We start from the raw sequence: 144,179 nt of genomic DNA, 5'->3' as shown, positions 1-144,179 counted from the left end.
GTAAATATCTCCTCATAGAGAGACCTCACAACTTCTCTTGGCCACCTGTTTCAGTGTTTAATCATCCTCACGGTAAAAAAAGTTTTGTCTTATGTTCAGATATAATTTCATGTGTTTCACCTTGTGCCATTGCCTCTTGCCTTAGTCACTACTGAGAAGAATCTGCCTCTCTCATCTTCATTTCCACCCATCAGGTATTTATATACATTGAAAACACCCCTCTGATCCTTCCCTTCTCTAGGCTGAACATACCTCTCTAAATGTATCCTCACATGAAAGATGCTCCCATCCCTTAATAACTCTTAATCTTATTTGTGGCCTTACGGTGGACTCAGTCCCACAAGTCCATATCTTGCACTGGGACTCCCAGTGCTCCAGATGTGTCCTCACCAGCACTGAGTAGCATGCACAATAGACTCACTGGTAGATTCATCTGATGAATTCCAAGAGGTTGCAGATAATTAAAGACAGCAACTTTGATTCTGGAGGAAAGCTGAATGCTGCTTTGAGAGAAGTAAGTTAATGCTTTGGATGAGTGGAAGCAGGACACATCCAAACACTGGTGGAACAAAATACGTTGAACATGACTATACAGTGAAGGAAATGAGTGGCTTCTAGGGAAGCTCCCAGGAAGCCCTGCCTTCCACACAAAGAAAGACATTTTATCAGTCTAGATGGTCAAAAAAAACACCAGAATGTGGTGTGTCACAGCAGGTATCAACTAGTAAGTGTTGACATAATGTAGAAGAAGACAGTCTGTTCTTTCAAAAGCACCGTTTCCGCTTTGTTTCCTACACGGGGTTCTGTGAACATTGCACTCGAGGTTTTTTTTCTATGAACCTTGATAACAATAAAAAAATCCCAGATGTTCTTTACTTCCCATCAGGGTAACTGCATGATTCTAGTCATGATGGCACTTCTGAATGCCAGCAAAGCAGAAAACTAGGGTAGGTATATCGTTCTCCTGTTAAGGGAGAGTTTGTTGCACATGTAGACTGTTGTAGTAGATGGAAAGTCGCCGTAAGAAACCTAACAAAATATGAAATACAGACTAGAAATAAAAATGAGTAACTACCAAATTTGTCATTCTTAGGAGAAAAAAATCAAGTACACAACATTTGCAAGCAGCAATTTTATTCAGAATCCCCAAGGTGTAGTAGTACTATTGAAAATGTCCCACTTAGGCAAGCTTCACTGCTTTTAAATGGCAGAAAAAGTCAGTGAACATCTGGCTGAGATCTATTATCAGCATAATCCTAACACTGCTTTTGTCCCTTCATTCCGTTATCCAGAGGCTCTATCTTCTTAGCAGTATCTCTTTATCTTTGGTCTCCATAGGATTTTCCATCTTCCAGTGACAAAAAAGACCTGGCTTCAAATGCCACCATTCAGCAACAAATACTAAGTGTGGGGGCCATCTATATGTCCTTGAATTTCAATGTGGCTGACAGAAGTTGGAATATCAGAAATAACTATGGGAATTGGGATATTAGCAGTGACAGAATTTAATTGATTTTATGACCTTAACTTACACGGGATTTACAGAGGCAGCTATATACCAATGATTAGATGGATCTCTTTGCTGTTTTATAGAAGTATTTATGTTTTGTATTTACAGATAGTGTTTACTTAGTATGGGCATTGGGGTTTTGTATCTGTTAAGTCTTTATATTCTTCTTTAAAATAATCCTTCCCTCACTAAAGAATGTAATCATGATGTAGTGATGTCTGCACGATCAAATTTTAATCTAGTTAGTTTTGTTTATTCAGCTATTATAGCATATCAAAATGAGATCTCAAGTAGAGCAATTATTCTGAAGGAAGAGTGTCTAGCTTTTAGAAACTGATATTGCATATATTCTACTTGTTATTCAGGGTTTTTACTAGCTTAGGCATCTGCCTGGACTTGACAAGCGCAAACACGAATCAAATGACACAATAAATAATATTGCTATTTGAGGGAGATGAGAAAAACAGAAAAGCCATAATTAATTCCTAAAGAACAACCATAACAATTTGTAGCCTTTTTCCTTCTGGAGGATGTGTGTGTGTGTGTGTGTGTGTGTATGTTTGTTAATTGCTCCTTCTTCTGCAATCATTTGCACTCACAGTTTGAAATTATTTGGGATTACTTGGGAGCACTGATTCAGAATGAGCCAACATGGTGGTGTTTGTGTTAGCTGACCTCCTCCCTGCTCGCTGTGCCTCACGCTGCCAGGCACTTGCTAGCCATGCTTGCCTGGGGCTGCCAAGGCTAGTTACTTGCAGCCTGTGCTTGCCATTCTTCCATGAGACTAAGCCTGGAGATTACTGCATTTGGAACAGAACATTTTAAAAAAGTCCTTTGCATAATTTTTCTGTTACAATCTTTCATATGCGTAGGGGCATGTAAGAGCCAAGCTATTTCTACAAGCCGGGAAATTAAAAAAAAAAAACAACCAAATTTAAGTATTTAGGAGGTTGTTGGATGCGGTGATAGCAGAAGCCACAGAATTACACAGATGAATAAGGTGAAATATAACAAAAGTAAAAAATGAACAATGGATTTTGGGTCTTTCACTTCCAGACTTCGACTTTCACAGTGTTTCTTCAGTAAGGTAATAGGATAAATTTATCCTGAATTTGCATTCCTAATGATGATTAAAAGCTCATGCTTTTCTGAGCTAAGACATTTTTTTTTTCTATTCTTTTAGGCAGTCAAATGCTGGTTAATGGTATCTGTGAAGTCTTAATTTTTTTTTATGTCATTGGCAAAATCCTGTATGGATTAAGATATGAAAAACTTTTATTTGAATTCTTTGCTGGATTTTGTCACTCATCACTCCATACTACATCACATTTTGTGTCATATATAACAGCATTGCTTTCTCTGACAAAGCAAAAGAAATCAAAAACTGAGAAAAAATAGCAAATATGTCATATTCTTGAAGCAGAGCTGAAGGAAACCTTTCAGAAACAAGTTGGTTGCATTTAATTATTCTAGGTCCTTCAAAAGAAAATCCATCATATTTGTATGTTCTAAGGTTATGAATTTCTATTTGTTGAGTGCACATGAAAAGGAAACTTTTGGATTTAGCACGAAAGGACAGAGATTTAAGAATGTCCTGGTCGATGTGCTGAGATTGTTTGATGCAAGTCCAGAAAAAAAACATCAGTTGTACGATTGATGCAGCCTATACAGTGACTGGTGAGACAAATTGTTCTGCTGGCAAAACAGAAGTTTGGGTCAGAAAGGTCTACCCCTGACATATTTTCTTATGATATTTCATTTTCAGCTTTACCAGCCACTTGACAAGTTAAACTCCCTTTGTGCTGTTATAAAATAGTGAGTTCAAAATGAAGATCTGGAATCATAGGCAAATCTGGGCAATTATGTAAAGTATTACAAACTTGTGGTTTCATAGACTGTTGTAATATATTGAGGTCAAATGGTTTTCATGAAGACAAATGGTCATCCCCATTGCACATGCCTTGCACACTGGCCATGGGTAAGTGCCACAATTTCCAGTTCCAGATGACATCTATAAAATATTTTGTACTGCAATCTATTGTTTGGGTGAATTCCAGTTGGAAAAGACTGAAGTAATCTGAAGGCAGTTAAAATATAATTGCAAATAGAATTTGTAGTTTGTGGTAAGTATTTTCAGTGTGCTTACTGGCTGTTATCTCTCCTGGTTTTGGTTATCAGACACAAATTACAGGAGGACAGAGACCTCTTCTCCCACATCACAGGATGACTACGAGAGTCTTCCTGTCTCCTTGTGTTTGTGGGTGTAAACTATTTTACTTTCTACGCTGTGTTTTGTTACCTTTCCTTTGTCACATGGGAAATTGGGAGTAAGCAGAGGTTGCAGCTGATTGGTCCTACTCTAAAGGGGATGGCCTACACTGACAGTATTCAAGCAAGGCAAATGGGTCCCTGCAGATGTCCAGTCTCTTAGGGTTTGCTTAATTATCACAATATCTGACACTAGACTTTGACATCAAGTTTGGATTTCCTTTCTACACATTTGGAGGCCTTCATACCTTTCTCTGGATATAGTTTTTGGCTCTTATGTTACTTTTTAACCCTCTGGCTTTGTTGTTTGCAGTGCCCATTTTCCCACTTCCTTCTCAGCCTACCTGCACGCCAAATCTGATGTCGTTTACAGCATATGGCTCTCATGGGTCATACCAAAAACAAGCAGATATCTAATGCCTAGACATTTTTTCATCGCTTACTTTTGTCTGTTAAGTTTTTGTTCTTCATTGTTGCTGCAGAGATGTCCTGTCTTCTCTCTGGTGCTCACTGCACATTGAGATCTCGTGATCATTCAAATGGCAGAGCTGCCCAGAGCTCTTCCCTATGTGCCTATCTCTATGCTGACTCAGCAGTGAGAGACATGGCAGCTCATCTCTCAGGAAGACTGTCCCTGGCTCTTAGCAACTTGCCATTTAAAACCATTTTAGAATTATCTTGCACTGAAGAATGGAGCACCCTCCTTTCCCTTCTGAGTCTCCGAGTCTCTGTGTGAAAACTGCCTTGTTGGACAGTACACTTATTGCTTTCTGCTCTTTATGGTGTGCTGGTCCAACAAGGTCCAACAATGAGGAATTGTGGATGTATGAACCATTTCTTTTTGTGTTTATACTATTTCTGTAATAGAGTTTAAGTAATAGGTTGTGCACTGACAAGGTTTTTGAATAGTATGGAAATATGACCTGTAGTGTCACGTGAGAGACTGTAGGGTACTGCTCTAATGCCTGTTGCCATTCCTAATACCAGTTGCAACTGAGGATCTCCTGTAAGTTCTGTATTACATCTGCTAACCTTTGGCTGATGTCTTTGAGACCTTAGGGCATCCATCTCAAACGAAACTGAGCAGCTATGTGTGGGCACCAAATTAACCACTGTTGTGAGACCTTGTGTATGTAGTGCATGGGTGTCCCCTGCATTTAGGTGTCTACGGTCTGGACCTGAATCCTGCCCCATATGTCTTGTAGCTAACTTATAATTTAATTGAGTTACTGCTTTGAAAAATTATACTGTCTCAATCTGTGTGACAGATCCAGAAGGCTCAAAATAAGACAGTGAAGCCAATGGAGAGAAGCAGAAGCAATGAGATCTTACCATGGACTTGTCCATTCCAGCTGGCTTGTCTCCATGCTGCTGTGTGAAAGCTGAGTCCTGGGGCAGAGCACTGCTGGCCTATGAGGAGGTGGACAGTCGAGTAAACAGGTGACAGTCCACATGTCTAGGAGCTACAAAACCACTAAACACATTGTAAAGTATAGGGATGCTTGTGCCTTCCTCCAATACACCTATTATTGCCTCTTGATAGGACTTCAAAAAAAGATATTTGGCTAATTCCTTTCACTCTGCCCTGGAGCAAACAAATGTGCAGTTGCATCTACTTAAATAAACATGCTTTCACTAAGACAACCAAATAATTAGAAATCAAGGAGTTATTTGGGTTGTTGGGTTGTGTTTTTTCTTATTTAACAGTGTATAATAGAAATGCAAGCCCAGAAAGTATATTTAATTCTCAATTTGAACTGTACAACATAGATCTGCTAGTCCTGCTATGAGTTTCTTCAGGCTGACATTTCCATGTGATTGTCTGTTACCCACCCTGCTGCCACCCTATCACTGGCTGTATTTCAGTATTTACTGTTTTTCTTATATATAACACTGAGACTTAATGAATACAACACTGCAGTTTTTTCCATGGTGTTTATAGGCTGCTGAAAACATGGATTATTCTTCAGCATGAGCTCTGATCATTCTTCTAGACAGTATATTTTTCAGATGCCATCTTTAATTTGTGATATTAATACTGAACTTGATCACTGTTCAGTGGTTTTACTGAAGTATTTACATATAGATTAGTGAAGTATTTTTTTCTAGAGTATGGAAAGCTCTCCAGGCCAAATTGGAATCATAAACTTAACTACAGTATCTGTATGACATGGATATGATTTTTGCTTATGAAATGGCCTTGGAGGTTTACTTTCAAAGCAAATGGAGTGCATTTCCTCTGCCTCATACATTTAGCTCTGACTATGTGGGGAATGATTCGGCAAGTGAGCGTTTTGAAAGAGCAGCAGTGAGTATATTCTGAGAATTGTTTTTTTCCACATCAGTAGACTTTTAAGCATGATGAACTATCTCAGTGAGTTTTACAAAAAAATTACATTTTAAAATAATGAGCTAATTAGTTAAGACATATATTACTTTATTATGGAAAAAGAAACCTTTCCCAGAGTGATAGCTTAGTTACATAAAGTACCCTTTCATTTTATATTAAAATGGAAAGATGGACCTGTTATAGAAAACTTGGACCACTACTATTAATTATCTGATTGAAGATCACCTCTGGCTGTTACAAAGATTTATATTAATCTGTACTTGATAGATTCAGAAGGATTAAAGGAGTGAAGGAGAGCGAATAAAAAGAGAACATCTTCCCGGCTTCATTGTTAGATGACCTTGTGCCATGGTACGTTTAAATTGCTTACTTCCTATAACTCTATAAAAGTTCTGTGTTTTCATTTCTGGGTTAGATTGAAGTGTCAACTATTTTTGATGAATTACACTAGTAATATATGTTCATGTTCTTCTTTGCTCCTTTTTATTTATATATGTCCAGTATAATTTAGCTCACCTAAAAAAGCTTTTAGGAAAGATTTTTTTTTTAATTACAGTTTCAGCAAAGTATTTTTTTTCAAATGCCTTTACTGTTGTTCTGAAGACATAAAATGCATGTTCAGATGTTTAAAAAAACTCAAATGAAAAGTTTATGCCAAATGTCCTGGTTTTCCATGTTCTGAAATTCAGAATATTTGGTAGGAAAAAACAAAGTTACGAAAAAAAAAAAGACAAGTTACTGCAATTAGTGACTTAAACCTTTATCTTTTAGCTTGATCTATGTGGAACACAACTGAAATCAGAAGGTCTCCTTGCAGGAGCAATGGTTTAGCCTAACCTTCAGGACTGGGGTCTTATTTATTTATTGCTGAAAGGTGTAGAGGGGAGCAGATAGCTTTAAGTGCTTTATGTCTGTTTTTGAAGATTCTCACTGATGCAGAACTTGAAAGAAAAGCAAAATCAAGGCACATTTATATACAGTATGTGTGCTTCTGAATTATAAAGGAAAGTACAAATATACAGTGGTTTATAGACTCACATCAGAAGGGACAGAGACATCTATAGTTAAGTGTATTTTATGCTGATTAAGCGAGATTAATAGAGTTAAGTTATGCTATTAAATCTCTTTATTCATGTGGAAGTTGTATTAAGAGCAACAGCTTCTCTATACTTTAGATAGCCCTGACGTGTTAAACTGCAGTGAACATGTTTTATGTGTAAGCAAATAAACAAAGGAATTTAGTATAACTATCAATAAAGTTCAAGTTTGTATTTCTGCTTAACATTGCAATTTAAAATTAAGAGATTTGTGTTGTTTTCTGGTTTTGTTTTATCTTAAAAAAAACTCCATACTGAGATAAATGCTTATTTTTCTGAAAGAACAGGATAAAGTCAGAGATGTCGGAAAACAGGAAATCTGTTGTTGCAACTTTGACTAGTGTGAAAAATACTAAACAAAGCTAATAAAACCTTCCAAATATTCTACATCTATTTTACATATTTTCTTGTTTCAGAATCTGTCATGAGGGAATTAATTGCACTATGCTGTACAGGGGAAGTGGTAAATTATAGTATCTGGTGTATGTGAATGTTTCCCAGTGAATGTTTCCACTAGCTCTGTTCCACACAAGAGTGAGAGCATATACTACAGCAAGAATAAAAACAACCATAAGTTACAAAGGGTTAAGTATCAGAAGAAGCTATTTATCAGCGCTTACTGAATCTCATGAATATCAAGGGCTTTTTGTGTCTTTGTTAAGCCAATCCATGCTTTCTCTTGTAGCTTTAAGCAGCATCTCTGACTATTATTTTTCTGTATCCCACTGTGTGCTGCACCATCTCAAACAGACTGGACCTGCAGTTCTATTTCCACTTCAAATGGTGATAAGAAAGTACCTGCCCTCCTATCTGTTGTTTTCAAATGCAACATTTGATTGAGTGGAACAGTTTCTCAAACTGTACAGCATTGCTCCTATCGCCACCTGTCATTTAACATTGTTCTTTTGGCTTTGCCTATGTTGATGTTGCTTTCCAAAAGAATACAGACTCTGGAATGAAAAAAATTGGAGAAAATCTGCTCACAAACAAGACATGTAGACAGAAGTGATTAAAGTAACAACGCTGTCCTACACGGTTTATGACTGTGATTCAAATACACAGAATCACGGAATATTCTGAGTTGGAAGGGACTCACAAGGATCATCAAGTTCAACTCTTAAGTGAAAGGCCTGAACAGGGTTCAAACCCACAACCTTTGCATTATTAGCAGGAGTAAATTAGGACATGTAGCCTTTGCTCTTAGCCAAAGATTTTCTATTGTGGACTTAACTGATTAATATTAGAGGTAATGTGATTTTGCTGGCTATTTGTCTCTTGTTTTGATGCTTCTTCCTATTGTTTTTTAAATTTCAACTGAAGCTTTCTGACAGAACTGTGCTGCCATGGAGAAAACACATAGGAAGGGCTGGCTCTAGGAACATCTCTTTGGGCAGCACAAAAGCCAATTTTTCCATTCCTAGGAAATGAGTTAATAAAGCCATATAAAACTCTACCACGTAGTTGTGGAAGTCAGTAGTTGCTAATGCTGTAATGTTACTACTGCTTCCAAGATATTACAAGTCCTCTGACCTGAACCATCTTACTTTGTCTTATTTTGGTAGTATGAGCTTAGATTTTTAGCTAAGGGATGGAGAAAGGAAAGGGCCAATGACTGGCTTGAGGAGAAAGATCTCCACAGATTTCCTCAGTTGTCAGTGAAAAGACAGAAAGAGAAGGGTGCTTAGGAGGAAGTTCTTCACAAGGGCATATGGCAACAGTCTCAAGAAATATTGAGATAATATTGAGAAACACTCTCTGGCACAGGAGCTTTACTGTCAATATTTATAATTTTTCAGGATGCTTCTTGGGATGTTTTTGGCCCAGGCAAACTAATTATCCAAAAATTACACCCAAAATTACACTAAGATGTGTTTCCCATCTGACTGCCTGAACTGGCCTGAAAGTACTAATGTGTCCTGTCTAGAACTGCAAATATCTCTTCAAACTCAGTGTTTCCTATATTTTCTAATTTCCTGCATGTGCGAAATGAAGGTGAAATGTCACTGAAAGAGGCAACTACCTGAGCATCTTGCATGTGTCTGCCAAGGATAATATGTGGTTACATTTCATTCACCTGGGATGCTCTGGGATTTATGGCTGTGAGATGGGGATAGCAGGATTGTCTTTCTCCCAGTGTGTTGTAAATGGAGAAAACTTTGTCTAAAAACAAGTGTTGCCAATTGCTTTTCTTTCAGTAATAGTAAAATCAGCCATGAGGAATAGGGCTTGAGCCAGTGCATAGTATCATGCTGCTTTGGTTTCATCCTGAAAACCTGCTGCTTTCTTTGTAGAGATTTTGTTGCATCTGCTAGGGATATACTCTGATATTAGCCTATTTCTAATTTAATCCCATTATCTGCTTGCATTTTTTTGTATATTTGCATTTATGTTAAATTAATTGCATACATTTTATGTTCTCCCTCTGCACCTGAAATTTTACAGTGCTTATGTATCCCTTTTATTTATCTCTCAATATGTTTTTCAATTCTGTTTTTATTTGCTATGGTCTTTTTCTCCTCCTAGTGTACATATTGTTGGATAAAATGCATCACCCTCGGATATGCTGTAATTGCTTTCTTATCAGTTTCCATTTCCTCTGTATCCTTCCTTCCTCCCACTCCTCCCATTAGACGCTTAACCCACTGGATTGCCTCCAGCACTTCCCCATTCTTCTACGTTCAAAGTCCTTGGGGTTATTTTATTCCTCTTGCAGGTTCAGTCTGCAGTAATGAATCCAACTGGATTATGGTCATTAGTGAGTCCTCCACCTCTGTCTCCTAACAGCTGCACTGCTGAAAGTCAGAACTTTCGTCTTTCTTACCACCTTTTAATACATTGAGGATATAGTACATGACTGCTGCTTGATTTATTTCTCTCATTGTGTCCCTGTTCCTGTGTGTCTGGGTAGATGAAATCTCCTCTTATTAGTTTTGACATTTTTCTATATCTCATAATCTTCTTGTTCTTTCTGATGCTATTTTTTTTTGTGTGGTTTATATCCAGTCCATACTGCCATCTCACTCCCCCTACTGCCTTGAATTTTGAGCTACGATGATCCTTTCAAAAAACCACAAAAACTTTCAGCTTCTTCAAAGTTTTGGCCTGTAGGAAGGAAAGAGTTTTGAACTAAGCCATTACTACCTGAGTGGTGCCTGCCTTAGCAGAGCATATTCCCCCACCCGCAGCTCCCTTCCACAGCGTTCTGGGCACTCTGGCCCCAAATCAAGCAATTAAGTACATGCTCAAGTTCAGCCACGTGAGGAGCACCATTAACTCAGCAGGACTACTTACATGCCTAAAGTTGGCACAGGATTAAACACTTTGCTAGATCAGAATGTTGGAGCTGTGATTTTAACACAGCTTGGATAATTAGGGCCATACGTCCCCATGACGTGAAAGGTGCACAGTAAGTCATTCTGTTAGATATTCGGGTGTGAAGGCAGAGAATTCCATCCTACATCTAGGTCTTAATAGTGTGCATGTCTGTGTACACTGGCATACACACAACTGCAGGGAGGACAGCACTGTATTTGTGAATATCAAGCAGAATGTCAAAGCAAAGGTAAATAATCTAGACCTTATTTGTTGCCTGCAGATGCAGTAAGAAACTTCCATTGACTTCAGGAGGCACAGTTTGAGGACTAAGACAAACACTGCAACAGCATTTATCAAACAGCTCCATACCATGGACATATCTCTCACTGCAGTTCAACTTTATCATGTCTTACACTGTACGTACAAACTTTACAGAGAGCGGTAGATTAAGTTAGTGTCCTTCTGGATTGTGTTAATGCCTGAAAAAATATTTAATGAAGCATTTATAAGTCATCTAATTTTCCTAACCTTTATCCTATCTCCTGCTAGAGTCTTTAAACATTAGAGAGATAATCCTACTGAACATTTAAATAATTATGTATCAACCCTTTCCATCAGAAACGACTTAGCAAATAGTGGATTTGCCTATTGTATTTTAGTTGTAGGGTGAACATTGTCAAAATTAATATCCATATGGGACAAGGATTCTAATCTGTATCTTGTAGTTTTCAATAATGTTTTAAAGAAAATTAAATCACCTCTGAAAACTGAATTCTCAGGGTGAAATTACATATTGTCATAGCCATGATGTGTCACATTCATATCAGCTTAGATTTATTTTAGCATGGTTTATGCTTTCCAAATTCAAGTTTTAAAGGTTCATTCTGAATAGTATTTCAGCAGAAAGCACCTGGAGAGAAAGTTGGATCTCATTTATAAGCATCTATCCCTTTCTGCCTTATGCCATAATAAATGTTCTCAACTGTAAGATTTTAGATGAGATCAATTGTACTTCCCGCTTATCCCCTTTTCTACTGGCAAGTTTAAAAAAAATATGATTTCTTTTTCACAGCCTTTAAAAAGAGAGGACTCACTTGACTCATTTTTTAAAGTAGATCATTTAATATATTTGGAATTACAGCTTGAATTCCATCTGTAGGTTGGCATTTATTATAACAAGCAAAAATAAAAGAACAGCTCACATCACAGTTTCTTTCTTTCACTGCCAAGAACTATTTGCTATATCAAAGAAATTTGTCTCCAAACTTTTCTTTTTTCAGTATGCTGTAATTTTTAATGGTTGTCTTTGACAGGTGACTGCAAAAACTGAATTCCTAAAATGAATGAAGGGCTCTAGATTCAAAGTATCCATTTATTATCTTTGTGAATAATTCTGGTTTGGGGAAAGTTTTTAAATCTTTATCTTTAGATTAAATTGCTTAAAATACATGCTATTCTTTTTAAAGTGAAGGAAGTGAAGTAATTTACACCTCATGGCATAGTGAATAAGAAAATCCAGACATTTAATATTTGCCAGCCTTAGTAAGGTCATAACAGTGGGAAGGAAGCATCAGAAGTTCCAGAAAGCATCATAAGAGGTTTCATGTCCACAGAGGGTAGTAAGAACTTTACTGACTGGGATGGAGTTAAAAGTTCTTCCCAACAGCCCACAGGGCCCTGTGCTTTGTGCCTGTGGCTAGAACGGTATGGATTACACACTGGTGTGTTGGCTATTGCTGAGCAGTGCTCCCGCAGCATCAAGACTTGTTTCTTGTCTCTCACCTCCTCCCCATTCCCCCAAAGGCAAGTAGGCTGAGGGTGCGCAAGAGGCTGGGAGGGGACAGCTGAACCCAACTGACCAAACTGACCAAAACAAAGTGGAAAATAATGAAAGACCACGGTTTTCTGTGGTACTTGTGTAATCCCATGAAAACTTGTGGAAGCATTGTAACAAAACAAAATGGTCTAGAATGGAAGGTGGCATAAAAGCCAGACAGACATTCACAATATTTGCTTTGCTGTTCAAATACCAATAGATATATATGTTTCTCAACTTCCAATATTGCCACTATGTGATAAGACATATCAATAAAGTTGAAATGCTAATAAAGTAATAGAAGTGAAAGGTTTTATAAAGGAGAGCCATAAATATGCCTCCTATTAACAGAAAAGTGTCTGTGCTTAGTGTTTGATGGCATCAGTGATAGATTATACTTTTTTAATTAATAGTTAACCAAAAGTTATATAACATAACACATTCTCTTAAAGAAAACTTGAGGGGGAAAAAAATCACTATTATATGACCACAGGGTTCATTTTCACAGTCCATCAGCAGAGTTTGAATGCTCTTCAGCCCTCCTAGAGAATATGCAAAATCCTGTTTGCCACATTCATTCCAGGACTCTGCCAGAGCATGTGAGGCTCCAGAAGGAAAGCACTTTCATCAAGCTCTGCCAAAATGTTAGCTAAGAGTGAGTGTGCAGTGCCACTTTATGTTTAATTGGGAGGTGAGAGTTGGCAGCTTTCTCAGAGAAAGTCTAAGGCTTAGCTGCACAATGAACTTTTGAGGTACACAGACATGTAACAGAGCAATGGGAAGAGGGGACAATCAAGTTTCTTCCTTCCTAGGTCAAAGCACTTTCTCTCTGCTCATATAAATAAGGAATCTCTCTCTTTAAGACAAGTACCCTAATGGAAAAACATTTCACAGTACTTTTCCCTAATCATATAAATCACTATAACATACATCTCTCTCTGCTGAAATGTCACCTTTCTGCAAAATCAAATCTATTCCATGTTTCTGATCATAATACAAAATTATTGAATTTCATGTCAATGAGACTGCAAGTATGGAATGACTCCCATTTAATAGAACCACTGTCACAGTTTTTAAGGAAGATTCATCAGAAATGAGTGTCATAGAAGTAATGGTGGTGTAATAACATCCAGCAGGTGATCTAGACAAGGAACTGCAAGACGTGGAGAAAACTACTAAATTTCCATCCTCTTCAATACGAAAAAAAAAAAAAAAAAGGAAAGAAAATAGGGAAGAGGAATCTTGCCAGCAAGTGTTTTTCTGTTAAAAAACTGCTGCTCACATTTCTATTAAATTTGCTACCAGTAGCTGCAGTAAATGCAAGGGCTAGAGAGACCATGAGGAATGGGGAAAAAACTGTTTGTTAAAGAATTACGTTACATTTAATGACGTTAAATAGAATTTAGTGAAAGAAAGTGTAGAAGCAGTTTCTGCTAAGCAGATCATGAAAATACTCCTTGATAAGATCTTACAACACATTTCCCTAATTTCCCTTCATGCAAGGATATATGACTTGCATCTGCTGGTAAAAAGATGAATGAGTGTGAGTGTAGAGTGTCATTAGTCATTTTTAAAGAATGATTCAAATATGGCTTATTTGTTAAGAGATGGTAGAAAGACTTATGCCACTTCTGCCTGGGGTTTTCATGCAACTAGTATACTTAACCCTTGGCTATTCTGAGTGAGTGCCCAGTTGGTGGATTACTCTGGCAGGCAGAGCAGACACGGTAGCTGGTTCTGTGCAGGTCTGGGTCAGACCTGCGGAGGCTATCGGCTCAGGCAGAGCGCTGCATGATCACAACTGCACTGCTTCCACGATCAACACTAGTAAGTCAAAACCAGTGTTAGCTACTTCTCCACGGCTGATTGATCAATTCATGACTCCTACAAGCCTAAGCCTGCTCCTTACAGTGAACCGAGAGTCCTGGGGTGCATGCTTCAGAGGCAATTAACTGTCCCTCAGCAGAATCAGATGGGCTCATTTGCTCTGGCTCGGTCCCAGCACCCCGCTGAGCACCACAGGGCTGGCCTCATGGCTTTGCATTATTCCTCCCAGGGCAGTGAATTCCAGGAGGTTTATTAACTCCCTCAGCAGCACTTTGGGAGCAGACAGAGCTGCTCAGATCCGGAGCTGTGTGCCAGAAACCATTGATCAGAGGGTGCAAGAGAGCACAGCGAGGAGTCTGAGTCTGTTCTGTTCTCAGCTCCATCTCATGCTGAACGCTGGCTCACTTCAGTGGTGCTTCTTTGGTATCCCAGCACCATACCTCCTACTAATCACATTTTGGGGGATCGACATTAGTGTGTCTTAATTTACCCCAGATAACAGAGAATTTACCTATAACATTTTTGGAGCTTACCTCATTGGTGGATGGAAGAGTAAATTTTTCCAGGGGTGGTTCCTGGGTGGCTTAGTGACCCCATAGTGATCTCAGCCCTAAAGCCTATTTAATCCAATGTTTAAAAAGCCTGGTGCTATTATCAAAGACTGCATAGAAGAGAATCACCTCCAGAAATGATCAAAGGCACACATAAGGTGAATGTGGGGCCTGTTAGCTATAACAGATAAAAGAAGTGTCTCACCCTCCTCTTGGATACTGCACCGTCTCCAAGAGGAAGCAAGAACTCCCTGAGCTGGGTATGCCAGACAGACTATTCTGCTGCTTTCCATTAGATGCATGCAGGTGTCCAAAAATTTAAGCAAGCTACTGTTTCAGCTAATCTGTGCAGCATCTGCATACTTCGAGGATCTGTAGACCAAGAAGTAAAAGCGTATGCTCCTATTTCTTTTTTTTCCTTCCTCATGTTAAGGACTATGTCTTTTGTGTTCTGCCAGTGCATGAAAGCACAGTGAATGAATGTATGTGCTTGTCGAAAAACACTTCTGATAATACTTTCTGAAACCTTAAAATGAGCTCCCAAATTGGTCTTTTATGCAAGTTAGTGCTGTCAAAGTTACAGAAGTGCTTTCTGGAGAAACTGCTGTGTGTAGAAACCTGTTGTAGTAAACACTCTTCTGTTTTATTTCTGTTGTTTAGTTTTTATGTTGTTATGTGCAATAGAGAAGGTAATAACAAAAGCAAAAGAATAGCTACTGGAACAATTATGACATTTTAAAAAAGGGAAAACAGCAGTGAAACTGTAGCTGAGGAAGCTACAGTCTCTGTACTTCCTTGAGAATATCCAGTCTATGCGTAACTCTGTGAAATCAGTTACGATAGCTGAATTGCTGTCAGAAAATCTCTGTTACTGTGGAAAAAAATGGGAACAAAATAGCTGTATTAAACTGAGACACAAAACCAATTTATTTCACAATACAGAACTAGAAAAAATCCCACTTTTTAATTGTCTGAACCTCGTAACTGGGTTGGACTCCTAGTTGGATTAATTTTTAAAGAATGATAATCTAAATCAAACAACCATCATCCTTCTGATTTTATTTGCAACAGTATTTTTAATTTGATTGTTGTATTATCTCAGTTTAGTTTAATAAGTAATGGTCTTTAAGTCTTAATGTGTTTGTTAAATCTTTATATTTGCAATCTAAATTTCTTTTAATATGCAATAAGAAAGCTGTAGACAGTAATTTGTTCTTTCCAACTGTATCTTTTTCAGCATGTCAAGACTGTAATATATCAGCTATAATATTTGTGTACCAGTTATTTCTCATCCTTCTAATGAAAATTTTCAAAAGAAAGGAACTGAGAGAAGGGAACTCTCGGTCTGTGCAGAAGAGAAAAGGGTTTCAGTGAAAAATAAGACATCAGCAGACAAAAACAGTTAATACAGATGGCTTTGGGGAAAAGTCCCTTTCACAGAAAACAGACAACATGTTGGGGGTTGCTGAGATGACAGTACTTGATTTGACATGGTACATAAATCCACAGAATCATAAAATCATAGAATCAATATCATAAAACAGTTTGGGTTAGAAGGGACCCTAAAGATCATCTAGTCCCAAGCCCCTCCCACTAAATCAAGTGGAAACCCCCTCCCACTAAATCAAATTTCTCAGGACCTAATTCAGCCTGGCCTTGAACACTTCCAGAGATGAGGCACCTACAACTTTTCAGGGCAACCTGTTCCAGTGCTTCACCACCCTCACAGTAAAGAATTTCTTCCTCATATCTAATCTAGATCTCCGTTCTTTTAGTTTAAAACCATTAAAACCACTGCCCCTTGTCCTGCCAATATCTGCCCATGTGAAAACTCACTCTCCCTCTGTTTTATAAGACCATTTAGGTACTAGAAGGTGCTATAAGGTTACCCTAGAACATTCTCTTCTTCAGGCTGAGCAGCTTCAGCTCTCTCAGCCTGTCTTCATAGTAGAGATGCTCCAGCCCTCTGACCATTTCTGTGGCCCTCCTCTGAACTCTTTTTAACAGGTCTATGTCTTTCATGTACTGAGGACTCCAGATTTGAACACAGTATTCCAGGTTGGATCTCACAAGGGCAGAGTAAATACTTAAGCTGAGTTGCACTGAAAACACAGAAATAGAAATGGACTTTTCCTAATAGTTAGCATGAGTTTGTTATCATTAACTTAGGCAGTAGGTATTAATGACAGTTATTGCCAGTGGATGTCTCTGAGAAATGTGTCTTTATGTATTGTTTGCAAGGGGTTGCACATGCATGATTCCTTGCAGTTACTGCCAGATGACTGCCAGCTCTGTGCATTCTGATGCCATCAGGAAGTACATCTCACAATTTGGATAATAAACTGGGTTTTAGAAAATTGCCCCCAGGCTTTTCAGTGACTGTCCTTATTACCAACAAGTAAACGTACTACAAGTGAATCAGCTGTTAGCCAAGCTTTGCTAATTTGGGCCAATAATTAGTACAACAATGCTGCTTGGTACATACCAGCACCTCCTGCAATTCTGCATTTGGTCACTGAGCAGCCCATGGAAATCAGTGTCATGGAAATGGTGGAAACCTACTACTGAGCATAGCTGCCACCAATTCTGATGAAGAGGAGTTTCCTTCAGCAGTGGCCCTTTGCTTTTTTTTGTGGTTTTGTTTTGGTTTGTTTGTTTGTTTTTTGGTTTGGTTTGGTTTGGATTTTTTGGGGGTGAGTTTTTTTGCACTTCAGGCACTGCCAGAGCTAAAAGAAATAAAATCCACAGCTGTCCAGTTAGAGAGCATCAAACTTATTTCAGCATTGGAGATTTGAGTAGGCTGAAGAAGGATTTGAAAGGGAGAATAACTGAGCAGAAGGGAAGTCAGGAGAGGGTCATTCAAGAAATGACCAGAAAGCAACCTCTTACTTTTTCTGAAGATGTAATTCTAAGTCCTGTTTCTCTGGTAATTTAGGGGGTTTGTTTGTTTTCTCTGGGCTAGACTAAAGTTTGACTATTTAATGATCTCTGCAGAAGCTACTTTTCTTCATCTTCTTCTAAACCCAGACTATTGAAATATTGTATCTTATAGTAGTTTCTTTATATACAGAAGTAACTGTGTCAGTTGCTATTACATACCAAATAAACATAATTAAAATCAAACTGAAACAGAGGAAAAGCAGAAAGTTGAGTGCTGCATTAATCTGCCATGCCAGCCAAGATCCAGAATGTGATCTTAAAAAGAAAGTATCATTTTTCTGGCTGTAATTACATATGACTAATAGCAGAAATTTATTCTAGGTCTCATTCATTTTGGATTATCCCTATTTGTAAAATGAGCAATTGAAAGGACCTTGATCAAGGAGTATTTTTAAATTGTTTGCTTTTTAATGAGAGAAGAGAGATCAGACAGTAAGTTGTACCTCAGAGAAATGAATCTGTTAAGGGAGTGCAATGATTAGTGAGATTTTTATCCGTGAAGAGGAGAGAAATCTAAAACTGCTCATTCAGATTCCAGTCTACTTCACCTGTGCCACTTAGTGAGGCAAAAGCTTAATTTTAAATCTGTACACAAGAGAAAATCTGCATTAATTTGAGCTGACTAAAAGTCCACAGTGGAGGAATTTTCTGTTTTCTTTATTGTTTATTATAAATTCTTGATTGGGTTAGATCTAATAAATTGTATCTGGCCAAATGATCAATAAATACATTCAGATAAAAAGAACAGAATGTTCTGTGCTTTACTTACATGTGCAGTTAGGTGGCTCATTAGTACTTTTTCCATGTGATTGGCTGCCTCACAGGAATGTTAAATGGTGAAATCTGCATTTCAACCTAACATGGCTCTGAGCGACTCACCTAGAGATAGAGCTCCCTATTCCCCTGAACCACTCTTGCTTATACCTTTAATATCAGTCCTCTCCATAACACACGTGTATACTGTATGTTATGTTTTATGAGTAAATCTTCTGCTGTAGGAATTTACAACTAAAATAATCTTCATGTTGAGGATGTTTGTGGTGTTAGCTCTGTCCCTCATTATCCTACTTCTGTTTAAACCTCTTAGATGTGAAACTGAAAGGGTTAGTTGTACATGGTAAAACGAGGAAAATCTATTTTAAATTTCAAATGATGAAACTTCCTGGTGCATTTGCTGGGACTAAACTCAAGGGCGGCAAATTTTCAGCATGGTACGTAGGGAGTTAGCTACACGAGTCATTAACATTAATTCCCATCTGTAAATAATTTTGAAATACTTTAACCAGCAGGGGAGCTATTTCATCTTTTATACTTAGCTGATTGTAAAAATGTATGCTGAAACCATCTGGCCTTAGTGTTTTGTCGGACTTCAGACTTTTAATAGCCAGTCTGATTTCCTTCACTGAATTGGGGTTTTCTAATCCCTGGCTCAATTCTCCTTCCAAACTAGGTAATATCGTGTTGCTATTTGTTTGTCAATCAATCCCTATCTCACCAATTGAGATGAATAACAGAGTTGCTATAAAAACTAAGGAAGGCTTTGGGCCTAATTCTTATTCATGCTAAAGTTCCTTTACACTACTCCAGTTGCTCATTTACTGAGTGTAAATGCAATTTACTGCCTGAGCAACATAAAGCGACTGTAACATAAATGAGAATCAGATCCCCTATGTTCAGAGCAGCTAACAAATTCAAATTGCTGAGTACTATTTTCCCACAGGAGCTCGTGTACTGGAATTTCAACACATATAAAGAATGCAACAACCCAATTAAAAAAGAAGATATTAAATGAGAAATTGAACCGTTATTTCTAAGGTCTGTTTAGAAATGGTTTTTCCAAACAGTGGGACTGACTAAGCCTGGCTGTTACAAACATGCCAACTTCATCTAAAGTTCAACCCTGCATGAAGCTTGGAGATTTGTCACAGTGCATGGAATGAACTATCCATATTACTTGGAGAAGGAGGACTGTATTTCAGAGGTGGATGCAGGGCTCCCTGACTTACCTGAAAGCATTTTCCTTCCAGGGACTGTCACTGAGATTCAACAGTTATTAACTAGTCATACACAACAGTGTGTTTTGATAATGGGTGAATGGGGGGATAATGGCAAAAATAACCTGAAACTATAGTTGCCACAAATGCCAAAGCAGATGCTGCTACCTCACACCTTTTCCCATTTCTGGTGTCATGATTTTTATTGCCTATAAACTTTAAAAAATGGGTTTCCTTATAATGCTCCGTAATGACAGTGATGATCTGAGCCAACACTGATCTATACTAAGGAAGACATTTGATGGCAAGTAAACTGTGGAGTGGGCTATTCCAACAGTAGAAAGAGTGTTCTTCTTACACTGAAGTTCTGTTATATCAGCATGAATACCCACTTTGATGTGAAGTCCACATTCCTATCCCTGTCCTCCTTTTCTTTTGGTCTGCCGAAATACTTCAACAACCCACATACTAATAAAGAATTGTTCTATCGTGGAAACCACAGGCACATGAATTTTTGTGAACACATGAATCCTTATATGCCATAAAATTGCCCTCTATGCTCTGCTCAGTATTTCAGACCTATAAATCTTATGCCTATTCTTCTCTCACCAGCTGCTAGTCACCTGATTTTAATCCCACCTTCACCTTGCTGAAGAGCATAGGGAATGTAGTTTGTATGTCATCTGATACAAAGATTAATAGCCTTCTGTGGCTGCTAAATAACAGGCTTGTTGCCTAAGCTAGGGCTGTGTTAAGGTGTGCATGTCCAGATCTTTCCTCTGGTACAGCAGCATTCTGAGATACCACACTGTCTTTGAAGTACATCTCACAATGACGAGCTCCTGAAACTTGATTGTGTGAAGGAAAACTCACGCGGTTCCTCTCCTGAAGGAGCAGGCGTGTTTCTGTTGGACAAATAGAAACATCAACAAACTTTTTGTCCATTTAAAAGTGTCCTTTTCAGTGAAAAGGTTCTAAGGTAGACCTATGCCTAAAATTATTTTGATAATTTTAAAATGGAAAGTAAAAATCATCCTACTGCTCCTATGCAAGAACACAGCAGGCTTTAGGGGTGCTAATAGATGGAAATCTCATTCTTTGGCATTGAACACTGTGATTTACACCAAGGTAATTGATAGTGGAATATTTTCCTAGTAATATTTTCCTAGTTCCCAGTTTGGATAAATCATTGTAAGTAGTAAAATATTTTTGAGATGTTGCTCCTGCTATCATAACTTTCAGTTTTGTTGTAAGAAAAAAAAATCTATGTAAGTGTTTTAGAGCAGAGTTGATCGTCATATATTACTTGGGCAGTTACGATTAGTTTTGCATATGTTAAAATGCTATAACAGTATTTAATGTTGTGCTGAATGCAGGAATTACTAGTGCCATCTATTGTTGGAAGATGTAGAGTTGTAAATGTTAATTTGCATATTCTATGGTAAAGGAACATTAAAAATTTAATGGTTTATGGAGTTTTATTTCAAAATGAAATAGTTTATGTAATTGCATGTTTGGAATGTTTGTACTTTGCATTCTTTGAAATTTGTCAGTCTTCACAAAGAAAATCTCTGTGTTTTATATTCATTACAATCTTGCATCTGAAATCAAATTCTATTTTAGTTCTGGACCCCTAAAAAAAGTTTGTGATTATTTATTGTACAATAGGAGAGAGATCAAATTTTTGTTTGCTGGACACAGTTAATTTTGCGTGGAAGATTCTTCAAAAGTGCACAGCAAAAGGTGAGAGCTGTTTCCTGCCCCAGGGGAAGCACAGAAGTATTGCTACAGCATACCCAGAGCTCTGTGGTCTCTGGATGCCAAACCGGGTGACATTTGTCTTGGTGACATTTGAATGATGATGTCTCAGTGTTATTTTACTGTATTGCAACTGTCTGTTCACTGTGGCTGCTGCACTTCCATAGGAAGTGCCACACTTCCGCAGGAAAAATCTTTGTCAAAAGAGGGGCTAGTTGTACTCCAGGAGCGTTAATCTGTCTCAGCAACACCTCTAAACCACTGTGGTGATGGCTTTAAACAGCCTTAAAACACTCATTCACAACACCTCATCACCCGGCATTTTGGGGGTGCTTTCGGTTTTTGGCTGCTGTTGTTGTAAAATTGTAAAAAGAAGGCAGTAACTGTCTACATCAACAGGTACATTTGAAAGATGTTGACATCATCAGAAGGAATGAATCTAACTAAAGCCTTTTTAAGTGAGGCTAAAACTCAGCTACCTGACCCCCAGCAATCCATCCCACCTTGGTCTAATCCCTTAGGCACTTGATTTTGGTGGTGGTGCATTTCTGCCTGTCAATTCATGCTCCATTGCAATCCCCACATAGGCAGGCATTCCTTTGGCTCAATCAAAATCCCTTAAATATACCCTGATTTTCAGGCATAGTCAAGTCATGACTTATGCACCATTGTATAGCTCAGCATACAAGGATCATGTGGAAAAGCAGAGAAGCAAAGCCTAAATAAAGGTCTGTCATTAAGGTAATCACCCAAGAGAGGTGTCCAGCTTCTAGGCAAGGATTCTCAGACAGGTACACTTTACATCAGAACATCTTTGTTTAAAAATACCAGCAATCTTCAGAGCAAGGACCAAAGATTCCTTCCCTTGTTCTAGCAGAGTGCCCAGAATACTTTTTTTATCATTATGATCTTGGGCAGTTTGTGTTTCTTCTTTTTTAAAATGTTCCCTTGGTAAGAAAGGAAATGTAAACTTTGAAAAGTTGTTCTGTTCCTTTACCATTGACAGGATTATTTTTAGCAGTTAAAAAATAATAATGTAAGAAGAAATAGCTATATCACAGAATGATCAAGATAATGCTAAATGAAAAATATCCCATATCTGCATGGCAAAATGGCTACCTCATGACAAATCAGCATTGCTGTTTCACTTGGGGTGAATCACTTTTCAAGAAAAAAATAACATTTAAATATAGAATTATTTACCTTTAAATTAGAAATTGCATATTTTGGCTTTAAATGGATGTACAATAATCCTTTGCTGCCTCACAAATATACTCTGTTTTTTCTTCAGTTTGTAACACACAAACTATAACACTTTGGAAATAACACTTCTTTTTTTCTTACAGGTCTATAGTAAGAAGAATAGCAAGATACAATTCCACAGAGTTATAGCTTGAGAAGTTAAGCAGTTTGAGACCTTTCAGATTGTTTTAGTTTCCCCTGAAATTGATTTTGCAATCAGGAATGTCTTTGTTGTAATCTTGTTTATTTTTGAAAGATGTACATGAAATCCTATTTTCCTGAATATGGTGGAAAATAAGAAACAGGAGACACATCTTTCACCTGATAACATTTTACTTTGAGTTCTCTGGTTTGGACTGCTCTCTGAACTTAATTTTCTTTCTGTTTCTTATGTTTTCCTTCTGTTGTACACACATGCATACATAGTAATTTCAACTCTGGTCATCTATTACCACTTGATCTGAACTTAGAACAGAAGTCCTGTGACAGCTGAGGACTTTGGGTTTGTCTAGTTGTCCCAGTTTAAATGAGACAAGGGTCTTTTGCTGAGGATGGATTAGGAGGAAAAGACCCAAACTTCTCTTTCCAAGCAATTATAAATCCAAAATTAAGAGGCTTCGATTGAAGGAAAACAAATTACAGAAAAGGGAAAATAACAGTCCTTTATTAAAGGTATGTGTGTATTAATAGGAACACGAAAAAAACCAAGTAAAATAACTAAGCAATACTCCTATACCCACCAATAATCCCCTTTAAGAACAAAACCGATAAACCGGCAAGAAGAAAATCGAACAGTTCAATTTTTTTGCACCCTTTGATGCAGTTCCAACCACAGTCAGCAGGGGGCGCCGTCGGGTCACTGGAGATGCAAAATTTGTAATGTCCTGTACCATTCACCAGGTGGCGCTGTTGGGTCACTGAAGGTGCAAAAACTTGTAGTGTCCTATTGTAGTCACCAGGTGGCGCTGTTGGATCACTGGAGGAAGCAGAACTTGTAATGTCCAGTGCCCATCACCAGGCGGCGCTATGGAATCCCTGGTCACCGCCCCGTGGGATGGGGAGAAAAAAACAAAACAGTACTCTCCAGGTACAAACCAAAAACCAAAAAACCTCGGTTCCCCTTCCCTTCCCACACTGGGGAAGGAGAGAGAGACAGGAACTGGGGGGAAAAAGGGGAAGGAAAAAAGAAAAAAAACACCAGCAATAAAACAGAAAGTTCTCCCAATGGAAGAAAAACTCACGAACTTCAGCTGATTAGGATTAGTGTTAAGCAGGGCCTGCAGCCAGCAACAGCTGAGAAGAGAACAGCAACAAATCCACTCTGACAGGAAGAAAAGAAGCAAACTAGGCAGCTCTGCAGCTTACAGCAGGTCCTCGCCTCACTGGCACACACACACCAGCCACACCTCCCTTCCCCACCTCCTTCCAGCCCCACACACCAGCTCTCCCTCAACTCTTCCCCCTTCGTTGTCAAGGAGACTAATCTCTCGGCTATTACTGGGCCAGGCCGATTCTTTTGTTCACCTAATGGGCAATATACAGAGCACACACACACACACACACACACACACACACACACACGGCAGGGGGAAGGGGAAGAAAAAATTCTTTGCTAAAATCAGAACTATGACACTAGTTTGGAGAAAAAGAGACTGAGGGGTGACCTCATTGCCCTCCACAGCTTCCTGAGGAGAGGAAGTGGAGAGGCAGATGCTGATCTCTTCTCCCTGGGACCCAGTGATAGGACAGAATGGAATAGTTCAAAGCTGCATCACAGGAGGTTCAATCTGGACTTTAAGAAGCATTTTGTTATGAGAAGGTGGTCAAACACTGGAACAGGCTTCCTAGAGAGGTGGCCAATGCCCCAAGCCTGTCAATGCTTAAGAGGTATTTGGATAATCCTCTTAACAATCTGATTTTACTTTTTCTCAGTTCTGAACTGGTCATTCAGCTGGACTAGATGATTGGTTTAGGTCCCTTCCAACTGAAATATTCTATTCTAAGGTTCCATTGCTTTCTGGCAATCAGAAATTAAACTATTTCCTTGTTCGTATTAAATGAAATAGCTGGCCTTGCTAACCACATCAGCTTTCAAAAATCCGTGGTCCTGTATCAGCCAAAGAGCTAACAATTATAAGCCATTCAGCTTCCTGAATAATAGCTGAATTGTGACAAAACATTTAATTTAAGCTTTTCAGTTGAAATATTTGCCTCCCTTGTGAAGATTCAGACTTGAGTGTGTACAATGCAGATTAATAATATCATAGTTATGTCATGCCAAGTTTCAGAAAGAAAAGACTCTCACAGGCAAAAATGAATTATTAAACACAAAATAAAAAGAGATGGGAGAGCTCTAACACAAAAATAAGAACCTTTTTGAAGAAGCTCATCTACAAACTATAACTTTATTTTTAGCATTATGTTGAACCTTTTGGCTTTGGATTATAACAATAGATGAAACATTGTCATAAATATAGAAGAACTTGTTTTTTCCAAAAAAATCCTATAAACAGCCACAGGCAATTTCAAAAGTATAAACCTCAACTGTTTAATAAAAATATCTTGACAGATTTTCAGTTGCCAGATTTGTTTAATGCCATTCTGAAACTGGATAAAAGTTTGATGAAGTTGGCCATTCATTCAAGATGAATGAAGTTTATCTTCATTCAAAATAAAATTCAAAATCTATCAAGCACGTTATAGATCTTATAGCTGAAATAAATAGGTGTCACTAGGAAAAACACAGGTTAGGAATCTAAGTTTTATGGATCAGATGTGCTCATAACCTTTACAGGTGCAATCCACTTGCCTGAACACTCTGTGTGCATCAGATCCATTAGAATCACTTGCAGCTACTGTAAATATTTTTGGAAGGTTTAAAGGTATTTAATATAGATGTTGTCGGAATGTCAATACCATTTGTGGTATTTCTTGCGTTACAGTGATGCAGCTTATATTAGTTCCAAAGTTCAACCACACTAGCTCTTACATATTGATCCCCAAATCTAAGAAAACTGTTTAAATTTGTCACTATCTGATGTCTGGAATTGTCAGAAGGCCAGGGGAAGGCTGAGCTTTCTTTACCTGGTAGGAGAGATTGTTGCTTGACCATTCATCTCTTCAGAAGTGATAGTGCCTCATGAAATCCATGGCGTGGCCCTTGCAGAATTATCAGTATTATCCTCCCCTTCCTGTTTATCAGAGTATGCAGCAATAATGTTGCCTCCCTGAGCACGTGGCAGTGTATATCTGCTATATTCTACAAAACAGAAGATAAGATGGTTTTATATTTGTAAGCTATCTGCCAGGTTGTAGAATTTAATTTGCAAGACCAAACTTCCACAATATTGTGTTTATGTTGCAGTGCCATTTACTGTTTAATAGAAACATTCAGAATGCCCTAGTTCCATCTGTTATAAATAGCAGAGTCTGATAAACACTCTGCAAACACAAGATGCAGCTTTCTGGCAAATTATGTTTAGTACAGCCCCCAAACATAAAGCAAGATTTATATTTTTTTCATCACTTTTTTTTTTTTTTTTAATTTACTCTACAGTAATTACTCTAGAGCTTTGAGTAGATATATAAATAACTCTCAAAGTTTTACATTAAATTATTGTGTGAGAAGACAGGGACAAGTATACACACATACACATTTCACACCTTCAGTAGTACTGCAAGTTACAAATCTTGTCATGGCTGTAGAATCTTTGATGTAACTACTTGCAAATATATTTTTTTATCAGATAAATAGAGTTGAAAGGCAAGCCCACACACTATTATATATTGTATGGACAAAACCCTCAGTTTTCACTTAAGAAAATGGAGATGAACTAGGTGAGTATGAATAGACTTGCAAAGAGCTCTGAGACGAATAGCCAAAGGTGAAGCTACTGCTGTTCTCTGCTCACAGGAGAAAGGGAGTAATTGTGTAGCAACAGAACAAGTGAGTCATTGAACGAGACTGTTATAAAGTGTGGGTGAACTGTTGTAGCAAAAGAAGGTTCCTGCTAATGCTGTTTGGGTGTCATCACTGTGTCACCTACCAAGACTGAAAACCAAATCATTCTATACATTTAAAGAAAAACAAACTTGCAATCTAAAACATCTGACAGAGTCTACAGAAACACTTGAAAAGACAGAGTTTAAGTAAGTTTATGTCTTCTTTTGCTCAAGCTAGATGCCACCAGGTGACTCAAGCATCCACTCAAAAAGTGGAAGAAAGATATTTTTGTTTCTTTTGTGCTTGAAGCTGATTTATTTCAAAGAATTAAGTTGATACTTGACAAAACTCACTGCAGTCACTGCAGACAGTCACTAAAGCTAGTGGATATTTCCTCCACGGCAAAGCATGTTTATTTTTCCAATTGAGTTGCCTGACTTCGACTTAGCTGTACCCATTGACAGCACTTAAAACTTCCTGACTGTGTGAGCAGATGATGCTGTAGACTGGACTTTTTGAAAACTAAACTAAAACATCTGCTTTTCGCAAGAGAAGGAATAAAAAGTTCTGAGATTAGTTTTACATCTCCTCAATTATACTTGATCTTGGAGTAATTAGCAGGAGACATATTCTTTAAGCCAAAAGATATATTTCAGAAAACAACTGCTTCCTAGGCTCTCACCCCTGTGCAAGCCACTTCTTCATATAAACAGCCTTAGCTGAGCAGCCAACAGTGCACATTCATTCATTGTTTCATCTTCTGTTTTCCCCAATGTTTTAAGTATTGACTTCTCATGTCAGTACAGGGACATGACTTTGATGTGACCCTCAAACTGTAGAGGAAAACAGAAGGGAAGATTTATATATTTACAACACACTGGCCAATGTAGCTGTATTTTAATCCACTAACACGTTTATTTCTCACTTTTTGCTGCAACAGAGTATGTTTGGTTTATGCAATAAAAGTGCAGCATTTTAGGTATATCAAGTCAAAACATGAAAACAAGACAGTGACCTTAATCTGGAATAGAGAAAAGTGTCAAGATTTCGTCAGAAAGACAGAAACTTACAGAAAAGTCAGGTCCCTTATCCCTCTGGCCATTATTTCTTTAAATTCTGGACTTTTAAAATGTGCGCTGTTCTCTTTCTTTGTTTGCGACCTTTTTCATAAGGACAGGCATTTTCTTATCTTTTTCTTCCTGGAGTCAAGTTAATTTAATTTACTGATCATATCAAAGGCCTAATTCTTATGTACGTGTCTTTCACTGGATTAGTTTAGCTGGGTGTAAAAGACTGTTAAGATAATACAATGATTCCTGTGAACACTACAGGTACAAACAAAGTTGTTAACAGCATTATATACCTTGCATTGCTTATCATGTCTGATAAGCAAGCTCAATAACATTTAGCTTTGGCACAGAGTGTAGCTTCCTCAAGAACGTAACTCTTTGGACCAATTTTTACATGCAGTGAAAGCAAAAAAGAAGGGTCCTGATTCAGAAATTGGTTTTGCCCAGTGTTCCATTACCTCTCAGTTATCTGCCCTCCACATGCCTTGGGGAGAAGTTTTATGCAGGAGCTACTGGACATTATGGTGTGGTCTAGTGTGATGAACTAAAACTTGTCTATTGTGTAGAACTGGAATTTATGCTATTTTATCATACCAGGTCGTGGTGTTAAGTGAAGTAATTTAGTTTATGCAGGAGAGACAGGGATGTTCAAGAGAAGCATGATGGATGGATGAGGTGGACATTTAGCTCTTGTCTGCTGAGTAGCCTTTTGTTTGTATGAATCAGCACCCTCATAAAAATCCCTGTTCCTGTCAAGTATCATGTAAGATCTGTGGAGAAGGATCTGCACTTGGAGCCTAAATTACAGCATCACTTCACTTACACCACTGAATTAGGCCACCAGAACTAATTAAGTAGTTATAGAGTCAAAGTCATTTAGACTGGAAGGAACCTTTCTCTAGAAGGGATCTGGTCTGATCCACCATTCAGAGTAGGTCTGTCAGGTTACTCAGACTGTCCAGTCAAACTTTGGGTATTTCTAAGGGTGGAGGTTCCTCACGTTAGAGATACCTGTGGCTGATTACCCTCAGTAGGAGTAACTTTATTTTCTCTTAATATTTTACCAGAATTTCCTTTGTAGCAGTTGGCACTCACTCCATCTCCTGCTTTAACTCTGCATCTTCAAGGAGAGTCCAGCTTCATCTTCCCAAAATCCCCCAATACGCATTTGTAGACAGCAACTCCCCCAGCCTTCCCCAGGCTAAACAAACTCAGTTCTTGTAAGCTTCTCCTCATAAGTCACGTACTTCAGGTTTTACTCACTCAGACTAAATAAACATTTTATCTAAACTTGTACATCAAACATTCTAAAGTATTCCGCTCTTGAAGTTCAAGTTCTAAACATATAGCAAACTTATCTTTGTGTTCAGGAGACAGAGGAGCCAAAACAAGTTACAAGATCTATCCTAGATGCATGTAAATTGGCAGGACAACCTAGTATCTAAAGTGTCTGAATTAATTGCTATGATCCTTAGATAAATTAACAAAGGTGTATTTTTATGCTTATATATGGCTTTATTGCAGAGATGAATAAGGAGCAACATTATTTTCTTCTGTCTAGTCTTTAAAAATACTTGCAGCTTTCTTTGGAATGTTTTTTTTAATTTGGTAAGGTTTGGAAATCACACCTGAAAGCTGGAAGCAATTGATGACTTTCATTTATTAAATTTTGCCAACAGGAAAGCCAGTGGTTATTTGACCACAGTCTGTCAGTTTGTACACTGGGATGAGATTTAGATCAGAGAACTGTGGAATCAACATAAGGCAATATATAGAAGTTCTGCAGTTAGAAGACAAATATATCAATTCAAGCTAAAATAATAGGCATCATGTTAGCATGACGATAATTTACAATCAAAACAACTTACCTTGGAAATTAAGAAATGTATCACTATGTGGAGCCTTTTAATTATGATTGTGTGTCTTTCTAAGATATGTTCTCCAGCCCAGTCAGAAATTACTGGGTAAAGTATTGTGAAAGCTCAGAGTAAATTGTCAGAGTAGTTACTTCAGTTTTTAAGTCTGTGGATGTATAAAGCAAAACCAGAGTGATGTGCTACTAAATTAATCCCCAATGGCTGCCTGGACTGGAAGAAACACCTCACTTCTATGTCAGATACTGTCATTCTCTCAATTTTTCAAATTTCTAATCACCTGTGTTCATTACTGCAACATCTGTGCCAAAACATGGTGGCAGGAAAATATGGTTTGTTTGGGTTTTGGTTTTCGTTTTGTGGTTTGGTTTTGGGTTTTTATATATATATATAAAATTTATATATATATAAATTAGACTGTCTTCTTTTGATATTTCAATCTGGGTTGTATCTCATATTGCAATTAACTCAATTTTTAAAGGCAATTTCTGACCACTAAGCATAATGAAAATGAAACCCATTAAATAATCTAGATGGATTAGTCTCTAATAACTTTTAGGTCCTTTGAACTTACATTATATTTCTTGAATCTAGTGTGTCTGAAAGTCTACAAAACAACTAAAATCCAAGCAAACATGATGCGTATAACTTCAGAAGAGAAAAGTGTTCCAAATTTAGGAAATAATTTGACTCTCATCTTTTGGCCATGGAAGCAGAAAAACATTTAAATCGCCCATGGAAAGCTCTTAGGACAATTATGAACCAAAATCTCTGCACTTCATCTTTCTCTGATGTTCAGAAAAGTATTAGGCTTCAATATTCCATGATTTCCTCTAAAAAGCCCTCTCTTCCTCACTGGGACTTCTCCTGCTTTGCAGCACTGGGCTCTTCGTCCCTGGAGCTATGATGTCACTTCTGCAGTAGCATACCATGTGCATCCCTTAGCCTCTTTACAAAACAGGTTGCAGTAAATCTTCAGTTTAATATCCTAAACCTTTTTTTTATGAGGCATAGAAATAAGCTTTCCTTCAGTAAGTGAACCTTTCTCAGCTTTTCAAAAGCAAAACCTAACTTGAAAGCCTAAAATAAATTGTGTATATGTTCTATAGAAATCCTCTAAACAAATAAAATGGAGAAACATTTTATGGCAGTAATAATTTCTTACTTGCAAGTGTTTCAGAAGACTCCCACAGCAGCAGGTGTTAAGGAAGCATCCATCTGTTCTTGTTGCTCTGCACAGAAGTATATTGAATGGATAAGAGTTTCTAAATGTTCAGGGTTGTCATTAAAATGGGTTAGCTGTGATCGTCACTTAAGGCATTCCTGATATTGAAATTAAAATGAAGACCATCTCTGGTTCTGTTGCAATTTGAGAATGCGATCAATGGTTCCCTGAAGAAACATCCTGTCAACTGGGTACTTTTTAAATTATCTTCTGAAAAGCACTTCACTATTCCTGCGACTGAACTGGAAATGCTGTATCAGCACCATTACTGTTCTCTGAAAATTTGGATCAAACCCCAGCTGTTGCAGATATGTTAATTGATGAATTAAGTTAAGAGATCTGAAGCCTTTATACTACACTTGAAACTTATATTTCTATTTAAATATTGAAGGCTTTTCAGCTTTCTCCTCCAATGTGAAAAATTACTTGAGCCACTTCTAAGGCAGGCTTCAGAGTCTATAAACTTAAATGCTACAGTATAAAGACCAGAGGACTGAAGCTTCATCAATGCAGCGCTGAAATCAGAATGAGAAAGGGGAGATAGCACACAAGCTGTGAAAAACAACACAGTTTTTTCAGAAGTGAGACAGAAAATATACGGGGCAATAGTATGAATGAAACTACAAAACAGCTATAAACTTCTACACACTCCGAAGTGTTCTTATACCTTAGGTATTTATATTTAAGCTACAATGTGGTCATATATTCAGATCAGAAAATGGATTTTGGCAAGGAGCGTGAAAGTGTTAAGAATGAAAACAGCCTCTTTGTTCTTTTAGCATTGTACCCCACGCAACAGGAGGAAGCAAAGGAAGGTTTTTGCATGTAGCATATGTAACACTTATAATATCTTTATAATTAAAGCTAAAATAATACCAACTGAGGTATTAAGGCTTTTTATTAGTTTGTCATTTGCAAAGTCTGCTAGCTTCCATCTAAGAAAATGCTAGTGGTACCTTGTTTGCCAAAGTCTGATCTGTTCATTATGTTTTCACTTTCTATATTCCTCTGATACTTTCTCCTCTAATGAAGGCATTTTGCTTTCAGTCCTATGGAACACTTTGCTATTTGTATGTGAATGACTTGGTCTGGATACCTGGTAGCCAAATATTCTCATACCATGATGGACAGCTCTGATACTGCCAACCATAACTGTTTACAGCTGAATCTATCTGCAAAGCTTCAGGATCTCAGTTTTGACACAGAGCTTTGCATTTCCCAAAGAATCCTCTCAAATAAGCAAAAGCAGGCCAGCCTCCAGCTGGTATGGGACCTTCCCAGATTTAAAGTACAAGCTTAAATGCAGTTATAAATATAAAGCTCAGATTGGAATTTTGCGGTTTATGGAATACTTGATTTTTTTTTTGTTGTTGACTTTACTGAGAGTTTTAGATCTACAAAAATGTGAGTAAAATGTTTCAGTGTTTTTTTAGAAAATAATTTTTTAGCAATTTTGTTGCTAAATAAGTGGTAAAATTTCAAGAACAGCATTGTTACCCAGGGAAAAAAACACCAACAAACAAAAAAAAAACCAACTCACCCTACCATGATCTGGACAACAGAGCATGCAATATACTAATTTGTTTGATAGAAACTTACAGACTGTGTGCTAGGATTGTTTTGGCGCTGGGCATTTTGCTAAGCCACCTGCCAGGTTAAGCCACTCTAATCGTGTAACCATGGTAATACTGCTGGCGTCAGCATGAAAGACTGATTTGTACAGCCAGTAAGGACTGGACACCTTAATGCATTAATTGGAGCTGTTAGGAAATGTTTGGAAATAAATATGTTAAATAGGCATAAAAGGTTCTTTTAGATTGTTTAGTGTTTTGCTTCAGGTAATATTTGTCAACAGCAGGCCACCCTGTTTATCGGGCTAAGTGAACGTGGTTGTGAGCACTGAAATAGATAAAAAAACTGCTGGTAAATAACTGTTGGTTGATTCTGCTCTGCTGCTTTGCTTCTTGTGCTTTGATGGGAAAGAACTGTTTCATTTTTAGCAGTAAGTATTAGCCCATGCTTGTGTTCTGTTAAGGTAAAACTGCAACTTACAGCAGTAATTGTAGAAAACCTGAAAATAAGACAAACTCAAACAAAATTTGAAAGTTTTAATCAGGCTCTATAGAAATGGTCAGTGAGTTGGTCCAAGTGTTGATATCATATATTATACCTCTTCTCCGTATCCCTCTGTTGTTTTCCAAATGTTTTTCCGAGACACGCGTTTCCCGTCCCTCTCACATTTGCCTTTCATATGCCCCTCAGTTATGTGTTTTCCTCACACCTTTAATTTGCAGCTACACTGCTCCTCGAGTAATGGGTTTGTTTTTTTCCAGAGAGGCAATGATCTGATGATATACTGTCTCCAGCATCAGTACTGACTTAATTAATTTCTACCCCTATGTCAACACAAGCAGTGTGGACTGTAATGTGAATCAGACCAGAAAAGAGATCCACTTTAAAGTAAAAACCTCAGCACTTCCCCTCTCCAACTTCCCTTTTTTCATCCAGGTGCCCAGTTCACACAGTAGCTCCACAAGCATAAGCATATGTAAACATAACTAAAGAAATGCCTTGGTGAATTTTATAGAGGATGGAACAGAGTACTGTTTATTTCTGAATTTGTGGCCACATGAGGGAAAAAGATAAACTTATAAAATCTGTATTTACCTTCCAAACCAAAAGGCTATTTGCATGAGAAGAAAAAAGGGAGTCCTTAATGACCTCTATGTACATTTTTATGTTGTGTCTACTTTGGTTTGCTTACTAGCAACATTACTTGACATGATAAGAAATTATTTTCATTCATCGCATCTTATTTTAGTGGTCTAAATTCTGGTTGACACGGGTAGCCCAAATTGCTGCACTATGCTGTGGCCCAGTTATTGCCAACTTTTCTTTATTCTCTCAATTTTTTATGGTCTTCCTCCAGAACTTTTTCTTCAGCTCTCTCATTCCTCTCTTTTTTCCGCTTTTGGTCATTTTTCATGGTGAGTGCCAATTTTCAGTGGTTCACTAATTTGCCAAACAGCACTGTGCTTTCTGGAGTGTGTTTGTGTCCCCCAGACTGTCAACTGTTGGATTCTGTATAGAATAGTTGCTGCATTAGCACATATAATTGCCTCTGTGCCAAATCAGGACTTTTTGCAGGCTGTGAAAAAAATGAATTTATTATTTGATACTGAAATAAAGGAATTAAAACTTTTAAACAATTGTGGCAACAGGAGCCCACTCGAAAATGTGAAGTTATTCATCTTTTTCAGTCTCTGAAGCTCTTCTTCTCTCTCCATTGCTGTGTGGAGTCCATTTGAACTATCTTAGGCAGTCAGGATAAATATCCAAGCCAAGGAAGCTCCAAGTGTATACTTGCAAATAATGAGAAGTTGCTCAGGGCTCTAGCATTTCTGTTTCTTTTCAGTCTTCATATTTGAGAACAGCAGAATTTAACCTAAAAGCTATCTGAAATATAGTTGGAAAAAGAATATGTTGCTTTTAAAAACTTGAAATATCTAAGGCTGCTTTAAGTAATTCCCTTCATAATTCTGCAGTTACTCAGAAAATAGGGCCCAATTCTCTCTTGAAAAATTAAAAACCTACTGTGAAGATCAGATGATTCTTTCACATTCTTTTGGTTTCTTGTGTTTTGCTAAAAGGCAGGAAAGAAGGAGCACAGAGGACAGAACAATAACTAAAATCAACAGAGACAGAAGAGACACATAAATGAAAGCAGAATCAGAAGAGAAAGGAATCATTCATAAGTGAAGGTCAGCAAACAGCATGCCCAGTTATTGCACTTGATTGTTAGAAGTGTTGATTTTGATGCTCCTTGAAAGTTAAGAAATTTAGTTATTTTTCCAAGCTGCACTGCTTTGGATCTGCAGACTACAGGGAAAGAGCAGTGGTAGGCAAAAGCTGCCACATCTGAATAGGAAAGCTGCCTAACACAGTATATTTTCACTGCCAGGAAATAACACAGAAGCATTCTTGCCTGTTTAGTGTGTATTAAATCATGGATAGAAAGTCAACTGCTTATCTTGAGTCTGGCATAGATTTCCAATAACTCGCTTTTCCTCAAGCACAAACATACGACAACACTTGAGGAAAACCACAGAGTGAATCTTTTATAATCCAAAAATAATCTTTTTAGATTTCCATGAGGAAACAGTAATTATTTATTCAGCCACTTTCTCTCACCTTGCAATTAAGTCTAGTGCTGACACAGATTGCCAGATCATTTATGCCTCAAAGTGTTCAACAGAGATGATGTCTTCTGGTATTGTGGATAAACAAAATTAAAACTTTATGGCTTTTAATAGTAATAATAGCAAACCTGATATACAGTTACTACACAGCCATGTATATTGCTGTGTAATAGGTAGTCCCTGTTTTGCTTCACAGCTGTGCTCCCCAAGCTGTGTTTATAATTAAGGTCATATTCTGTTTGTGTACTGTACATAATGGTGGTGTCTATGCCTGTATGGCTCTGACAAGTTAATCTACAGGTTTCCATCACTTTATTGTTTTGGGTGTTGCTGTCCTACCTAGAGAATTTGGCTTAAGTTTTAACAGGGATGTCCATGTGGCTGGACAGGCAACCATAAGGTGTTCCATCCATACCCACCCTGCAGGTATTTTACGTCACGCTGAAAGCTGTGTGAGGTGTCTTCTTGTGTGACACTTACTCCACAAGGCCTTTAGCACATATGTGAAGGCCCTAAAAGTGCTTTCCCTAACCTGTCTGCCCATATATATAGCACAGTTTCAACATGTAGCCCTTCATGAGCAGTTCTGCCCAGCAGCATTCATTAGTATCAACCTTTATTTCTCTGAGACAAGCTATGACAAATTCAACTTGAAAGTCGGGGCAAGCATGGGAGAAGGAGAAGTCTGCAGAGAGGACCAGGCATTCCCTACCTGGTCTCCTTCTGTTTGAGGGCGGTGTTGCTGTCTTGTATATTGAGTGACTGTATGGCTGGCAGCTGACCTTCAGCAGTCTCCACTGTTACTGAGTTTGGTTTAATTGCGTCATGTGTATTGATTTCAGACACCAAGTGACTGCCAACAGGACAACTTCTTCATGTAACATACCACATTCATAGCTCTTCAACGGGAGCTCTCAGAAAGCAGCAAGCATGGGCGGTCCCACAAGGGAAGGAAGCCAGGAGCTGAGGGCAATAGCAAGGCAGGTAGGGCAGTGATTTCCCCAGGTGGGCACAATGCCACAATATCTGAGCAGGTACCGTGCTGGTGAGCGGTGTCAGCCAGCGCTCAAGATTACAAGACACGTCTGCAGTGATGAAGCAGGTGCAAGGTCAAGCCAGCAAGTCAAATCCGTGGTTCAGGATCATAAAGGCACATGGACAGGCACAGGCATGCCTAAGGCAAGTCTCAAGGACGGAGGCCTGAGCTTCAATGCAGCTCCCAGGCAAAGAGCAGGAGGCCGCCAAAAGGCTTCCCATTGCTCCTTCTCACACAGCTCTGTCCTCAGCAGCCTGATCCAAGGCTACAGCTGCACAATATCAGAGCTGCAATGGAGCATGGGCAGCCAAACCCCAAGGCAGGGGGAAGAGGCTGCAGAGCCTCTTGGTGCACTAAGAGCCCTGACAGCAGCGTGCTTATTTCCAGATTTCCATCCAGTCCAGAAGGTATCAGTCTCTTAAAAGTAATCTTGTTAGAGGCAAGACACAGCTGTTCAGGGCTGGAATGTTTACTGCAGCCCGGTAAAGTCTGCAAAGCCATATGCTGTTTGATCCTCTGCTCCCTGGCTGTTTACCAATTCAGTGTCCAGAGGACCAGTAGTTTGAGTTGTGCCAGAATCACTGACAAACACAAGCCCTTCTGCTGGCCCACAAGGGGCCCTGAAAGCGTCATAATTATATGAGATTACATTCTGCAGTACTTAGTGATCCATCGTACCCTTGTGATCACCGCAGTGGCTCATTTGCACTTCAGATCTGAACTGCTGACATTTTGATAAGCAGCCTTGCACAGGCCTGACAACAGCATCATCATGCCATATGTGAGTGCCCCCATCCTGACAACCACTGTGCCTCGGTGAGTGTCCTGACAGCACTGATGCTGTCTTTTTGACTGACATGATGCCAGTGTGGACTATACCTTTAAGATCATGGTAGCCTGTCATACACTTAGCGATTTGCAGGAGAAAGTGGGGAGTGTTGTCAAACTACAGGGTTCCAGACACATCAGTTAGAGCAGCCTGACAAAAATGTTAGCCTTGGCCTTAGCAGAAACTATCTCTCCTTGCAACACCAGCTTAACTACAGTCTGTGGCTATAGGCGGTGGTATTATGTCCAAGACTTCATAATCCTTTCGATTTCCAGGCTTGAAAATGTGCCTCCTGTTTGTCTCTTTGTTTTGCCTTGCTCCTTTACAAGCCTCTCTGCTTCTTCTCCCTCATTAAAAAAACCCAACACATTACTGCCGTAATTTTCCCTTGTTCTCTTTACTCTATGAAAAGCCAATTCCTTCTCCAGTTGCCACAACAGACGACAGCCACCTGATTGCCGTGAGACTCGACAGGCCAGGCCTGGTCCCTCCCACTAGCAACCATCAGCTTGAAATGCTTGTAGTAACCAGTTGCCTTTGCTCTTTGTCTACAATTTAGGGAAGTTAATGACAGAAGAAGACTAAGAAGAAAGACTGAGTGCTGACTGCTATCCTCTCCCTTCAGATAAAACATTCACAATATTTTGGCAGAAATACAACAATAGTAAAGCTGATCCTTCTGACTGCAGTCAAATCAGTTTAGGACCCAGTCCATCACAGGACACTGAGAGAGCCACTTTTGTTGAAACCCCAGCACACTCCTAGAAATACAATGACCAGAAGGGAAGGCTCTTTACCTTCAGTGCCCAGTTACTTTCAGCTGTAGATTCAGGCTAAGGATCACCTGCTTCTGCATTCGATAGAACAACCTCTTACCTTCAGATAATGTAATGGAGGAAGATGAAAATAAAAATTGAGACCAAAACAGCATTTCTGGTGTTGTGGGGAGCTCTTGCTGAATCTGGTGTGGAGGGTCTCCATCCCACTGTTGTTAGTTTCAGCACACCAGGTTGGGGTGAATGATGCCGTAACTCACAATGACCATGTCGTTGTTTTGCCCAGCTGGCCAGCCCCTGGGGCTGAGAATGACAGACCATTGCAGCTTTCTGCTCTTGCCCTTTGCTGGCAGGTACGCTCAACAGTTTCAGCTCCCTGGTTTTGTGAGCTCACTGCTGAACCAAGAGGATTGGGCCTGGAATAGGCAAGAGATAAAGGCAACAAGGATGAATCATTCCACGGGTGGGAACCTGTAAGGCTGCTTCAAAAACTGGCTTTTGCTGTCTTGTGTGCTGTTCTGTCTGTTCTCCTTCTCACCAGTGCCCTAACAGAGGTGCTTGAGTAGACCAAACCTTTTAGGTACTTACAATTACAGAGCACTGTGAAATAACCTCTTTGTCATACATTAAGTTGTCTCCAGGTCACATGGGCAGCAGTCAAGAAGAACTGCATTTTAGGCAGTTTGGACAGAGGGAGTCCATGTGAATCTTGTGAACAGTGATGCACTGCTTCATCTTGAGTAACATTTGTCAGAAAAAGTTATGGAGGCACTGAGCCCCTTACAAGTGTGTGGGAGTTTAGGCGGGTTCCTGTACAGCCCCAGGTACTCTGATGCTCTTTAGCTTCAGCATTGTCATTTATTCTAAAGGTGACTGATATAGAGAATATGCTCTAAGGCTGTTTTATCGTGAACATCTGGCACAGAGGGTCTTATCCCTTCAATTTGTGGTTCTCTGACGGCCTGGCAGGCATTGAATCACCTTCTGTTTTACCGTGGAGCTAACTGTTCACCTCCCTGCAGCACAGCTGACAGCAGCTAGAAAGCTAGCAGCCAAGATCGGGCAGTGCCCTCCGTGGGCAGAGAAACACACGCTAATGGGGACCTCTCATCTACAAAAAGATGTACATGTGTGTGTGTGTGTGTGTATATATATATATACACACACACACATATCTCAGTTTGCATATAATGAATTTATTAGAATGGATGCCTGTGACCTCTAAAAAGGACAGATTCTATGTTTTCTTTATAGATAGTGGTCTGTGCCACGGGGTGCAACAGCTAGCCATTTGCTGGCGAAATTGCTGGTATAATTGCCTGGTGATTTCAGTGAAGATTTAAGTAAGCAAAAGCCTCCATGTCTTAAACTAAGATGAGGTAACGCATGAAGTCTGTAATTCTCATTATCTTCTCCTAGGTCATACTCTATCCTTTACTAATTGGCTCTCTGGGCACCCCATTTTGAGTTACAATAATGTTTACAACCTTTCCTTGATAATCTATTGTGCAGACAGGTCAGACTACAGATGTAAGATGCTTTTATTCCCATTTCTTTTGCATAATAAGCGTCTGAACTGGAACTACACTCTGACCTATCTCCTAGTGCTTTCCCATGTCAGCATCTGCTACTGTTAAGTGTGGAAAAACACTGTGACTTGGCCACTAATATTTCAGTGTGACTCTTCTGCTTAACTTCAGGGTATGCCTCGTGACTCATTTAGGTGTTTCTTTGATACAGACATAAGTAGGTCTATTTCAAGGCTCTTACGTTAGGTAGTTCTAGATATTATTCCTTTGGAAGCTCACATTCACCCAGAGCCTTGTCAGGATATGGGACTGCACAACCTCTGAAAATCCAAACGCATGGTATGATTACTCACTTTATAAAGTATACAGAAGGCTGCGTTGGCTCAGTTTACCAAACTCTGAGTAGATGGCCCCGGTGATTGTTCTCTACGAACTGACATCAAAATGCACTGCTGCACTTTCCCAGTTCTGTAACTGTCAACTTAAAGATATATGTATCTTGAAAACAGCAGCCATACAGGACACCATATGCACTGGTGACAAAATCTTTGTCCTAGATTATACAGATACAAAAGAGAATACCAGGAATGAGCAGCCCAGAGTGTTGTATGAAAAATCCTGAGTGATTTGTACTCAGTATAGCAAAGAGAGGTTTTCAGATGGATCAAAAAAAAAAAGAAACCACAACAAAATAACCCGCCCCATCAACCTGCAAACTTTGACTCAAAGATGCTGCATGAAAATTGAAACATCCCAAGGGTGAGGACAACCCACGAAGAAAACTCCATCTTTAACAGACAAACTCCATAGGCACAGCCTTTCACACAGCATCATTTGGTTGGGAAAAACCACTAAAATTGAGTCCAACCATTACCTGAGCACACTGACAAGTCCAGCACTAAACCGTGTCCCTAAACACATCTAGACGTGGCGGAATTTTTTAATGATTTCAGGGACAGTGATTCCACTACTTCCCTCGGCAGCCTGTTCCAATTCTTCATCCTTTCTGAAAAGAAATTTTTCCTCGTATCCAATCTCAACCTCCTCTGGCACCACTTAAGGCCATTTCCTCTTGTCCTGTCACCTGGGAGAAGAGACCGACCCCCGACTCGCTACAGCCTCCTTTCAGGGAGTTGTGGGGAGCCACAAGGTCTCCTCCCGGGCCTCCCTTTCTCCAGGCTGAACAACCCCAGCTCCCTCAGCCGCTCACCTTTCTAAAGGCTAAAAATCGCTCCTAACCCGCAACACCCGTATGCAGGGCACGGGAGAGTCCTTTCCAACACAGCGTCACTATTAACAGCACTATTTACAGAAGAAAAGTGCCTGAAATAAGCCCTTCCCGCTGCCGCCACCTCAGCCCGGGCCTAAGGCCATGGAACCGGGGCCGCCCCCGCCTCGCTGCCCTCCCTGCTGCCCTTCTCCGGCATGGCGGCCGCAGCCTCCCTGCAGGCGGCACGCCACCCGCCGCCGGTCGCGGGCTTTGTTCGTGTCTGCCTGCGCCGCCCCCGCCCCTTCCTCCCTCCTTCCTCTCCTCCGCGCCCGCCCCTCCCTCCCTTCCCGGCCCGGCCCGAACGCCCGGAGCGGCCCGAGGGAGCGAGTAGGCCCCGCGTACCTCCTGCTCCGAGTGAGAGCCGGGGGCCCTGCGGCGCCCGCCGGCCCCAGCGCTGCGGGGAGCGGCGGCGGGCGGCGCCATGGCCGACAGGGCGCGGGCGGCGCTCTCCGAGGCGGGCTGGTAAGTGCGGCCGAGCTGGGCCGCGCCGCCGAGCGCGCCCTCGGCGGGACTGCGAGCGGGGGCCCGGGGGGACCCCTGTGCTTGGGGCTCTGGCTCGGAGCCCGTGGCTGCGGCCGCGGGGAGGGGGCTGTGCCGGCCCCGGCGCGCTCGGGGCCCGGCGAGGGCTCGCCCTGGGAGCAGCTCCCGGGCCCTCCCGGCCGGCCTGCGGGCAGGGCCGACACCCCGAGCCGGGGACCACCCCAGACCCTCTCCGGGGTCGGCGACGGCCTGCCCGCCCCCGCTGCTGCCCTCCTGCCTCGGGCCTTCCCTGCCTGGAGCCCGGTGCTTGGCCACGGTGCTGTTGTTCATTACGCTGTACGCCTCTTCAGCAAGGAGGGGACGGTGACAAAGGTGAAGCTAATGTAGGGTAAATGAGGCACGTGTGAGGCTTGAAGTGGGACAGTTGTGTTTTCTGCTCAACCCTAAGCGTTGGGCACACAAGATCCATTTTGGAACAACGTCTTGACGAGTTGTGCTTTTTATTAACCTGCAGCAAACGCTTATCTGCTAGCCTACAGGGGGTTTTGCACTCTAGGAATTTGTTTTGTTTTGTTGGTTTTTTGTTTGTTTGTTTACTGATTAAAGTAACTTGCTTCTTAGTTGTCGCTTTGAGTTTTCTTTACCTACTTGTAAGTCTTTGACCAAAACAAAAGTTAATGCTAACTGTACCAAAGCACAGAGTGACAGACTTTGGATGTAATTGAGAAAAAGTGCTCAAATTACACAAAGCAAGGTTATTGCCAGTGGTGCTCTGGGGATGTTCCTGTTTTGCTGTTTATGGGTCTCCTGGGCTGTGACTTCATGTATCACTAAGATGTAAAAAATTAAAGCAGATGTTTTGTGATTTAGAATAAAAGAAGGATAGTTCATGTGGAAGGGATCTACAACAAACATTTAGTCCAATTGCTTGACCACGTTAGGGCTGACCAAATCTTTGTTATTAAGGGCATTGTCCTAATACCTCCTAAACACTTAAAATGCTCAGGGCACCGACCACCTCTCTAGGAAATCTGTGCCAGTGTTTGATCACGCTCTTGTTAAAGAAATGCTTCCTAATGTCCAGTTTGAACCTTTCCTGAGACAACTTTGAACCATCCTTGACTGTCCTGTCACTTGGTTATTAGGAAGGGGAGATCAGCACCTGCCTCTCCACTTCCCCTCCTCAGGAAGCTGTAGAGAGCAATGAGAGACCTTTTCTCCAAACTAGAAAAACTTAAAAGTCTTAACCTGCTCCTCAGAGGACATGGCAGCAGCTTTGTTGCCCTCCTCTGGACATATTCAAGGACTTTCCCATAGTTTTCCAGTGGTGTACAAGTTACTCCAGGTGAGGCCACACCAATGCTGAAACAGTGGGATAATCACCTCCTTTAACTGGCTGGTGATGCTGTGTTAGCCCAGCTTTTGCAGTGCTACTTCATGATAGTACTAAGAGTGTCTTTAGGTCGGCTTTTTGGATAAGTGTATCATCTTCCAAAAATACTGTTGTAAGCGGCTCCAGAGTGCACAATCCTGTGATTCCTGGCTATCACCGAATTGAAAGAATCAACTATTTCTGCTACTTTTCATAACATTATCTTATTTAATGGGAATTTTTGACTGTAACTTGAAGCTCACCCCTCTCCTCTTCTGTACTTACTCCTCTCTGAAAAGGCAGAAGTTTTCCATAGAAGTGGTTTTTATTTTCATAGTTTTCTTTCTTTCTATTGCCTCTTCAAAATGTTTTCACACAGTTTTCAACTCTTAGTTGTTTTACTGTCTTTTTAGTTGAACGAGTGCGGTTGGTAAAGGGTTTTGAGGTTTTGGCAGTACAAATATGAGGTGCCTCTGAAACAATCTGTTACTCTGCAATGTTTGCCTCCCTCCTTTGGGGGCATATGCTCCTGAATGGCTATAAAGACTCGTTATTCTTGGACTACTGCAGTGTGAACCAGAGGCTGCATGGTGATTGGGCGAGTAATGGGCTGATTATCAGGTCCTCTGGAATTATGCCTTGACCTTCTTGCACTGGGAAGCATGTACTTTTGAGGAATGCGAGGTGGAGTGGAAAAATAAATAATGATTTGAAAATCTAGTTTAGTTAAATGTTTGTGCTCTTTAAAAATATAGTAACCTAGACATCCATGCTTGTAATTGTTTTGCTGTTGCTCTTATGTTTATGACTTTTCTCGTATTATTAGATCTTAAAGTTGTTTAGCACCTGTATGAGTAAGCCTTTGGTGATATTTAATGTAGTATATTTCTGACTGTGCTTGACTGCACTGGTGGTTAAATCGTGTTTTGTACCAAATTGGTTGTTATTGGTGCTGTCACCTGATGTCAGGATGATATGTTTTCTAGTACAAAACCAAAACTGAGTTTATATGTTAAAATCTGTTTCCTCTTAAGCTACAGAAGCAGTGCATGGCATTTCAACTGAATAAAACGTTATTCTTTCTTAGTTGCAAATCTGGTAGCTTGTAAGATACTTCCTGTACTGATGGACTTTACTATACCTTTCTTAAATCTTTCAAGGTAAGAAAAGTTAACATAGACACTTGTTTATGTCTATGTTTATGTCTATTTCTGCAAGTAGTGTTTACATTTTATGATTCTGAAATAAAAATAAAGGTATTTTTCAAGTAAGCCAGTAATACTGTGTAGTTACTACAGAATAGTAATTATTTATATATTTACTTCCCCCTCCCACCCCAGCTAGGTATTGTAAGAGTCACCTGTTAAAAAATTTACAGGCAATTTTATAATGTTTGGCTTCAGTATATCAGTTACATTTTTGTCAGCTTCTGAAAGGTGAAGTAGCCTTACCTAGTAAATGTAACAGTGGTAGCTAAAGCTGAGAGCCTTTTTGTTTGTTTTTTTTTTTTTTTGTGTTTTGTGGTGTTTTATGAAAATCTGTAAAAGACCCCTGTGGTCTGTGTGCAGAACTGTAGTTTTTCTGGAGATATGACCTTGCAGCTCTCTTTAAAAATGTGCATTTTTTGATGCTAGTTCTTTTCATTATGCACTACTACCCTGTACCTTGGAATGAGATACTGACTCCAACTTTAGGGGAGAGATAAGATGTGTTTGTATTACATGTCGATGGAAAAGATATTTTCTCTTGGAACACAAGTTCTGTATTAACTTTTAATTTAGTTGTCAAATGCTTATGAGGAGGAAGGCTAAGGGGCAGAATTACCCTTTTTGTATTGTTATAGTTGCATTCATGAATTCTGGAATGAATTTTCCAGCGTTCCCATTAAAATATAGACCTTAATGGAACATGAGTTAGTGAATGCAGTTTTATTGCTAGAAATGACGTTCAGAAAGACTGCAGAATACATCCTCTTATGTAAACAATGAGTTGAAAAGCACTTCTTGCTGGCTTGCAAAAGAGTTTTTTGTTAGCTTTTTTCCTGAAGTCTCCTGGGTGGCATTTCACAAAAGAATATGACAAGCCAAAAGACCTCTTTGTTGTTCCTAGATCTTTGCAGAACTTGGGCATTTATTACATAGAAATGACAATATAGTATAAAAAATAAACTATGCCATGTTCTACAGCAGGTTTAGCCTGTGTTTCCACAGATCTCGGATCTGGTGATTGATCTCTGTGGGAAAGCAAGATGTGCAAACTGTGTAACTGAAGAATTTCTTAATACAGCTAAATGTATATGCGAGTTCCTTGTCAATCAGTACAGATTTTTTTGTTGCAGTGTGTGATGCCATAAATATTAGTAACTGGCAAAAATATATAGTCTTGTAAAACTTCCCGTATTTTGAAGATTATGTAGACTATGTTGTCACTATGAAAAGTTATTCCCAGAGATGAAGAGGAAATGGAATTGTACTGATTGTTTGGAAACAAAGAATTCTTCTTAATAATCCCCAAGAAAACCCTTAAATCAATGTCAGTGTGGTTTTGTATACTTTGTAAGTGAAAAATACATAGTTGGTGTACAGCAAACTTTTAAACTGAATTTTTGGTATTTCAGCAAGTGATGTGTTGTGTACTGGGTAACATTAGATTTAAGATTGGTCGGTTCAAACGTTCTCTTGTTGGACTAATCATCTGGTATGATCCAAGCTTTAAAGCAAAAGTAGGTGTATGCCTGGGAACACAGGGAAGTGCTCACAGGGGTGAATCTTAACACCTCTTCCTAAGAGATGTCCTACAGCAGGCCCTTGGCAAAGTAGTCAGTTCCAGGATCCTGCAAGATGGCTTTTCCCTCATGTTCTGTTGAAATGACTTTGGAAATCTCAGCTGAAATTGGTCCCTGCAAATGAAGCAAGTCCAGGCAGGATACAAGAATTTCCTTAGACACAGGCATAACACAGTATTTCACAGGAGAGGTGCATCTGGTTTGAGATTCTTGACTCTTTTTTGTGATGCACTTAATTTTCTGAAGTTTGGTTGGTACCATGAAATCTCAAAGTGCCAGCACAAAACAAAATGCCACATCATTGCATTTTTTGTTTGTTCAGGTGTATCACTTGCTGACTGGTCTGATCTGTTTGCATTCCTGCTGGATCACAAATAATGAGTAGTTAGAACTGGAATTCTTTACGTCATTTTCACTCTGGAGGAGCAGAAAAGGTCCAGCGTTTTACATTCTGTTAAGGGAAACAGCCCCAAGAAACTAATACAGATTCTACTTCTTTTTTCTTCTTTTCAAAGAAGGTGCTAGATGTTTGAAAATAGCTGTTACTAGATGGAATTGTCACAACTTTTACAAGAAACAAATTGAGGGCTATAATTAATCGTTTAAAAGATGCAAAGAAGCATAGCTGAAATAAGGAGACAGAAGGATGTAGGGGACTGACGTGTGAAAGACCTGTTTGCAGAAGAGAAAACTCAAGGGGCTGAACTTTGTGAAGTTTATGTAATTTGCATGCAGTACATATAATGAAAGTAGAACTCCTACTCGCCAAATCCTGCATGATTATTGCTCACTGAATGCTGCGACTCTAGAATTGGAAAGCACTTAACCAAAGTTATTAGCAGACAGGGACCTCAACCAGAGCTTATTTGCCAAGGTTATAAATGGTTATCCTGTGGATTACTACAGTTGGTTAAAAGATGAAAAATTAGATAAAGGATTGCTTCATTTTAGAACATTGTTAGCGGTAGATTTCTGCTGGGATTTAGGGATACATTGCATTAAACATATTCCTAAGGAATTACAGTGTTGTGACACCATAGCAGTTTGTTGACCTATGTGGATTGGTAAAATGTGAACTGATTGGGTAGTTTCAGCAAACTCCTAAGAAGCCAGCACTGTTTCCAGTGCTTTCACATACAAATGTGGTTCATTTCTGGTGAATGCCAAATGATGCTCACGAAGGGGAAAATAATGCAAACCCATCCACACAGTGTTGAGCTCTAAATTTGCTCATGTTACTTACTCAGAGAAGGGCAGTGGTCAGACAGCTGTTGGGAATTGTTCACGAAGAATTAAATAATTGTTAGGTGATTATGTGTATCAGTGATGTGTCCAAATCATTAACACTGTGCATTAATGTATTCACCTCAGCACAGCAAAGGTTTCATAGACAGTGAAAAAGTGGGGAAGATCCTCTGTGCTAGGAAGATGAAGATATTTAGTGTGAAAAAGAGAACAATAGGAGGAGAGGTGATAGAGATCTATAGAGTCTGTAGATCATCCAGAAATGATGAATAGAAAGCAAGAGTAGCTGTTTTTCTTGAAACAAAAATTAGGCCACATAGCAAATTAAACCTACTACCCAATGAAAATTAAAGTAGCTTGTCAAGCAATGTGTAATTAAATTGTGGAACTTAATTGCCACATGATATTGTGGAGCAGAAAAAATATAAGTGGGTTAAAATTGTAATTAGGCGAAGTCAGACGGGTAGGTGCACTGAATACTGAACTCCACAGTGGAGCTGGACTACCAGCTGTAAAATGGCTGAAAGATAGGAATTATTCCAGACACTTACTTCTAGATATTTTCAGTGTTCTACATTATTTACTTGAATAATCTGCTTCTGCTCACCCTAGAAAAAAGAGGACTGTGTTGCATAGACCTAGACTGTGTAAGTAAAAGCACCATTTATGTTCTTATTTTTATGTTGTTAGGTAAGTCCCTTCACACTGTAGTTCTGCTCAAGAAAAGGTTTTCTCCCTTGATTGGAGATGAGGGAAGAGGGAGTGAGAATTTGGAGAGAAATGAACTGGACTGTTGAAAACAGGACAGAGAGAAAAGACAAACCAAGTGTGACAGTCTCCAATGCACTTGGTCTCAGCTGTGATTTGCACTGCCTTACTGCAACTCATCCTCCTGGTTTTCATTAGTTGCTGGGAGAGTCTCTCCTTCCAGCATCTTATGTGAGACCTCAAATTGATTTATGCATCATCTTTGGGGACACAGACTTCACCTGCTGGTTTCTCTACTAGGAAGCTGAAGCAGTAGTGTAAGATTTCCTTGATTTATAGAATTGTTGCAACTTGAAGTTGTTGCTACTTAGAAACCTTTACTGAATAAAAGAAAAGAGAGGAAAAGAGCTTACTCTATCTGCAACACATCTAAAGTTGAAAGTCCTTTAAATTGCTATAGGCCTTTTTTAACACCCACCTTTTCAATGGCCTTACTTTTCCTGTTATAGTGTGTCTGATTCTTTCCAATCAATGATTTCTATGGGAGTGTGTAGTTTTTCCGTAGCTTGTCTCCTTTTTGGAGTCCTTGGAATTCTGAATGTGATGGATTTTTGTTTCAGAACTTTGTTACTTAGCCATGTAATTCTTAGGCTTTGCCGTCTTTTTAGGATGCAAATACTCTATTAGGACAAGTGTCACATAATGGGTTTGACTGAGTGACGTAGTAGTTTCCTTCCTTCTGTCTCTTCTTATGCCTGTGCTCTTTGATGAACTCTATTGAACAGTGCATGTTATCTCTGATGTCTGCTGAGTTTCATAGTATTTTCTATCAGTTTGTCTGTTGCTAAAATAATTTATATTGACACTTAAACAAGATGATTATTACATAATTAAGATTGACTGTTTTGGGCTGATTTACCTCTTACCTCGCAGAATTTTTTTTTCTCAGTGTAGTGTAAGCGAGGCTTGTAAAACATGATTTTGGTAGGGATTTGAGGGCAGGGTAGAATAGCAGCATGCTTGATTATTATTTGCCTTTTCCAGCAAATCCAAATGAACTTCCTAATGGAAGAGTGAATTAATAAAAGCAACTGTGTATTTAAGAAATCTGTATTTTTCTGGTGGTCAGCATCTCTTACAATTTGAGGAAAAGTAGGTTGTTTTAAGCTTGTGTTTTCCTGGTTATTTAAATTACTAGTCAGAAAGCCTATGCCTTCTAGAAAGTGGAAATCTGAGGCTTTTGGAGTAGTTGTTGCATATAGATGAACCAGGTCTCAGGAGAAAGTCCTTTGCAAAGATTTTGCATTCTGAAATCACGTCATGAGACTCTTGAGACAGATGGTTTTCTCTCTCTTCAATTTCTATGTGCTCACGCTCCCCAGACCCTGAGTCCTTGAGCAGCAAACTGGTGGGAGGGCAGCTGGTGACTTTGGAGTGAGGTACTGTTATCATTCATACTGATAACAGAGTGATATTCAGTAGGTTTCTCTGTGTGCATATTTCATGTCTTACTGCTGGATAAAATACAGCTTCATGTAAATAATACATGTAGGAGTATGTAGAAATATGAAGCTGTCTTGAAGTTTTACTTAGCTACAGTTACACTTAGAAATACTGGATAGTAAATATCCTATATACTGGTTATTTTTTTTAGAGATTGCTTATTTTGTGATTGTAATAACAATATAATTAACATAAATTTAAGACTGACTCTCCAAACTGTGCATATTGTTCATATTTTCAGGAGCAGTGCATTTTCTACTTCTTTAGAGCAAAAGGAGCATATTTAGTTCCAGTAACAGTAATTCTAGCAGAGCTGAAGGCAAAAGGAAAGGCTCTCTGGGAGATGAATGGTATGTGAATGTTCCTAATCACTTTTTATGTACCTAATGTAATGCATAGTCGTGAGATGTCAGAATGTAGGAAGACTGGACAGCTCTAGGACTGATGTACAACCTTAGAGCTTCTTTGCTCATTTAAAAAAGAAGAAAGTTACTGGTTTAAGTAATCTTTGTAACACTGGTAAGTAATTGAAGCACAACGGGCATTCTTGTATTGGTATCCTTTTGAGTCCTTCACTTTGAGAAATGTAGCATAGATTCTGAAAATGGGAGTGATGGTGTTAACTGACAGCAAGCAAAGACTTACTGTGAGTTGGAGAACAGAGGGCTGAACTCGCTTCTTTGTCAGGGAATGCTGTCTGGGGATTGTGGTCAAGACTGGCTTTTTCTTTTGTGTTGTTTGTCTCATAGTGCTCCAGGAATGTCTAGGAGTTTACAGTGCTGTGTCATATCTGAAAAAGAGCTGCTGAAGAAAGTCAGAGGAGAAAAAGCCATGTGTGTTCAGACAGCTTCAAGATACTCTCAGTGGTGTGGCAGCTGTGCCTTTGGCACGGCCCCAGACTTAGAATATTTGTGTTCAGTTTAATGCTTTAGGGTGGCTGCCAGCTTTTTCCTGGGAAAATGTGAGTGAGAAACAGTGTTCACAGCTTGTATCTGAGAAAGAAAAAACAGACTGAATTTTGTTAGATGAACAAAGGAAACTCTTCTCATTGTTGTGACTTTTGTATGTCAAATTGCTGTGGACTGTTGGCATCTTATGAATCATGGAGCAGCAAATCTTCTCTAGGAGCAAAGCATGCAAGAGCTCCTGTCCAGCAATTTCTGACTGCAGGATCTGTTTCTACCATCTGCTGTATTACAACCGTGCTGCGTGCTGGAAGCTTATCTTATCAAAGTTCGGAGTTAGTGAGGTTATCTTGGGCACATCTCTGTGTGTTACCTGGAAAAGTTTGACATTTTTGCATTGCAGCTATTACTGCTAGATAAGTGTGTGTATGCTATCACTAAATCTCTTGTATTAAGTAGTTGTTAGAGACTCATGTTAACTGGTTTTTTTCAATCTGCTGAAGTTTCAGTCTGTTATATTCTTCTAATGTTGTAAAATACAATATGTTGTGATCTCAATGTTCAAATACAGCATTAAAGAATGGGCCAAAAGTGTATGCTATCCAGTACCCTTACCAAGGGTATTAATAATATTGATCTCCTATTTAATGAGGATGTGAAATCACTTAGTTCTGATATTGATGGCAGTATACTGAATGGGTAAAATACATCTTTCCACAGCTAGATCATCTCGTTCTGTGGTATTGCTTGTTAGAATGATAGAAATAGAAATTATGATGTGTGGAAGCACATTTACACTTACTTCTTTTGGTTGATGTTGCCATAATTACTGTTAGGGTCAGTGTACCCTGGGAGTGTGGGAGACTTCAGAAGGCATCAGGGCAGTTAAGTTTACTTACATCTTCCAAGTACATACTTTTTTTTACTTCTGTAACTGTGATCCTGTGTCTAAGACAGTTGTAAATACAAAGTAGAGGTGAATTCTAAATGACTTCTTTGAATTGCAATATTAATGAAGCATTACATTTTTCAACTTCTTAAAACACTTGTTTATAGTTGAAAGTACTGGCAAGTGTGAAATTTTCCATTATTTGGAGGAGGGTGTGAGGGGGGACAACATCAGTGAAGGAGCTGAAAAGAAGGTGGGTGATTTTCAAGGGTCTGGTTCTGACTGTGCAGAGTAGTGATTTGAATGAGGCATACTTAGTGTTGAAGTAATGAGCTGCTAAGGAATGCTGAGGATCCTTATGTAAAAATATGATTCATCAAGCTGCTTTTCTTTGAAAACAGAATGTATAATGAGCACAGTCATGATTCTTGGTTTAAAAAACTTACTCAAAGTTGTGTTTTTAAACTCAGATGTAAGGTGTAATACACAGGTATCAGTGTAGTACTCACATAGGTATTGATAGAATTGAGAATGGCAGTTCAGCTAGTGTAAGAAACAGGTCAGAGATCTGCCTTTTGGGAAGTGCTTGCCAAATACCACTGCAGCTTTTCACTTGAGTGCTATCAGCACTTTTTGATACAAAATAATATCAGATTTTGTTTTTTGCAACTATGAAAATCTAAGGAAGTGAAGGAAGTGGATGCATCATTGTTTATACTTAATATTTTAAACTAAACAGGTTTGGGTTTGCTTAATAGTTAAATCATTCTTGAATATGTTGCATATAATGTTTTCAATCAATTTTTGTGTCATTAAATAATAAGTGAAGTAACAGTTTTTAGTAATTTTTTTCTTAATGGCCAGTGAAATCTCTCACTGTGAAATTGGTCTGAAACATTTCTTGCATACATTTCAGAATTTTATTTCCAAGAATTTTCTATAATGGAGAGAATCACTGTGGAATAAGCAAATGAGGAAACAGGAACTTGAACTTGTTTTTATACTTGAGGTGTTGAGTTCTGTTAATCCACCAAGGTTTCAATCTTGATCATAACTATTGCAAAAATTTGCAATTGATGCTCATTATGACCTTGGACGATTAGGCAAAAAGATTGTCTCTTCTGTGGTTTTGAGATGAAAAAGATTTCCATGGAGAATGCTGTTAAGGTTTTACCAGGGTGTAAGTTTCTCTAAATTTGGGAATGGAGTATATCTTTCTGATCGCTTCGGTACTATATCTTCTGTTTTCAGTTACTAACTGAACCATGTCACCATATGATAATAACATGAAGAAATGGAAAAAACTTAATTTAGTCTAGAAGAGTAATTGCTGTTATGTTTTAGCTGTGATCATATTTTCTTCATGCTATTGCACTAGAGATGAACTTAGTGCTTTATAACTGAATAATTCCACTCTTAAATGTTTTCCAGTATTTTTTCTCTGTTCAGAATAATTACTGTGTTCCACTGTTGTTTGATTTTTAAATTAATAACATAATTTTTATCTTCTAATAACAGTAATAACTGACTTCCTCCCCTGACTTACTGACTGAACAGAAAAAAGTAATTTTCCGTCAGATCAAACATTTCTGTGGCTGACTTGGGAAGTAAAGGAAGTGAAAGCTTGAGTTAGAGGATCATTCAAAAAAAGCAGGAAGAATAAAGACTGTATGTTGTTCTCCTGTTGCACATTGTCTGGCTGGGAGGTTAGATGAATCTCTTGAGTGTTAGAGCCTTTAATTTAAATTCTTTCTCTTCCTGAGCCTACGGTGCCAAAATACTAAATTGAAACTGTTAATTAAACCAAAGAATAGGAGAATAAATCCTAATAGTGAGCTACTTCAACACCTGGTTTTTACCTGTTATTTCAAAGAACATTTAAGTACGGAAAGGAATGCTCTGATGCTTTAGTTGTTGCCAAGCATTGTTTATACTCTCAGGGACTTCTCAGCTTCTCACCCAGCCCTACCAGTGAGGAGGCTGGGGGTCAGAAGGAGTTGGAATGGGACACAGCTGGGACATCTGACCTCAATTGTCCCAAGGGATATTCCATACCATAGGGCATCATGCTTACATATGTACTAGGGGGAAAGCTGACCAGAGGCTGCTGCTTGGGAACTGTCTGGGCCTCCGTCTGATTATTATTATTATTAATGATTATTATTTTCCCTTCCTTTTGTGTCATATTAAACTGTCTTTATGTCAACCCACAAATCTTACTTTTTTTCTTCCCAGTTCTCTCCCACATCCCACTGGGGATGGGAAGAGTGAGTGAGTGACTGTGTGGTGTTTAGCTGCTAGATTAATCTGCTAGATTAAACCATGACAGTCCTTTCTGGCACCCAACATGGAGCATAAAAGTTTGAGACAGTGAGAGGTCTGACTGGAGCATGTTAAAATAAATTTGTCAAATCTGTCATAGTTGTAGAGTCATAGAACGATTTGGATTGGAAGGGACCTTAGTGATCCTCTAGCTCCAACCCCCTACCATGGGCAGGGACACATTCCGCTGGACTGGGTTCCTCAAAGCTACCATCCAGGCTGGCCTTGACAATTCCAGGGATGAAGCATCCACAGCTTCTTTGAGCAGTGAGTTCCAGTGCCTCACCACTCTCATAGTAAAAAATTCTTTGTAATATTTCATCTAAATCTACCCTCTTTTAGTTTATAGTGTTGATTTGTTTGGAGTTATCACAGAGTTGTGTTGCATAACAGCAATGCTTGCTTACTGTGTATGACTGTGTTTATGTATATGCTGTGTAAGTAATAACACTTGCTGCATATGTTCCGTGCTGTGCAGTTACCACCTCTGGATGCTGCCTTAAGGTTATCATTTTGTTGTACTTTGTAGCACTGCCTTATGGTAAAATTGTGGTTATGAGATAGATCTGGTGTGTGTGCTCAGCACTGCCACCATCTCCGAGCTTCGGGAGCCATCTAGGGGAACCAGGAATAATTGCACCGTGTACCTTTTCTCAGACAGCATTGGCTAAGGGGGAAGATACCTTCCTTCATCTTCCCTCTCTCTTCCAGCTAATTACAGTAGCTCTTGAGAATTTTTAATATCCTCAGCATGTTATGAGTGTGTCTCAGGTCTTGTTCAGGGTTAAACAACTATTTGAGAATACCACCCAGAGATTTGTCCCAAGGCTGGGTAGTTATGTGTATTAGGGTATATGGGATAGTACAGGCAAGCACCTAGGATAGTGATCACCTCCAGATTCTGCAATTTGACCCCTGAACAAATGCAGAATTCTGAAAAACTGGTAAAGTATTTGGAAAAAGTATGCTGCCACCATGGCAGTTCCAGAGACACAAATCACTGCAGTGTGCTATTCCCTGGCCTATGCCTACCAAATCCTGTTCAACACTACTCAATATCCTGAAGGGGAAGAGAAGGTTTCTGGATCTGATGACAAAATGACAAACAATGGCTACTGTAACCGCTATAACATGCACTGCAGGTGAACCAAAGAACCAACCTGTACACAAGATGAAATATTAGAAGTGGAAGTCAGCTCATTTAGTACCAGATGAAGGAGTTTCTTCTTAAGAGGGAGCAAGAGGAAGAAGTGGACAAGGCAGACTGCTCCAAAGCAGGACCACTACAACAACAGGAGGAGGAAGAATAGGGTCAGCTGCTGCTTAAGGAGGAGTAAGAATTCATAAATGAGGCAGTAACCTCCTTATCCCTATTCCTGAGTGAGCTGTGAGTTATGCAAAAAGATTTCAGTTGTCACCCAGGTGAGCACATTGTCACCTGGCTGCTCTGATACTGGGATAATGGAGTCAGTAGCCTGAAATTAGAAGGTAGGAAAGCCATGCAGCTGTGATACCTTTCTAGGGAAGGGGTCACTGACAGAACAGTTGGAAAATGGGTACAAAACCTCAGTGTCTGGAGGGGATTCCTGTTGGGGGTGAAGGAAAGGTATCCTTTCAAAGAAGCTACTATGTATGTCAGCCAGAGAGAGGTATCCAGTATCTGAGAGAATGAGATGATATATGGTGATCTGGACAACAAGCAGTTATCTAAAGATCCAGATGAAGTCCGGTGCATGCAGCTGATGTGGTGGAAATTAGTGCACAGTCATTGTATGCCAAGTCATTGGCAGTAAGGACCTGGGAAGATGGAAAGGGAAAAAAGGTGAATGAATTAGCTGGTCAATTCTAGCAATACAAAGAAAGTCTATCTTCCCCCATTGCCTCAGCTATGGAGAACCTGGTACAGCAACACAGAGGATAGATCCTACTCCCCACCTGTCTAGACCAGTACCTCTCCTGTTAGGAGTAAGCGCTCTTCTGGTCAAGAGAGAGGATATAGTGGGTACACCCTGCAGGGCACCCTGTGGTTTTACCTGCATGACCATGTAGAAGACATGAGGAAGTGAGATGGAAAAATGTTCCATGATCCTAGAGGCATGGCTATGTTATTTGCAATTAAAAACTATCACAAAAGGGAGCTTTTCCAGGAAAATTGCAGTTCCAGTCTTCAGTGGGCAGTTCCCCAGACAGAGTAGAATGGCTCATCTTATTCCTGATATCGATGAAGGAACTTCTGATCTGTATTTATGGGAATTGAGTAGCGAATACCATGACCAGGACTAGAGTGGCTCTGCCTCCAGCCAGGTGGAGGAGAGGGACAACCAGGTTTACTGGACCGAGTGGATCCAGTGGCCTGGGATGTTAGACCTACAGGAGTATAATGCCCTAGTGGACACTGGTGCACAGTGTACCCTAATGACATCAGGCTATAAAGGGACAAAAGCCATCTGTACTTGTGGAGTGAAAGGCTGATTCCAACAGCTGATTATCAGAGGCTGAAGTGAGCCTGGCTAGGACTGAGTGGCAAAAGTGCCCTGTTGAGACTGGCCCAGAGGCTCTGTGCACAGACTATCTTGGGAGGGCATTTCAATGACCCAGAAAGGTACTGATGAGCTTTCAGTACAGCTGCCTTGGAGATGGAAGATGTCAAACAACTGTCTAACTTGCTTGTTTTTTCACTTTTACTTTTTTTGAATTTTACATTTTTCTTCCCAGTTCTCTACCACATCCTGCTGGGGGGACAAGGAGTGAGCGAGCGGCTGTGTGGTGTTTAGCTGCCTGCTGGGTTAAACCACGACACTGATGAACTGCATCTTGGATGTAATCATTGGAAGCCGTTTCACAGATGCAGTAGTATTGTTTTAGTTTTTGGAATATATGGATCTCTGTAGCTGTAGAGCTTTCCAAATTAATTGTAAACATGTCTTTATGTGTGTTCTTTTACAATGCCAGCATGCATACCTTCATGCTGCATATTTTGAGTGATATTTTGTAAATATGCTATGAATTTAGTTTAAAGTTCTGTAGAAATGGCTATTTTAGCACAGAGTAGAATAAAAAGACACAGGACACCTTTGCAGGGTTGAAAATAACTTATCTGCAGAAAAATTTGCTGTGTTGAGTTAAAATTATACAGTAATAGTAATAGGGTGTGTGTATTTTAAGCATTGATGACCACAGCTGTAAAAGAAATTATTTTCTGCCTGGCATTTCAGTTTTAATGTATACTTCTTTGTTTCAGTAGCGAGTCTCATCTTTCATCCTTGTCTTCTGAGCAGATTGTAACTTCTTTTTTTGTTTGTTTGTGTCAGTTTTGATATGTAGGAGGGAGGGATGTGCTTTGGATGTCTTGAAAAGTTAGGGTTTTTTTATTTAGAGCACTTGAATCAATTCTCTAAGAGCATACCCACTACAGCAGCTATTTTCGTGACTTTGTGTTGGTGACAAAATTCTATTTTAAATGTTTCGAAATAAAACTAAAGGTATTGCTTAGCATTTTGCTTTTTTGAGTCAGCAAACACTGGGCATGTTACGCTTTTATTATTCCCAAAATTAATGTGAAGTGTCTTGAAGCAGAAGTAGTCCAGGTCTTTGACACTGATACAGAAAACGTGCTTTAATAACAGAATACCAATTAATAACATTTCCAAGTTCCATTTGTAGTTTAATGGTTCAGTGCTGCTTCTGTGTGGTAATAAAATAAGATTTTACAGCTTGAATTAAGAAATATTAATAGTCTCCTTCATGAATACAGTTGATAGGCTAAATAAGGTGATTAAAAATGATCAAATTTACACTCGGTCTAGTAAAGACAGAGCCTTTTGTTATTTATATGTAAGAATATTATGTTACATATTCCAGTCTCAATAAGCCAACTTTTAAGTATCCTCACTGCGAAAGAAAGGCACAGAATGTTCCTTTGAGATTTGATCCATTTTTGAGATTTAGTTCTTATAAAGAGGACAGGTTCTGCTTTGTTTTGAGATACTCAATATATTAAAGTGTTTACTTGGACAAATTGTGAAGAGGCTATCCTAGTCCCAGCCCTTGCTCACAGCAGGGCTAATCAAGCTAGATCACCTTGCTGAAGGCCTTGTCTAGTTGAGCCTTGAATATCTCTAAGGTGGCCTGCTCTAGTGCTTATCCACTCTGGGAAAATTTTTCTCTCCCTTATGTCCACTTGAGATTTCCTATGTTTCAACCTGCATTTCTTGCACTTTATCATTTCACTGCACAGGGCTCAGAATTGGCTTCGTGTCCTTAAACCACCTTCAGACAGTGGGGCAAGGGGAGGGGAATGGCTTCCTCCTTTGATCTGCTCTTTTTTGGGATGAACAAAATTGACAGGCTGAACAGGGATCTCAGTGTGACCTCCTATGAACATGGGTGTCAATCACCAAAACATCTTAGTGGCCTGCCTTCAGTTTGTGGGTCTTCTCTCATAATGGGGACCCTCAAAGCTGGACATGATACTTTAGATGTGGCTTTTACACTGTGAGGAGAGGAATAATGACATCCCTTGATTTACTGGCTACAGTCTTGCTAGGGCAACCCAGGATATCCTTAGTCTTTAGCACTGTACGGCTATGTTCAATCTGCTTTGTTACTGTCAAGTAGAGAAGGGCAGACAGCAGGGGGAGTTTATGAAAAGAAGAAGATGAGGACAAGGAGAAAGAGGAAGATGAAGGGACATACATATTCAATCTCTGCCATTATAGAGAAGAGTACCAAATGACTGAGAAAATGTGATGTGATGCCATGCAGATGTGGTGTTACTCAATCTCCTACCCCTCAAAAAAAAGTTAACAGCTTATTAAGCTAAATATATAGTGCATGGTAGATTCAATGAAAGTCTCAAAATTACAAGTGTGTGACCTTAGCGTGATGCCTTTTAGCCCATCATGTACTTGTGATTTTGGATAGAAGACTGTGAACAGTCATTTGCAGTTGAGTCAGAACCACAGAATATTCTGAGCTGGAAGGGACCCACAAGGATCATTAAATCCAGCTCTTAAGTGAATGGCCCATACACGGATCAAACCCATAACCCTGGTGTTTCTAGCACCATGCTTTAACCAACATGCTAATCTCAGGGCCTTACAAGAGGCAGGACTTGGCTTGTACAGGCTTCTGTGAGAATTGGTGACTGGATGTGGGTATGTTCCTATGCAGAAAAAAAAGGTTTAGCTTTATCATGCCATCTTTCTCTGTGAAGATGATATACGTGTTTTACTGCTTGGCAGATGGAGGGTGTCATCAGTTCCTACTTCTCAGCGTAGACATGGTTATTGCTTGAGGTATCTTATCTCTGCTGGTTCCTGCTTGCCTACCCCATCGTGAACTCTGAATTATATTTTTCTACAGAATACAGATGGACAGTTCGCTGTGTACCTTTTAGCTTAACATTGCTTCCTAAATGTTGTGGCACAGACTTGATCTCACTATTTCTTCAGAATATTAGAACACAAGCTTCAAAACTCTTGTGTCAAAGAAGGTACATAGTCTAGTTTTGAGCCATAGCATCATATGTTCACTTGTCTCCATTGATGAATTGAAAACCAAACTGAAAGTAAGCTTTTCAGAGCAATGGAAATCTGAAAGTGTGGTTATCTTTGAGCTTGTGCCCTTCAATCTTAAAACCAAACTAATTATTGTAAACTTTCCCCTTTGACTCCCGTGACTGGCTGCTGCAGCGCCCTTGGTACTCTCCAGTGCCTGTGTGCTGTCATACCTTCATGTCCTTCTTGTGGTCTGTCCTGCCCCAGAACACATTTGGCTTCCTGTCACGTCCCTTGCATTTGGCAAGCACTAGCCTGTGTTATGGCTGTTTGGAGCGAGGCGAGTGCTTCAATTGACCAGTTGATTGCTGCTGCTCGAGATGGATGGCAGCCAAGTTCTGTTTCCCTTTTCCACAATGCAACTGCTAATTTGTATGTCTTGCTTCTACCCGGCAGCTGATTTCTGTGAAACTTAGGGTAAACTTAGGTGTCTTTGAGATCTCCGTTCCTCTGTCAAATTTGGATAAAATTGGCCTGCGTGATTGGAATTCATCCACATGACATGGCTGCTGGGCAGACTTCATAATATATAATCATTGTTTTCCAAGGGTAATTGAACTGCATTTTAAAAACTTTTGGATTTGGTTCCTAAAACAAAAATGAAGAAACTAGACTTCGTGTGAGATGGTTTATCTATTTAATCTATGATGTGTTTGCTTTTTCCAAGTACTGAATACAAAAGGAGGGAAGAGAAAATTTGGCAAAATCTCCTGTCTCTGCCTTATGCTCGTTAGTTCAGCAGCTGGAGTGTTTCAGCATAGGTGAAATGCATACCAACTCAAGCCCTGGGGATTTGAAACGTGTGTTCTGCCTCCTGTGCTTTGTGAATTCATAATATCCACTGTTGTGAATAGTCATTCTTCTTTGATGCAATTCCCCATTTTATGTATAGTCAAACTTCCTTCTGAGTTGCCTCAGGATCTCAGGCAAATTACCCCTTAGGCTTGGTGAGTCAGTCTGTGGTTTGTTTGGGTTTTTTTCCCCTTTGTGTGTATTTTAACATTTAGAGCAACTTCAACCAAAGGAATTGACAAAGGCTCAGATACCTAGCATGGAAATCGTGGAGTGATGCAATGTTCATGCAATGCTATAATAGGAATTCTAATTTTTGTTCACAATGTTATTTGTTGTACAGTTATCCACTGCAGTTATTCTTTGCTAGGACAACATGCAGCTGTGGTGAAATGTTTTTAATCCCTTCATGCTTTTAGAAGCAGAAGCTAAGCTCTTCAGTCAAGACAAGTTGCAAGTGACCATTTTCTGAAAGACTGAGCTAGATAAAATTTCAACAGGTGTAGAAAGGATTTTATCAGAATTTGTCCGAAATAAAAATGGCTCAGGGGGATGATGTTCTCTTACGATTTAGTTTATAGGGCTTATATGTTTATTCGTAGATAATTATCCTACAGATCAGAAGAGAATAATTATTGAGGGGATTATCTTCATAGCTTCAGTAAATCTTATTGTTATTTGAGGCAATGTCTTCAAAATAAGGAAACCGATGGACTTAAGTGTTACTTTGCAAATTTTACTTTTTCCCCCCTCTTACGATGAGCACCATTTGTACTAACTACCAGTTAGTCGTATTCTCTTCTCCCTGGGAACCAGGGGAAGTTGTGAATTTTACTTCTCTGTTTATTCTGAAGCATTAGTTTTGCTCTCTAACACCTCCTACATTACCTGTCAGAGATCAAGAGCAGGTGCACACTAAGGTGTTTAGCTCTTAATACTTCAGGTGAAAGTAGACTGGAATTTAACTGTCTGTGAAACTTGTAAGGAAAAGAGAACCTGAAGTAGCTGAGTGGGGGTGGGTGTGTATTAAGGCATGATGGCAGAATTGCAGGTAATTATGACTTTCAATTAATCAGCAATACATTGAATAGGTAATAAGAGCATGGGTCTTCTCTTTCCGTGTTTCCACATGTGCTGACGTATTAGCTCCAGTCAAATAACTCTACAGCAAAAAGAGAGAAAAAAGAGGAGAAAATAATTTTTAAAAAACAGCTAGTTTTCTGACAAAATGTCTGTCATACTAGTTACCTGTTCACCGCAATAAAGACAGGCCTCATGTTGCTCCATTCTTTGTGCATATCCTTTCTGAATGCTGCTGACAGAACATCAGACTGCAGAAAAATGGTCTCAGTTGAAGCAATGCTAAACAAAAAAGGCAGAGACAAGTTTACTGATTTTGTCATTTTTTTCTACCTTTGTTCTTCACCCTTATTTCACTTCTGTCACTCTTTTTTTATCTGTGTCCTCTGCATCTCTGTATGCCAAAGCTTGCAGTTTTCAGTCATATGAAGAGTTTAAAACATTTTTGATCGAGGGAAAGCTGCAGGGTGTAAATGCTGCTCGTGGATGGAGGTGAGTATCTCAAGTCTTAGTCCCTGTACAACAGCCCTCTATATCCCATGTCTTGGTCACAAATTACTCCATCTCACCTTCCTGATGAAGTAGGTGGGGCTGTGGATACATTTGTTTTTATATAAGTTTTGATGATATATTGTGGTGTTGCCTATAGAAGATGGAGCTGGAGTTCAGTTTGCAGACCCCTTAAAATTTTCAGACCTAGGAGCAGAATGCATGAATTTAATTCATCACAAGAATACTCTCATGTGTTTGCTATTGTACTGCTTATTGTGAGATGGGACTTTTCACAGTAAGTTTTTTGATTGCAGTTGTTAGCACAGAGATAAGGAATTGCATCTATCCATTAATTAAACTTCAGAGGAGATACAGGTGTACATGATAACATGAGTTAGGCAAAACACATAGCAGAGGCTGTGGAAGAACTAGAAGATGCCTGGTTCAGGAAGAAGTCTGTGAGTAAAGAGGAAGTTCTCTGATTAAATTTGTATGGACAAAGCAACTTCATGAGATCAGCACTGTGAGTCATACGGCTATGACCAGTCTGCATGAAAGCCAAATTTTCTGTTGTCAAAGCATTAACTTCTCTTAATCTCTCAGTAGTAAACAGAGTAATAGTCTTGCCAAAGCATAGGCAGTAATGTCAAAGAAATGGGTGGAAATCTTTTTTGTGGAGAGGAATGTGAAAATGGTCTCATGAAGAGCATATTTTTTTTAATTTTATTTTTGAGCAGACAGTGCTCAGGTCCTTAAATCTGTAAAGACAAAACAAATAGACGTCCATAAAGGGTAAGCATTGTCTGAGTGGACAGCAAGACAGAAGCCCTTATTGGGTTGTTTAGACAGGCATTCACAGTTTGTCAGTGGAATATAGAGAGTGGGGAAAGGAAGTCCCTTCTGTTGAATCTCTTAGTGAATGATATAAAAAGTATTTTCCTGTGTTCCGTGTGAATGGAAGAGCTTTGGTGTATCAGTAATACTTCTGAACCTTTAAGTTCATGAGGAAATTTTGTAGCATGCATATCTGACTTCATGCCATTAATAAATTGGATCAGAAGGGACCTTAAAAGGTCATCTAGTCCAATTCCTCTGCCATGGGCTAGGGCATCTTCAATTAGATCAGATTGCTCAGAGCCGCATCCAAACTGACCTTGAATGTTTCCAGGAATGTGGCATCCACCAACCTCTCTGAGCAACCTGTTCCAGTGTTTTGTCACTCTCATTGGAAAAAAATGTCCTCCTTATATCTAGTTAGAATCCTACCTTCTTTTTATTTTAAAACCATTACCCCTTGTCCTATCACAACAGACCCTGCTTTTAAGCTTGTCCCTATATCTTTTATAATCCCTTTAGTACTGAAAGGCTACAATAAGGTGTCCCCGGAGCTTTCTCTTCTCCAGGCTGAACAACCCCAACTCTCTAAGCCTGTCATCCTAGGAGAGATGTTCCATCCCTCTGATCATTTTTGTGGCCTCCATCTGGACTCGCACCAGGTGGTCGATGTCCTTTCTTTGCTGGGGATCCCAGAGCTGGGTGCAGTACTCCAGGTGGAGTCTCACCAGAGTAGAGGGACACAACTGCCTCCCTTGACCTCCTGGCCAGGCTGCTTTTGATGCAGTCCAGGATACAATTGGCTTTCTGGTCTATGAGGACATGTTGCCAGGTCATGTCCAGTCTCTCATCCACCAGCACCCTCAAGTCCTTGGCAGGGCTGCTCTTAATCCCTTCATCCCCCAGCCTGTATTGATACGGGGGCTTGGCCCAGCCCAGGTGCAGGACCATGCACTGGGCTTTGTTGAACCTCTTGAGGTTCCTGTGGGCCCATTTCTTGAGCTTGTCTCTCTGGTTGGCATCCTGTCTCTCAGGTGTGCCAACTGCACCGCTTAGATTGATGTTGCAAGAACAGAAAAATGGCAAGTCAGATGCCAAGTTGCTTTGTCTGAGCACACTTATTGGAATGCTCTTTGCCAGCTTCCCTGTACATGTTATTGAGTATCTTTGTAACACTTTGCTGATGATCTCTTTATTTTTGGACAGTGAGTGAGAAAAGACTGCTTTGCATCAAATATAGGAGTGAAGGCGTGGGAATTCTGACCAGGGATGAAAGCATAGCAATGAGGAAACCTGGAGTCAGGGTTTTCAGGAGTACAAAGTGGACATACAGTGCATACGTCTGAATTCGTACTAAAATGCTACTACTCAGACAAAAAATAATTGTAGGTGTTTGAAGCAGGGCATTCAAAGTAATATTTGTCTTTTTGATGCTTCTAACTAAAATCTGACTACATTTAATTCCATTTTGTGAAAGAAAAATAATGTCATCTCACCTTAGAGAAGCCCTTGAAGACATGTTTAATTGTTTCATATTGTTCACATGGATTCTGTGATGACAATATCCTTAAAACACTAGCGGAAAAAAAAAAGGAAGTCTTAAGGGTGGCATAATGTATTTAGTGTGGCCTGCTAATAGTAGCTATTGAAGATAAGAGTTACAGCATATTATGGTATTGCTATGCGTGAAGTGGTGTGAATGTAAATACACATGAAAATACTGTTTATAAAACCTAAGTCTGACCTTTAATGTTTGTATTTTCTCTCTCTTTTGGTATTGTCTTTGTGTGTCTATAGGTTTTGAAAACAACCTGTAGAGTTTTTTTATCCTATTGGATAAGTTATTGAGAACTTTATTCTTCTATTTCCGAATTTTCTATCTACATGTAAAACTATAGTTACAAAATCAACTTCAGAAAACTGCTAGAGGCAGTGCAGATTTTTTTGTGGTGGGCATAGGATGGAGCAGAGTAGAGTTTGTAAGATTTTACATTATTGCTACTATGAACTGTGTGCATAACATTTTTGTCAAGTTTGAGTTACACAAGGTAGAAATTTATGGGGGCGTCTGTTCAGTGAAAAAATTAATACAAATTTTTTTCTGAACGCAGACATGAATTAGCTTGCATTATTTGCTTGTCAGGGGTTTCTTTCTTTAATATTGAGGCAGTAATTTACTTTCTGATGGTAAAATACTCTTGATCGGCTATGAGAGCTGTGGTGCTGCATGTGCTCAGAGGTGGTGATTTCCAGAAGGAACATCATTCAGTCACCTCAACTTACACTGTCTCCTGCATATTTCTGGAATCTGTGGCAGCCATTAGTGCTCTAGGTGTAAAAGCAATTCAGTGTTGGAAGTAGCAGTTTCCCTGAAATCCTCAGGATCAATCTGTATAATTTCTGTGAGTCAACATATTCAGTCATTACTGGAGGATGGCAAAATGATTTGTTAACTTCTTGGGTAAGTAAGTCCTCTACAAGACTGACTGTGTAGTAGCTGCTTCTGTCTTCCTATGAGAGGAAAGAGGAGGAAGCACAAGTTTGTTTCCTTCTAAGAACTTTTTCTTTTATATTTATGAAACTAAGGAATTTCTTAGGATTCCCAGAGGAGTTTGAATATGTATATACATATTTTTTATTGTTATTTCTGAGGACAGAATTTTCCCTCGTTTAATGATTCTACCGATTTTGCAGAAGCTTTATGTTTTCTGACATGCTGAAAGCCTTTCTTGCAGTTGCATTTGAATAGTGGGTAAATATTAGCCTGTGCTTTACAAAGTATAGTTCATCTTGATGCCTGTTGTCAGGAATGTGTAGTCTTGGAGTTATGCTCCAACAGTAGACACAAGTTTAATTCTCTGTCCAAATTTAATGGTCTAAAATTTAGATGCCTATGTTGAGCTGATTACTCTTATGTCTCCATTAAATTTACAGAAATAATTACCTCCAGAAGGCCATTCATCTCTTTCTAAGCTAGGTGTCCAAGATAAGAAAGACAAATTGCTGTGGTGATTGCAAATGGGGCAGTGACTCACTCAGATTCAAATATCCAGCCTACCCTCTGCAGCAAGGGTCACTGAATCTCATCAGAACTGTTCAGATGGCACTAGTTAGTTGCAGATTGCCTTTTCCCATTCCTAGCTGTGTAAATTTTACGTATTTTTATATATATATATATATATATACATACATACTATATATATGTATACATGCTGGTGTGTGTCCAAATAAGAGGAATGAGGCTTGTGAAGGGTCTGGAGCATTTATCTTAAGAGGGGCTGTGGTTGTTTAGCCTGGAGAAAGGGAGGCTCAGGGAAGACCTTTTGGCTCTCTACAACTACCTGAAAGGAGGTTGTAGTGAGGTGGGAGTCAGTCTCTTCTCCCAAGTTGTAGGATGAGAGGAAATGGCTTCAGTTTGTTCCAGGGGAGGTTTAGGTTGGATATTAGGAGAAATTTCTGCTCAGAAAGAGTGGTCAAGTCTTGTAGGATGCTGTCCAGGGAAGAGGTTTGAATCTCCATCCCTGGGGTTTGTCAAAGATGTGTAGATGTGGCACTCAGGGACATGGTTTAGTGGTGGACTTGGCAGAGTTAGGCTCACAGTTGGACCCTGGTTTTAAACGTCTTTTCCAACCAAAATGATTCCATACTTTTATGTGTCAGGCTTTGCTTTTTGCATTTGATACTCTAGAGCTAAGGATGAGTCCCTGTTATTTGTTTCACTTTTTTGGTTCTGGAGGCCCAGTTCAGAGGGTCAGTGGTAGTGCATGAAATATTCTTTTTAGTAATTGTTTTCTGGGTTGTTTAGTCATAGTTAAGATGGATGTGTGTTACAGTCCACTGATTTAGGTTTTTTTACTGTGGTGGACAATATTAATTGGTTTTGCTTTTTAATTATGTTTTTAATTATAGCATCAAATGTAATATATCACTGCATATAAAATAAATGTGCTCTTTTTGCATGGCATTTCCTTGGAGGATGTGGAGGAAGAAATAGAGGAAGGAATGTGGTTTTGTGTGTGTGATCTTTGCAGTATTTTTGAATACAAGGTATAATAATCATGTTGCTTCAAATGTTTAGTTGTTGATTAAAAAGACTCCAAATTTGCTCATAAAAATATCCACTTTTGTCTCTGAATGGTTTCCACCTCAAATTCAATTTTCCCTGCAGTGCCTTTGTGAGGCAGAGAGATGTTGTTATCGCTCTTTTATGGACGGGTCGCTCTTTTATGGATGGCAGCTGTGGCAGAGGCTTTGCTTTTTCATTGTGAGTGGAGTGGGCAGCGTGCCCATGTGAGCCAGGTGCCAAGTCCTGTAGGCGCGAGGGCTCTGCTGTGGTACCTGACAGGCAGGTGTCTAATGCCGGTGGAGACCAAGGGCTGGCAGGGGTGACACGGCTTACAGGACTCTGCCATGCATCTGAGCTGGAAGTCGATGATGTCTCACATAGCACTGCTATATACTCTCACAGAGAACTGTTTAAATTGAGCGCATGAAGATTTCAAGAACCTTGTTATTGGAGTACCTTAGTTTTTGGCATGTTCATGTAGTGTCTGAATGGTCCAGTTCCCTGGGGAACTGAAATCTTCAGTCTGAACTGAAAATTTTTGCATTAATTGTTGATTACCATTAGCTGGTAAATTTCTTTGTAAAGTAGGAAACTTTGAAAACTACAGCTATTTATACAAAGAAAATATAACCTTTTTTTGCAAGCATAATCTTCTTTCATTTATAAAAAGAATGTAACACGACCTGTTACAATTCTGTTGTGTTTAGACTTAAAATTATGACAGCTTGTTTATTGGGTTTGCATGAGGGCCTTCTGTGAGAAGCTGCCAGAAACGTCCCCCCTGTGCACAGAGCCAATGCCAGCCAGCTCCAGGATAGACCTGCCACTGGCCAAGGCCGAGCCCATCAGCAATAGTGGCAACACCTCTGGGGTAGCAGAGTTAAATAGGGAGAAAAGTTACTGCACCAGAACAAATACCAGCCAGAGAAAGGAGTGTGAATACGTGACAGAAACAGCCCTGCAGACACCAAGGTCAGTTCAGAAGGAGGAGCAGGGGATGCTCCAGGTTGCTGGAGCGGAGAATCCCCTGTGGCCCGTGGTGAAGACCATGTTGAAGTATCTGTGCCTGTGCCGCGCATTGAGGTCCACCAGGGGAGCAGAGGTCCACCTGCAGACCCTGGGCAAGCCCATGCCAGAACAAGTGCATACCCAAAGGAGGCTGTGACCCTGTGGGAAGCTTGTGCTGGAGCCGACTCCTGGCAGGACCTAGGGCCCCATGGAGAGAGGAACCCACACTGGTGCAGTTTGTCGAGAACTGCAACCTGTGGGAAGCATCATGTTGAAGAAGTTCATGTGGGATGGTCTCATGTGGAAGGGACCCCACACTGGTGCAGGGGCAGAGTATAAGGAGGAAGGAGCAGCAGAGGCAGCATGTGATAAACTGACCTTAATCCCTATTCACCATCCTTCTGCACTTCTGGGGGAAAGGAGGTAGAGAAAATTGGGAGTGAAGTTCAAGCCAGGAAGAAGGGAGGGGTGGGGAGAAAGCGTTTTTAAGGTTTGGTTTAGTTTATTACTCTGCTGTGATTTGATGGGTAATAAAGTAATTTTTCCCCGAGTTGATTCTATTTTGCCCATGATGATAATTGCTGAGTGATCTCTCCCTGTCCTTGTCTCGACCCATGAGCCTTTGTTATATTTTCTCTCCCCTGTCTAACTGAGGAGGGGAACAGTAGAGCAGCTTTAGTGGGCATCTGGCATCCAACTGAGGTCCACCCACCATACCTTGGTGCCCAATTTTTTTGTAGCTTACTGTGCTGTGAGTTTTCATGAATGCTGTTACACTGCTTATATAGTTGCAGATAGGTATGAACATTTAATTGTAAATTAAACCAATACTTGAGTTAGTATAATGCAGTTCATTTTCACTGCTTAGATTTGGATATTTTTTGTTTCTCTTCTGTAGTCATAGAAGGCAATGGAACTAAATGTGAAAATTTCATTTCTAAGTAAAAGGGTATAATTGTACTGATGAGCTTTCTGGGTGTGTTTACACTGTCAGAGTTTGTAGGGAAAAGGTATGTGGTGGTTGTGACTACCTCAGAAAATGCTAATGATGCTAGGAATAGTGCTCCAAACCCTTCAGTTCATAAATCCTTCAAAACTGTAAGTCGTCTGTATTATATTGTGGCAAGAACTTTGATGGTGTAGTTAGTATCTTTATGTCTATATGAGGAAATATATAACTGCAATTCCAAAATGTAGAGTTGTTACCTGAACTGCGGTTGTGACAGGTAGAAGTAGGGTCACAACAATGTGCCAAAAAAAAAAAAAAATCTCTTTTTTCAGTTCTGTAATAATTTTCAGTCAGTGCTTGGAATCATCTCAGCTGTAATTGTATAAAAATGAATTGGATTTCACACTGAATACTGGATGGGAAGCTGAAAGTTACAGTTGTCAGAATTAAGATACCAGAGAAACATTAGAGTGAGAAATGTTGTTTTGTGGCTTTTGAAAGCTGCTCTGGTGCTGGGACACCCATTTGTGTCTCTTTCCCATACCGCAGAATATTTCCAGGGAAACTCAGGTGCAGATAATAGTTGACTTTAATTAAATTTCAAAAAAAGAATTCTGTGTTCTTGCTAAGAAATATCTAGGGTTTTACACTCTTCTACATTTTGTTGTATGCTGTACATTCCTTCCTAAAGAGGGGGACGCAAGGTTTATATGAAGAGGTAATGAATTTGGAAAAAGTGAAGCAACTTTCTGTCTCAGAATCCTCTCAGGTTTTAATTGAGCAAAATGTAAGGTAAATACAGGTCAACATAGACACAACTACTCCCAGTCAGCAGCTAAACTGTTACACTTCAGACCGCTTGGAGGAGTGGGGGGTGGCAGCTAAAGCAATTAGCACCCGGTAGGCAAAGAGAGGAAAAGGTGGAAGCAGGGACACTCTTTCCTTGAAGATCATGTTTGAGATTTTGAGGTGTGCTGTTTGATTTATGAAAAAGGTTTTTCTTGATATCTGGGAGTTTTGGTTATTTATTGTTTGAATTCCTTCTGTGGTGTACTAGCTTAGTTTTGTCTGGAAAGTTTTTCTCTGTATGTTGAGCCTCTCAAATGTGAATACTCCTGTGCTTAGTGTGTCTTGGCCTTACAAGTTGATAAGTCTTCATGTATGCTGCATCTGTGTGTAGAACTGGGATATTATGTTCTGAAATGTTTTGCCATAGCATGATGGTATCTTTTACAGGAGAAGAATATCAGTATATACAGCTGCATATCTTCAGCAATGCCAAGCTGTTGGAGCATGCTAAAATGAACTTGCTTTTAGTTTATTCCCTTGCTGTTTTAGTAGGTTGAGAATCAAAATAGCCCTTTACTCTTAACACAGCTTGGGCTAACAACTGAGCATTTTTCTTCATGGGCTGCAAGAGGGCAGATTTATAGCAGCATATTTCATAAATTTTGATTAAAAGGCTGGATAAATGTGCTTAAGAAGGTTGTGAAGCCCCTGCACTTCCAGTTGAAAACAGTAACCTCCTGAGAGTTTGCAGGGACTAGGATTGGGGAAATGTGCTGAATTGCCTAACAAGCTTACAGAAGTGTTTTTACAAGCAAAGGTATTTTTATAGCAGAAATACAGCTCTTTGTTAAATAAAGGAAAGGAATGGATTTACCTTTTGTAGCTAAAGGTGGCTGTAGCTACTTGAACTACGTGCAAGCTGCTCTTTTGATGGCAAAAGCATACCATGTCTCTATAGAAAGGATTGGGACTGCCACTGAGAGGTTCCAGATGATCTTTGCCCTGAATTTCACTGCTACAGATAGGCATAGTTCCTTTTTTTTTTTTTTTTTTTTTCCCTGGGAAAGGTATATTGATTCTCCTCTATTGTACTGGTACAGTCACCTGAATTAGTCATAGCAAAAATTTTGCTGTAAGATGCTGCCAGCAGCTACTTGGCTGCCATCCCACAACAAGAATAGACCGCATCCAAGTTCTGATGCCAAATCATGTGTAGGTTAACCTTTGTAACCCATCTCAAATCAACACACGCTGTCTCTGGGGAATAAATCTGGTCTATTTGTAGGAATACTCTGCCTGTATTTGATAGCTTGCATGCAAACTATGTAATTAAAGCCTCTAGCAGTTGTTGCTGAGAGGCTTCCCCACTGTGAGGCAATGTCTGTGAGACACTACCCTTGTAAAAAGTGAATCCTTTTTTTCACCTTAAGATTCCACATGACTGAGTCATTGAATATGGAGGCATCAGTAAGGTGTCTGTCACTGAAATAGTGTCATGTGCAGGAACAAGTTGCAGTTTGTGTCTGTTCACTTTCATATGGCATATGACATGAGCAGTAACTATCAAAATTTAAGTGAAAGATGTTGTGACCTGTGATCTGGGATGTCATGCAAAGACTGTAAACACAGCAAGGCATACTGTAGGCACACATAGGTTAAGTTTAAGATGCCATACTTGAATGCTGGTACTTAACATAGAGGCCAACCATTAGCAATTAACAAAAGGGAAAGTTTAAATGACCAGCTCTTTCCAAAATCTGAACTGTAGGGCAAATCTTTTGAGGCAGCACTTGGTCAATGTTTTGTGTTATGCGTGTTTTTTGTTTTTCCCTCTAAAAATTAGGAGAAATAGGCTTTTCTTTCCAGAAGATAATTCTTTATGTCCTCTTATATTAAAGAAGTATCACGGGGAACAGGTTAAGACAGAGGTCTTATTGTATGAAGTACTCTTCCTTTCTCATTTGATTTATCCATCTGCATTATCTCCATCCAGGATTAGGTAAAGATTGTGTGCCTATAGTTGGGTAACAAGATTATTTCCAAAGTGCCTACTTTTCACTTTATGTAAAATTGAATGAATCACACTTCACACTTCTGTAAATGTGGCAGCAGAAGAACACTGGGAGAAAAGATTCATAGGCTTTAGCTATTGTTACTGCTCCTTTAGATTTTTTTCCCTGTAAATATGAGAATTTTAAAACACTCAGGCTAACATGGTGTTCTGTAAACAGTTTAATAATTTTCAGTGTTTTTATAGACAAACAATAGGATGACAAGCAACCACAAACAGAAATTTAGGAAACAAGGCATGACAGGTTTTGACAAGGAAAAAGCAGTACTGTCTCGTTTCTTTAATGAAGCTTTTGGGGTTTTTTTAGGTACTTAAGAGAAAATGTAGTTTGTATACAGCAGACACAGTTGCTTGTAAGACGGGGGATTACTTATAGTATGAGACAATGTCTAACCTGAAGGGTTGCAAGCACTTCAGTGGCAAGTGTTTAGAATTTAAAATTAACTTTGAAAAGGATATAGAATGGAAAGGAAACAAAAGCAATGTATTTCAGTAGGTTTAATGCAGATTATTTTGTGTGTGTAGGTAGGATTAGTCACCTGCATATCATATGAGATATGCATGAGAAGCAGTTCTGCAGGAAAATATTTGGAGGGTTCTTTTTAAATATTTTGTTATGTACCGCACAGAGTATGATGCAGTGTCATGCTGTTGAACAGGGTATAGAAAGCAGCTGCTCTGGTTGTTAATTACAGTGTTTGTAAGATGCCTGAAAAGGTTCTTTCACCTTGGTCGGTGCTGTAAGGCAGTAGCTGGAGTTAGTGTCCAGTTTGGGTAATAGCACTGCATGAAAGAGGTGAAGAGAGAAAAAGAAGTCTAAGTAGAGAAATAAAGAACAGCATGACCTTTTAGGGAAAGGCTAAGAGAGTTGGGGTAGTTTAGCTTTAAAATGAGAAGCCTAGGAAATTCAAGTCTTGAAATATTTAAAAATTATAATATCTTCTCATAGCTGTCTGTAATACTTGAAGGGCAGTAATGATCAAAGTGTGGCCAAGCAACGTACACCTGATTTCTGCACCTACTTCTGCGTTTTCCTCTACAAATTTGGGCAAATTTATTTAGCTTGTATGATTAATGTGTGTCCAATACTGAAAATAAAAAAATTAGTAGATAAATTACCACGATTTATAGACTAGAACATAAATCCTGTGCATACGCGTGTAATAATACTGCAGTGTCATGGAGAATGGTGTACTTTCATGGGAATGTATTTAGATTGTGGATTTTTTTTCTCCGAGAATATTGTGAACTACCCATCTGAAAGCTGTCATGTCACATCTTGGTTGTAAAATAAAGCCCTGCTATCTTACATGCCTTCTTGCATATTATTATATAAGATCAACTTTTACTTTTTTTCTGCAGTCTTTCAGTTTAATAAGAAGAACTGTTTGAATCTGTGGAAGAAGAGGAAGATAGGGAAGGGAAAGAAATAGAAATGAACCCTTCTGCCATTGAAAGTGCTATGGATGTTTATTTAAATAAATGAGAAAAGGCATCATCCTCATCGGGTATTTAAAAGTGTTGAAACATAATGGCTTTACTTATGGTGTCACTACTTGAAGACAAATGAATAAAGCAGGGGCAGGATAGAAAGGAGAGCATTTACAGAGATCCTTACCTTTGTAGCTGTTGCAGGTAAGTTGAAGTCTCAAAACATAAAATTAGGTTTTGCAGAAGTTTTTAGCTGGTGTTGATGACAAACTCAATTGCTTTCCCTGTATTAGCTTTTAGGTTTAGAAGACTGAAACAAAAATGTTGATTTTGATGATTAGGAAGTATTTCTGAAAACCATTTATGGACTTCAAGCAGCAACAAATATTTTAATGATTATTTTATGAGGAGAAAAAAAATGATGATTAACTCATAGTTGTGTTTCTGTTGGAACTGCTTTTCCCTTGTCTGAATTTTGATTTGGTTAATGGAATTTACTTTTTCCTGACATGCTTTGTGTTTCAAATTTTTAAATGTTTTCTTTTGTTTTGGCTGAGAACTAGTTGTTGTCTGATGGTAGACTTGGCTTTTCTGTGCAGTGGAATGCCAGAAGCATCACAGCTTCACTTTGTACCTTGTAATAATAATTTAGCATAAGCACTATAATTGCTGTATTTACCTTCATTTTATAATCTGGAAAAAACATAGTTATAAATTATGTGAATTTAGAAGGCAGTAACATCAGTTTGAGTGCACAAGAAAAAGAGAAACAGTACTAATTGCATTAAAAAATGAAATAACCAAGGTGGTTTTGGAACTGCATGTTGACAAATCTGCACTTATGAAGATGTAACCTAGAATTTGACAGCAAAATAGCAACTTAAAATTCATATGGTTTTATACCCAATCAAGAGGGGTTTTTTGGTAATTTTTATGTCTTCAGGGTGCTGCTGAATACCTGACTACTACAGGTGTTCAAGGTAATACTTAATTACTCAACAACCTTACTATCATCTTTCTCTACATCCTAATTCTAATCTTGCGTGCTTTTTTGTGCTATTTTAAATAAGAGTGGTTTCTGTGGGTGAAGGACTTGTGTCTGGTCAAGTTTTTTGGTGCTGACATCCAGTTAGAGACATCAGAGATGGTTATGGTCTGGGTACTATGTGTCATCAAACTGCAGGCTTCTATCATTTAGTGAACTAAATAGTAGCAGGATCTTAGCTTTGGGTGACTGATGGTGTTGGTAGACTGGAATAAATTGTTGTGTTACTGCCAGGTATTGAGCAAAGTGACCTTAAAAGATCCAGCCAAATGAAATCTCTAAAATATCAATTGCAAAATTGTATTTGGATTCTTAAAAGTGGCTTTTATAACACTTAAAACTTGTAGTTGTGACTGTTTTGGGGGAGAGGGGAACAATTAATATCAGTAACACAGTCAATTGCCTACATGTGTCTATGTGATAGTTTCTTGCACATTTGTTTTAGTATTGGAGGCATTACTGATTCTCAACTACTTCCCAATTCATTAGTTGATCAAAATATGTACTAAGTTGCTGTACAGTAAATTACCACTTCATTAGTTGTGTTGTATATGCTGAGAACTGGTCTTAGTTAATTCTTGTCTGGCTTTTTATAAAAAGCAGAGGACTGTAATCTGTCACATAATCAGCCTGATTACACAGAGGCCACAGAGGTATCAACTGTTTGCTCTGTCTTATAAATGTTAGTAAAGTAGGACATTACATTATAAAAGAACTGTGACGTGTGAAAGCATATGCCTTGAACCTACCATGAGGCAGCAGGACAAACTACAACACTTCATGTTCTTAGAAAGATGGAAACCCTACCATGTAGAGTATTAAATGTATTCTGAACTAGAATTTGATATCTTTATCTCTCTCCACCAGTATTAACAACAGACTTTACGTTTCTCTTGTTATTAAATGTAAAATATATGTGTTACTTAAGTTATTTGCTAAAGGATTGCCAAATCAATTTATAGAAGCTAAATAGCTTTTGCTCCAAGGTATGAAAAAAACAAACAAACAAAATATTGACCTGAAGGGACAACAACAACATCTATGAAATTGTGCGGTATTTCCAGTTGATTTTAAAATTGTGGAAATAACAAGAAATCTGTCTATATATGTATATAAACCCAACATGGAAACATGAGTAAAGTGTGCATTAACTGAGGGCAGCATAACTTTAGGTTTTTTAAAACTAAGCCTGTGTTTTTGCATATTAAAATGTAATGTTCAGGTACAGTTTGAAATTGCCTTAAGTTTTTGAAATAACTCAGAAGGTTGATCCTATGACATCTCTGAAAGTTGTATTAATTAAAGCTTTTGCTCCAAGAAGGACTCTAGATCAGACCAGCTGTAGCTTTGCCTAGCTGTGTCTTGAAGTCCATGGACGGAGGCTCTGCAACTAGTCAGGAGAATCCATTTCTGTGCTGCACTGCAGGACTTGTGGTGGAAGTTTGCATTAAAAATTAAACAACTTGAAATTTTCAACTTTTACAAACAAAAGTTGTGTAAAGCAGCACTGTTGCTTAGTAATTTTGATTTGGTTTGCTTTGTTATGTAATACTGTGTCTTGTGTTGTTTTCAAAACACGAAGTATTCTTAGTGATTTGGACTGCTACTGAGCCATGAGTTAGTGTCCCAAAAATAACCTCATGACTTGGGTTGTTTTCTTCTCATTGGTGCAGTGCTTTGTGTTTATTAATCTTTAAATTCACCTGGCATCATATCCTACAATCACAGAGACGAGCGAGCTATAGATTTTGGTGTCATCTAGAGCTATATATCACCAATTACCACCTTGCTATCCAGTTCTTTGCCTTAAAATTTGTGGTATGCAGAGCAGACCGATATCCAGTGTTAATTAATCCATTAGAAGAGAGACCATTGTGTTCATGCCCCTCTTTCATGTTTTAGTATGTGAGAAAGGATTCTTCTTTTGTCTTGTGCCTTAACAATTCTGTTTCTTTAAGAACCTGTGATGAGGGATCTTGCCAAAGCTGTTTTCTTCATCTTTCAGGGAAGTCTAATAGCTGTGGGTGGGACATCTCCTATCTGCCAGAAGTACTGTTTCACCCTAGAGCTCCCAAGGTTCTCATGAGGCTACAAATTCTAGTCTGTGTTATAGTTTATATGAGTTTGCTCATAAGGGTCTATATAACTCCTAGGATTTCATGTGATTACTTGTTTTAAAAATATTGTGTTATGTTTTATTGGTTTCCATTCTTCTGGTAGAGGTGTTCATTTAAAACATGTTGGCAGTTCTGGATTTTGGCTCTTGTAGTGAATACTTGCTGATCCCAATGGGTTTTGTTTATTCTGTATTTATTCTAAGGCCTTTTATATTGTAATATCAATTTGAGAAGCTTGCTTAGATTTGAACAAGAACTTTAGTTTGGAAAACCTCTGGATGTCTGCTGTAGAATTTAGTTTAGAAATAATGAAAAAAATCCAACCAAACAAAAAAACCCCAATAAACCCCAAAGGAAACCAACTTACATAGTATAACTTTTTTTTATCAAACCTTTTGCATCTCAGTGTTTTGGCATCCTTGTCATCTGTCAGGATTCTTCCATCTGCTTTGAAATGTCTTTAATATATTATTAGCTTTTTTCAAATTAATCCTCCAGAATATTTTCTTCAATCTTTCTTTTGAATTCTTTTTTTTTTTTGGTTGGTTGGTATAATTAACCTCCCTTTTTCCTTTGAAAAATGTTGTGGTTTTTTTTTTTTTTTTGGTTTTAAATATAAGATTCACTACCTCTTTACTGTTTTGTCTAAGCCATCAGTAATAATGGCTGTGGAGTAAAGTTCTCTGGGAAGTCACAAAAAACATGAAACTGTGTTTATTTGATTATGAAATAATAACTCCTCACAGTTTGATTATAATTTTTTATTATATCTTAACTTTCTGATTTGTCCTGAGCTTTTGACCTTTCTTGGACTTGGGTTACCAGCTCATTCTCTCAAAGCTTCTGTATGTAACTACATGGTGAAGAGACAGCTTGATACCTTTTTAATCTTCACAATAAAAGGATAGTATTTGACCACTGAAGCAGAATAACATTCTCAGTTTGACTCAGACATTCCTAGCCTTACATACATGATGGTGAAATAAGTGATTTCTGTGTCTGCTCTTCGAGGTGATTGATGATTATCGTTGCATTATAGAACTTGGTTGGTTACTTCCAGTGGAGAAAGTTATGCTCTATGTCTCCTGGGTCAGTGCAAGACTGAAGAAGTGGAAATACAGTCATGAGTGAGATGGGCAAAAGTTTTATTTGGCAGAAAATTCTCCTTGCTTTCATCCTTTCAATCTACTTAATTCCCTACTTCCTAACAAGTGCTTTGAATTTTGCCATCTTTAATATGAAAAATTTATACTTAGATAATTTTTGAATGTAAACCACCTGTCATTTATTTTATAAGTATTTATAAGTAGCTTTTGCAATTGTTTTAAAATTTAAAACTTAATGACTGTTTACTTACGTAAACCTTGAGGGTAATTACCTTTACATGTACTCACAGTGCTGCTAATGCAATTTAAAACTTTATCATAAATAAGACCATAAAAGTGTAGCTGTACAATTCTTTAAAACCTACCATGTGCAGATCTGACATCTTAATTTGTAGCTTTTGTCCTGTCCTTCAGTGATTTCTCACCCTGTTTAGAGATGCCAGTGAAGAGGTGAACATTATATCACTCAATGAATTTGAGTTTTTTGAGCTTTTTGAAGGCATAAGGAAGTAAGTTCAACAGCTGCACAGTCCTTTCAGAGAGTACCCTGCCTAGGAATTTGTCAATTCAAGTGAGGCTTTTCCACACGTGTTTCTTCCTTTTCCAGTTGTGTGTTTGGAAATGAACAGTAGGTGTCCTGACACCAACCTCTTATAGAACTGTATGATGAGACATTCTCCAGTTTCTGGGATTTCTGACTCTGGTTCAGGGCTTTGCAGCTGATTATTTTGTGATCTTCTGTTGGGAACTGAAATTATAAAGGAAGGTTGGTTCTGGTTTTTAGTTTTGTTTACATAGTTTAGAGAAAGCATTTGGTGAATGAACTATATTGCATTTTGGAAAGAGCAGATGGAGAGTGTGAGATTTGTGATGGTGACATTGGTGGAGATGTGTAATTTGGCTGTAAAGGTGTAAGTTTTGTGTTTGGTTCGAAAACAAAAGTTTTTCTCGTTTTCTCTGTTGGGAAGTGCTTGTGAAAGATGTGCTACCAGTCTCATAGTTTTAAACCTTTCTGTGTGAAAAAAAAAAAAAAAAAGCATTCCCAGCAATAGGAATTTTATAGAAGAAAATAAACTTAAAAAGAGCACACATCACACTATGTATCACACTATGGGAGGTGCTACTGTAAAGACCACACTAACACAAGTGCTAAAATGTACCTTAAAATTCATGTTCTGTGTGCAAGAACTTGATGAAGAGTGTGCTGAAAACTTGCTTCTGATACTTAACATAATTTTAGAGACGCTGGAGAGGAAAAACTCCAATGTAATATGTGTGCCAGTAATTAAAAAAAGAAGTGTGGTGTGTGGTTCTAGGGAGGTGTGAGAGAGAATGATGGACTGTCAGGCTAACCTAATAATAGACTTACAGTTCTCTTTGCATGTCAAATGTATGAAAGATTAATTCTAAAACTATTACTGTTTACTCAAGCTTTTGTATGAAAATGGTCCTTGTCTTTGGAAAGGTTTGAGAAGCTGGGTTGGTAAAGGCAACTAAAAAATCATGACAGAAATACAGACTTTGAAGCCCTTGAAGTATTGCAGGGAGTGGTGGGGTGTCCTCTGCCTCTGACCCCTCGCAGAAAACTCCTTACCACCAAATCCTCTCTCGGGACCTAATGACCCCGGGATAAGGCAGCACTCTTCTCCTGTAGTGTTGTAGGAGAGGGGGAAAACACAACTTCTTAGGGAGAGCATTTCCCATCCAGGTCGTTCCCCTCTGTAGTGTTGGTAGGAGGGGAAGGAACTGGCTCTGCAGCAGTATCAGGTAGGCTAGATGGGCAGCAGGAGGTTCCCAAGGGAGAAGCACAGGCGGGTGATTTTATTGGGCCTCACCTCCAGCTGTCGGACTAGTATTGCTTATGCAGTGAAATAATATTTGTAGTGTTTGACATTGCATAGTTTAGGACTGCTGCGCTCCTAAATTACTGGTCTGTATCCCATTTTTGATGGAATTTGTGATTCATTTGTACTGAAAGTTTCAGGTAGAAGTAGCCTAGGAAGAAGCTAATGCATTGGTCTTGTCTAAGGCAGTGCTCTTTAAAGTTTTGGTTTCATTTTGGGTTTTTTTTTCCTTTTTCTTGGCTCCAAGTGTTTACTGTGCTTTTCTTAGGTCGTGATTTTACTAACAAAATAGGTTTTACTGCTAGATAATTAACTTGGTTTTGTTTCCTCGCGTTTAAAAAAAAGGGAGAGGGGGCAGCAATGAGAGTCATTCTGCTTTTATTATGTAATGTAAAAAAAAACCCCAACCTTTTTTTGTTTGTTTTGTTCTAAAAATACCTTACCTTTCTTAGCTCATGTTTTCATTGAAAGTCAAGTGTCATAGGCATCTGAGAGAGGATTAGGCCTTTAATTTTGTCAGCTAAACATCTGAGAACATGAGCTTGAGAATGCATATTTTATGAGTTTCTCTCTGGGGTTTCAGCTTGACCTGGGCTGGAGACTGCACTTATGGAAGTGGTGTGTTCCCAGGAGTGAAAAGTTAGGTAGCTGGGGATGCAAGTTTAACTGCCTGGGGAACTGAGGTGATGTGGCTGTGCACCAGTTTTAGAAATGTCAGTAATATTTTAAAGATAGACTTGTGCCTTGCTGTCTGTTCATTTAAAAGCTTATCTAGTTGTAACCAAAATTATGTATTGCTCAGTGTGCTTTCTGGATGGTTCAGGTAGGTTTTTGCTAGCATAAATCCACTTAAAACTTAGTGGGTTTTTAACAGTGATATAATAAAGCACGTTCTGTTATTTTAATATTTTGCTTTTGCATCTTCAAGGAGTGAAATCGGGAAACAGTTTAGGTTAAGTTCCTGTAAGGCAATTATAAAACTAGTTTAACCATATTAGAAAGAATGGCTATGGATGGTTCACTCTCAAAATCTGAGGCTGCATGAAAACATCTTCTAGGTCAGATTTGATTTGATACTGTGATTAAACACCTGGATGGTGGAGCATGAAGTGCTAAGCTGAAACACAAGATAAAGCTCCTTAGAACTGCAAAGCTGTGAGTGCTCAGGTCAGAGTTCAAAGTGTTGTTAACAAATTGGAAAAGTGACAGGAGAACAAAAATAACAGTATATACCAATAATCATCAGTGTAAGTACAAAATACAGAAGAAGATATACCAAATGTACAAGGGAAGAACAAGGTGTAGGAAGTATCAGTCTTGAAATGCAATTGCAAAAAAAAAAAAGGCATTTCTTGATGTGAGAATATTGATAGTAAAATTGCTGAGAATATCACTTGAATCTACGTTTGTCATTCCTTACAGACATTTGCCGAGTGGATAAAGGAACAGTTGGCCCTAATTTTTTCCATTTAGTTCTTTAAATAAAAGCGCAGAAGCTGAAGGGAAAAACAGTGCCAGTTGCCTTCCCAGTATTGTTATGCAGGTTAAAGGATATGGAAAAACCTTCTTGAAAATCTGGTTTTCATATTTAGCATTATAATGGCTTGAAAAGGAGGTTGTTTTTCCTTTTTAAACAGCTCTAATGATAGCCCTTTAATAAAATTTGTAACATTGCATTGTAATTTCTTTATACAACTGAAATTCAGCAAAACGTTTTGAAACCCTATTAAGAGAACTCCCACGTTTTCAAAATAGCTGGTACAGGAGATGGGGTTCTTTTGTTATGGAACAATACTGGCACCCAGTGGTGGTCTCGTACCAGTGCATTTTGTTTTAAGTTGCCCGTTGCTTTATCGTTTGAATCTCTTACTGTAGTGTTACCAAGTATGAGAAATTTGAGAGCTTCTTGTGCCTTTCTTTTTTTTCTTTGAAAACCTTATCTTTTTTATGGCATGATTGTATAAATCTGCTTCCGTAGCAAAGTAATGGAAGGAACACTCTGGTTTTTGCATACACACATTGAAAATAGCTATGTAAAACTTACTATACTACTCACAGGTTGTTTTGTGTGGCTGGCACTGAATTAGAAGTGGTAGTGCAGTTTGTATTTGCTGCCAGTATCACAGTGATTCTGTGAAGAGTTGTGAATCTGAAATGCATACGTTCTAGAGCATATTTATTATATTAATTTGCCTTATTTACTTTTTCTTTAAATAAAGCTTCTACTTAATAAAATGTTAATTCTAGAGATGATAGAAGAAAATTACAGAGGGTTTATAGAAAAAGTGTATTAAGGGATAGAAAAAGCATGGAAGTTGGTGTTTGTGGATGAACTGTTAATTACAATTCGACAAAACATGCTTTTCAAGAAAGCTACTCATGAAAAATAACTATTATTAAGAAAGTTGTTTACCTGGTGGCTTTAATTATAGAATAAGGCTCTCATTTTAAGCCTTTTCAAGTGTGTGTGTGTGTATACAGGTGCATGTTTGTCTGCAGATCAAGTGTTTGATCCAGCAGTGTAGAGCAGACAAAAAATGCGTCTTTCTTTGATACCGCTGATTTCTTCAGTGTTTCAGACAGAGATGGTAATAGAGTAGCAGTACAGAAATCTGTCTGTTTAGGCCATGTCAGGTGTAATTTGTTCTTTATAAAGTAAAGCAGAACATAAAGCGAGATGAATAGAGGCACAGGTGAGATTGGTAGTAGTTATATTCCTTAGCCATGGGAAATACCAAAAAGGAGAATGTACACACCTATAATGTACAAAAGTGGGTTATTAAACTGATATCATACTTGATATGAAGGAACAGTGAGAAAACAACTCTGCCTGTCACTCATGTAGTATTTTTTTCTGTGTATTGCAAAGGAAGAATTACTGAAATCTGTTTTTTGTAAAAGTTTAATGAGAATATTTTGACAGAAAAGTTGTAGATTTGGATTTATATGTGAATGGTTCACATAGAAAGTGCTGATTCATTACTAATGGCTTTGTTTTAATGTTTCTTTTGAAGGTAAGAATGCAGGTACTTTCTAGGAGATGCTTTTCTGACAAAAGCTGTTGCTAAGAGGATTGTGCTGCTACATGTCTCAGATGAGTGGAACTGGAGTGAGGGGGAGGACTAGCTGAGATATCCCTCAGGTTTCTGCAAGCATAATGCGAAGGAATTGCAGTAGAAACATTTATTTTCCTCTCTCTTCTGATTTTCTTTCTCTTGAGAATACTCCACAAATAACCATCTCAACCACTCGTGGCAGCTTTATGCCCGTTTGGTTGTAAACTGTGATTTTATTTCTTTTTTCTTTTAATTTGTATTAATGTTCCAAGGCTACAGAATCCCTGTGTGACTCACGCAGCACTGCTTACTAAAATTCCCTTGAAATCATTGCAATTCTCTTAATGAATTCAATATGTAACTTTTAAGATTGTTTTAAAACGTGCATGAAAGAAGTCTAGGGAGTACTTTATTTCCTGAAAACTAAAGGTTCTTGCAGTGTATGTTAATCTAGCTACCAGTCCTCATAGTGGAAAGTTCAGTGTGGTGGTGGGGTGTGTGTGTGTGGTGGGGCTTTTTTGTGGTTTGGTGTTTTTTGTTTTGGTCTGGGTTTGGTTGTGGGTTTTTTTGGTGGTGGTTTTAAACTTTTTTTAAAGAAATCTGTTTATTTCGTCAAAAACATAAACATCTCTTTAGTATATAGTATTATCTGCATTGCATATTAAGGAAATAATTTGTGTCATTGCTATCAGTGTAAGATGTCAGTGGTCACCACTGGCTTGCCTTGGACTTCTCAAAGAGCTTTGTTGAGCTTGGCTGCTGCTCGCTCCATGCTTCTCACCCATTTATTTTATATTTTATTTATTTGCTCCTTCACTTTAAGCTCAAGTGCATAATTCTGAAATGTTTGTTTATGGAAGGACGAAGGGAAGTTTGTTGATTGTGGCAGCAGCATTTCTGTGCCAGGTTATCCCCAGTGTCCCCTTGCTTTATAAAGAAAAGGTGGGGACAGCTTGGGATGGAGGTGTGGAGAGCAAGCACTGACAAAGACACTGTTTATATGGCACTGCCAGGTACACCCTGGGAATCGTGAGCGCTTCCAGCAGTGTGATCTGGTTTAAAGATGCTTCCTACCCCTTGGCAATAGGAAATGTGCTGGATTAATGTAATAGGATCACACTGTAGTTCACCTTTTGTTATCTAGGGTTGTGACAGGTCAGGGCTATTTTGCAAAATGGGCAGAACAGGTAATGCAGAAGATGTGAGGCACTTGAATGAGTATAGTAGAGACACAGAACTGCAAATCTGTTTTGACTCCAGAGCAGGTTTTTATTGTCTTTGGTTTTCTTTAGGATCAGATTTTTTTTTTATCTTGATCTAGTACTAAGAACAAAAAAATCGAGTGGCCCTATGATATTTAAGAGTATTCTGTAAGGTTGTAAAGAGTCTAAGCATGTATTTGGAGTACTTGTTGCTGTAAGAAGTAGTCTGTTTAAGAATGTTATTAGGGCAAAGTGGAAAGGAGTAACTTGACATACACTGGTTCCAATCTTCTGTTAAAAAAGGAGAAATCTGTGCTTTGACTAATTCTGGTGTACAATGTTTTTTGTTTGCAGTTTGTTCCCTGGCTAGTTTCTGACTGTTTCTTTTGAAATTTGGGGGTTTGTGTCCCATTGCAGAGAAACAACACCTGACACTTACCGGAAAGCTCTACTTTTATTCTGTTGAAGTTCTTCAGCAAAACTTTGCTGTCAGAGTTGTTGATTTGATCTGTTTTCTTGAAAGTAATTTTGATGCTGACCTTTTACATTTAAGTAATTTATGCTTTCATATGATGAGCATCTTTAAAAACCAAACCAACCAACCTCAAACTATAAAATATCCCCCCTGCATTAATGTTCACAGACTTTGCTTTTTTGAAAACTGTTTTAATAACTAAGTAAATCAGGTTTTTGCTTAAAAGATTTGGTGTTTGCTTAAATCAAACTAACAGATGTCCCCAATGATATTTCATATTTGGTGCCTCAGTGATGTTGGCAGAGATTTCAGTCAGGTAGGCAATGTTTTTGCTAAGTGCTATTGCTTAAGTTAGCACAAGTCAAAAATTAGTGGTCTTTTCCAGTGAGTTTCTCTTTATCCTTGTGTCAGAAATTTTCCAAATTAATGAGACAAACTAAACATAAAATTAATATAAAAATTTATATATAAGAAGTTATAAACTAAAAATTTTGACTAAAGCAGAGTGGGATTTTGACAGCTGTGAGTCAGTCTTCATTTTGAGGTGAGAAAGTAAAATATGACTGAGCAATGAATTTTGTAATAGCAGAGTTTATCTTGTCCTGTATAGAGAAAGTTTAATTCTAGGTCAGATTCTTGTTTATTCATTCTTTAAAAACATTTTCATTTGCTGGAAAATGATAATGCTTATGTCGTACTACTAGGCTAAGTAACTCTGTAAGAGAAGTGCAGTCCTCCTAACTTCAGTAGAATGAAGGATGACTTCATTTACATTTGGAGCAGAAGAGGAGGAATCCTTCCACAACAGTATAAAACTCAGCTCATGGATTTTGTACTCCCCCTAACCCGTGCTATTAAACTTATGTTCAGTTTTATGCTGAAGATGACAGAAGGTAAACTTCTAGAGTTTATGATATTGTTCTTTCTAGGAAGTCTCTTGGTGTAATTAAGCCACAGTTGAAGTCTTGAGAGCAGGATAGTGTCTGTTGGATGTATCTATTTCCTCTGGCACAGAGTGGGAATGCTGTTCTACTTTACCTTCTGACTCCAGCTAATGAGATCTGTTAATTCACAGTAGTTACATAAATCTTCGTAGATCATAGTACTTGAACTCAGAGTTTTTCAACTGGGAAATCGTTTATTCCCATGCAAGCTACCAAGTATCACCACTTTATTCCTCTCAGGTGTCTGCCTTTTATATAAAAAATAGGAGCGTTTCTTCTTATGCTTTTATAAATACATTTTTTTACCATTCAGTGCATTGGAGTTTTTGTTTTGTTTGTTTGTTTTCTTTTTGGTGATGGTGAGCTGGTGACTTGGGATTTGTTAGATGCCAGTGTCCAACTTGAACAGTTATATCCCATCAAGTGTCTGGGTTAGAGTACAACTGTGATCATCTGGGAACACGGGGAGGACTTGAGTTAGTGATGTTGAAGTCACCTGGGCTAGAATCAAAAAGATCTGTAAAGTGTTCAAGTGTTTTGCATTGTTTATATGTTATTTTATTTAAAAAGAAATATTTCTTGTAGGAGCCCCTGGTGGTCTAGTGGTAAGGGCACAGCGCTGTCACTGCCGAGACCCGGGTTCGATTCCCGGTCAGGGCCACTCCTGGGCAGGTGGGGCTCGTTAGCCCTTAAAGGCAACCCACCTACGTCCTAAGGACCTCGCTGCCACCGTCCAAGCTCGCTTGGCCCCGGCAGATGAACCTTAGGATTAAAGGGTGGGCTCAGTTCCGCGCACACTGTGTCTCACCTAAAAAATCCAATGCGCAGGCTGGAAGGTGTAAAGACCTTCCCCGGATCTTCGCTTGCGAAGACTGGCCATTATTATTATTATTTCTTGAAGCACCCATGAATATTTATTTTTAGTATTTCTAATGCATATTGCTCTTTGTTTTTTAAATCGTTCTTTTACTATTTGGGGAATGGTGATTTCTTGGTAGGTAGTTATTTAAATCTTACTTGAGGAAGTTCTGTTTCAGACTGAGTATCTAGCAAATATCAATTATTTAATGGTTGCTGTGATGTATTTAAATAAAATGAAGAGCTGCATAAATAAATGAAAACTGGGACTGCAAATAGGATATATTAGGCTGAATGAACAACAAATGTCACAATTTCTGACCACTCGAGTTAAAATTATCCTTTTTTAAAGTTTTTTTTGGAGGTTAGAATAGGTTAGCCCTTTTAAATGGATTCAGGTAATCAATTCAGAAATTACTTAGTTTTCAGATGAAAAATTTATAGTTGCAGAATTTTTACAGAAAGACATCAGGCTCACAAATAGCCTGCCCAAATGTGGTTGTGAAGGAGATTTTTATTCTTATTTCATCTTTTTCACCGTATTTGACTATTCATACACTGGAGTGCACTGTCATTTTTATCAGTTTCTTTGTAACCCAGGCAAGCAAAAATATATTTTCATGGCATAGTGGTGTTATGTATCCCAGTCCTTGAGGGATTAACTGTACAGTCTTGGGCTTTAGAAATAACTGTGGTTGTGTTTTGAGTGGGATGGGAATTGTTTTTTTTGTTTGTTTGGTTTGGGTTTTTTTTCCCTTGCAAATACATGAGTGTAAGTATGCCACTTAGATCAAGTAAAGGCCAAATGGTTGATTTTGAATCCAGGTTCCTATAATTTGGCAGGGTGGGCATGAGGAGCTTAGTGTTATGCTGTTCATGGTGGCTTTTGTTTCTTTGTAAGTAGAACTTGTTTTTCTTGCTTGTGTTTTTTAAAAAAAATTCTTTTGTTTAGAAATTATGGAAAAGGAAATCTTTCTTAATGTCATCTCAGTGTAAGGAAACTGATTACATTAAGTCATTTTCCAAGTATTTTTACATCTATGCTTCACTAGCAGAAAAGATAGGAACTAAAGACAATCTCATGTATAGAAAAAATGTTTGTCTAATTGATACATCTTGTGATATTCTTTTTTTTTTTTCTTCCACAGGTATCTTTCAGATGAAGGAATTGAAGCTTGCTTAAGTTCATCTGAAAAAGTTAATACAAATGATATAATCCTAGTTGCCCTTAATGTAAGTTATGATAGTGAAAGGTTTTTTTCTGACAAATCATGCTAAAAATTATGTAACTAATGGCTGAAGTATAGGTTTGTGTGTCTAATTAAGTGTATCATTTTCTGTGTGATTTATGTGAAGGACAGAGTACCTGTCTTTCTCCTTGCTTGTATGAATTGTGAGTTTTATTTCCAAACTCTGAAACCTGTAGGAGAAATATTAACAGATTTTGCAGTAGGAAAATATTTTTTTGTTTTATAAAATATAAAACTAAAGTCAAAGTACAAGCTATAATATGATTTGAAGTGCTGTGTACTGACATGAGTATGAACTTGTAGTACAAAATATGTTTGTAGGGATGAATAAAACATCCTTACTTAATTTAACTTCCGGGCAAGACAGTCCTTAAAGTACATTCAAACTATACATCCTGTTGAATACGTATTTATTTAACTACAAACAGGTTTTTTGCTTTACTGTAGGAATATGGATTAGTAGTCATTATTCCTGCCACCAAATTAACACAGGAATATACAAGATAGATAAAACATCTTCGAAGCAATAAACCATAATACTTATAAATATGTGAGAAATGTGTGCATGTGAATTCCCATTGTTCAGAATTCTAGTATATACAATGTTGGTAAACATTAGTAAGTCTGCTGCCTTGTATAATTTGTATTTGTTATTGTTATTATATATTATTTGTTAAATTGTATTTGTTATTTGTTTTTATGTATTTTATCAAATTCATACTCAGATGTTTTAAAGCTTAAATGCACTATATATATGGTCTAGTGTAAACTTTGTGCTTTGTAATAACTATATGTAGTTTCAAGGGGAAAAATCAATGTAGCAGAATGTTTAAGAGAGAAGTGTTCTTTCTTAATGAAATTGTGTGAGAAGGGATTATTTTGTCCATCCTCAAGATTCAATCACCAGTTGGTTTAAGCCCATTCCAATGCCTGATTACCCTCTCTGTAAAGAATTTCTTCATAATATCCAACCTAAACCTCCCCTGACAGAGCTTAAGACCATACCCTCTTGTCTTACTGATAGCTGACTGGGAAAAGAGACCAATCCCCACCTGGCTACAACCTCCTTTCAGGTAGTTGTAGAGAGTGATATGCTGGAACAAGTACTGACATGATCATTTTTGACTCTGTTGTTATTTCTGGCTTGTTTGATAGATAATAAAAATGTGACAAAAGTACTCCAAAGGCTGATTTAATTCTTTATCACTGTTTTTGTCATTAAGTTAGTGGTTTTTATGCCCAGATGATTAACTTGTCTGTTGGGTAAGTGGGGAATAGCAGTGCGTCTTTAATGGCAGGATAACAGTGAATTTATATTTGACTTCTTACAAATTCACAAATCCTTCCTTGACTGCTAGAGGCATGTTTCAGACCAAAGAAATCCAGAAGTCATATGAACTTTTTTGCCTTTTTTTGTGTGTATGTGTGTATGAATTGCTTAAGTAAGTTTGAAATCAACATAAATGTACCTTCAGTTCTTCAAATGTTTTTATTTTATAAGATCTTAGAGGGAGTTTTTAAAAGTTGTGTCCCCTTCCTGCTGCTCTGATTGCAAAGCACATTTCTGGAGACTTGACCAAGGGCAAGTCCTGTCTGACCATCCCAGTGTCGTTCTGTGATGGAGTGACTGCATCAATGAACAAGGGAAGGGATACTGAAGTCATCTATCTTGACTTCTGTAAAGCCTTTGACACAGTCCCTCAGAACATCCTTCTCTGCAAATTGGAGAGATATGGATTTGATGAGTGGACTGTTTAATGTATAAGACTTTGACTGGACAGTCACATGAGAGGGTAGTGGTCAGTGACTCAGATGGACATCAGTGACAAGTGGTGTCCCTTAGGGGTCCATGTTGGAACCAGTGTTATTTAATATCTTCATTAATGACATAGACAAAAGGACTGAGTGCACCCTCAGCAGATTTGCAGATGACACCAAGAAGAGCGGTGAGGTTGACATACCTGAAGGATGGGATGCCATCCAGAGAGACGTGGACAAGGTCCAGAAGTGGGCCTACAGGAATCACATGAGGTTTAACAAGACCAAGTGCAAGGGGCTGCACTGGGGTCAGGGCAACCCCCAGCGTCAATACAGGCTGGGGGATGAACAGATCAAGAGCAGCTCTGCTGAGAAGGACTTAGGACTGCACTTAGGTACTGCATCCAGCTTTGGGATCCCCAGCACAGGAAGGACACTGACCACTCTGTGTGAGTCCAGAGGAGGGCCACTAAGCTAATCAGAGGCATGGAGTACCTCTCCTATGAAAGAAACCTGAGAGAACTGACAATGTTCAACCTGCAAAAGAGAAGGCTTTGGAGTCACCTCATTGTGGCCTTCCAGTACCTGAAGGGAACTTAGAAAGAAAGATGGAGAGAGACTTTTTGCAAGGACAAGTAGTGACAGGACAAGGGGGAATGTCTTCAAGCTGAGAGTAAGTTCAGATTAGATGTTAGGAAAAAATTCTTTACTCTGAGGGTGGTGAGGCACTGGAACAGGTTTCCCAGAGAAGTTGTGGATGCCCAATCCCTGGAAGTATTTGAGGCTGGGTTGGATGGGGCTCTTAGCAGTCTGGTTTAGTGGCAGGTGTCCCTGCCCACAGCAAGGGACTTAGAACCTAGCTGATCTTTAAGGTTCCTTTCAACCCAAACCATTCTATGATATGGATATAGAACACGTGGGAACAGTTTGTAGGACCTTGTGTGCTATTTAGAGATCCATAACTGACAGATCACTTTCCTCAGGTGGGCTCAGATTGAAAACTGAATGTACTTCCTTAAGACTATCTGTCTTGTGCAACAGAAAGTGCATTGCTCATTTGTCCACTCTGTAAATACTGAGTAAATACACTAGAAAAGCGTTCCTATAATAATTTTTTTATTTGTAAGCTGTTTCTCAGTGAAAACCAGAATAAACCAATTTTTTACAGTGTTTCAGATACTGAAGTACAACCCTGCTCAGTTCTAGATCAGGATACCAGAGCAGTAGTGCATTGACATGTATTAATGGCAAGTTAGTGTCCAAGTTCTTTCAGTAATTACATTTAGCCCATCTTCTTTTAGAAGTGTTGTTTTTGATCATAATAAATAAGGAGGCTCTTCAGCTTCACTACTGCAATCTGAGTCAACATGTTCTATTTAGAACAACAAGCTTATTTCAAGCACTGGAGTTTAAAAAACACAGGTGTTGTAGGATGCGTTGCTGTGCCTTGTATTTTTTTCTTAGCACGTGTCAATGCACTAAAAAGGTAATTTGTGAAGTTTCATTAATTTTTATTCTGTTTCCTATTTTCACATGCTGCACCTTTTAGCTCACATCACCCTGAAGGATGTGCTTGTCCAAACAGTGTTAGGGGAGGAAAGAGAAGGGATTTTTTCTTTTGATCATATGAATTCCTTTGTTTAATGTTGTCAGTGACCACATTGCACAGTTGCAGATTGATGTCGTGTAGCTATGTATCTCACTTCCAAAAGAAATAATAGGACATTTAAGTTAAAAAGCATCTTATGAAAATACAACATGAGCTCTTACTCCAGGTATAATTGCAAAAATCATCCCAACCTTTTATGAAGGATTTGTACATGGAAGAAGTCACAAACTAAAAATACTTTGAGTGCCAGATGGAGAGCAAAGAAAGACGTTTACCTCTATTAAACCTCATAGTTATGTTTAGTCATAGTTATATTTAGTCATTTTGTTTCATCTGTTTGAAGCATTTTAATCAACATTGAAATTATACTTGAAACAATAAAATTTAAAAAGCAAAATGATTTCTTTTGTGAACTCTGAGTTGTTGAATCTTTTTTCATCTTAAAGGGTTAAAGAAATGGATTTTTGTAATAAATAGTTGTCATTATGGAAAAAGTACCCTTCTTTTTCTTATTTTGCAGTGGGTTTTTTTTGAAACAGGATATTTTAGGTTAATATTCTCTTGTCTTCTATATTAATTTCAGACAGATTTAAGAACGATTGGCAAGAAATTCCTGCCCAGTGACATCAATGGTGGAAAGGTGGAAAAGGTATTTTTTACTTCACTTTTCTGTGCTCTGTGATTTCTGTGTGATCACAATCTTCTGTGGTGCATTAGTCTGGTTTTGTTATTATTTCACATACAAAAGAACCTGGTATTTTAGTATATTATAGTATAAATATATGAACATAATCTTCATAAAAAGAGGACACTTTCTTTTTTATTTCACAACTTTGAAATGCTTAAATAAGAAGGTGACCAATCCTAGCAGCTTCATTTTCACTGACAAGTCATTTAACCTTTTTGGTCTTGACATGGTATTAGAGGTTGATTTTCCCCCTCCGTTATTCTACAAGGGCAACAAAGCAGGTCAGGAAAAAAAGGACATAGCTGTTTGATTATGATGCATAGTGACACATGTTAGTGCTGTATTACTTGGCATATTGATATACATGGTTATAGCTACGTGCTTTATGTAATTTTGCTATGATTGTGTATCCTGTAAGTTATGTGGTTAAACAGTGTTAGATGGTGTAACATTTTGTGTTAGAGTGTTATGCTTGAAACTTGGATGTCTTAAACTAAATTTTAATCTATGTTATGTGTTTAGATAGAAATTAACTTTGTTTATATCTAGTATATATATAGTATCCCCTTCCTGTTTTGTTCCTTACATGCAATATAGAGAGTGGATAAAAGACGTAATTTTATTTCAATTCGAACACTAGTTCTCACTTCAGTTTGTTATCCCTAACTTCCAGATATTGGCAGTTATAACAGTCTATATCACTGATGTGAAAATTCTGGGGAACTGTATTTCTTTACTGTTGAAATTCAAATAGTCATAAGTTCAGGTGGATTTGGTTTAGGAAAGCAACACTGATGAGAGAGGCTGTTAAGAGCTGTTTGGATTTGTTTTTTCTGTCAATGCTATTGTCTAAATGGAATAGTGAGTGCTGTAAGCACAGCTTTCTCCAAGAACAACAGCCGGAACATTATTGCCATGTATGAAAAGCACACTTGAGAGATAGTCTGTTGCAGGATCAGAGGCAGCACTTTTTGCATACAGCAAATCACTTAGTAAACTAACATTATGGGAGAAGTTTTATTAAATTTTTAGTCTTATAATGTGGAGCTATGTTCCTTTCAGGTATTACTTGAAAAAAATAAAACAAGAGGATGATGTTTTAATGAAACTGATTTATGAAACCTGTTTAGGTTTCTGGATAACATCTTCTTGAAGATACTTCAGTGCTTCAAGAATTTTTTACCATCTAAAAGAATTTGATTTAGTGGTTTTTATAGCTATGATTCTAATATTTTTTGTCCTCTTCAGTATCCTTTATTTGAAATATGGAAAAAAAGCAAAATACTTACTTTTAATGTAATTTGGTTTTGCACTGTTCATTTCTCAGTTGCCTAATTATGTAATATTCCCAAAGTCCAAATGTATTTAGTTAAATATAATTCTCCAAGGTATTAAGTTTATATATGTGGTAAGGCTTGCCTTACTTAGTGTTACGATTTCAGTTCAAAATGACTTTAGTAGTACTCCTTTTTCAGAGTTTTACTGCACATTATGATAGGATTTCTTTAGAGGTAGTTGTCAGGTTTTCATCCATCACTTGAGAATGTACCTAGTAACTTGTCCATTTCCTTTAAAAAGAAAGTTTTCTCAATTTCTGTTGTCGTTCCATAGTTCAAGTGGTCAGTTAAAGGTAAAGTGTAATTGATTTCCTCAAAGCTTTGATGGAGGTTATACGTGAGAATCTACTTACGTGCTTTAAAATGTTTTCTTGTAGTTTTAACTCCTCAGATCACCACTTGGGTTTTTCAGAGTTCTCAGCTTAAACTTGGGGAGGTGCAATTGTGCTGTTTGTTTCCTTTAAATACAAAACCTCTGCGCAAAAATGAGGAAGAACTCTGGTGGTTAGTGCTTTGAAATACCTGTGAAATAAGAGCTGCCCTTTCATGGAAAAAATAATTTTACACCTGTACACACACAGATGCATCTATATTTTGTAGAAATGAACATCTCAGAAAATAAAAAATGGCCCTTAATGGTCTCTATTAAAGATAATATCTTTTAATTTTATTTGTTAAATTGTAGCAATTTACATACTTCTGTCAGTATTGTTAAAGAGCAAGGATTTTTAACATGAACTTCTAGTAAAATTTAGTTTAGTCTTACATTAATCAACTGAGTTTATTTTGATCATAGATCTTAGAAAATTATTCTAAAAAAAACCCAAACCAGACACTTGAAAACCATTTGCTGGAGGGTGATAAGTTTTAGCTCAGGCTGTTACATACTGTTGCCTTTTTTTTTTTTTTTTTGAGTAACATACATCAAATCTGACTACTTAAAAAATGCTGCTATTAAACTTTCAGTGTATGCAAATACTTTGTTACAGAGCTATGTGTTTATAAAGAAGAATATTTATGGAGCAGGAACAATTTAATATAATCTCTGAGTAGAAAGCAGTAATCTGTTGTTCAGAAATGCTTCAGGAAACAATAGAAGTTATTATGTGCTGCTATTGTTCCTCTCGTCCAACACTAAGATTGATATTATCTATATCTTGAGAACATATGTTATTTCAATCTTACATAGAAAATAACTTTATTTTGTAGTATTATTATAATAGGCAAATAGTTGCATAAAAGCTGGCATAGAGTCCTAGTATGAAACAACATAGGTATTTGACCATTATAGGTGGTTATCAACTTCACTCATTAATACACAGAAATGTTTTCATTACTCATTAATATCTGTGTTTGGTATGGGCTTAGAAAGAGTTAACATTACCAGCATTAACCACAAGATGGCCACATTTGCATAGGATTTGGAAAAGCTGAACTCTCCTGTTTCTGTTTAGATGACTATATACCATAAATATATGTTAAGTATTTTTAATGGGAGAAAAATGCAAAGAAGACTGTAAAGTTATAATATATAATTTAATAGATGTTACATTTAAGGTGTTAACTGGTTTTCTTTTGAGAACTAAGTTCCATTACAATGGAAACATTGATTTCAGAAGAAGCATTCAGAAAGGATTTAATTTGTGAACTCAGAGTTACTTAATTCCTTTTTAAGTTTACTCATAAGTTTCCTAGTTTCTGTGTCAATATTTTTTGATTGTGGATTTTAGTTTCCTACAGCCTTTTTTAATTCTTTTTTTTTTTTCCAAAATGATAATCAGATTTGTTGTTCCAGTTAAAAATGATCTGTATGTATAAAGGCTCCTTTCAGGGAGAGTGATTGCTATATTAGACCTTGTATTGCCATCATAGTAAAGCTACTTTGCTTTTATTCTTTTATTTATTAATTTATCTTTTCTTTATATTTACCTCCTGGTTTCTAGTCTTATTTTGTGTTCTTCTGGGCTACCTATTCTGTTTCTCCAACCCTGGAACCTGTTCACTTTTTCATCTTTTCTGCTCTTGGGAGCTAGAGATGAGTTGAGCTGCAACAGACAATTACTTTTTATTTTTCAGAGAAATCAAAATGACTCAGATATAGCTGAAATGTGATAAAGTGATTTGGTTAGTAGGTTTGTGTTTGGGGTTTTCTGGGTGGGTTTATTTTGTTTTATTTTGGTGTTTTGTGTTTGTGGTGGGTTGTTTTTTTTTGTTTTTGTAACCAACAGATAAGTGATATCCCCTGAAGTTGGTATGTTTTGATTACCACTGTATGAAGAAACTGTGTTTCTAGTTAATGTTTACAAAGCAGTTGTACTCAAAATTTACTCTTGATCCAAACCAATAGTCTTCCAAGTTGCTTTTATTTTCTTCAGAAAACATTGTCAGTGAGACCCTGTGGGTACAACATGTGAAATATTATCTGAACTCCATACTATGTTGGAAGTGACAGTATTTGTGGTTTTTGTTTGTTTACCTCCTCTACTGTTTTCATTCATTTTTTTTTTCATAATTGATGTCTCAGAGATGTGTGAAACATCACAACTGTTTCTCTGAAAAAGCAATTTTTATCATGCTGTAGAACATGCAGTACATGAGTGATAGAAATTGAACATGACTGCCTGATAAAAATCACACTTTTCTTTGCCTGGGGGCATCTGTTAGTGTGTCTAGATATTACAGTGTTTGCTTAACACTTGTCTTCTCTGTTTCACATTTCTAGCTAGAAGGGCCTTGTGTTCTGCAAATACAGAAAATTCGCAATGTTGCTGCACCAAAGGATAACGAAGAATCTCAGGCTGCTCCCAGAATGTTACGTTTACAGATGACGGATGGACACACAAGCTGCACGGCTATAGAATACAGTAGCATGTCAAAAATAAGGTGAACAACTTTTTTTTTCCAAGTTTTGCTCTGATACTTAAATGTCCTTAAAGTAATGGAAGTCTCCTTAGTAATATATGAAAAGAATCACTTGACAAAACTTCCTTCTTGGATTCTGAGTGTAAAGGAGAAACTTAAATTCAGCATGCAAAAGGCAGATCTGAATGTAATTTACAGTACTGTTTATGCTGAAGTACATAATGGAAGAAAGTGGATGTTTGCAACCATCTACTGAGTTGTAGTTTCGTGGCACACAGCATTTTGAATGTGTGTAAACTTGAGCCAAATTCCAGATTTTCTGTTTGACCTTTGTAACAGGAGTGTCACAGACCTGACACACCTAAGCTAATGCAGCTAATGCTGCTTAACCATGGGCAAACCTTTAATTTGAATATTTTTTCAGTTAAAAGTGAAGGGTAAGAGAGCTAATTACTGTTGAACATGGGGATTTTTTTTGTGTGTTTGGTTATGAAGATGCTAAAGATGACCTCTAGTGTTTAGTCTCTAGAGTCATGGTGCGCTATGCACTTCTTGAGTTCAGATGACTTTGAAAACAAAAATCTTCCTTTGTCTTTTTCTGCTAGCTGCAACAGTTATATATATTCATATATACATACTTAATTTTTGAATGTCATCTTTTACTGTTAAACTGCTCCTTCTGAGCAGGAGCCAGCTTGCAGTTTAGAGTGGTGCTGTCAGAACATTTAATGATATTTTAATTTTAGCTTGAGCCAGCAGAACTTGGAATATCATATTCCAATGCGAATATAAAGAGAGCAGTAAAGGAAGGCAAACAGACTCCTGTGTAAGTAGATTCTAGATCACAAAATGTTTAAAGTTGAACACACAGTACAGGACATTATTTGAAAGCTTTCTGATAAAATTTGAAAAATGTTAGCAAACTCATCACTCTAGTAATGTTGTGAGCTCTTTTTTTTGAGTAACATATGAAAAAATTTGTGTTATGTGTAGTTGTTACAGGTTTGAAACTGGACTATTATCCTGGAATAGTACACTATTTCAGTACATAGTGTTTCTTTAAATAAATCAATTTTTAAAACATCATATTTTTATTTTAAATTGTAGGTTTTTAATGACTATGGTTTGACTATGGTTTTCTTTTACCCCTCCCCTCATGCATAATTTTAATTTTTCTGTGTTTCTTGCATGTTTGTTTGTTTGTTTGATCTCATTTTCTTTGCTTTTATCTAAACAATACAGAAAATCCACTAACATTGCTAAGGTAAATGCCACTGGTGCTGTAATTGGCTGACTCCACTATGACTGCGCCTCACCATGTGGTATGAGCCTGTGATTGCAACAGTAGCTTTAGCATATTTTAAAGATATTATTGCCTCTCAGTTGAAAAGTTGTAAGGGACTGTGTCCTGTTTCTCATAAGAAAGCAGTTTTGCAGATTGTTCTACTTTTCATGTCTGTCAGTTACGGGTTGGAGATGCATGATTCTTTTATACTTCTACTGTTTTTCATAGGGAAGATTCACATCTTGTGGGAGCTGATAACAGAAAGAATTCATAATGTTTTTAAATTACAGAGTAATGAGAGAAGAAGTACTATGAGATACAGGGTTTTTATTTTTATTCTAGTACAGTCCTGGCTGTTAGCAACATATAGAAAGCATGCTTTCTAACCACTATTCCTTTTCTCCTAAGTTAAGTGTCTAAAAAAAAAATGAGATTATTAACCATCTTGAGATCCTCTATTAACTATAAATACATACTAGAATGAGGAACTTACCTCAAAGTCAGTTGTCTAAGACTATCTTCTCTTAGTCTAAACAAATCACATCCTTAGTTTGGTGTTGTGAAATTGGGTTTTAACCAAACAGACAATTTGCAAACATTCATCTCTGTTAGAGTCTAATTTGCAGTATAGCATTTTTGTGTGATGAGTTGGAAGTGTTCCAATAAAGCTGTTGAAAAAGTACTGTGTATACTCAAGGAATTATTGCAAAGGTTTTTGATGTTAATTTTTATTATGGCATATGAAATGTTGGAAATATAATAAAAGTATTTTTATATGTTTCTCTGTGGCAGAATATTAATAAATGTATTTGAAATATTTGACTTTGTTTCTACCTCTAGCCTGAACACTCCACCTGGAACAAAAATTAAGCTTTCAGGAACTGTTGAAGTGAGAAATGGGTTCTTGCTGCTGGATGACAGTAACACAGCAGTTCTTGGAGGTGAAGTGGAGCATCTTATAGAAAAGTGGGAATTACAAAGGGTGAGGTAACACCACTGCAAATGCTTGTTTTACAGAATGTATATTACATTTAATGACAATAAGATTAATGTGCTGACTGTGAATTTTTTTTAATGATAAAGTCCTTTTAGGACTGTTCTGTCACAATAGTTTTAGGGCTGCAACCAGCTACATGTAAGTAGGTCTTATGTATGATGTTGCAATTTAAGAAATTAAAAGTGATTATTGCACGGGAACTGATTCCTTTACATATTCTGCAGGGATTGAAAACATTAATCAAATATATTAAATTTATTTTGGTACAGTCATGGGTGGTTGTTTTCCTGAATTTCCAAAATATTATAGAATGCTGCCTTTTTCAATTACCATCTTCGGTCTGTGTATTTTTGAGGCAAAAATAGTAGAATAAGTGTACAAAAAGTGCTGAAGTTGGTAACCTTTAACATGAACTCTGTATTGCAGATTTCATCAATACTTTAGATAAATCTGTGGTTATAAAGACAAATTGGAAGTTTTGAACTCTTTCAACAAACCAAAAATACGTGTAAGATCCTTTACTCTGGTTTATGTCCCAGTACAATAGAAGTGGCTGCAGGAATACTATTTCATACATTTTCTCACAAATGGGTGGAAGTTCTTAGGGCAGGAAGTATTTAGTCCCAAATATTGCCAGATCAGTTATCACTACTTCTACCACACTCATCTCTGTATTTTTACATCCACATCTCTGATGAAACGGAGTAGCTGCTTATGAACATGGCAGTCATTTCTATATAAAGTACTTATTTTATTGTTGCTGATGTTAAGTGGAGCTCAGTAGTTTTTGCTGCAGGTAGCCTTCTTTGGCATTTGGTTGCACTTCCTAGATTTCATCAAACTGAGCCAGAATTTATTTGGATTTTTGAGTTACACAGTGTCCATTGTTGTAGATTCTGTTTGTCATCCTTTTGTGCTTTTATAGTTGAAAATTGTTTCGCTGGTTTTTGTTTTTGTTTTTGTTTTTTTAAAAAACCATTCCTCGTTTTAAATTAAGTTCTGGGACCAACAGCAGAAATATCCCAGTTTATCATTTTTATTCTTATTTAACATAAACTCTTGTGTGTTTTAATATTGATGGGGACAGAAGGGAGACACATAGAGCTAATGTGTTCTTAAGAATGCCATCTAATTTGTAAGACAAAGGTCAATAGAATTGGTTGGCTTTCTTGGTGATTAACAGTCTGTTTTTATATTTCTTCTCTCTGGACTTCAACAAATAATTCTTACTTTATAATTATTATTTTGGTTTTAAACCAATATCAAGAAATAACTTGGAACATGTTGTGTTGGCAAGAAAGCAAACTATTTAATAACCATTGGTGTGCTGCTGACTACAACACTTGTGAGCCAGTTCTGTTGGCCTTATGCGATATGTTTAACTGAGTGGTAGCTGTCACTCATTTGCTCTGGTAAGATATAGAAAGGTAACTATTGCCTGTTGCTGTCCCCTCAACTCGCTCGTTCCATCTTGGAGTTTGCCAGAGTATCATTTTCTTTTTCTCGTTGACCAGCTCACAGCACACGAACGTGGCTATGTGAAAACCTCTGGGTGACAATAAATCAGTTTGGACAAGTGAACCATGACCACTGGAAATTGTAGTTCCAGTTCTATATCCAGACTGACAGCTAGACAGATAGGGCTCAAACAAGTCTGTAGAAGCCAGATGCTACATGATAGCCATTTCCCCATGAATTCAATGTTTTTGTCCTATTCAGAAAGCTTTACAGAAGAGAACGGTGGACAAATAAGCATGATTGCTAAAATACCTGAGAGCTGACAAAGGACATTGCCACTCCTTGTCTAATCTTGCCACTGAAGCATAAATAAAATGCTGAACTGTGTTTGCATAAAAAGAAAACTTTTATTTGTGCGACTATTTAAAATTACTTGTTTTGAAGCCAGTTTTTTATTTTCTTGTTTCTAGAATGTCTGAGATATGTTAATTTGGCTTCTCATGTAAATGATGAAATAAGGCGTAAAGTTTGGCTATTAAGCCAAATAATATTCTGAAACTGTAGAATTGAAATAGTTTACCCAGTCTTAAGTTATTGCCCTTGCACCTACCTGTCAGCTTCTAGTTGTTAGGTTGCATTACTGTTCTGTTCCATTCAGACCATTCAGATTGCTTTCAGGTGGAATCAAGTTTTAGTAATGAGAGACTCACACTACAAATGTAGCATGTGTAGAATGAATGTAGTATTATCACACTGAATGAGGAATAAATGTGCTATTCTGTTGGGGTTACCCCAACACTATTCCTTGTAGCATTCAGTTTTATCATAAGGTAAATGCTTGTCTGCAAATTTCAATTTTTTTCATGTATCAGTATTTAAGTGACAGTATATAAATAAGGAAGGAGTAAATGAGACTTACTGTGAGATCTTTTTTTCTAGACTATTTGGAAATATAAGGTAAAGTGTCATGGACATCTGTAGGTGAAAATACAGTTCCAAATAACTGTTGCTTTATGGAGTTTCTCATGTTCTAGTGGTGACTGGTGTTTCAAACATGAAGGATCGGTATCTGCGAGATATTGCTGGTACCCTTCTTATAAAAAACAGTATCTTGTATTGCCTTTAATCAAAATATCAAACAATATATAGGTGAAGTCTGAAGCAAATTTTGCTGACATGATTGGTGAGAGTGTTTAATAGGCTCTTATCATTTTAAAACATAGAATCTGTTGAATTACAGATTATCTAAAGGTAAAGTTCTCTAGTAGATTTAATGAGTCTTCTGTTTTGGTGAAGGTGGGGCTAAATATTGAGGTTACCTGATGGGAAAAGGGAGTAGTTTTATGTATACTTCAAAATTCATATTAGAAAGAAGCGTGAGGGTACAGTAGAATGTAATATCTAGTTCAATCTCATATTGTAAAACCTTTGTTTCTTAAGAGATTGCCTAGGAAATAGGTTTTTAATGTCACAATGCAAATACAGCAGAAAGGATAAAAAAAACATACTAAATGTATTTGTAACACAGTTTATTGTAAATGATAGTTACTGCTGTGCTATGAGCATATTTAACTGTAAGTTAAAAAATACCATTCTTGTTGCCTGGTTGCTTTGTATTTGATGCAATATGAAATGTCATTTCCAAAGCAGCTGCTCTCACTTCTCAGCAGACAGTACTGCTTGGGAAGAAAGTGTCAGGGCTCTTGTTTACCATTAGACCATACAGTTCTTTCATTATGGGTAACAGCTTTATGGAATAAGTTGTTACGATTCAAAATCCATGTAGCTAAATGTAGTAAATAGGCAGTCAATTTTAAGGGTGCTTTTGCTATTTGCCCAATTGCATGTTTGAGTGGTAGATTAGAACAGTCTTTTTCTTCCATGTGTTTTCTTGATTCTGATTTGGGAAAGAAAAATGTAGTACCCTTAAACTTCAGCATGTTCTTCCTGATTGTAGGACATAAGGCGTTAACTATGATCTGATACTTGAGTTCTTAGGCTAGCACATAATGGGGTTTTTTTATTATAAATTGATTCAGCGTGGGAGTTCATTCCAAAATTGCTTGCATTTCTCTAGGTACAAACAAACAAGCAAACAAATAAAAACCAGAATAAGTGTAGGGTTTACTGGACCTAGAGTGCTTTCCTTGGGGAAGTGAAGCGGCTTGTCTGTAAAATCACTGTTGTACTCTGGTGCTTCAGTTAATAGATACAGAAAGGTATGAACATGCTACAGTGATCAGCCCTTGGTTAGCTTGTAATTCTCAGGCAGCACTTTAAGGGAACTGATTGAATCTAAAGCAGAAAAATTTTATGATATTTGCACTAAGTGCTTTGTTTTGAATAATTTATCGAATACTTTATCAGTGTTTTTTTGCTCCGAGGCATGAAGAAAAGGATTATTATATTTTTTTTCAGCCTTGAAAGAACTTAATAACCATAAATGATTTAGAAAACGGTCTTTGGCTCCTGAATAAAAGTAGTTAACTTGAAAGGAGTGGACCAAAAGTTTTAATTTGGGTATGTATTAGCTAAATTGATCCATTACTTAGTTTAAAAAACTTAAAGCATGTTCCTATTTATACTGCAGTTCTCACATGATGGATTTAAATCAATTTTACATCAGTGTAATAAGTATATAGGTAAATGTCATATATAGCCCTAAGTAAATAATACTGTCTCTGACAGTGGGGAGCTCTTATATAGCCTTAGCATCCAGAATTGCTGTATTACGTTTTATCTGGGGATACAATTCTGACTCATCTTTTCTGTATTCTCTTATGCATGGAATCATGAATTTCACAGAGGGGTTGAACCTGGAGGTCGTTTGGTTCCATCAGGACCATCTAAAGCCAGTTGTCCAGAACAGTGTCCTGGCAACTTTTGAGTATTTCCAAGGATGGTGACTCCACAACATCCCTGGGCAACCTGTGCTAATACCCAGTCACCCTCAATACCCAGTCACCCTCAGAGGAACCCCCTTGTTTTTCAGTTTCTGCCTGGGCACCACTGAAAAGAACCAGTCTCTTTACATTCTCCCTTCAGTTGTTTGTGTAAATTGATAAGATCCTCATGAACCTTACCTTCTTTAGGATGAATTGGTCCAATCCTTTTTTAAACGTGCTGAATCTGTGTCTTTACAATCTCTAATGACAGCAGGTTTACTGGGCACTATGTAAAGAAACGTCTGCTGCCTATCTCTGTGCTGCTTTGTTCTATTAGTGTAGATTTGGGTATATAACTGAATTTTCTACATTTGCTCTATGTGTTGCCTTAATGATTATGCAGAACTCTGTAATTTTCTTCATTTCTCTGCCCCTCATGCAGCCTTCTTCTTAAGTACCCCAGGATTTTAAGGGTATCATTATTTTTTTCTGCTTAAAATGTCCATCTTGCAAATTTCCTGTACTTTCTGAAATAGAGCCACTTAACATATAATCTGTTTTCAGTTTATTAATCATCAATGTTATTTTACAGAGTTTGGCGAAACACAGTAGGAGTAACATTGGAACAGAAGGCGGTCCTCCACCTTTTGTACCCTTTGGGCAGGTATAGTGTACTTCCCTTTGTCATTTTATGGAAGAACTTGTATTATGATATCTAGGGTACCTGGTTCCAGTTAAATAAAGGCTATCAAAACACCTTAGATCATGATGGCTTGGATATAAAAAACGTGTTTAAAAAAAAAAAGTGTTAGTCCTGTCACTTTGTTGCACCAGTTCCTATTTGACATTTTTCCTCTCAATTTCAAACTTATTTTGTATGTGGAGTCGCTGATTGTGCCAGTCAGATCATGTAGGCACTAACATAGTCCCTCCTTAAATGCCAAAAGTATTTCCAAGAATCATACCAGCCATGTTGTGAGCTAAGCTTAAAATGTAAAAGTCTTCTTTTGGCCTTCCTAGTGCACCGGAGGAGTGTGCTTTTAGCAAAAACAGATCTAGCTGTCCTAGGTGTACATTTTTGTGATCATATTCTTTATCTTAAGTTGTACTAATCTGATGCAATAATACTTTGGTCTTTTTAAAATGACAGTAGGCAGAAGAGTTAATTAAAAAATTCTTTTACATTTTCAGAAATGTGCATCTCATGTGCAAGTGGATAGCAGAGACCTTGATCGCAGAAAGACTCTGCAGATGACAAATGCTGTAAAAACCGTTGTGGACAATGATGAATTTGAAAAGCAGAGAACAGCTGCTATTGCAGAAGTAGCAAAGAGCAAGGAGGTTAGAATGCATGTGTTACAGCGTTTTACTTACCGTGATTGATCTTTTCTTGTTATTTTAAGTATTAAATGACAAATGCTTTCTGATACACGACTGCTTATAATTCTACTCCTGTATCTTTAAAAAAGAGAGTCCTTTTGGATTGATGACTATGTTCTTTGGATAAAGCAAATAAATGTATCATAATGTTTTATTGAAGATATGATTTTGATACCACTTTAAAAAATGTGGGCTTTACAATTTAGCTAATAAGATTTAACTAATTAATGCAGATTATAAATTTTGATGTCTTTTTCAGTTCTCGAAAACCTGATGATTCCATGTCCTCAGTCTGAAAGAATAGCTAGGAAGTCTAGTTCTAATGTGTCAGATTTTTGTCCTCCTTTGGTTTTCCTTTTAGTTTATTTTTGAAATCTGCTTTGTAAGTCATAAAAACTAAAATTATATACCCTTTTTACAGCCTTCTTTGGTCACAGGGAAAAAAGACCTACCTAATAAATTAATCTTTTGTGTGTGTAAATTAGTGCTTTATTTGTTGATGCAAAGCATAATCATAAAAATGCCAGTGCAACAAATTTACTGCACCTTTTCTACTAGCTAATATTGAGGCTTATTTTTGTAAGTTCTGTTTGCTGAAATGTCATTTTTGTGCTTATCTGAAGACCAAGACGTTCGGAGGAGGTGGTGGTAGTAGCAGAAGTAATCTCAGTGTGAGTGCTGGAGGGAATCGAAACAGGGAACTGTTCCAGAAAGAGAAGATAACAAAACCTGAGGGGAAGAATGAAGGTGTCTACCGAGAACTGGTAAGGTAGAAGATTTAAATGGAACCTTAACTGCTCATTACTCAAAACCAAAAAACAAATATAACAAAAATAAAATTAAAATACCTCAAGGAATAAAGACTTTCAATAATTTTGAATAATTTTGAAGTCTATTTAGAATACGTAAGGTGCTTTTGTACGTTACCGAGATAGTTAGGAGCTTCAGTGTGATTTGAGGGTAAAAATTTACCCAGGAAACTTCATATGTGTATCTAAAAGGTTAGATTCCACTAGGTTTGGAGGTTTTTTTCTGGAGGGTCATATTTTGGAATTTGTAGACACAGTGTTATATTGATGGGATTCCAATTAAGAATGTATTTGATTGCAACTATTCCAGTAGATGGGTAACTGGTGTCATTTTGGTTGAGTATGGGATAAGGAAGGACAGAGGGCCTAGTCCCATTTTGGTTTTGTTGCATGTAAGTCTGTCTTCACTGGAAGAGGCAGTTTTCATGTGAGTGCTTTAAAGCAGATGTTAGGCTATTTTCTGAACTTGATGCTTTGTGATTCCTGCTTTGCCTTTTTGTCATTGTGCTCTATACAGTTCTGAATAACAAAGCCTGGATTTCTGTAGAAGTAAATTGTTTGTACTTCTTTGCTTTCTTCTACAAAACCTTTAGCCAATTATATTTTCTCCATGTTTTAAGAAATGTGTAACTGGGTTTTGTATTGTCTGTAAAAGCTGTGAACGGGTTCAAACATGAGCAAATGCTAGTTTTGATACCAGTATTATTTTGAAATATTCCTTTTAGTTTTCATCTAGACTAGGAGAATTTGTGCTTGAAAGCACATAACAGTAGAACTGAAAATGAATGAATTAAAAATCATAATAATATAAAAAAAACCCAAACCCTTATTAGCTGGTTATTTGGACCTAAGAGAGATTGTATGTGAAGATTTTATATAAAACTGAAATATTTATTATCAATTAAATAAGAAATAGTGTTTCAGTTAAAAATGAAAGAAAAATTCATGTAAAATCTGGTGGATTTATAGAGTCTTTGTTGTATTTATTAGTTGTGTGTGTATCTTTTATTTCAGGTTGATGAAAAGGCTCTAAAACACATAACAGAAATGGGTTTCAGCAAAGAAGCAGCAAGGCAGGCACTTATGGATAACAGTAACAGCCTAGAGGCAGCATTAAATTTTCTTCTGAACAACAGTAAACAGAAACCCATTCAGGGACCACCACCTAGAGGTAAAACTTGAAAACAGGTGCTTTAAAACAGTGTTTACAAGCAAAGGACTTTGTGTATGGTGGATTACTAATGTAGTTACAGAAAGGCATATCTGTATGTTTTTCCTTCAAGTTAGATGCATTGCAAACCTGAAAGCAAATACTAAGAAAGGCGTTATATTCTCATCAAAATTTTTGAATTGGAAGTCACAGATTTGAATATCCTTAACTGGGAAATATTCGTATCCTAAAAGCACAGAAAGACATGGGTTGGAAGGGACCTTAAAGATCATGTTGTTCCACCTCCCCTCCACAGGCAGGGATGCCACCCACTAGACGAGGTCACCCAGGGCCCCATCAGCTTGGCCTTGAACACTTTCAGGAGTGGGGCATTTACAGCTTCTATAGACAGTCTGTTCCAGAGCCTCATCACCCTCACATTAAAGAATTTCTTCTTAACATCTAATCTAAATCTCTCCTTTTTTATTTTGAAAATGTTCTCCCTTGTCCTATCTATTTTGTCCATGACAGATTTTTTTAAAGACAGAAAATACAAACATTTTATAAATCAAATGAAAAAGTGCATACTTTTATATTTATTTATTCCCCATTCACAAAAAAACTTTTGATGCTTACAGGTAAAGGGAAGGGCCGAGGCCGAATAAGACCTGAAGATGAAGAAGAGCTAGGAAATGCCAGACCATCTGCACCAAGCACACTGTTTGATTTCTTGGAATCCAAAATGGGTACTCTAACTGTAGAGGGTAAGTTATTGAAATTAATGTATCTGGAACAAATATTGGACAGTGTTGGTGGAATTCTTTTTCCTAACTATGTCATCTAAAAGGTGATTCCTAGAACTTCCTCCACACTCAGTCATAAAAAAAAGAGTACTTGGAAAGTTGTTCCTCTGTTTTGAAGAAAGGTCAAATAAATTGCACTGTGATGGTTAGATGTCTAAAAGTAAGTAATTTGAAATAAGATGACATAAATCACAGTTTGTTAATCTGGTTGGATTCCTCCTGAATCACATGATATCGTGAGTCTTCCCTGTATTTGTCAGAAATCTAAAATATTCAAAGAAAAAGTACCTTTCAAATACAAAAGCATTCTGCATTAGCTGATACAATTTAGTAAACTATTCAGGTAATGAATATAATACAGAAAGCAGGTGTAGGGAATGATGGTTGAGATATATCTTGGCAACTTGTTTCACTTACCAAAGATGAGTTAGATTTTTAGAGTGAACAGAAATGAAAAAAATGGTGGTGCTTTTCACTTACATTGCCAACATTGATTTTTCTTTGGATAAATTTTGCGCTTATATTGAGAGGTTAGAGAAGGCTTTTATGTGTGACTGAAAGACATTTATAGGAAAATAATAGAAATAACGCCTGTGCATTATATAACTTGCTTACTGTCAGTAATTTTATAGTATGTAAGTAATGGTAGTTTACCAAGACTTGTGAAATGAGTGAATTGCTTCTTTTAAAATGGTATTATGGATTGCTAGGGGGGACTTCTATGATCTTGGGATTTAGTACATGTACGTAGACAATAAAGCATAGTGTTATGTCAGTAAAAAAATGGTTATATTGGTTATATGTATTTCAGTTTATAATCTTCAGTGTTATGTTTTAAAGATAAATACATTTTGCTTTTGTATATTTTTTCCCCTCTTAAATGAAAATAAAAAGATGCCATAAGTGATCATAAAAAGAAACATAATTCTATTAAAACTTTGTAAAGGTTTTGTACTCCTTCAGTTGCCAAAGGTCCTGGCATAGTTCCTAGCATGACATAGGATTTTTGGTTTTGTGGTTTCTTACCACTATGTTGGGTTTTTTTAGCTTTATCTGAGTCATCAGTATGCAATCTGGTGTATTCCTGAATCACGCTTTTCTGAAAAGTAAAACCAAACCTAACCTTTTAGCATTTTGAAGAGTTCAGAAAATGTTCTGATTATTTTGTGAAATTTTTTAGGTATTTCTGCCCATTTTTCTTCTGAAAAAGATGTTATTCTTTGTAATTGGAAAGGCTTTGAAGTGGTTGCTTAGTCTCATGTTGTTTTTATTTTTCTTCTGACTGTGTATAGGCCCATAGGATTGTGTCTCTGTTTCTATGCTAGAATTTACTTTTGTCTTACAAAGTCTGTTTCAAATGGATTTTTTCAGGAAATACATAGGCATATGTATTTTGAATTTTAAAAGTGCGTTTTTCCTTGTCAAATTTGAGAAGAACTCTGCAGCCTGATGAATTCGAACACATTCTTGAAATCATATATTTAAAGTAAATTTTCCACCATTTTTCTACTAGTTTCCTGCCTCTGTGGTTGAAAATCATCTCAGTTAAATTCTTAATTATTAGTTCTCTTAAGTTCCATTTAAACTGAGATGACAGGAGCGTTAAAAGTGTTGGCAGAGTGACATATGTACAGTGACCACTGTGAACTCTTTCGTGATGAAGTCTGCATCCAAGCGCCTGCAGAAAAAAGATGTATATATACACACACATAGTACCTTCTAAATTTCATTTGATCCTGTCGGCTGTTAGCAGTAGACATATGTAGTTTCACTTAGAACTAGAAAAATATTGGTTAGAAATAAAAGGCATGTTGGGGGAAACTGATCAAAATGATTCAAATATGTAATGTTACATGGCCAAAAATAAGGTCTCTTCATTGATTTTCCTGCACAGTAGTACACTAAGGAGGGCCCAGGCTGTCAGTTTTTTCTCCATGTATATTCACTAAAGGCTTTATTGTGCTACATATAAAAGAAGATAGTTCTACATCTTCTGTATTTTGCAGTGTTTCTGGCACCTTGCTGTCCTATATGGTCTCTAAAATACTGTATTGTTTTTCAGGTATTCAGGGAGATGGCCTTTGTATAGTGATAGTGATTTTAAATAAATGAGAATGTCTCTATTATTACATGAATGCTTGTGTCCAGGAGTATATGATTACCTGGGATAGCTGTATTTATCATTATTGCAAGCACGAAACTTCAGTACACTTCAGACAGATTGTAATGTCTTCTAAATGACTGATAATCTATGTAGAAGCCAAAAAACAGAAGGCAGTTTTGCCAAACTGAGATAAATATTTTTTAATTCCGTGCTATTTTGCATTTTTTTTTTCAAAATTTGCTTATGTGATCTGGGGAAAGAAAGTGTCTGAAAAGTAGAATTGTTTCTTTTCAAGTACACAGAGGATTGATTTGCTTTTCTCTGTGCATGCCTCCCTATTTTTCTTCTATACTGTTTCTAATTGCACAGTACTGAAACCTCAGTACTGTGGAGAATTTCTCAATTCATTTCTGTGTTTGCAATAACAGAAACAGTTTGTGAACAGGAACTGCAGAACAGTTGTTGAATTTTTTATCTTTGATTTCGTACCTTTTCATCCTTGGATTTGGACTAAGTAGAAAAACATTTATGAATTGAAATATGTTTGTATTTTTTAGGATGTAACTCTATTCCTTTTTAGAGATAAAATAGTGCATTAAAGTTCTTGTTGTTTGATGTTTGGTTTTCTTTTTTTAAAAAAGAAGTACAAATTAGTTATAAGAAAGCAAGTTGTTAGTCCTTTGCTTCCTAAGTGGTGTCTTGCAATGGTTGTTTATGTTTTCTTTCCTTTTTGCCAGTTAATGAAATATTGTTTGAAATAATTACAACTGTTGAAAGTATTAAATACCTGACTCCATAATCTGCTAGTTCTTTCATGTATGAACATAACATACAATAAACATACTTTGTTTAAATGAAATGCAAAGAATTAAACCAAACATATCCATAGCTTTATACTGCAAGTTTATTTATTTATTTATTTATTAAATGGGAATGGTTGGTGGCACCTATGAAAATGTTTGTATTGAAATTAAGTAGTTTGAGTTTTGGTTGGCAAGAGAATCCTCCTGACTGCAAGAGATAACACAAATAAGTAGACAAAATTGCTGTCAACTAGCTGCCTTTGCTTGCACTTGGATTATTTCTGCCACTGAGCACAAAAGATTTTTCCATTAATCTCCTTCTTATATTTTTCTTTTGTTATGAGGAACAATTCATCCATCTTTGCCAACTTAAATAAGTAAACACAAGGTTTATCAGTGAGAACAAAGCAGTGCCAAGGGATCTGACTGTAGTATTAATGAATAATGAACAATATGCCTTATATATTCCCAAAGAAGTTAAAGGTTTAAAACAAATCAGTAATGCAATACAATATAATTAAAAGATATTTATTACATTTCGTGGTGCCACAATTTATTTGAATATCTGGGAGCGAGGACACTTGGAGGAAAAAAAGAGTCTGACTTTTTGGAGTTGGAGTAAATTTGTAATCTTTGGAATTTACCATTTAGTAGCCATATTTTCAGCAAACATGGTGTACCCTATTGACATGAGATCCAGATTGAACCATAGGCATGTTTAGTTTTCAGCTTTACTTTTAAAATGGAACTTCAGTGGTATTAATTGTGAATATCAAAAAATCACTTTTATTTGTTGTAGTAGTATATTAGCATTGGTGGCATATGTTAGGAGGCTTGTATTTTTATTTTTTTATTAAATATGAAACAGAAAAATATAGTAAATTTCATACATTTTAAAGAATAATAAAAAATTATTGGGTTTTGTTCAGTCCTTTAATCCTGTAAGTTAAAGTTTGTGGTAAATGCAACAGCAGAATGCTTTGGAATTTTTTGGCCACTTCTTCATTATCACCCTCCTCTGCAACTTGTATTTGTTTTGTTTCGACAGAAACATGACCTCAGGTTCCAGTTCCCCAGTGTTACTACCTTTTAGAAAGACTTATGTTGATATTTATCTAACTTGACAAAGCTATTGAGTAATGGGCATTTCATTCCATGGCTTGAAACGTGTGCAAATGTATCATTAATTTTCTTCTAATTCATTAATCTTTTGTCCAGTATGAGGTAGAACATGCCCTGGAGGTAGCTGTCTACAAGATACACTTCTATGCAGTTACATAAAAATATTCAGTTTGAAATGAGAAACCCAAATCATTGCCACCGGTGTGGGAAGGGCCACAGTCTCTGAATTTGAACACATTATTAAGCATGATAAAATCCACAGGAGAGAGCCACAGGAAACCGTACTCTTTAAATTCCATTGTGCATGGAGCAGTGCTTTATAAACTCTGTTGACTGGGATTTCCAAGTGCAGCAGATCCTGCTGGTTTCTTGTAATCAAGGGAATGTGATTGGTTCTGTACGGTCTTCTTGCGTCATCACATACAAAAGCTAAAATGAGTAAAATAACTGAGTGAGGGTTTCAAATTGACAAATGCTAATCATCGGCTTAAAGCTTCCCAGCAGATGACAAAAGCCTCATCTCTAATTTTGAAATGTATTTTTTTCCCAGAACTTGTTCCCAAACCTCTGAGTACAGTGATGATGACTGGGTTAACCCATCTTGCTATTTGAAAGGAGCTTACCGAATCTTCTTGTTAAATGGCAAATTATTAATTGCTTGTTGTTGCTCTGTAGGAAGCATTACTTTTCTGGAAACATTAGCTAATGGTTTGTTGGAGTTGGGGCAAGAAGTAGAAGGAAGGAACAGCAGTTGAAATAGACAATATGTCTGATGTATCTGACAAAGATATCTGTGAATAGCATCCCTTGTTGCTTAACTTTTTCTCTTAAAAAAACTTTAGAATCCCTTCAGTTTTTTGGTGATCAGCACAAATACATGAAGAATGGGTACTGTTCTTATCTCTAGGCTTTTTTTGTTAAGTACTGTTGACAGTACTGTTAGTTGCCAGTCTCCATTTGTGAATGGTTTGTGCTTGAACAGTGGGTTAACATGTCCTGCTCGGTCAAGGCTGTCGTGTATGACTAGTCCCTGAGAAAGCTTTTAGTACAATAACTGCACCTCTGCATAAGACATAAGTTTATTGGATTTTACATAACTTAAGGTTAGAGTAGAAAAATGTCAGGTGTTTTGTGAGCACCCTGTACATGTCACAGTGAAGAGACCTAAAAAGAAGATGCCTGTTTCACTGTTTTGAAATCCTCTAGTCACTTTACTTGCAGTCTAACATGTAATATTATTTTAACTTTCCACTGCTGTCTAAAAGAAATCTGTAACTGAAAGATTCAACACACTTCCAAATCAGCATGTTGCTATAGTATTATGATCACAATATGTTGGGTAGACAATAGCTAAAATTACTTATTATGTGCTATGAAATTGAATAGAAATTTCTGTACACTTTTTCCAATTATCAAAGAATATGTCTGTGTTTTGTTTTTTCTCAAGGCTTTAACTAAAGTATAACTGCTCTGCATGCTTTTGTGTTGCAGTTGTATAGAGTCCTTGTCTGTACTAGATGCTGCCTAGGTGACTACCCATCTCAGTTCAGGAAATGTTTATTCATTTAGAGAAAGGGAAAAAGACAACCCTCAAGAGAAAACATTTAGAGTCTAAGTCAAACCTAAAATCTTGCCACCTAGCGAAATATTACCATGCCCAATCTAGTCATAAACCCATTTCTGTTTTTTTTTCTGTTGGAACAGTGACCTTTTAATGAGTTTCATGATAAAAAATATTAACTAAGATGATTTATAATGAAGTCTGTTAGAGTTTTATACACATTTTTCTTTAATGGTGTGTACAAGGGAGTAAACACTCAGGGGTCATCAAACAGTTCCGTCATTTCATGTGTAATTAACATTAGGAATAAACATAAGAGCGTAGGTTGGAAATAGGAAGAGTGGAAGCCCAAGCATTTTATTACCAGAGGAGAAGAAGTATAAATTAAGAATGTCATGAGCAAAGACTGTTCTTCAATTAGGAAGTCAAATCTTTCTAGGACCATAGGAAGTCTAGAAGATGGGTATCTATTATACAGAAGTGGAAAAGTGTAATGAAGATACTGAAAAGTTACAAATATAAACTAAAGAAAACCATTATTTTCATGTGATGTTTGTAAAGAAGAAATAAAGAGATACTTTTAAATTCAAAAGTTTTAGTCTAATAAATAAAAAATGATACGAAATTTAGTCACGTTTTCATTTTTAAAAAGAAAATGCATATTTATGAAACTCTTGGTTCTTTCTGAGTAGTATATATTTATATATTAATGCATTAAAAACATTATGGGTTTCAAAGTAATCATGCAATAAGATGTCCCAGTATTTTTACCAAGATCATGTTCATGCTAAGCCTTATGTATACTCATGTCATTTTAAAAAATAAAAACACTACATCATTTTAGTCAAAGATTTCTGACTTCTAAAAGTTATGCTACATCAGGTATATGTAAAAATAGAGCTAGGTTCTTACTAGGCTAATGTAGTAAATTAAATTGATAAAAATTCTGTAACCTATTAATAATGATGTGATGTTTGGAAGTAAAAAAAAAACCTCCAGGTGAAATTTCCCTTTTAATTTTAACTCTTACCATGTAGCATCTAATTATGAAAAGTGATACATTTGCTGTCAGGTATCAGCATTCATTGTTTCTGGTGGTAACATGTCAACTGAAGTTCTTAGTTTTCCCTTCCCATAGGATTGTATGAGAGCCTGAGTGCACAGTCCCACCATGCCCACTGGGATCATGCACACAGTATATCCATGGCCAGGTGCCATGGATTGACACAGGCAAGGGAATGACACCTTTTCAGTCACCCACGTGACACAAAATTGCTCATATTAATCACTCTAACAGGTTTGTTTTTCTTTTCCATCGCGTTTAAATTGTGCTGGCGGATCTCATACCCAGCTGCCATTGTGCCTATATTTACTTGGGTCTCTCCTGGTCCTGAGCCCGTTAACCTCTGGCATCTCAGATGCCTCTTGTTCAGTTTGTTGGACAGTACAACCTGAAGTTTGTAGGGGGGTTACACGAGCATACTTATGTAGGTCTGGCCACTGTGAGCCCAGACCTGTGGTCTCTCTGGTAGATGGCCTTCCAAGACCCATGCTCTTTCCAGTATTCAGCTGCCAGGTCTTCCTTGTCCCACTTGCCAGCTTACTCTGTCTCAAATTTTCCAGTAGGTTTAAAAACACGTACCCTAACTGTAAAACTCCAGCCCTAGGAGCTGCTGGCTCCTCTGATTGGCTGTGAGTTTTACTTTAATATATAGATATATGCTTCTTAAAGGAGCCCCTGGTGGTCTAGTGGTAAGGGCGCGGCACTGTCACTGCCGAGACCCGGGTTCGATTCCCGGTCAGGGCCACTCCCGGGCAGATGGAGCTCGTTAGCCCTTAAAAGGCAACCCTTCTATGTCCTGAGGACCTCGCTGCCACCATCCAAGCTCGCTTGGCCCCGGCAGATGAACTTTAGGATTAAAGGGTGGGCTCAGTTCTGCGCACACTGTGTCTCACCTAAAAAATCCAATGCGCAGGCTGGAAGGTGTAAAGACCTTCCCCGGATCTTCACTCGCGAAGACTGGCCATTATATTATATGCTTCTTTAATACTTGGAGATAGTGTTAAGAGAATAAACCATGAACTTGTTCCCGAGGAGTTTCTTTATTAATTTAGAGGAGTAAATAAGAGGACTAGGCCAAAGTTCAAAAGGACACCACACAAGCTAGACAAAAATGTTCCACTACAATACTGGTTCAACATATACTATTAATCTACAACACTCAAGTAAAAAATCTAACCAGTTCCACAACACTTAAATCAAGATCCAACCCCTCCAGCTCCAAACCACCCCAAGCATCAAGAAAGGAGCAAAGAGAGAGAAGCAGAGGGAGCAAGAAGCGAGAAGGAGAAAGAGGGAGAGACAGACTATATAGCTACCACCAAAGCCTTGTAGAAGACCAGCTCTCACACATCCGATGGCAGGGTTGTGACACGAGGCAAACACATGCCCTTGGTTTTATCTACTGTGGCCCCTATGGCCAACCCCTGCAGGAGGGGTCTCTGACCCACCAGCCACTCTGGGGGTTCCGGGCCAGGGAGAGGGACAGTGTCCTCACTGTTCCTGCCAATCTGAGCCTGGCTTAGGAGCTGCAGAAGGTGTGGTGTGTTACAGTTTTCCTGGGCTGTTTGTGACTGATAGCTAGTCCAGGACTTCCCTATGTGGGCTCCAGGGACCTGCCATGAGGGATATGATGCCACCCCACCTCGATGAGGTTTGACCCATCCCTTCCCCCTCCACACACACACTCTCCACAAGTTTGTTCTGACCCAATAATAACTAATCCGGTGTCTAACACTCACACACGCAAGAACTTAGAATTTAATAAGGAGAAGAGACAGGTTTCAGTGATCATTTGCAGGATTGTACTGACCAGGAGCCTACTTACATGCAGCTCTCCTGTTTAATCTCATTTCTTCATTATTTCCTCCCGTGTTCATCTTCATCTCTCCCCTCCTTCAGCTCTTCACCTAAACAACCCATTAAAAATTCCATGGCTGCTTAAAAACCCACAGTTCCCTTCCTCTCCAGCAGGCATTCTCATCAGCTGGAGTTCTGGTTGAAGCTCTTGACGGTAATCCTTGAGCAGTTCCTGTTACAGCTCCTTTATCAGAGTCTCCAGAATTCTGTGCTTTGTTACTACTTCTGTTATCTATATTTTGGCAGCTGTGTTCATTTTACCACTTCTATTTCTTGCCTTTATCTTTTATACTCAATAGCAACTTATTTTTGCAGAAAGTTTCAATTCAGATTGGAAGTATTCCTCATTTTCTCCTCATTTTTTTCCCTCTTCCTTTATCCATTTTGGAATTCTGCTTTTCTGTCTTAAATGGCACTTATTCAAGTGAGTCGTTGATGTTTATATAGAGGAATGAGTAACCTCCTGGAAATTTATGCCTGGCTTTTCTCATTCTAGTAGGTGGTTTGGTTCTAATTGCAGCCCAGAGTAGTGTATATTTTCCCATAACTGGGAATTACAGTTCAAATGTGTCTGCTAAATTTCCTGTGTCACAAAGGTAAATGCTGCATACTTTTTTAAAGAATACTGTTGCTTTATCAGAGTCTGAAACACTACATCTAAAATATGTTTATGTGAAATACATTAATAACTGAAATGATTTTTTTCTTTCTAGAACCAAAATTGCAATTTCAGCCAGCACATCAAGTACAGCACAAAGTTATGAATACAGAACAGAATGGCATCAAAGAGAATCATTCAAGACACATTTCTCGCAATGACATGAGACAACCAAGGAACGAGAAACCCCCTCGTTTTCAAAGGGATTTTCAGAATTCAAGGCAGACTTTGGAAAGTGGTGGATTACCAAGAAACAGAGGTCCTGAAAGGCACAGCTCTTTAGAACACTGGACAGATGAAAAAAATAAAAGTGACAGACATTTTCCTAGAAATGATAGGCCAAAGGATTTGAGTTATCCCATAGCCACTCACCAGAGTGATATTACTTTCAAAAAAAGAGATAATATGCAAAACAGAATAGGAAAAGGAGTGTCTTTCACAGAATTCAAGGAAAACTCTTCTACTCAAGATACTACAGACAACAATAACCAGAAACGTGGGAAAAGGGAAAACCAAACACACAATTCGGAAAATTTTTGTGATAGGAAGGCACGAACAATAAGCAGTGAAGCCTTCATGGTAAAAAGTGAGCAACATTTTGGTGTTAATAATGATTACCAAAATCCCAGCAGAACTGATAATTTTAATACTGTACCAAATGGAGATACTGAGCATCATCAGAAAGGGAGACGAGTAGGACCTATCAAATCATCAGGACCCACTACAATCCCATCTTTTGATGATAAAATGTTGTATTACAACACCGGTCCCAAAAGGAGAACTGGGCCCATCAAACCAGAGAAAATATTAGAACCATCTATTCACATGGAGTATGGAAAAAGTTGGAGACCAGGGGATGAATGTTTTGCTCTTTATTGGGAAGACAACAAGGTATGCCTTTGCCAAATGAGAATTACCTCAAATTGTACCGCTAATGTTTTCTTACGCACTTGTAGGAGATATTTAGCGCACTGCTACAGAGACATGGGCTTTGTTCGTAGGTGTGCAGTTTGCTCTATTTTTTATATTTATGAGATATGTCACTTATATTCATTTTTTAAAGTGCTTAAATCAAGTCCTTGTTTCTCTCACTTAGGTGGAGTTTAGGAAGACTAAGCTCCTCACTGAAGCATTTTATTTAAGTGCCAAACATTTGAAGGGATGAATATGGTTCTAAGTGCCCATATTCTTTGCCAAAGAACAAAAATAGACTTGAATGGTGGATGTGTAAAACTTTTTTCTGGAATAAGTCAGCATACAACCTTTAGTAGCTCAAAGGAAACTCAGAGTCTGCAGGAATGGGGCTGTTTAAAAAAACTCCCTCTTTTAATTTCAATCCTTACAGGAAGGAAACAGCAAAAGGCTTAATTTTGATTAGCATTAGTAGACTATTAGCTAAAGAATTTGTGGAACAAATGATTTAGGCTACATGATAGTTTTGCTTTACTGATATTTTAAAAGTTTAAGTACTTCCTTTTCAGCTATTTTTCCCATTAATAAGATTTCTCTAGCAGCAGGATACTTTACTTTCTTCTCCTTTGCTAAAAGACTTTTAGACTGTTTTGTTTGATTTTGTCATTCTCTGTTCAGCAGTTCTTTGTCACTCTTCTTGGGTAGTTTCTTTAGTTTTTTGCTCTTTGTGGTAATCTGAGAAGGGAACTACCTTAAATATTGTTACTCTTTGACTAGGTCCTATTCACACTTCTTTCAGTCTTTTTTTTTTTACTGTTTTTTATATTATTTATTATAAGTGGTTTTCATTTTTTTCGTACATTTCAGCTCAGCCCACGACTTTTTTCTCTCCTTTCCTTGTGTGATTAAAACAAATGATAAGCCATACAAGTTTTTTGGTAGTGTCAACATATAGTGAGTTGACTCTCTTAAATAGCAATTTTTAGCTTGAGTGGATAGATTAGTGTGAAGTATAATGGCATATTATTGAATTGTTTCCAATTTTGAGAAGCTTACTTGCATTACTGTGAGATGAGTTTTTTAAATTCTGGAAAGTAAAAACTTGCAAAATAAATACATATGAGGTTATCCCGGACTGTTATCTGAAGAGTATTCATCACATTAGAAGGGGTGTTGTGGACAGTAATTAATTACTTGGTATTTATAATAAATACTGCTGCTCACATCTAGGGCAAAAATGTGATGATACAATACAGTACTAAGTTTAACCACATTAGGGGGCAGTAATTTCTTTGTTTCACTAAGATAGAAGTGATTGAGTATCTTCAAGAAAGCTATATTTGCATAAGTGTAAAATAATCAAGCTTTGTGTTTTGAAAAAGTACTTTTTGAATGGGCAGTTTTATAATATTTTTATAATACTTTATTATGTGATATGTAAGTACGTTCAGTGTATATGGCTGATAAGCACTTACTGATATGTATATCTTAAGTAAACACCTTACAGTAACACTTTTCTCTATACAGCAGCGTTTGTGTTAGTGATGGATTTGTTCTACTTTCAGAGAAATGAAAACTTTTAAATGTTCAGTCTACTTTGATAAGCTGCATGTTTTCTCAACGAGTATTCTAAGTACATTTCTACCATACCCTTGCAGTCTACCATGTGGAAATTTAAGATACCTGGTTTAACATCTGGTACAAATTTAATTCAAAACATAATACTGTCTAAGACTAAGTATATATATATACACATAGAGACATACATATGTATCTATATGAAAAGGTAATTGTTGGCTGTTTCTGGTATTTCTGATAATACTTTATGACCTCTGAAAATTTCTTTTTTAAGTTCTACCGGGCAGAAATTGAAGCTCTTCATTCTTCTGGGACAACTGCAGTTGTTAAATTCAGTGATTATGGAAATTATGAAGAGGTGCTTCTCAGCAACATCAGGCCTGTTCATGCAGACACATGGGTATGTCATAACAAATTGTATTAAAAATATAAACTACCTAGTCTGTACAAAGTATGTAACTCTATAGAAATTAATGCCTACTCATGCAAAAAATGCTAATTGCATGTGTAGAAAGATAACTACATGAATACATGAACAAAATCTCAAATTTTAGTTGTCTATATGAAACTTCATAGCAGTGTATTATGATGTGGTATTCTTGCTGTATAATAAATTTCAATTGTATTGTTTGAAAAAGAATAATTGATCTGTCAGCCAAACAGTTTTGTGCATGTTTTTTTCTCTTAAAAGTTGTTACTTTATTCAACCCAGTTTTCTGTTTTATTTCATGTACATTGTATGTTGTTCTGTAAAGGTTAGGAAGTAGTCTTTTAAATATATGTTCTGAAGCTTTTCACTATGTGTGTATGTATGACTAAAAATAGACATCTGTATCACTTTATTTTGTATCATGATTTTATTCTTGTTTCAATGATTTCTTCTTTGCCAAATATTGTGGTAGATGTCTATGCCTCAAAATGTGTTTCATGAAGTTTAGAATGTATTAACCTTATAGAAATTGGAACTTGCAAAAGGCTTTATTAGTGAATGTCATGGAGACAAGAGATACATTTTGATTTAAAAAAATATTAGGATTACACAATTCTTTGCTGTTTACTCTTATTATAAAAAGCTGCACAAAAAACCCCAAACATATTTGCGTATTGATTCCTTAATGATGAGTTGACTGTGTTAATTTTAATGTCTTACCTTTGGATCATAGAGCCGTGCTACTACTGCTGCAGAGGCTGAACAGTCAACTCCTGTTTCCTGCCAGTGGTCTCTTAACATATACTGTTGTCTGTAGCTCTCAGATGCCCTTAATGACCTCTGAGATTGCCTTTTTGTACTTAAAAAGATATCTGAAGTTCTTCCCAGCTGATGCATTGCTGTTTCTATTAAAATTTACCCTTTTTTCCCTTTGTCTCACTAGCTGAGCTGTAAGGTGCTAGTTACTTACTGTATGATTGTACTTACTTTGACCCTTTTTCTGGGTTAATAATCAGCCTTTTCTTCATGGTTTTGATTACAGTTTTGAGGAGTGACTTTTATTTTACTTCAACCCTCTGAAAGTTATCTCTCACAGTCTAAGAACTTGGACTAGTATTAAGACTAAGCTGATCCTAGTAGTGAGGTGCCAACCTGGAGCACTGGTCATTTTCCCTGCCTCTTCTGCCTGTATCTGACCACTCGCATGTTGGGTCATCAGTCACGTAGCCACAGGATGAGTTGAATGAAATGGACCACTTTTTTGTTCTCCCGGATAGTTTGTTTTATTTCAGAGTTAGTTTGTTAAAGCTGACACAAAATGGTGGGACAATGTATGGAGAGGGCATTCTGCCACTAAGTAGTTTAGGTATAACATCATGCTGCATCCTGATTGAGTCATTGAGGCTTCTTCTTTTGTTGCTCACGACAAAGGACTTTCAGTCCATTCAGAAGTGAAAGATACCTTTCTCAAGGTTCTTTGAATTGCATACATTCGAACAACTAGATTGTAGATAATTACACAAGGTAAATAAATGCCAATCAAACATCTTCACAGTAAACAACTTTTGTTATGTTTTTGGTTTTTTTCTGATGAATTACTGTTTTGTTGCTAGAAGGTCCTCACAGCAGATTTTTGCTGAAGAAAATTGATTAGGACCTTGTTCTTCACTTCTTTTTGTTTGGATATTTAGTCCTCTTTTATTTAGTTCTTCATCACCCATTGGAGTCATGCTCTGATACTCAGGCTTGTCTTTTAAGCTAAACACTGTTGGTCAGTTTCTTTGTCTCAGTGTTCATACTAATATATAAATCTAGATAGCATGCATAAATGCAAAATGAAGTTCTCATGCTGCTTAATACTTAATTCTGTGACATAAGATTTAGGTATTTTTATGATATTTCCTTGTTACAAGAGAACAAAACAGGTACAAGAAAACAAAACTGCCTTCAGTAATTCTTTCACTGATCAATGTTGTTGTCACCAATGAATTTGTATTATTGGAAAAGTTATGCTCATTTTTATTTCAATCCTTCCAGATAATTTCCAGATAGCTAAGTAAAGCCCCCTGGGAAAATGTTTTTGCAGGTACTGGGGTGCATCAGTGCTGGTCACTTTTTAAATATCACCTCCTAAGGGCACAGGAGCAAGCAAAGTAAGCAGACAAGGCAGAAGGCCACCTTGGCTGAATAGGGATCTTCTCTTGGAAATAAGATGGAAAAGGAAGCTATACGTCCAGCAGAAACAAGGTCAAGTGACGTGGGAAGAATTCAGAGATGCTGCTTGCTGTTCTAGGGAGAAAATTTGTGGAGCCAAAGCTTAACTGAAGCTGAAGGTGCCAGAAATGTGGGGGACAATAAAAACAAATATATTTTTTTTCAAATATATTAATGGCAATAGGCAGTATAGAAATATCATTGTCCTGTTACAGGATGAGGATGGTCACCTCACAAACAGGGACAAAGACGAGGCAGAGGTATTTAACACTTTCTTTGCCTCTGTTTCTGTTTTCAACATGGATGATGAACCAAGGGGGTCTCAGTGCCCTGAGCTGGAGGACCGTGGCTGTGAGAATGATCAACTCCCAGTCAACCCTGAAAATGTGTGGCATCTGCTGCTTTAGCTGGATCCCTGCAAATCTATGGGGCTGATGGGATTCATCCCAGAATGCTCAAAGATCTAGCTGATGTCATTGTAAACCCTCTCTTGATGAGTTTTGGGTGATCTCGGGAACCTGGAGAGGTCTCAGCTGACTGGAAGCTGGCAAATGTCCCGATTTTCAAGGAGCAGGACCCCAGAAACTACAAGCCTGTCAGTCTCACTTCAGTGCCTGGTAAAATCTTGGAAGAGATTATTCTGTGAGGTGTTGAAAAACACCTAAAAGACAGTGCAGTCACTGGTCACAACCAGCATGGCTTCATGAGAGGAAAGTCCTACTTGTTGAACCTGATTTCCCTCTGTGACAGGTAACTCAGCTAGCTGATCAAGGAAAGCCAGTAGATATAATCTTCTTGTGCTTTGGCAAAGCTTTCGATACTGTCTCTCAGAGGTTCCTTCTGGACAAAGTTTCCAGCACACAGCTGGATAAACACATCATGTGGTGGGTGAGCAATTGGCTCATGGGTCAAGCACAGAGGGTAATAGTGAATGAGGTAACATCACACTGGTGACCTGTCACCAGTGGGGTTCCACAGGGCTCCATCTCAGGCCCTGTGCTCTTCAACATCTTCATGAATGACTTGGATGCAGGACTAGAAGGAACATTAAGTTTGTTGACAGCACCAAATTGGAGGAGCTGTCGACTCCCTCAAGAATAGAAAGGCCTCTGCAAAGAGACCTTGACAAATTAGAGGACTGGGGTATCACCAAGCATATGAAGCTCAATGAGGGAAAGTGCAGGATTCTGTACCTGTGATGGGGCAACCCTGAATGTACATACAGACTGGGGAATGAGATGCTGGAGAGCAGTGCTGCAGGAAGGGACCTGGGGGTCCTGGTCAATGGCAAGTGGAATATGAGTCAGCAGTGCCCTGGCAGCCAGGAGGGTCAACCACATCCTGGGGGACACTAAGCAAAGCATTACCAGCTGGTCAAGGGAGGGGATTATCCCACTCTGCTCTCCACTGGTACAGCCTCACCCGCAATGTTGGGGCATTACAATATCAGAAAGATCTGAAGCCATTAGAGAGAGTCCAAAGGAGGGCAATGAAGGTGGTGAAGGGCCTTGAGGGGAAGCTGTATGAGGAGTGGCTGAAGTTGCTTGGTCTGTTCAGCCTGGAGATGAGGAGACTAAGGGGGAGACCTCATTGCAGTCTACAACTCCCTCATGAGGGGAAGAGAAAGGGCAGGCATTGATGTCTTCTCTGTGGTGACCACTGACAGGACTCGAGGAAACAGCATGAAGCTGTGTCAGGGGACGTTTTAGGTTAGATATCAGGAAAAGGTTTTTCACTCAAGGGTGGTTGAGCACTGGAGTAGGCTCCCCAGGGAAGTGATCACAGCACCAAGAATGTTTGAGTTCAAGAAGCATTTGGACAATGCTTTCAGGTTCATGGTGTGATTCTTGGTCTGCCATGTGCAGGGCCAGGAATTGGACCTGATGATCCTGATGGATCTCTTACGGCTCAGCATATTCTGTGATTCTAAGTCTTTCTTAGCTGTCTACATTGAAGACTTGTTCTTAATGTAGAAATATATTGTATGTGAGCCCTGATGTCCTGGTATTGTCAGTTTTTCAGACTCCTTTTTGACAGACTTGTTGATACTGAGAAATTATTTAGTAAACTGACTTTAAGGCATAAATTTAGTCTATTTGTTAGAACTGATTACTTTGTTTCAGCACACTGTTTGGTAATCATGTGTTGAATTTAATTTTTTGTCCAACAAATATAAACTGATGAAAGTATACCACTGGGAGGAAGGGAAAAATAAAAGGAAAGCAAAGTGTTGGTCACCTAGTAAGTTGAGAAAACAGCCAAAGTACCACAGTGACCTTATTTTTATGATATGAGCTATTATTTAAGCACCTAAGCATCTGATCTGCTTTTGGCAACCTTTATAATTCTAAAAAATAGAACATTAATTAAATTTCTTTACACTGTTAGTAGGTGGAATATAATTTCATTCTCACTTCATCCTCTACTTTCTGCTCTCTGTTCCTGCTGTCTCGCCAATACTGAACCACACTGCATTAGTACAAGTTGTGTTGGTTTGATGGGTTTGGGGTTTTGGGTGGTGTTTCGGTTTGGTTTGGTTTTTTGGTTAATTGAATGAGGTTTTTGTTTGTTTGTTTGTTTTTAATTTGTTTTGTATTTTCTTGACTGTAGATTGACTCTGCCTCATATTCTCAGGGTTTGTGCTTACCACCTTAATGAATAAAGTGTAACTAGATGATCAAGACTCCTTGATAGTTGATTGTATACTGTCCATTACCCAGTTTGCCCAGCGTTCTTTTAAGTTTTCAGTCTCTCTGACACCTTACATGCAGCTCTTTATCTTTCTGATGGCTAGAAGTATAGAAGATACAGCTGACTTTTACATTAGGTAAATCAAAAATTTAGTGTGTAATTTTTTTTCTATAATCACATACAATACCAATATAAATATATTTAAGAACACTAAAACTGTTTATTTTTTTTCTTAGTGCCTGAAAAATATGTACTAAGTATGCAATTCATAAATATTTTTAATAATAAAATTACATTTGGATTCCACTGTTCTAGAGTTCTTATAAGTGTCTTGTATATAACACTACGATACTGTATCCCTTTAGTTTCCTCAATGTAGCAGGGGTCACTTAATGAAAGTATTATAATCCAAATAAGAAAAAGTCACTGAAAAGCCATTGTAGAAATAAGAACTGCTTGTTTTTTCTTGTAAAATATGTAAAATTATGCTAACAACGGAAAAGCATGGAACGTGAAGGATTTTCCTGAATCACTTAATTTGTTCTGTGAAAAAAAAAATAAAGTCAAGATAATACTTTAAACTCTAAGTCTTAATTTCATTATCTAATTTGTAGGATTTTTTCCTCAATAAATTATGAAAATTTGTAGTCTAAGTGTTCATTGTGTGACATTTTTCCCCAAAGCCTAGTAAGTTCTTGCTCTGTTTTCCATCTCTTTTTCTTTAGTCATACATAGGCCTTTTCACACCCCATTTACACTACAATTACCTTTTTGTTTTGTTTTGTTTGTTTTTACTGTATGAACGAAATAAAGATCATAGCGTTCCCTATATATGTTATGTAGTTTCACCTATATATGTTATGGTCTTATCTGATTACTCTCAAAACAAGCTAGAATTCATATGAACTCTTTCCTTACAGTATTTCTAATTACTTAAAAAATGTAATTATGAAGTGAAGTTTGTAGTTTAGATTAGTTTCCTCTTCCTGTATCTTGCACTGTATTTCTTCCTAAAGATGTAAGAAAGAAAAAATTATTTTTAAGGCATAAGTATTATACATATTCCCAGCTTTTCTGTAATTTGTTCTGTTTTGTGGAGACTGAAAATCCACTTTGCAGCTTTCCTCAACTCATTCCTCCAGGAACGAATGAGCTGAGGAAAGAAAATAGCAAAGAATCTTGGATTACAGTTAATTCATTCTGGCAGACATTTGAGAGCTCAGATTTGATAACCTTGTGTCTTGTCACAGAGCTCCAAGAGCTTCTACACGTGTTGACTTACCTTAAACAATCATTCAGGTGTTGCTTATACCTGTCCCCTCTTGCAGGTAAGTGAAGACTCCTGTGAGTTTTCTGAACATATTTGAACCTCTCTCCAGCAAAGAGCAATTGAAACTCACTAAATGGCAAATGCTTACAGCTGACTCTCTAAACTGAAGAAGACTTTTGCCTATATGTTTTACAGAGGTTTTAAACCTATCCCAGTGTCTTTATTTATGACAGGCAAATATGTCCTTGAAGGATTGGGTGCCATTTCTTTATGGCTTTTAAGCCTTGGCGGCCTTGACACCACATTGTGGTCTTTTCATCTTGTGGGTCAAGCAGGAAATCTTTCCCATTGAATAATTAGGTAGATGCAGTAGATAAATGTGTGTTGGTTGGGCCTTTTATCTAGCTTTTCTCCTCACTGACTACACTAAAAACAAGGCTGTTAAAAGAGAATGGAACAGTGTACTTGATCAGTTCTAAGATTCCTGTAGAAAAAATGTCCCTGAATATTGCATCAGAGAAGAACTTGATGTCTTTAATTCTTTGGCTTCTTTACTGTTAGGAAGATCTCTCAATTAATTTTACAGTTCATAATAACTCAGTACTCAATTACTTAATGAAGGCTGAGTACTTTGGACTACTCTTCTTCCTGAGTGATGGTGGATATTGAAATTCATCTAAAACATTATTAGTATGAATTTAGTTTCCACAAAAGGATATCATTTGGCTGTATGTAAGCATTTGAGGTATATGCAAAGCATTTGAGATATATGCAATAATTTTGTTGGGATGTGCTTTATTTTTCATCTCATCAGTATGTGGTGATTTCATTTGCCTCTGTCCTGCCAGGCTGAAAAATTGCTTTTCATACTCCATCTTAAACTTTTTTTCCATTACCAGAGACTTTTTGTACTTACTGGAATTATTGCCTCAAATTCCATGATGTCTTTTGCAGAGCATCATCATACATACCTTACACACAATTAACCTTCGGGTTCTGTCAGGATAATTCTTTATGTAATTTAATTATTTTCCCAACCTTCTTTTAAGGGGCATTATTTAGAGTCAAGCATTGTGGAAACCACTTACCCTGTTAAACTGCTAGTAAGTGTTTTTCTTTAGCACCTCTGTCCTCTGAGAAACTACATAGTTTTTCAGACTCTAGCTTGTATCCATGTTGGAATATAGACAGATGTTCACAATTTGACTGTTTCTCTGAAAGTTAGTCACCGTTAGTGGAAACATAATAATTGACATGGAAAGGTGGTTAAGGAACTGCATTTTATTTTTTCATAAACTAAAAGCAGGCAAATTTTAGTTGAGGAGGTAATTTATATTAAGTGGGCATAAAACTGGTTTTCTATTTTCTGTCTGTATTGTTAGGTGTTGCAAAATATGTTCGAGACTTCAACTTGAGCATTTCATATTCATCAGATTGTGAAATACTGTTGAAAATTGTCACCAGCTGTACAAATTGGATTAAGAACACATTCTTCTTGGAGTTTATAGTTGTTGAAAATAGCTGGGACAGTTTAAGCAGCAAACATGCAGCATTGTACTCAGCCCCTTGTTATTAATTGTAATTGCACACAATGATAAATCATTATTCAGAGACTGCATATGGGCTCCTTAGTTTGTTTATTTTAAAAGATACTGTTTCTCACTAAACACTTCCCTTTAAAGTGACATGCAGTTTTATTTTGAGATAGTATAGCTTAACCTGGTTTAAGTATTGGTTTTGATCCTGTTCTCATGTGATTAAAAGTTCTTGAGATTCTCATTTTGAGAATTCTGAAGTATTTTATGCTTGAATTTCTCTGCATTGCGTGTGTTGAGATTGAATATGTTGAGTAAGTAAAAGAAGTTTGTTGTGTAAAAATGTCTGGACTGTTCTTCCCATCTCTGTTTTCCTGTTTCCTTCACATTTCAGTGTTCTGAGTTTGTCCACATTTTATAGATTAATTCAAAGGATTTTAATTAAAGAGGAAATTGGAGGAATTGGTGTAGTATTCCTGACTGGTTGCTTTCTAGGCAAGAGAGATGTGATACTCTTGGCTTGGTATTGCAGAAGAGAACCTATGACAAATGTAATCTGTAGTGGGCTATGTGTGTATGACACCAGACTTTACTCCTCTTTATGCATACAGGACATGTTGAATAGACACATTCTTTAATGCACTGAAGTTTCCTTGTACAGGGATGGTTAGTATCTGGAATGCTTGAGGGTTTTTTTCCATGTTTGATGACCTGCATTATCAATAATAATATCTGCAAAAAAGAAATCTTCTATAATGTAAGAACTAAAAGAAGCAGCTGACTCTGAAGGCATGCTTTTTTTTCAGAAAAGTGATTTGTTTTTTCTCAGAAGTGTTAGAGCATAGGGAATTACTCTTTTGGTTTTTTGTGTGTTTTTGGGCTAGGAGCTTGGGGGAGTTGGTTTGTTTGGGTTTTGTGTTTGGTTTTTTGTTTTGTTTGTTTGGTTTGGTTTGGTTTTGGTTGTTGAAGAGCTCTTTGCCAAAGGGAAGTTCCCTTTGAGAGAGTTGCTTAATAAGAAAACAATAAATATGTGATGGCTATGTGGGGGGGGTTCCATGTTTTATGCATTTATTGTGCATGTCACATGTTGAACATCAAACATGATAGGATTCTCTAACTTTATAACTTGAGACATGCTGTTATACAGGAGGATATCAGGGGCTATCTCATTGCTCAGAAAGATTGTGAAGCCCATTTATCGGTGGTTGTTTCTCTTTATCATGTTGTGGTGTTTTTTTAGTGGGTGTTGTTTGTTCACGCAGGGGTTTTCTTCGTGTTTTCTGTAATACCTAATTGGAAATGTTATTTCTGACTTATTACTAAAAATCTTGAGAGCTTATTTCGTAAAGGTTCATGTTGATAAAGTATTTTGCTGAAAAGGTTTATATAGTTATGTACTAGTATCTGGTTTCCTTTTTGAATTTGTTCTTGGTGTTCATCTGTTTTCCCATGTGGGCATTTTTGTTCTCTCCTTAGACTGTGTTTGCTCATATAGGACTTTCCCTGTGGGTCCAATGGCATATAGGAGCAAATGAAAGGAGTTGTGTTTAGCTATTGCAGTAATTTTTGTTCCTTTCCTGACAGAGCTCTTGCAGTGGTGTTTCAATGTAGCTCTGCTGATGAGCATTCTTGAGTGCTAGGATGGAAAGTAAAATTTTACGAGATACTGGATACAGACTTGTAAGATTTCTCTTCTTGCTTGCATTCCTTCTTGGCCCATTCCAGTCCCACTTCTTTTGCCTGTACACATAGTCAGCCTCCTTTTGATGTCAGACACACATCAGGTTGTGTCAGCAATCATCGCTGCTGGGTGTTTCGAAGTCCAGCCTTTGGAAATTGCATCATAAATCGTAGAGTTTTATCACTGTCTGGGGAGAGAAGTTGAGTCCCCAGTGACAGAGCTGAATCTCCCACAAGCCCAGGCCAGTTAAAGGAGGGAGCTACTCAACAAAGGTTCATCACTCAACCTGGAAATGGACTTCCCCCTCTATCAAGGTGGGAAGGGAAGTACTGCGAATGTGAGTAAATTGGTGCTGGAGAGGGGTTATTATGCAGTGTTTTTACTTTTCTTACACATGGAAAATTTTGGGTTTGTTCTTTTTTTTTTTTTTTACTTTGTTCCTAACTTATTGCCTCATTCTGTGTAGATACAAAAATTGTTGAAGATGGAATATTACAGATTTAGAATAACAGAATTGTTTGAGTTGGCAAAGACCTTTAGCGTCACCCGGTCAAACCATTTAGCAGCACTACCAAGTCCACCGCTAAACCGTATCACTAAGTTCCACGTCTACACATTTTTTAAATACTTTCAGGGAGGGTGACTCAACCACTTACCTGCACAGCCTGCTCCAAGGCTTGGCCTCCCTTTTTGTGAAGACATTTTCCTGGTATCCAACCTAAACCTCCGCTGGAACAACTTGAGGTCATTTCCTCTTGTACTATTGCTTGTTACTTGGGAGAGGAGACCAACCCCCACATTGCTACAACCTCTTTTCAGGTAGTTGTAGAGTGATAAGGTATCCCCTGACCCTCCTTTTCTCCAGGCTAAACAACCCCAGCTCCCTCAGCTGTTTCTCACAGGACTTATGCTCCAGACCCTTTCACCAGCTTCGTTACCCTTCTCAATGTTTTTCTTGTAGTGAGGGGCCCAAAAGTGAACACCAGATTCAAGGTGCAGCCTCACCAGTGCTGAGTAGAAGGAGATGATCAGTGCCCTAGTCCTGCTGGCCACATAATATCTGATCTGAGCCATGATACCACTGGCTTTCTTGGCCACCTGGGCACACTGCTGGCTCATCTTCAGCCAGATGTCAACCAGCACCACCAGGTCCTTTTCTGCCAAGCAGCTTTCCAGCCACTCTTCCCCCAGCCTGTAGTGCTGCATGGGGTTGTTGTGGCTGAAGTGCAGATCACAGCACTTCACCTTGTTGAACCTTATATAATTGGCCCCAGCCCATTGATCCATACTATCCAGATCCCTCTACAGAGCCTTCCTACCCTCGAGCAGATCAACACTCTCTCCCAACTCAACGTCATCTGCTAAGTGACTGATGGAACACCCTTGTCCAGATCACTCCTAAATATCCTAAGCATAAGTGACCCCAGTACTGAGCCCTGGGGAACACCACTTGTGACCAGCCACCAACTATTCTATCCTGGAGCACTATAAAGAGTTTCTAATGTTTTTAGGCATATTTTGCTCATCATCATTTTTTGAACCTATTACAGAACTTGCAGGGTTGCATGGTCTGGTTTCTTTTTGTTTCTTGAAGTCATGGTTATTAACCAAAAGGTGCAATTCGGCCTGCAGTTCCAGTGATACAGCAAATACTTCCCCCTCACCCCCTTTCACAGAAGAGTATGGTTTTGTTCACAAGTGCACTTAGTGCAAAGAAACTGAATTTTTTCCAAGTCTATGCAAATATTCTTTTTCGCTGTATACTTAGGATAGTCTGTATTACCAGCCTGTTGAAAACATTTCCACTTCCACTTTGTGGCTTTCTTCCTGAATTAAGTAAATCCAATCTGTCCATTGGGTGTTAAATTTGTATAGAATAACTCACTTTAGTGCATCGACTTTTCTTTTAGAAATTGATTGAAAATAAACCTTTAAATATTTATAGTTTGGTATTAGTACTGCTCAGTGAAGAAGGTTTTACTGATAAAAGGGATATGGTCTGAATGGTTTAAAAATGCATTTGTAAGGAATTTTTAAAATTCATTACTTTTTTTTCTGTATTGAGAACACAGTGTGAACTTGCAGGAAAGTATGTCTGTTTCAAGCACAAACCTCACAGGAAGAGTTGCATATTTATTTCAATATGTGCCACAGGGAGTGACTGCAAGTATGAATAACCTGTGCAATACCCTAAAGGGGAACCAATAAGCTAGTAACATGTCTGTGGGATAATCATGGCTCAGGTTTACATTATCCTAGTTTTATGAAAATGTAATTGAAAAGTTGTCTATTTAGAAAACAAATGAGTGCTTTGTTTCCACAGTTGAAGCAATGAAGCCCAAAGAAACATCTGATTCCAAGTTAACTGTTTTGTTGCTTTTAGTTGTCACAGATTAAGTACAGAATAATTTTCCTTGCCCATGCATTTATTTTCCATTTCATGAATTTTTTTTTCTGAAAAATCTACAGATTTTCTGTCACTTGCTATCTAATGGTTATTGCTTCACTCTAAAGTCAGGATGTGTATAGTTTTAACAGAATAATTTAAAAATTTTCTGGTCTTGAAGCTCAGCTGCTTTATATTTTCAGTAGAGGAAAAATGAGATCATTTTAATTAAAAGTAATAGTGTGTACTAATTTAATATCTTTAATTACTGTGTAATAAACCATTAATTGTTAAGTTGCTGGTCCTGAGGAATGCTTTGTAGAATTTTTCAAAAACTGGCCAAGAAAATGTGTAACTATTTGACTTCTGATGTTTGGTTAGTGAAAGTCAACAGAAAATATTTGTTATCAAAAATTCAGATGCTAAAGAAAAGACTGCTCATGGAAGGGTCATCTTGAAATTTGGAAAATGCAAAAGCAGCAGTTGTTATGGTATAGTTCGTGACACCTAGTTTTACACACCATAGTTAGGAACATATTTTCTTGTGGCCCCTGTGTGTTTGGTGGAGAAAAAGACATACCCTCATAAGGATCATTTCCTTTTTCTAGTTGTAAACAAGGGAAACAATGCGTATATGTTTGATTGTTTTTGCTGTTCTGTGGCTTTTTTTAATGATGTTACAGCAAGTTTGGTGTAACAAATTGTCAGTAACTGTTGTGTACAGCAAAATCTAATAGAATTTGAGAAACAGTAAAGGAGAGAAAGATGCCACTAGTATAGTAGATTAAAAAATTTTGTAAGTGGGTAGGAATTATCCTGGTTGCAACACAGAATGGCAACAAACAATAATTGTGTAGTTACAATTCATAGTCTCGGATGTTCTTAGTACATCATATAGTACCATACAGTAAGTCAATTGTTTCCCTTTAAGGACAATTAAATTTACAGTAAATTTCGTACAAGTTGCCGTAATACATTTGACGTTTCCATTTCTGTCACCAGTCTTACACAGTATAATATAACAGTTTATTGTAGTGAAACTAAAGCTAAAAACTTCAGCAAAGCTATTGATGGTTTTGATGTAAAAGTCAAATCAGAATTACATATGGAGGACTATAATATAGCATATATGAGTTTATATGCATCTGTATGGTACCTGTACTAATTATCTAATGCTTGTAATGTCCTATATATGTAGTGAGGTGCTTACTGGGTCATGATTTTCAAGTAACAGAAGAATTTGTATACCCTATAAATCCTTTACAATTTTTTATCCTGCATATCCTTTACAGACAGAAGATAATGCATTAATAGGGCTATGAGTTTATATTAATGATCTGATGTCAGTGAAGGATCAGCTGTGTGCAGGTCTAGCAGTATAACCTTGGTCCTCTCATTCATAATTTAACTCAGAAATTTGAATGCCCACAGGCCCACTCTAATATAGATGTGTACTGTGGAAAAAAACCCTTAAATTGTGAGCATCTGCAGGCTTACGAAGATTACTCTGGGAGATTACTCTGTGACAGGAAATGATATTGTAAATAACAAACCTAACTTGCCAAGAAAATTGATCAAGAACAAATATGTTGAATAATTCTGTGACAGATACCTCAAAAAGGCTTTTGTCACAAAGTCAGTACTTGGTTAAGAACCTTGAAAAATCTACTTCAGTCGTAATTTCCCTTTAACTTTGAATTTTTACACCTCATTTGATAGTAGTTTTTGAAATTATGGCCCAAAGCCACTCTAAGATTATGTAACTTAAAACTGATTTTTTTTTTTTTATCCCCCACAAAATCCTTCTTCATTCTTAATTAGTCTGGAGTACAAAGAATCCAGATAAAGTAAAAGTTTAAGGAAATATGGTAGACACTTCAGCCAATTATTTTTTTTCCTTGCACATATAGGATATATAATATATTGCATATAAAACAATTACATTGAGCTATTTCTAGGACTTGTGAATTTCTCATTATGGACATAGTATAGTTTTTCTCTTTGTTTTCATTTTTTGCTACATCTGGAATATCTTGCAGTCTGTTTTCAATTGATACAAGCATGGGTAAGTAGAAAATGCAGACACCAGGAAAGTACTCAAGGAGATAGATGAACACTGGATGACTAGGCAAAAGAGGCAAATTTTAAGAAAGGAATTCAACCAGCAAAATAAGAGATCACTTGTGTGTTAACAGCAGGAGGCTGCTGTTGGCAGCATAGTGGACAATGCAAAGAGGCATTACATCTGGATCAGGAAATAGAATTTGAAATGGTTATGGAAGAAAAGGTCACTTTGCAAGTTCCCCATGCATTGAGTGTGTGGGTGGAGTTCAAACTACAGCTTAAACTGGAACAGTGGTTTGACACTACTGAAATGGAAAATGTCTTCTGCTTTCTTTGCCTTCTGTCTCTTCTTTGTCCCACAGTCCCTGGCCCTACTCTGCTTCTTCATGCCTCCTTGCTCAGGCTTGAGTGCTCATCTCTTAATAGCCCACAGAGAGCTATAATTGAAAAGCTTTAACAGAAGGGCCCAGTGAATGGAGCAGAATTTTCCATTTGTAAGCAGCAATAGACAGAGGTAACTAGTTTGTAAGTGGCAGAGTGCAGGAGCTGCTCATCTGTGACTTGCAACTGCATCCTAAATATATGTAAGCACAGCATTCAGCAAAGCTTTTCTGTCGATGCATAACTTCTGTCTGGCTCTTCATTGTAATCCACCTATTTGTTGTTCTCAGAAGTTACACAACAAGTGTTCACTGCAAGGTCTGTGTTTAGAAGAAGAGTTTCTAAACAGTTCTTTTGAATGCACTAAAAGAGGTCTTGCACCTGAAATGAAATGAGAAAGCTTTTAATGAAGTATACATTTACTCTGCTCTAATATTGTTAATTTTAAGAGTAAATTGGTTGTTAAAGTATTTTAGATGCTGGATTTAGAACTATATTCTGCAGCTTTGAAATCCATCAATTTTTTTATGTGAAAGCAAGCTGGTAGTCACTTGGCAGGACTGAAGTTACTTGCGAGATTCACTAAGCTCAGCTAATCAAGTATGGTGGTGGTGGTACAAGCTCTTCAGAATATACGGGTCCAAAATAAAAGCACTGGGTGTGCATATATTCCCATGTCACCCTTGTTTAGTTCTTGCCTGTCTTATGAGATGGAACAAAAAATCAAAAATAACAGCAGATCTTTATGGCAGAATATTGAGTGGAAGCTGAAATTCTCAATGGCTTATGCTTCCCTGTTCTCTCTTTTTTAAATACCTAAAGAATGCTGACATGCTCCACCCTCTCATGTCACTCTAACCCCATTACTGCAGAAATTTATTTTTGAATTTCATTGCTTGCATTGGGAACCTTTCCCTACTTTTTCCAATGGGTCTGCCAGTTTTTGCTGTCTTTTGCAGTTGTGATTAGTGCTATCATTTGATCTAAGGGTTCATAGTCCTAGGTGGGCATTGTCTAAGTACTAGAATCCCAAGTCCTGGATCCTAGAGTATTGGATAATGAATAATAAGCTGAAGTATGGAGATAAAATTTATAAGTTTTTGGAGCAGTGTACTAATATAAAATCTCTACTGGTAATAGAAGAAGAATGAAAATGCTCTGAGATGTGTGACGACCTTTGCTTTATAAAATTAATCTAGATTTTATACGGATAAGAATAATTTAGAATGAGTCACAAGCAACTGATACATTGAAAGCAAACAGTAAGGGAAATTGGAAAAGTAGAGTTGGTAGCAAGATGTGTGACCTAACTGAATGCAGTTATAATGGAAGAAATGTAGACAGATGAAGTTTTTGGTTGAAGAACAGAAAAAACAAAGAATTGTACATAAGAGATACTAAGTGCAAAGAGGGGATGTTGTTCAAGAAGAGGGATGGCAGTTTTTAGTGTGGGGTGGAGAGATTTTAAAGTAAAATGAGATAAAAATCCTTACAATAGAATTAGGATTTCTTCAAGGAAATAAGGAATTTCCTTAAAATAGAAATAAGGATTAATAGGCTGGGCCTGTTTTGCATGGAGAAGACTGAGAGTGTAGTCTTAGTAATAATATATAAGTATCTGAAGGGAGGGTGCCAAGAAGATGGAGCCAAACTCTTCTTGGTAGTGCCAACCAGTACGACGAGAGGCAATGGGCAGAAACTGATGCACAGGAAGTTCCACCTGAAAATGAGGAAGAACTTCCTTAGTGTGCAGGTGACCATGCACTAGAACAGGTTTCCCAGAGAAGTTGTAGAGTCTCCCTCACTGGAGATATTCAAGAACTGTCTGAACACAATGCTGTGCAATCCTGGTCTAGGATGGCCCTGCTTGAGCAGGAGGTTGGACCAGATGACCCACTGTAGTCCCTTCGAAACTTATCCATTCTTTGATTCTGTGGAAATGAAATGGCAGTAGAGGGTTAAATATCAGCAGTGGTGGATTGAGGGCCGGTGATTAAGAAATGGTGACAGAAAAGAAATTCAATTACTTGTAAAGCAAGAAATGTTTAATAAAGATATGACTTGGCAAATTGTTATTTTGGAGAATATTAGATCCATTTAGGATTAAATGTGAATTAATCCAAGGTAAGACCCAAGAAACAAATGACAATGTGTCATCTGACGTGAAGATGGCAGACTTGAACAAGACATGGTGTAACTGTGTGTGGAGCCACTGAGTGTAGAGTTGAAAGGTGTTCCGTTACTCATTCATTATTATAATTTCCTTCATTTGTCACTGTCATTTCATTCAGAACTTCAAGAAAGTGAATGTAATTTCACATTTCACTCTTGCCTATTGCAGTAAAAATACTTGATTTGGAATACAAGCATCTGAAGCTTTTCATTTTATGTGTAAAGACAACTATACCAAAATAGAAATGTATAAGACAAATTCTCATTTTAATTTGATTTTACTGAGTTCAAAGGATCCACAACATTGACTTCGAGATTTGATGAAGATTTGCTGCTCTAGAAATTTACTCTGATATGCTTGTCCTCAGAAAGAGGTTGGCTATTACAGGTGAGGTGCAATACACTTCACTATTTAATTTCTGTGCTTTTTGAACAAAGACTACCAAGTGTCCAAAGAAAAGATTCATGTCTGATTTGCTACAGTCTCTTAAGAACACCAGTATACATCGCTAAATTTTCAGTCATGTATATATGCCATTTAGTTTTCAAGTTTTGGAGAAATCCAGATACTAAGGACAAGAAAGTTCCCCAGTTTTTTCTTGAAGAATGACTGCTCTTATGTTCGACTGAAGCTTTGAGATAGAATTTTTAAAAGGCTTGCAGTTGCATCTTTCTTTTGGCAATAGAAATTATTTTCAGCTATTCATGTTTCTTAGAGTATGCTGAAAGAGCTAAAGGTATTTAGACCAGTCATCTAGCTTACTATTTTAACATTTTGATCTTAGTGCAGCTTGCATTGTCAGTGACAGGAGATTACCTCATATACTAAGTTGAGTGTTTGTACTAGAGCTAGTAGTATTGCAAACTATATTAGACATCTGCTTCTCTCGTGGGTTTTTGGGTTTTTTTTGTTTGTTTTTTTTGATAATCAGTGTCTCTGAACTTCTTTATGTGAGGGAATTGATAGTGCTAGAAGTGGTAAAAGTACATTGAGAAAACTAAATCTTATGGCAGAATTCTGCTTTTCAGCCTTTGGCTACAGTGAAAATAAAAGAGATAAATCATTTATACTGTATTCAGTTGTGTTAAAAATCTGTTTTCTTCTATAGAAAGACTCTCTGTAGTAAGGCTTAATCTGGAAATATAGCTGTGACCACAGATGTGCCCTGTAAATAGGAGACCTTACCATGAGGAATGTGGTTGTCTGTAACTGTTATTTCAAAAATGCATGTTGATTGATATTGAAGCTAATTCAGAAAGAGGGCTTTCTTGAGTAAGATCTGACTTTTCACAACAGAAGGAAACTTAGGCTGTAGGTTTTTCCTTTCTGTCACTTAGAGTGAAATATTTTACTGCTCTGACTTGCTTATTCTGTTATGTGCATGCTGCACTCTAAGGCAGTTGCTGGGTGTTGGAATTGTTGATGAACTTTTAATGAATCATTCAGTGCTCTTGCTTTGTGCTGCTCTATGTTCCTATGATGTGAATGAAAGGGATTAAGAGTTACATACTCAGTACTTTTTCCCAAAAGCAAATTTCTTCCAGCATGTTCCCACTAGACCTGGTGTCTGCTACAGTGTAGTGTTAAGATATTAAAGAAATGAAAATATAACTGTTTTTCTGAGACACCGTTTGACAATCATACTCATTTTCAGGAACTCCTTTATTTTTCAGCCTGTATTTTTTTTTCTTCTGTTTATGTATGTTATATGTTATAAACTCTTAAGTTCTTAACATTTTTCTCTATCTTTAATGTGCACCACCTTCAAATATTCCACCTGATGGATATTTATCCACTCAGTATTTCTTGACCAAAGTAACTATGTAGTTATTTTATTCTCCTTTGTAAGTCATTCTTCAGTATCTTGATTATTTTGGGGTTTTGGTTGTTTGGTTGTTTTTTTCCTCCTCTGCATTCTATGTAATTTGTCAATATCTTTCTGGTACGGAGATGCCTAGGAGTGAATGCAGTATTGCAAATATGTAATTACCTCTCCTGTCATTATTCAGGGGGTATATTTATTATTGCAATGTATAGAAAATTCTTCTCTAAATTGTTCACTATACTTGTAGGCTTTTTTCATTATTATTGCATCATAGATTTCTATCTGCTGTTTTCAGATCTATGTTTCTAGCATGTATATTGCCAGATGCTGTTTCTTGTATTTCCATTTCCTAATTCTTTTATTTAATTCCACACACATTTGTGAACTCCTGAAAGCTTTCTCTTGCTCTGGCAGGTTATCAAGGTTACTTTGCTTCTTGAGTTTGTTGCCTGTATGACTCTTGGAAAATAATTTTTCTTTAATATGTATGATTTCTTTTTCCCCTCATATATTTAATAACTTCTGCTGCTGCCCTGGGGGATTGAGTTTTGAGATTTTCCAGCTTGTTTTTGTTAGCTTTCCTGGTTTTGAAAAACCCACTCCCATATCTCACTTATTTCATTAAGTGGTCCTCAACACGGAAGCAGCAGTTGCTGTGTGTGCTTGGATTCATCCATACATGTGTATATGTGTGGATGTGTGTATGCATATAACGACTCACATATAATGCATTTCCCAGCTCTTCTGTTTAAAACAATGCTATTTACCTGCAGGAGGACGAAGAAGAAACATATGAGCAAACTCTAGAATTCCGCAGAGGAGGTGATGGTCAGCCGAGACGGTCCACACGACCTACTCAACAATTTTATCAACCCCCCAGAGCTAGAAACTGATGAATAAGGAAAAAAAGGTAAATGTAAGATATTGGCATTTTCTTTATGTGTTTAGATTTCAAGAAAAGCAGGTCTGGATTTTCTCTACCTTTTTTTTTAGGGATATTGGTATATTTATTATAGAAGTAGGATATCTCTTTTCTCTGGATTTTATGGTTTACAAAGAGACTAAATATACCTGTAGGAAGAGGGAGGGCAATAAAAACATTTCAATAAATAGTTTTGCTTTATGTCAAGACTCATGGCAGCTCAGCAAGCTTTTGCCTGATACTTTTTCACCTGAGAGCAGCAGCAAGATTCTCTCATTCACATACGTTGGACCAGCTGCTTTAATGAAATAAGTGGCTGCAGTCCCTGCTCAACTCAGGACTGTCTATCTCTGTCCAAGATCCCATATTCTACTTTTTATGAGCCATTTTTGGGAATAAATGTCCTTTCTGTTGTTTTGCTTGCATGAGAAGGAGAATTTGCAATGCTAAAATATAAAATCTGTGAGTTCACTACTGAATGAGGAGGTACAAGGCCAAAGAATTTTTATCATACTCTGAATCTTGAGGATATACTTGCATCTATACTTTATTAATTACCAGAAATTAAGGGATTATATATCATCCTCAGAAAATATACCTGATACATACATTCAGAAATTTTAAAAGGCCAGCCAGATAAAGCAGTTACAATTACTTTACTAAATAAATCACGTAAACTATACTGCTTTCGTTTTACTTGTTGATTTTCTAAATCCTTAATTTGCAAAGGATTGTATCTTGAATAAAGACAGCTTTGATAAGCCACATGCTATTTGATGTACATCCACAATGTTTCTTTGTCTTGAATATGGCTATTTTTTTTTTTACTTTCTAGCCAGTTTATTTTTACTGATGTCTTTTTTATTCCTTTCCTTCCTACAGTCCTCCACATTCTATTGGTTTAACAGGTGTTGCTTATCTCTGCACCTTTTGATATTTCTGATGTGCAATAACATGATTCTTCTTTTTTGATTATATGCTCAAATACTTTTTTCATTTGGGGCAGTACTGGCAGTGTATGAGCATGCTTTATTTCTGGCTCTTGCCAAGGTGATATTTTTTCTATTTTTGCCTATATAATTTGATTTTCTATTTTAAGTAAGCGTATCATCAATATCAATAAACACGTCAGAGACAGTGTAAAACATGTGTAAGTATTCTTCTCAAGAATGCCAAGCCAGTGGAAGGATTAAAAAAAAAGGTTTATTTCAGATACAAGGACCTCTTCTTAATGATGCTGCACATGCTGGGCCCCCACAGGGAAAAGGCAATGCCCTGCTTTCTCCAAGGCTTTTTGTATCATCTCTCTCTCCTCCCCCACCCTCTCTGGCCTGATGAGGCCTTGTACATTTCTGCAAATGTGTTCACTCTCTGCATAGAAGGGAAAGAGATAGCTTGCTTACAGATTTTCACTGCAACTTTCTCTGAAATGCAGAAGGAAGGAAAACAAAAAACATCTAACCCATTTGAGAAGGCGTTTTACAGTCTTCCTAAGTGAAATTGATGTCTAGCTTTCCATCACAAATTCTTCTGAATTGTACCAATCCCTACAGATAGTTTGTGCAGAAATCATCTGAGTAGAGTTTTGATTGGCACAGTTGGCTCCAAGGAGTGTCAGTGTGATCAGTTGAATGAGACGTGTAGTGTACACAGCAGTCAAAATCAGGGAATTTTTTTACCTTTAGGTAATATTTTTGTTATTTCTCTAATTTTACAATATAAATCTGGAAAACTGTGCTTAGCTTTGGTCAGTTATGAGGGACCAAGGAGAATGATAGTAACTCCGGTATCTTAAGAAGAGTGAATGAATTGTTGGCAAGTAAGGAACGGTCTTTCTAAGGTACAGGTGGTTGTTCCTTGGAGGTGTTTTAAAGATTCTAATGGGATCTTGATTTAAATTGACAGCAGACATGGTATCAAAACCTACCTACTACAGAAAATAAACCATTGCAGCCTTTCCCTTCTACTGAGCTTCTTCAAAAACAAGTGGTTGATGTAATCAGTTCTTCCCTGATTTTAAATGTATGCAGAAAAGTCAAACACAGTCCTTTTCTAAATTGCTTTCAGTTTACCTGGACTTGTACAACAACAATGTAGCTTTAATGTCTTGACATGTAAAAGTTCAGGAATATTGAATGTCAGTTCTTAGAAGTGGGTTTCTCTATGGATTTTGCCTCCTTTTTATTCTTTAGAGCTTTTGAGAGCATGGCATATTGTTCTTATTCCAAGTTTTTGATAACCTGTTAAATGACGACAAGATTTATCAGGGGAAGTTTTAAGGGATCCAGTAAGACATAATTTTACCACAACTTTCCTCTGAGGAATACTTTACCTCTTCAATAGATCATTGATTAATGACACCTTTACTAACTGAAAGGGAGTATCTCTCTATTATATAAAGTAACTTAATGTCTTTTTCCTGAAGAGAGATGGAGAACTCGTGATGATTATTATTTTATATTATAAATTGATAAATTCGGTAGAATTTTAGTGTTGTAGTTCATCACATTTAAAATTCCAAGGTGTCTTGTTCTCAAAGGCAACTTAGACAATACTAAAACTGAAGTTTGCTGGCCATATTTTGTTGAGTATTTAGAGATGTATCAAAGGTGAAGCATAAGGTCCGTACAGTAGATGCATCACTTTATACCCAAAATCTCTTAAGTCTACCTATGTAATCTTACCTCACTTGACAGGAAGGATTTATTAGCAGTGGTGCAGCAGTGAAGTGATGAAGCTGTACTGCCTCCTGGATTATTGTTCAGCACACTCATCCGGATGTTGAATTTGCACATGCGAGTCTTGAATTAGTATTACCAAATAATCAGTTAAAAAAACAGCAGTGTAATGGGGTTTTAAGTGTGAGAAAGTTTAAGTTTTTAAAATTCTGAGATTTTTTTAGAAGTGGAGTTTGGATCCATGTGGCTGTTCTGTCTGGGGAAGAGAAATCTGCAGAGGGCCCTTAATGTGGCATTTTGGTACTTAAAAGGGGGCTTATAAAAAAGATTGAGGCAGAGACTTTGTAGTAGGGCCTTTTGTGATAGGATATTGGTGGTGGTTTTAAACTAAAAGAGGGTAAATTCAAACTAGATTCAAGGCAGAAAATTGTTTTGATGAGAATGGTGAAACAGTGGAATAGGTTCCCCAGAGAGCTAGTGGATGCTCCATCCTTGGAAACATTCAAAGTCAGGCTGGAAGGCGCTCTGAGCAACCCGGTATAGTTAAAGATGTCCATGGTCATTACAGGGAGGTTGGACTAGATGACTTTTAGAGGTCCCTTCCAACCCAAACTATTCTATGATTCTAACCTTCTGAAGAGGTGTTTGCCACAATGTTACAGGCTTTGGGTATTAAGAACAATTGCTGCAAACTTGCAGGAGGTCTTGACCTGGTAATTTTTGTGACGACAGAGAATGCGAGTAGACATGTTAAGGTGAAATAACAGAAGTATGGGGTAGTCGGTATCTCACTGTGGTTACAGTTGACCTATAAATTATCCTTTTGTGAGTGGAGATAAACTATCCTTAGTGTGAGGTGGAGAATGCTAACTCAGAATTTTATCAGAGGGAATTTTGTGCGGGTGTGAGTCAAATACTAGCTTTAACAGGTCTGTAAAATAAGGTATTCCTCCTAGAGAGTCAAGATATAAGAATTAAAATCTAACAATAATAAAAATACATCCTGAGGTTATACTTTCTGTATAGAATGTCATGATAGTCTGAAAATGAAGAGGAATAAGTAATCAGAAATGAATGTTTTGAAGGATTGTGGCTTTTGGAGGAGCTTGAAAGAACCTATGAGTGGGGACCTGTGAGTGCTTGGTCATTATATGTTTCTTGGGTCTTCCTTTGCTCCTTGACAGAATTACTTTACACCTTGTCACACTTGCTATAAAATCTGTATTGAAGTCCTTAACAATGGAGAAACTGTGTTTTTGTGAGGGAGAAGTCATTACCAGAAAGTGTTCTTTGTACTAGACCAGTGATATTTTATTGCACTGAAGTGCAGCCTTCTGATTTATTCTTTTAGAGACTTCTGTCTCTAAGTACAGAAAAGCATATATCCAGTCTTTTGGAAGAAGAAAATGAAGTAACAGTAAAATGTGTGTTGCACAAAGAGCCCAGGGATGGGGGGGGGGGTGGTTTCTTGAATGCCATTATTTTTTTATCCTTATCTTATGTATTTTATCTTTTTCATTTAGAAACTTTCTCGGAGTCGGGGGAAATTCACCGGCAGTTCCCAACTTGCTGAAGACTTCTAGAAGAAATTCTGGCTTTTTTCCAGGCAGCAGGATGGAACAAAGAAAGCTCGTGTGAGCAGAATGAATTTGGACCTGACACCACAAGAGACTTTTTTAAAGTTCTTAGTTAAATGAAGCTGAATACTTTTTACACGTGAAAGAGGCAAATTGTCATTGCTGCCATCAATAAAACCACGGTGCACTATTCTATTCTTTGCCTTGTATTCTTTTTACTGAGCCTCCATTGTTAGTTAACATAATAATGTATCATGATTTTTATTAATTTTGAACTGGTTTTGGTTCTAATATTGCTTCTAGTAAAGTAAAATTAAAACTTATATTTTCTCAAAAGATGACAGGATTGGGCATTTAATTTAGATTTTTGGCTAGCATTAGTAAACATTTTAAAAATGTTTTGGCTAATTATTGTACAGTAAAATTCTGAATAGGTTTTGACTGGGTTTTCTGTGGTTTTTTTTTTCCAAAGTTGCTGAAGGCCAAATTACAGATTTGCCTATTATGTTTTTCATGTGACCAGAGGGTCAAAGGGGAGAAAAGAAAAAAACATCAGTTTCAATAGTCTTTTTCTAAATAATTTTAGGTAAGCATTTTATTTTTAGGAATATTTATATTACAGAAATAGAAACATTTCTAAGAGGTACAGAAAAATCATTTAAACAAAAAATGCCTAAAGATGCACGACCATGTTAAGCATAACTGTGTATACATGCACACATATGCAATAGTAGGTACTTTCTTGCAGCTTTAAACTCTGCTTTTATTGCTTCATATTACTAGAATTTTTCTGTTGTCATTGATGCTTGAAAGAATCTTATGTCAAGCTACTTTTCATTCTAAGCTGTATCTTTGAATCTTATGTGATTATGACAAATAGTTGAAATTTCACTATATCTGAGAAGCACTCAAAATCTATGTAACATGCAAATCCCTTCTAAGCTTTATTCTGATCACTTGATTAAGACTGAAATAGCACTTGTGTTTTGAGGTAGTTTTGTAAAGATAGAATTATACTTGAGAGATGTATTGATGGTATAAGTTGTACAATTAATTCTACTGAATTTCTCTCTGAGTGCTCACACAAAACTCTGTTTGAATAGAACTTTGCTTATTTGGATGATATGAACTTTTATATTGAGGATGTAATTGAATGTACCTGCAGTACAGAATTTGGATTTCTGTCTGAATGCAGTCACATCTTAACCCATCAAGTAAATGTTTTCAGAATAGTAAGAAACCAAATGTTTTGCTGCCTTAATGCTTATCAAGCAGCTTCTTTATAATTATGATGCAACTCACCAATTATTCTAAAGAATTTTGGAAGTTAAAACATGAGCTATACAACATTGAAGTTCTTCACTTTTAACTGACACACAACAAATTTTATGAAGTCTGTTAGATTTAAGTTAGGAACCACTTTCCAAATACTATGAATCATCCTGATCGGTTCTGCTAAATTGTACCAGCAAATAAATAAACTCTAGATCTAATACGTTGGATGTTGGATGCTTTACTTCCAGTATTATTGCTAAGACCAGTGACAGCAACTATTCAGCTTCATAAAAAAATGCAACATTGTTTTAAAAACCAGTTTTGATTTTTCTTTGCAAATGGGATGTGCATTAAACAAGGTCTTACAGGTTTTCAGAATTTTGTATTAAAATCTGATTGAAGTCATGTTTCTATTTAAAATTCTCTTTTGGTCTAACATCTGATACATATCCATATGTATATATATATTTTAACATAGCTTTTTCTTTTGTCAGTAACAGGTACGTTTTTTGTCTTTGGCGACAACTGTCGCCAGGATCACTTGTCAAGGATCACTTTGAGGATCGCTTGTCAAGGTCACTCTCCAAGAGACATGGCTGGAATTGTCTCTGCAAAATCTCTCTGTAATGACTTGAGCCTTATGGAAATTGAACTTTTTGGGGATATGGCATTTCAAGACAGTATTAATAGCACTTGTTTTCCTTGGATGTCAAAATGTTGATATCACAGGAAGGACAAATCTTATCTGTGAGATGTACTTGGCATTAAATATATAAAGATTGAGCTTGAGGTAAATCTGAAGACACATTTGCAAGAGAACTCCCAAACGACTAAGCTAGCTAAAGAATCCTGCAGTGTAGGGTGTACTGTCCCTTTCTAGCATTATGGTTGGAGGGAATTTGATACAGAAAAGTCACCAGTGCTTTTATGCATAAGCAAGAGCACATAGCTTGGAATGATTCTCTGTAGATGCTTTTTTGAAGAAGGATCCTAGTGCAACTGTCCTTTCATCACATCACTTAATCTAACCCCAGTAAAATACTGTAACTTTCTTGAGAGCTATGTAAGCTTGAAGAATGGCTAATTGCACAGTTAGGCTCAGTTTAGCTTTTTGTTTGCTATACAATTATTGGGGTATATTCTTGGGTTTTTTCCCCTTATTTTTTGTTTGTTTTTGTTTATTTGTGTGTGTGTGTGTGGTTTTTTTCTTTCTGAAACGCTTTAGAGCAACTTATTGCAGGAGAGTAGCAATTATCTAAACTTTGGAAGGTACTCCAAACATATAGGCACTGACCCTCTCATAGAATAATATGCGTGTGAAAAGCTTTGTGTAACAGTGGCATCCTTCAAAGCAATGGTAAAGACTCATAATTACTCTTATTTTTCAGTATTTACTTTATGTAATTTGCTTATATTGGCTTGTTTTACCTTTAAACTGCAATTCTGTTTTGAGAATGTTTCAAAGTATTTTAAAAGCTAAAGATAGAAATTACATCAATACTTAATTTTCCTTCAAAATTGAGAGGCCATAAAAGTCAGTTTCCATGCAAACACATGGCTGTTGATGGACATAATTATATTCTGCAAATTGCAGTGGTATGAGTGAAACCATAATCTAGTGTATATTAAAAATAAATCTTACATATGCTCAAATAAACAGGAACTGTGAGAGGGCAAATAATTAAGTGTATAATAGCAACACAAAGCACTATAGATGGTCTAAACAAACTTCTGCAGCTGCTTCTAAGGGAAATGTTTGTAGTCATTTTATAGTGCCTTGTCATTTTTCCTGCAGCTTATCTATTTTTATCCTATGCATAGGTAAGTGTTGTGCAGAAGATAATAATGCAATTTTCAGGCAGCTTAGTTTGTCCTAAGTTCTTGAATGCTTTGCTTTGCTTTTGTACCATGCATTTCTAAACTGCAAAAGTTAAAGAACATAAATAGTATTTTATATTTGTTTATAGTTGAAATAGTCTTAACCCCAGGTATATTTAGTTAGTCATTAGATAATGGCTATCCCTCTGCTAAAACAGCTGTAATCTAACTTGACTGTGCACAGATTTAAGTCTCAGCCTAACTCTACTTGTGCTGAATATTCTTCTGTAGCTTTTTATTACAGGAACTTACTTTCTTTACAATACTGATAAAATGGAAAAGCAGAATAAATAGGGAATGCTTGTCATTTTGACATGCTACAAATGAAACAGTGTTTTTTGTACTGGGGGACTAGAATAGCATATACAAAGTTGATGTTCCATGTGCTATTTGAATGTAAAATAGCTTCCTTCAAAATAGATATTTTTTAAGTTTTTACCCCACTGCTAATTAAAAAATATTTGAACCCAGTGTGATTCATGGGATAAGACAGATGATCTGCTTTGACATTTCACTGCTCTTGCCATATCAGTCTTATGATCAAATGCTCCCAATAATAGATATCCTTGATGGCCAGGTACTAAATGTAGTTTTTACTCCAATTTATTGGATCAAAATGTATAACAAAACTTGATTAAACGTTGTACACAGCAAAGATGAGATATGTCATGCTGACTTCAATCACAAGCAGAAGCTACAGCTAAGTTTCCATGTACTACAGCTGCAGAAATGATAATAGAATTTAGTTGTGCTGCTCCATTTTATTTAACTGTTTAAACTTTGAACTCTCATTTTCAAAAGGAAATAAAAGAAATTCTTACTGCTGTACATAAACCATTGAAAATGTGACTGAGTTTCAAATGAGAAGCTGATGCCTATTGCATCTTCAGAAAGAAACAGAAAGTTAAAATTGTTGTGAAATGCA

At 37.6% G+C, this 144,179-nt stretch overlaps 1 protein-coding gene across 1 annotated transcript; it reads left to right on the top strand.

Annotated features, from left to right (window-relative positions):
* The first annotated feature begins 40,713 nt into the window (after positions 1 to 40,713).
* On the top strand, positions 40,714 to 140,296 carry TDRD3 (tudor domain containing 3). Its single transcript, XM_050333989.1, has 14 exons — positions 40,714 to 40,881; positions 85,494 to 85,578; positions 89,546 to 89,611; positions 93,710 to 93,870; positions 95,975 to 96,116; positions 101,067 to 101,138; positions 101,666 to 101,815; positions 102,478 to 102,618; positions 103,678 to 103,834; positions 104,452 to 104,577; positions 113,840 to 114,675; positions 116,549 to 116,674; positions 135,698 to 135,834; positions 140,048 to 140,296. Exons 1-13 carry the CDS (start codon positions 40,841 to 40,843, stop codon positions 135,815 to 135,817), a joined length of 2,223 nt encoding a protein of 740 aa, XP_050189946.1. The 5' UTR covers positions 40,714 to 40,840; the 3' UTR covers positions 135,818 to 135,834; positions 140,048 to 140,296.
* Positions 140,297 to 144,179: the final 3,883 nt, after the last annotated feature.

This window comes from Myiozetetes cayanensis, unplaced genomic scaffold (genome assembly GCF_022539395.1).
Source record: "Myiozetetes cayanensis isolate MyiCay16 unplaced genomic scaffold, myiCay2020 scf5-8, whole genome shotgun sequence".
NCBI classification, from domain to species: domain Eukaryota; kingdom Metazoa; phylum Chordata; class Aves; order Passeriformes; family Tyrannidae; genus Myiozetetes; species Myiozetetes cayanensis.
Note: the sequence above shows the minus strand (reverse complement) of the source record. Positions and strands in the feature narration are given on the sequence as shown.

What these genes read in the sequence shown, in the direction of transcription:
- TDRD3 (XM_050333989.1), top strand. Translation starts at nt 40,841, where the DNA reads ATGGCCGACAGGGCGCGGGCGGCGCTCTCCGAGGCGGGCTG. An exon ending in TTTATTGGGAAGACAACAAG is followed by an intron (nt 114,676 to 116,548) that starts GTATGCCTTTGC and finishes TTCTTTTTTAAG; the next exon opens with TTCTACCGGGCAGAAATTGA. An exon ending in CTGTTCATGCAGACACATGG is followed by an intron (nt 116,675 to 135,697) that starts GTATGTCATAAC and finishes ATTTACCTGCAG; the next exon opens with GAGGACGAAGAAGAAACATA.